At 50.2% G+C, this 121,896-nt stretch overlaps 3 protein-coding genes across 9 annotated transcripts; 2 read left to right on the forward strand and 1 right to left on the reverse strand.

The window, feature by feature from the left end:
- Positions 1 to 5,925: 5,925 nt before the first annotated feature.
- Positions 5,926 to 7,118, reverse strand: LOC138803591 (neuropeptide Y receptor type 6-like). Its single transcript, XM_069987647.1, has one exon. It carries the CDS (start codon positions 7,096 to 7,098, stop codon positions 5,926 to 5,928), a length of 1,173 nt encoding a protein of 390 aa, XP_069843748.1. The 5' UTR covers positions 7,099 to 7,118.
- A 19,542-nt stretch (positions 7,119 to 26,660) lies between these two features.
- LOC138803598 (kelch-like protein 3) lies at positions 26,661 to 121,677 on the forward strand. 7 transcript variants are annotated; one of them, XM_069987661.1, is made up of 21 exons: positions 26,661 to 26,788; positions 30,554 to 30,636; positions 32,365 to 32,495; positions 34,376 to 34,445; positions 34,526 to 34,736; positions 51,524 to 51,676; positions 56,387 to 56,450; positions 61,381 to 61,500; positions 67,418 to 67,524; positions 71,585 to 71,706; positions 77,081 to 77,243; positions 80,677 to 80,786; positions 91,207 to 91,323; positions 94,914 to 95,063; positions 107,613 to 107,730; positions 108,015 to 108,212; positions 110,410 to 110,511; positions 111,232 to 111,360; positions 113,805 to 113,945; positions 115,423 to 115,566; positions 117,702 to 121,677. In XM_069987661.1, exons 5-21 carry the CDS (start codon positions 34,709 to 34,711, stop codon positions 117,728 to 117,730), a joined length of 1,995 nt encoding a protein of 664 aa, XP_069843762.1. In that variant the 5' UTR covers positions 26,661 to 26,788; positions 30,554 to 30,636; positions 32,365 to 32,495; positions 34,376 to 34,445; positions 34,526 to 34,708; the 3' UTR covers positions 117,731 to 121,677. The 7 variants fall into 7 exon arrangements, with proteins under 7 accessions (XP_069843762.1, XP_069843760.1, XP_069843761.1 ...); XM_069987659.1 differs by having other exon boundaries at positions 34,542 to 34,736; XM_069987660.1 differs by having other exon boundaries at positions 32,400 to 32,495; positions 34,542 to 34,736.
- On the forward strand, positions 26,961 to 29,969 carry LOC138803597 (heterogeneous nuclear ribonucleoprotein A0). Its single transcript, XM_069987658.1, has one exon. It carries the CDS (start codon positions 27,419 to 27,421, stop codon positions 28,334 to 28,336), a length of 918 nt encoding a protein of 305 aa, XP_069843759.1. The 5' UTR covers positions 26,961 to 27,418; the 3' UTR covers positions 28,337 to 29,969.
- Positions 121,678 to 121,896: the final 219 nt, after the last annotated feature.

A 121,896-nucleotide genomic window follows, 5' to 3' on the forward strand; every position in this document is an offset into this window, starting at 1 on the left:
CAGCCCGGACAGGGAAGTCCATGAGGCTGTCATCTCCAATGAACCACTGAAAAGCTGGAAGTAGAGATGTGGCTCAAGTGGTAGAGCACCAGCCTTGAGTAATAAGCTAAGGGACAGTGCCCAGACCCTGAGTTCAAGCCCCAGTACTGGTAGAAAGGAAAAGAGGAAGGGAAGGAGGGAATGAAGGAAGGGAGGGATGGAGGGAGGGAGGAAAAGAAAAAGACTGAGCTCTGTGAGGTCCCACTCAAAGGACAGTTTGGCAGTAAGGGTGGTGGAGGAATCATTGGTTTATATATTTTATTAGTTTATTATTATTATTATTATTATTATTATTATTATTATTATTATTATTATTATTATTATTTTGGACAGAAGTTCTTGCTCTGTAGCTCCGGCTGGCCTGAAATATAGCCCAAACCAATCTCTAACTCGTGATTTTCATGTCTCAGTGGATTGAAGTGTATTTATGTATTTTAATCTTTAGAGGGACTAAAACAAGTTAAAAAGGCAACAAGCGGAGAACGTATGATGTTGGGGGAAGGCCACATCATCTAGAACAAAGACGATTGCGGTTCTCTAAGTTACAAACAAAACTCGGCTCATGCCCAGCTTTAGGTCCCGAGTTCTCCTTCCCTCCCAATCTTCTTTCTAAGACACGTGATGCCTGGAGTGACTTCACGCTTGCTTTGTACATTCTCACCAGTACTCACCACAACTCAGTTGGGAAGGCATTTGGCCCAGGGAGGTGCTGGTAGCTCATGCCTGTAATCCCAGCTACTTGGGAGGCTGAGGCTGGAGGCTCCCTGGAGCCCAGGAGTTTGAGGCCAGCTTGGGCACAACAAGGGGAATGCCCCCCCCTCCACCCCCTCCTCCCCGTTTTCCTTTTCCAGTGTAAAAACAAAATTAAAACACCAAAACTCTTACTGAGCAGCCCGGTGCTTTGCTAGGAGCAGTCCAGATACATGAAACTTCGTCCCGGAGAAAACGTTCTTGGTCAGAACAGGCTGTGTTGGGGGTGGCCTCTATCAAAATAGCCCCCCCCCAAAAAAAAGGAGGCCCGAGATCTGTCTTCAGCCCTTGGGGGCCGCCTCGGGCTGTGTCAGATTCTAGGACGACAGCTGGGGCCTAAATCCTGAAAGTGATCCAGGCACCTCTGCTCTTCCAGACGGGCACAGGACAGCCTGGTCTGGGGGGAGGGAGGTGGGGAGGGAGAGCAAGAAGATCTTGGCCTCCTATCACCAGCATCATCATCACCACCACCACCACCACCACCGCATCATCATCATGGGAGATGGTATCTGTCGCTCCCTTATTTAGTACTGGGCATTGTGAGGAGAACTTGAACACACAACATCCAATGGAACTCACATGACAATCTTGGTGTGCACACGTGCCAGAACTAGAGCTTGAACTCAGGGCCTTGTGCTCTCTCCCTTGGCTTTTTCTTTTTCTTTTCTTTTTTTTTTTTTTTTTAATCAAGGATGATGCTCTAGCACTTGAAGCAGATCTCCACTTCTAGTCTTTTCCTCGTTGATTGGAGATTAGAATGTTTAGGATGGGCAGGGCAGGTGGCTTAGTGGTAGAGTGCTTGCCTAGCAGGCATGAAGCCATGGGTTCGATTCCTCAGTACCAGAGACACAGAAAAAGCCAGAAGTGGCTCAAGTGGTAAGAGTGCTAACCTTGATTTAAAAAGAAGAGGAAGAGGAAGAAGAATGCTCAGGGACAGCGCCCAGGCCCTGAGTTCAAGACTCAGGACTGGCAAAGAAAAACAAAAAGTCTCTAGGATTTCTCTGCCAAGGCTGGCTTTGAACCTTGATCCTCAGATATCAACCTCCCGAGTAGCTAAGAACATGGGCTTGAGCCACCAGCCTCTGGCGATCACACAATAGTCTTTAACATTAAGTACTATTTTCCCTATCTTTTTAAAGAGACTGAATCATCTTTTTAAGAAAATGAGGTGTTAGAAGGTGGAGGAACTTTTGTATGACATACTTCCCCAGGTTTGGATGAATTGTAACGGGAAAGGTAGTGGAATTATTTCGACTATTCATATTTCATAGAAAAAGCTGAGGCTGCCGGGTGCCGGTGGCTCATGCCTGTCATCCCAGCTACTCAGGAGACTGAGATCTGAGGATCACAGTTCAAAGCCAGCCTGGGCAGGAAAGTCTGTGAGACTCTGATCTCCAGTGAACCACTTGGAGATCCAGGCTTACTTGGAATCCTTTTTTGTTGTGTTTTGTTTTGGAACCTGGTCAACTGTTGTATCTGCAGAATAAATTGAATATTTCTCCACCTGTGTCCTGTTCCCTCAAATTCCTCTGGGCACCCTGTCCCCTTCCTGACACAGAAGGGAACGAATCAAGTGATTCAGAGTCCGTGGAGTCAGGGAGGTTGTGAGTTCAAGTCCCGACTGCTGGGTACTAATGTAGGCCTCCATTCCTCCCGCTGCCAAGAGCAGTTCTACCTCTTGTCCTGCCGCCAGCGCACACCTAAATGCTGCAGGGATGGAGGGAGACCCAGTGTGGGAAAGCCTTGGTTTGTGTGTGCATCCCTGTCTGCCACAAGAGGGCAGTAGCACCCCGACTTCTTGGCTCCCATTGTCCTGGAGGAGAGAGAGTCGGGATTGAATAGCCAAGAGTAGCGGGGTTCAGATTCCACCCCACTGTCCACTGGGGATTGCTCCCAGGACTCCCCCCAAAATACAAAGATACAAGGTGGGAGGGCACTCAAGACCTTTCCAGAGGTATATCTACTGTGTGTTTATGGCACAATGTGCATCCTGCTGTCTACCGTAAATCATCTGTGGGCGAATGCTAAGGACACAGGCACACCACGTAGTTGGAGAATAATCATGAGACGGAGACCTGTAATGCTCTGTGCTCTACGTAGATTTCTTTGTTGTTGCTGTGGTTGGTCGAGGGGTTTGACCTCAGGGCCTGGGCGCTGTCCCTGAGCTTTTTCCGCTCAAGGCCAGAGCTCTGCCACTTTGAGCCAAAGATCCACTTCTGGTTTTCTGGGGGTTCATTGGAGATAAGAGTCTCACCAAGCCGGGCGCTGGTGGCTCACGCCTATAATCCTAGTTACTCAGGAGGCTGAGATCTGAGGATCACAGTTCAAAGCCAGCCCAGGCAGGAAAAACCTTGAGACTCCTATCTCCAATAAACCACCAGAAAACCAGAAGGGGCACTGTAGCTCAAGTGGTAGAGCGCTCGCCTTGAGCTGAAGAGCTGAGGGACAACGTCCAGGCCCAGAGTTCAAGCCCCACAACCTATTAAAAAAAAAAGAGTCTCACCAACTTTCCTGCCCAGGCTGGCCTAGAATCGAGATCCTCAAATCTCAGCCTCCTAAGTAGCTAGGATGATAGTCGTGAGCCACTAACACCCAGCTTCTATGAATATTTCTATATAGATAAATATATAACTCAATACATATATGTACACACATCTACATATTTACTATGGTAAATATATATTAAATGTAAATATTTACTAGAGTAAAAGTATAGGTGTATAAATATATTTGACTATAGTACATAGGCATGGGTGTATATCTCAAATATATCTATATCCATATATAGATAGGTAATACATTACTAGTATATGTTTAATATATATTATGTACTATTCACTATACATTATATAATATGTAGTATATGCTACACAGTATATATATATATATATATAATCTAACTCTATATATCTGTATAGAGAATATCTGTCTATAGTCTATCTTTGTGTATCTATGTATATTTTTTGTGGTAATGGGATTTTGATCTCATGGCCTCATGCTTATTCTGGTAGTACATTATCACTTGAGCCACACTTCAGCCCTTTTTGCTGACCCATAGAGAGACAGCCGTATGGTGTCCTTAGGTCTTTAGACTTCCAAGTTGTCCCTCTTTGAACTTGGGTTTTAGGTAATCGTGTCTGCAGCTGGCACTGTAAAACTGTTATTTTTTTCTTGTTGCTTCCCCAACTAACAGCAAATAGAAATCTTGAGGAGGCGGGAGGAACAGGAAAGGGAGAGGAATTTTTTTCAAGACAGGAAAAAAATTACTGGTATCTAGAAAATATTTACTCAAAAGAAAACACCTTTTCATGATACAAGTCACCTGCAGTTCGTCTTTGACAGGTTTATCCACAGTCATAAAGCCAGTTTGCTTTTAGTCAAGTCTCTGAACGAATGGTTATTTGAATAATAATGTTGCAAGCTTTTTGAGAACAATCTAGAAAATTGTTGACGCTGAAAGGTGAGAAATCTTTTAAAATATTTATATCATAGCTGGGCGCCGGTGGCTCACGCCTGTCATCTTAGCTACTCAGGAGGCTGAGATCTGAGGATCGCAGTTCAAAGCCAGCCTGGGCAGAAAAGACTGTGAGACTCCTATCTCCACTAAACCACTAGAAAATCGGAAGTGGTGCTATGGCTCAAGTGGTAGAGCGCTCGCCTTGAGCTGAAGAGCTGAGGGACAGCGCCCAGGCCCAGAGTTCAAGCCCCACGACTGACCCCCCCCCCAAAAAATATATATATATATATTTACATCATTGTGTGATTTCAAATCTGGAGCTAGTTATAAAGCTGCTCCTAAGAACATCATGGAGACCCAATAATAGAGTCATAACAACCCCAATTTGATACAATGAAGACTTCAGGGTAAAAAGCCATTTTGTAGTGAAACCTCTACTCGTTAATTCAAGTGACTTCTAGCATAACTGGAATTCTGAAGAATTTGTGGACCATTCCTGCAACTTTAAAGGAGATGTACTGTTTTAAACGAAAGATCTGATTTGACTGTGGGGAGTAGTGTAATTTTTGTCGTCGTTGTTGTTGTTTTAGTGCAGATCCTGGGCTTGAACTCAGGGCCTGGGCGCTGTTCCTGAGTTGTTTTTTACTTTTTGCTCAAGGCCAGCACTCTACCACTTGAGCCACATCTCCACTTCTGGCTTTTTGGTAGTTACGTAGAGATGATAGTCTCATGGACTTTCCTGCCCAGACTGAATTCGAGCTGAGATCCTCAGATCTCAGTCTCCGAAGTAGCTAGGATGACAGGTGTGAGCCACCATGGCCAGCTATTGTGTGTAATTATACTGCTTAGTCTAAATGTGGAGTTAAAACCATCCCTTCAGCCTGAACCCAGACTTAAGTAGCTAGCTAATGAAATGGTGAGTTGGTTAATTAACATACCGAATGGAAGTAGAATCCTTCAGTGCTGAGGAATGTAGCCTTGTTTTTATGCTGGTTTTTGACAAGTAACACTGTTTGGGGAAATTCTGTTGAATAGCAGGATGTGGGAACTTCCAGCCAGCTCTGCTCTGTCCCTGTCTCTGTCTCCCCCCACCCCTCTCTCTCCCTTTTTGTCAGTCGTGGGCTTGAACTCTGGGCCTGGACGCTGTCCTTCAGCTCTTCAGCTCAAGGCAAGCGCTCTACCACTTGAGCCACAGCACCACTTCCAGTTTTCTGCTGGTTCATGGGAGAGAAGAGTCTCACAGACTTTCCTGCCCGGGCTGGCTTTGAACAATGATCCTCAGATCTCAGCCTCCTGAGTAGTTAAGATGACAGGCGTGAGCCACTGGTGCCTGGCTCTATCCATCTCATATCAGTACTGTCTTCCAAGAGGGAGGCAGGTAGGGTGCTTGGGTTATTATCTGAGAGAGAGGGAGAGAGACAGAGAGAGAGAGACAGAGAGAGAGAGCACAAAATCATAGCCAGCAACCAGTAGTTCTTGCCTGTAATCCTAGCAACTCAGGATCTGAGAATCCCAGTTCCAAGCCAGCCTAGGCAGCAAAAATCTGTGAGACTCCTATCTCCAATTAGCCAGCAGCGAGCCGGAAGTGGAGGTGTGGCTCAAGTGGCAGAGCACCAGCCTCGAGCAACAAAGTAAAGGGACAGCGCACATAACATAAAAAGGGCGGTGGGCCATGGCGGCTACGACACGCCCGTCGGCAGGTGAGCCAGCCTCAGGGAACCCCTGGACTCCTCTGTGTGCAGGCTGCAGGCGACCATGTTCTCGTATCTCTCCCGAGATGCCCAGCACCAGCAGTGGTGGAGAAGCACCATGAGGTCCTTCTGGAGGTTCCTGTTGAGGAAGCCGTAGAAGAGCGGGTTTATGCACGTGGAGACCATGGCGAGGAGGTGGCAGGTGATGAACACCGGGTCGTGGTGGCAGCCCAGCAGCGCCTCGTGGTGCCAGTCGAAGATGACGTTGAACACGTTCAAGGGCAGCCAGCAGGCCCCGAAGGTGCCCACGATGGCCAGCAGGGTGGCGTGGACCCTCCTGCTCTCGCCGAACCGGCTCTGCTTCTCCCTCCTCCTGCCCGCCCGCCTCTTCCTCCTGCGCAGACACAGGATGATCTTCAGGTAGCAGACCACGATGAAGCCCAGGGGGACCAAGTACTGGAGCAGAAACAAGGAGGTGGAAAAGAGGAGCTGGTTGGTCCTGGAAGGCCAGCTCTCCACACAGGCCACCAGGTCGGCGGGGAGAGAGAGGTTGGCAAAGGGCTCATCGGTGAGGTGGTAGGCCAGGAAGAGAGGCACAGACAGCAGGAAGGAAAAGAACCAAACCAATGCCACACCCCAGTAGGCATGAAGCACCCCCGGCTTCCAGCCCCGGGGGTGGACGATCAGCTGATACCTCTCGACGGCAATTAAGACCAGGGAGAAGATGGAGACAGAGACGGAGACGCTTTGCATGTACGAGGTGAGTTTACACATGAGAGCCCCAAACACCCAGTGGTCCATCAGCGTGTAGGTGACGGTGAGAGGGACGCACACCACGCAGACCACGACATCAGAGAGGGACAGATTGGCGATCAGAACGTTGGTGACACTCTGGGCTTCCCTCTGCTTCTTTGCGATGATGGTGATGAGGGAGAGGTTCCCCAGAAGGCCCAGGATCAAGACCGCCGCGTAGGCCACAAGGAATAAGAGCAGCAAGGCCGACGAGGGCTGGCAGAACTCAAAGTGGGAGAAGACAGAGCTGTGGTTGCCCTCTTCCCCGGTTCTATTAGATGCAGGCTGGTTTCCAGAAACTTCCATGGTGTCAAAAGGACGACTAGAGATTTTTTTTTCTTCTTCTTCTTCTAAGCTTGCTTGTACCATGGACGGGTGGATAGTTTGAGATTTTGGTCATTTGGGGAGCATCTCGCTCTGAAGTTTCTTGTGAGTGGTTGGGAGGTTTAATCTTCCCTGAGGAGAGGCTGGATTTGTGGGGAAGCCATGGATGTCTTCAGTGTTATCCTGAGACCCTCATAAAATTAACCAGAAAAAAGAAAAATCACGACCCAATAAATCCATTGGCACAATCCAAAAAAAAAAAAAAGGAAAATTAAACAGAGCCCAGAACAAGTTATCAACCACAGGGGCAAGCCCCCAAGGTGGGCCAACAGCCCTGTGAGGAGATAAAATTCTGTGAGATTCTTATCTCCAATTCACCAGCAAAAAATAAAAAGCCAGAAATTGGCGCTGTGGCTCAAGCGGTAGAGCACTTGCCTTGAGCTGAAGAGCTGAGGGACAGCGCCCAGGCCCAGAGTTCAAGCCCCACGACCGACAAAAATAAATGAATAAAGAAAGAAAGAAAGAAAGAAAAAGCCAGAAGTGGAAGTGTGTGACACAAGCGGTAGAGCAGAAGCCTTGGAGTGAAAAAGTTAAGCCAAGAGTGTGAGACCCACGGGGCTGAGAAAGTGGCTCAGTGGTAGAGCGCTTGCCTTGCATGCATGAGGCCCTGGGTTCTAGTCCTCAGCACCACATAAGCAAAAAGAAAAAGCCGGAAGTGGCCCTGTGGCTCAAGTGGTAGAGTGCTAGCCTTAAGCTGAAGAGCTGAGGGACAGCGCCCAGGCCCAGAGTTCGGGCCCCACGACCAGAACCCCCACCCAAAAAAAAGAGTGTGAGACCCTGGTATGATTTTTTTTTTTTTTAGAAATTAGAAGAGGGGCTGGGAATGTGGCTCAGTGGTAGAGCGCTTGCCTTGCATGCATGAAGCCCTGGGTTCAATTCCTCAGCACCACATAAGCAGAAAAAGCCAGAAGTGGTGCTGTGGCTCAAGTGGTAGAGCGCTAGCCTTGAGCTGAAGAGCTGAGGGACAGCGCCCAGGCCGAGTTCAGGCCCCAGGACTGACAATAAATAAATAAATTAGAAGAATAACGTGCCCTTCTTCTCTTTTTCACTCCTTCAGGTCTCTGAGATGAAAACTTGCTTCCACCAAGCAAATGGGGTGGGAGGGGGGGTGGTAATTCTGTCAGATTATAGAAACCAAATCAAGAAGCTGATTTGCTAGAGTTAAAAGTTTTGTTTTGTTTTTGTTGGTCCTGGGAGCTGAACTCGGCCTGGGCACTGTCCCTCAGCTCTTCAACTCAAGACTAGCGCCCTACCACTTGAGCCACAGTGCCACTTCTGGCTTTTTTCTGCTTATGTGGTGCTGAGGAATCGAACCCAGGGCCTCATGCATGCAAGGCAAGCACTCTACCACTGAGCTAACTTCCCAGGCCTGAGTTAAAAGTTTCTTTAGAAACCATTTCTCTTGAGCTGGGCATGTGGCTCAGTGTTCAAGTGCTCGCCTAGCATGCATGAAGCCCTGGGTTCAATTCCTCAGTACCACATACACAGAGAAAGCTCGAAGTAGTGCTGTGGCTCAAGTGGTAGCCTTTATTTGTTAGGAACCTGAAGAAAACAACCTATACACATGGATAAAAGGAAACGGAGCAAGAGGTATGAAACAAAAGGTACTTTCACTGGCTGTGTTTTGAAAGGCCCTTGGCTGCTCTCACATTCTCCTGGACTTCAAAACCCCAGCAGATTGTTAACTTGGAAAGAAATTACCCAAAGAATACTTGCTTGGTCCGCAATGCTGCCACCAACACACGACACAATTAACTGCCCTAAGGATGTCACCTCTGAATAGAAACGGTTGATACATACAGGATAGTTTATAAAGAAAAACTTCAGGGACTTATCTGTGACTCAGAGAAAGAATAACACATGTAAACAAACAGTGGCATTTGACATAAAGGTTTAGGCCCCCCTTCCCCCCCCCCCCCCCCGTTAATAAACCTAGAGTTTAATAGACCTAGAGTTCACAGACAGAGGCTGAAAGGACATTTCCAGATAGATTTAAGTTCTTTGTGTCTGTGGATAGACTAGCAGGCAATCAGTGAGAGAGAGAGAAAGCTTTGATTGCTAATTAAAGGCCTCCTACCCAGATAAACTTCTTTTGGGGGCAGGAAAAGAAAGGGAAGAACCATCGTTGAATAGGCTTTGGAATGCTAGTGGAGGCTCTCAGAGATGCCCTGTTTTGTTGCTAAGCAGCTGATTGGTTGGTGTGAGCAAGCCACTTCCTTCTCTGAGCTTCAGTTTCTCCATCTGTCAGGTAATTGTGTGTGGGTGCGCGTGCGCGCACACACTGGTACTGGGTCTTGAACTCAAGACCCAAACAGTGCCCTTTAGCTTTTTCTCTCAAGGCTAACAGTCCACCAACTTGAGCCCCATCCTCACTTCCAACTTTTGGGGGTGGGCAATTGGAGATAAGAGTCTCTTGGATTTGTCTGTCCAGGCTGGCTTGCAGACCCTCAGATCTCACCCTCCTGCTCAGCTAGGATTGCAGGCGTGAGCCCTGGGCGCCGGCTTGGAAATGATTCAGATAGTTTTGCCAAGCCCACCCTTTCTTGCTGATCTGGGCTGTGTTCATAGTGGGTGGGGTTTACCCTGCAGCCTCGGGTCTGGACCCGGTGGAGACCCCCGACTTAGTATCTTAAGTTCCTCCAGGAACTTAAAGCTTGGAAAAGCCAGAAGTAGGCTGAGTGGATTTCGTATCAGAGAAGAATGGGGGGGGGGGGACAATGGTTCCTCTACCCAGCGCCCTCAGTGCCATTCCAGAAAGTTCCATGGGAAGACTCCCAAAGAGGGATTTGAGATGGCAACGTGGGATTTGCGCTTCCCATACTTGGTAACTATTAAGTGGAAATGTTTACATCCTGCCCATCTTGAAGCAAAATAATACCAAGCTCCGATTCATAAAGACATTCTTGGGATACATTGCTGTTTTAGGAAAGCTCATCTCTAGTTTGCGTTGCTAGAAATGACCTAGGGATGTGCTATCTCATTTAACAAGCAATGTTTTGCTCAAAAGAACACGAGTAGTGTATGGCAGAGATAGGCAGGCGGGCTTCTAGCAGCATTATATCTAGCTTATGAAGGGACTGGCTTAAACCGGATCCATTTAAGCCAATTACATTTTTTTTGGGGGGGGAAGGTTTGTGTGCCAGTCCTGGGGCTTGAACTCAGGCCTGGGTGCTGTCCCTGGGTTTTTTGTTTCAAGACTATCCCTCAGCCTTTTTCTTTCTTAATGTTTAATTTTCTGGTGTTTCATTGGAGAGAACAATCTCACAGACTTTCCTGCCCGGCTGGCTTTAAACTACGATCCTCAGATCTCAGCCTCCTAAGTAGCAAGGATTTACAGGTGTGAACTACTGGCACCTGGCTATTATGTTTTTAAAATATAATTCTAAAGATGAGCAAAATAAGAACCTTACCCTACTAAACTCTGTGTGCATATTTATTTCTCTCTCTGAATAGCTCTGTGTTACTATGTGTCTCCTTTTTTATTCCTAAAAATCCTAGCTTGGGGTGTGGTGGAGGAGGCAGTATTTAGGTATGCCACCAGTTCTTTTGGGACAGGCCACCTCTTCCTGTGCTCTCTCTCCCAGTTTTTCCCGCCCATCCTCACCCACAAGTTGTATAGTTCATTATCAACAGTGAGCACCACCGCTGCATTTGTTCACCCTTTGTCCCTCCATTTCTATGCCTCCCCTTCCCCTCCCAAAGACAGGTAGACAAAGAGAACAAAAAGAAAAGAAAGCAAAAAATAGCAGAAAGAAAAAACTCCTCTTTTTATTTTCCTGGCGTTCATTTCGATAAATTTTATATTGTATGATCAGATGCACAGCTTCCTGTTTCTTGTGCATTAAAAAATTCCAGGCCAGGAACTGGTGGCTCACACCTGTCATCCTAGCTCCTCAGGAGGCTGAGATCTGAGGATCACGGTTTGAAGCCAGCCCAGGCAGGAAAAGTCCGTGAGACTCTTATCTCCAATTGCTCGACAAAAAAAGCCAGAAGTGGATCTGTGACTCAACTCACAGAGCAGCAGATTTGAGTGAAGAAAACTAAGGGACAACATCCAGGCCCTGAACACACACACACACACACACACACACACACACACACACACACACACACACACACAACCTTGAGCTCCTGTCATAATCCTCAAATATCAAGCAATGAAGATTCTTTGGTTTGCTGATGCCCTACCATCTCCTGCTTGCTTAGAGCATCATGATTTTTAGAGTACAGCCCTATTCATTAGTAAAGTCTGCTGACAGATGACTGGCTTACTCGATCTGGACATCCATTCTGAACTCTAAATAGAAAAGAGTCTTTAATTCTGGTTTTTAAAACATAGAATCTAAGCCAGGATAATCCTTAGCTACTGGGGAGACTGAGATCTGAGGATGGTGGTTTGAAGTCGGACTGGGCAGCAAAATCCAAGACACTTATTTCCAATGAATCACCAGAAAACTGTAAGTGGTGCTGTGGTTCAAGTGGTAGAGTGCTAGCCCTGAGCTGAAGAGTTGAGGGACAGGCCCAGGACCAGAGTTCAGGCCCTGCAACCAACCAAAAAAAAATTAATTAATTAATACACACACACACACACACACACACACACAAACACACACAGGCAAAACAATGTTTTCTTGTATATTCAGTCATTTGGTTGTTTTTTTAAATAGTCAAAACTTCTCATTTCTGTTGCATGAAAATAAATCAAACTTATATCTCTATAAAGACATATTGAAAACTTACCGTAAGAAAAGTTGATTATTCACTGGCCCACAACGAAACAAAGAAATACTGTCTGATTTCCCTCTCAGCCTTATTAAAAGTCTAATTGGCCTGGCTACTCAACATCGTAAAAAAATTCATTATCACCATTCCACATACACACACCATCAAATTTCCTATCTGTCGGCAACATGCGTACTTCTTAAAATCTAAGGATTGCATTTGACCTCTGATTCCTTCTTTTGTGCCATGCACTTCCATTTTCTCTGCTGCCAGCGGAGTTTAGATGTTTTCCCTTGAATTTGTCAACCGTTGAGCCTGCGTAAAACGTCCATTGAAAATATTCACTTTTTTTTTTTTCTTTCCAGAGCTAATCTTAAGATGGGAGCCATCCTAGATTGTCTGACTTGGCTTGAGTTTTCTTTGGCAGTTCATGACCGAGTTTTCCATGGTAAGGCTATTTGAAGTTTGGAGGTTGTTTTCAATTCTTAAAATCACGTCACAGCAAGCACAACAATAAAGAAGCGCTTGCCTCTGACAATAAAGATAAATCTATGAGGCTTTTAAAGTTTATGTGCTAACAGATAAGCAAATGTTAAGTATTTGCTCATCGTGTCAGTACTAATTTGAGGGAATTTCTTTGGATCATTTCTGATCACGCAATTCAAGGTTTGAATTTCCATTTTTTAATCCTCTTCCCATATTTTAAGACTAGAAAATGTTAACACAGAAACAAAAAACACATTTGACTGAATTCCTTCCTTCCTTCCTCCCTCCCTTCCTTCCTTCCTTCCTTCCTTCCTTCCTTCCTTCCTTCCTTCCTTCCTTCCTTCCTTCCTCCCTTCCTTCCTTTTTTCCTTCCTTCCTCTCTCTCTTGCTCCATTTGAGAAGTTGGTTTCCCACTCTCTTTGCCTGTTGTAAATCTCCAGCTCTATTCCTGTTCTTTTCCTCTTCTACCTGTTTTCTTTCTCCATTTCCACAATTATTTTCAAAAGCTTACCTATCTCTCTCCTCCTCCCCTTCCCTCCCTCCCTCCCTCCTTCCCTCCCTCCCTATCTATCTATCTATCTATCTATCTATCTATCTATCTATCTATCTATCTGTCTGTCTGTCTGTCTGTCTGTCTGTCTGTCTGTCTGTCTGTCTGTCTGTCTGTCTAAGGGTGACATAGGCGTTATCTCCCCTATCCCAGCCCTCTCCTCTCCCTTAGCTTACCTGTACCCTGAATGATCTATGTTATCCATCGCATTCCTTCCACAGCTGTCCCCGGAGTGAGGCTCCTCGCCTGTATCAGGTCTGGAGCTCTGGGATCTAGGAGAGGAGTTAGGAGGAGGAGTCAGGAATCTTGGCTATTAACAGGAACTGAAGCTGTTTAAGAGATGTCTTTAAAACGTCGCTTCCCATCACCTTACTGGTAGACACACATTCTGAAACTCTCTCTCTCTCTCTCTCTCTCTCTCTCTCGTATGTGTATGTAGTATTTATACTTCCCTTTGAAGTATTAAGTTTTGTCAATATTAGACATTTGATTTACATATTCCTAGAAAATTAAAATTAGTACCCTATTAACAGTCTTAAAGAAGTTGCTAGAAAAGGATTAAAGGTGGGTTTTATTCCAGAGTTTGTGATAAGTTGTGTGTGTGTGTGTGTGTGTGTGTGTGTGTGTGTGTGTACTGGGGCTTGGACTCAGCGCCTGGGCACTGGACCTTAACTTTTTCACTCAAGGCTGGTGCTCCACCCCTTGAGCCACAGCTCCGCTCTGACTTTCTGCTGGTTAACTGGAGCTAGGAGTCTTGCACAGTTTTCTTCCCAGGTTGGCTCTGAAGCAGGATCCTCAGATCTCAGCTTCCTGAGCAGTGAGGATTACAAGCCCGAGCCTCTGGCACCTCGCTAAAGCTCCTTCTAAATGGAAACCAGGCCTAATGTTTCCCAGGAATGTTCTGTACGATAAATACAAGAGGGCTGTCCACTACTTTGAAGCCCACTGCCAAGCAGCTTTGGGGCTACAAAGGAGGCTTGTTTTCCTATATTTGTAAAATTATTAGAAGAAAGATATTTTTCATTCAACAGATGGAAAAAGTAACATGTAGACTCATTTTCCCCCTCCTATTTACACTTCTCTCTGCAGTGAAGGTAACAGGTGTTTGCCACCTTTTTCTGGTGATATGGGGGAGGGGAATGGTTCCCAACTCCTTTCTTCCCTGGGCTTGATGGGACCCACAGTCTTCCTGAGCTCTGTGTCCAGTGTAGGTGGGATAAACGGTGTGTGGCACTGCTCTTGGCTAATGGTTGACAAGGGGTCTCATAGGCATTTTGCCTGGGCTGGCCTCGAATCATGATCCTCCCAACCTCTGCCTCATGAGTAGCTTGAGCTACTAGTGCTTGATGAAGAGAGAAGTTTTTTGTTGTTGGTGGTGGTGGTTGTGGGGCTTGAACTCTGGGCCTGGGCGCTGTCCCTCAGCTCTTCAGCTCAAGGCGAGCACTCTATGACTTGAGCCATAGCACCACTTCCAGTTTCCTAGTGGTCCATTGGAGATAAGAGTCTTGTGGCCTTTCCTGCCCTGGGCTGGCTTTGAACAGCGATCCTCAGATCTCAGCCTCCTGAGTAGCTAGGATGACAGGCGTGAGCCACTGAGGCCTGGCTCAGCCTCATTGTTTACAAGCTGGGGGTCATGGAAGCAGTGAAGATGGCAAGGTCCGCCCTGGGAAGGTGGAGCAGACTCCACCCTCCTCTTGGTTAAGTCTCCACCCAGTACCTGTGTCACCTAGGTAACTGCCATACTTTCTCCCACCCCTGGTCTTGGTAAGTTGTGGCTGCGGGTTTTTGTCCCTGCTGTGCGGGCTTCCAACTTGATTAGAGGCGGCCTGCAGCTCGAAAATAAACCTTTCCCTTGCCTGAATACCGGGTGCTGCTCTTTCCTCAGCTGTGGATTTAATTTACCTAACAAAGATGACTCTAGGGGTTTGGGCTGGGAAAGCGGGTGTTCTTTACTGAAGTAGAAGATGGCAAGCTCACTTTGGACAAATGGAGTTGAAAGTGTGGGGGGAGTCAGCCAACAGAGTTGCTCAGGAAGCAGCTATTACGTTTCCTCGGGAGCCAAGGTGGCAGGGCTTCTTAAAAAAAAAAAGAAAGAAAGAAAGAAAAAAGCTGGGTGCCTGTGGTTTATGCCCCCCTGATCCTAGCTACCCAGGAGGCTAGGATCTGAGGATCGCAGTTCAAAGCCAGCCCAGGCAGGAAAGTCTGTGAGACTCTGATCTCCAGTGAGCCACCAAAAAGCCGGAAGTGGAGCGGTGGGCTCAAGCGGTAGAGCGCTAGTGTTGAGTGAGAAAGCTCAGGGACAGCGCCCAGACCCAGAGTTCAAGCCCCAAGACTGGCACACGCGCCCCCCCCCCCAAAAAAAGGGTTAATTTTCTATTTCCTTTTTCTAATTCAGACAGGTTTTGGTTTGAGCAACCCTGAGGTTGCTCAAAAATGTCATTTCTCAAAAATGGAAGGAAAGGATTTTCTCTAAAGATATTTAGGAATTTATTCTCTGGCTCTTTCCTGCCATCTGGTGGTATGTCAGTTGAACACTACATTTGGAAGAAATGAAATCCAGCTTTAAAAAAACAAAAAAACAAAAAACTTGCTATTTGGGTGACATATGGTGGCGTGCCTTTGTGATTCCAAACATCACAACTCCCAAAGCACAAGAATAGGATTTTTGTCTGTTACTTTCTGAGCTCTTTTCTGTCCACTTCTACGCTCTGCTTTTAACATCTGGCACATTTTCATCCCCTTCTCTCCTGCTAAGTACTCTGAGTAATCAAAGTTAGAGACTTTCTTTCAGCATATTTCTTAATTAAATCAATGTTTACTCTACAACCCATATACAAATATGTGCTCTCCTTCTGTTCCCATCTGGGCAGTGTCTCCTCTTTTATCTCCGTAAGCCTTGTGGTAGGCAGACTAATGACGTTGCTTCTCAGAGATACTCATGTCACCACCGCCAGCCTCTAAAAATACGCTACCTCATGCTGCAAGAAGTACTTCGTACTTTATACACGTGATTAAAACTAGGACATATGGGGCTGGGAAGGTGGCTCAGTGGTAGAGTGCTTGCCTTGCATGCCTGAGGCCCTGGGTTCGATTCCTCAGCACCACATAAGCAAAAAGAAAAAAGCCAGAAGTGGTGCTGTGGTTCAAGTGGTAGAGCGCTAGCCTTGAGCTGAAGAGCTGAGGGACAGCGCCCAGGCCCAGAGTTCAGGCCCCACGACTGGACCCAAAAAAATAAATAAAATAAAACTAGGACATAAACCAGGTGCTGGTGGCTTACACCTTTTATCTTAGCTACTCAAGAGGCTGAGATCTGAGGATCGCCATTCAAAACCAGCCCAGGCAGGTAAAATTGTGAAACTCTTATCTCCAATGAACCACCAGAAAACTGGAAGTGGCACTGTGGCCCAAGTGGTAGAGCGCTCGCCTTGAGCTGAAGAGCTGAGGGACAGCGCCCAGGCCCACAACTAGAAAAGGCAAAAACCAAAACCAAAATGCTAGGACATAGAGATGGGAGATTATTCTGAATTAGTTTGAGTTTAGAGGCCTTTGCTTGATTGGATGAGTGGATCAGAGGAGATAGAGAACTTTGACTAAGAGGGTAAAAGGTGGGGAAGGAGAAGTCAGGCGAGAAAGGAACTAAACTCTTTATTGCCGGCTTTGAAGATGGAAGAGGCCATGAGCCAAGGAATGCGGGAAGCTGGAATTCCATCCTACAGCCCTGCAGATGTGCACTGTTGTTAAGCCACCAGCAGTGTCATCAGTTTTATTTATTTATTTTTGTTGGTCGTGGGGCCTGAACTCTGGGCCTGGGCGCTGTCCCTCAGCTCTTCAGCTCAAGGCTAGCGCTCTACCACTTGAGCCACAGCGCCACTTCCAGCTTTTTTCTTTTTTGCTTATGTGGTGCTGAGGAATCGAACCCAGGGCCTCAGGCATGCAAGGCAAGCGCTCTACCACTGAGCCACCTTCCCAGCCCCCATAATTTTTTTTTAATGGTGGTAAAGGAAAACTTACACAAGACTTTACCCCATCTTTGTCGAGAATTAAACCTACAAGCTTGGATTGGGAAGCTTGGATTTGGTCATTGGTAAACTTTTTTTTTTTTGTCCGCGGTGGGGCTTGAACTCTGGACTTGGGTGCTGTCGTTGGGCTCTTCAGCTCAAGGTGAGTGCTCTACTGCTTGAGCCAGAGTACCACCTCTGGTTTTCTGGTGGTTTATTGGAGATAAGAGTCCCACGAACTTTCCTGCCCGGGCTGGCTTTGAACCGTGATCCTCAGATCTTAGCCTCCTGAGTAGCTAGGATGACAGGTGTGAGCCACTGGCCCCAGCTGAAACTTGAAGAACTTAAGGGAGGTGATAATCTAATTTCTTTCGCCAATTTATTGTCAGTCTTCTCTTCTTACATCCTTCAGATGTCCACATACCTTCTCTATTTTTTCTTTCTCTTCCCTCCCTCCTTCCTTCCTTCCTTCCTTAAGTGTAGGAATTTGAAACAGATTATGTATTTATTCATGTAAGACTGGGGTTTAAACTCAGGGTCTTACATTTTCTTTCTTTGTTTTTTTTTTTTTTTTTTTTTTTTTGCCAGTCCTGGGGTTTGAACTCAGGGCCTGGGCACTGTCCCTGAGCTGCTTTTGCTCAAGGCTAGCACTCTACCACCTAAGCCACAGCACCACTTTTGGCTTTTTCTGTGTATGTGATACTGAGGAATTGAGCCCCGGAGGTTTATGCATGCTGGGTAAGCACTCTACCACTGAGCCACCTTCCCAGCCATGGGTCTTACATTTTCTAGGCAGATGCTCTACCACTTGAGCTGTATCTCCAATCCATTTTGCTTTGGTTATATTTCTTTGTGAATAGGATCTCACATTTTGCCCAGGCTGGCTTACACCATGATCCCCCATGTGGATTTCAGCTTTCTCTGTAGCTGGGATAGCAAGCCAGCACCACTGGCCACAGTGTCAAGCTATTACCTGTTGAGATGAGATCTTGAACCCGTTTTGCCAGGCTGGCCTCAGAGTATGATACTCCTAATTTCAGCTTCCTGAGTAGCTAGGATCACAGGCAGGTACCACAAAAGCCTGGCTCAGAGCTTTAAGTAGTTTTAAAAATATGAATTAAATGCCCATTTTGGGAGGAGAACTTCATGGCCCCTGCTGCGCAAAGATTATTAAATCTGCCCAAGAAGCAGTAAAGGCATAGGCAGAGAATGCTGTAAGAGCATGAGGTTGACAGCAGTCAATGAGCTCAGGGGACTGACTGACATGGAAATTCCATGTCCTGGAAATTCTACCAAGTATTTCCTGGAAATCTCACGTCTAGTCTCCTCTTTGAAGCAATTCTCTCTCAGCATATCTCTCAACCTTCTCCATTCCTCCCTGGGTCTCAGGGTCTTTCTTCTTTCTTTGTAGAGTTGGAGCTAATTCTCTTGCTTGGGATTATGGGCTCTGTGTGGGGTGGCTTTCTAACAAAGTGATGGAATGCCAGAGACAATCTGCTTAAAAGGAGGAAAGGCTCATTGTTGCTGTGATTTCTGAGGTTTCAGTCCATGATTGATTGGCTCCGCTCTCTTCTGGCCTGTGGTGAGATCTGTAGAATCATTGTAGGAAGTTTATGATGGCGCAAGGATACTTCCCACATAGTGGCACAGAAAACAGAGAAAGAAGAAAGAAAGGTCCAGAGTCCTAATATCCTCTTTGTATGTGTGTTGATCCAGGGTCTGGTTCAAGGCTAGTACTCTACCACTTGAGCCACAGCTATGACTTGTTTTCAGGGTTGGGGAAGGTGGGGAGATAAGAGTCTCTCAGACTTTCCTGCCTAGGCTGGTTTAAAACTATGATTCTTGGATCTCAGCCTCCTGAGTAGCTAGGATGACAGGCATGAGCCACTGGCTCCAGTAATCTAATTTCTTCCAGCAGACACCCCCTTAAAAGGTCCCACTGCCTTTCAACCGTGACATCATCATGGGGCCCCGACAGTGGCCTGTGGGAGACATTTAAGATCCAACCCATAGCCCCCTGGACTTCGTGTGCGATGGTCAGGCACTGGCAGCTCATGCCTGTAATCCCAGCCGCTCTAGTGGTGAGATCAGGGGCTTGAAGTTCAGAGGCAGTCCGGCCCCTCCCCCCCAAATAAAATCAGTGTGCACAAGACCTTGAATTCAAGGTACCCCCCCCTTCACCACCTCCCACATACACTCCCCTCTCACCCCCCCCCCCCCACAGACCATGGCTTCCAAGACCAGGTTATAAAAAGCACTGAGGTTTCCATTGCTCTCATCACTTCAGTTGCCCTTGGGGGAGCCAAGTGTCACTCCCGTGTTCCTGTGGAGAGGGCCACATGGCAAGAAGCTGATGCCAACTGCCCAAAGCCACATGAGTGAGTTGTCCCAGAAGCAGATTTTCCAGACAGCTGACATCCCAATGATGAGTTCTACAGAGACAGAAGCAAAATCAGTGAAAACATTCCTAGATTCCTGATGCAGAAACTAGGAGATAATCAGCATTTGTTGTGTTAAACTGCTAAGATGAGGGTAGTGTGTCATAGGTAACTAGTCCACATTTTTTTTTTAGAAATGGTATTCCTTTGTAATAAATACTCAGAAACATACGAGTTGGCCGGGCACTGGTAGTTCACCCTTGTCATCTTAGCTACTCAGAAGGCTGAGATCTGAGGATTACGGTTTGAATCCAACCCCGGGCAGGAAAGTCTGTGAGACTCTTGGCTCCACTTACCCACCAAAAAGGAAGATGAGGAGCTATGACTCAAGTGGTAAAACAGTAACCTTGAGAGGGGGGGAAAAAAAGGAGCCAGGTGCTGGTAGTTCACGGCTGTAATCCTAGCTACTATGGAGGCTGAGATCTGAGGATTGTGGTTCAAAGCCAGCCTGAGCAGTAAAGTCCTTCTGAGACTCTTACCTTCAGTTAACCATTCAAAAACCGGAAATGGCACTGTGGCTCAAAGTGGTAAAGCGCTAGGTAGCCTTGAGCAGAAAAAGCTCAGGGACAGCCCAGGCCCTGAGTTCAAGTGTCAGGATGAATGAATGCACACACACACACACACACACACTGCAGAAGCTGGAAGGACATAGAGGAAAATGGTAGGAAAAAAAAGAGTCTTGAAGAGTCTTCTAGAAAAAAAATATTCTGGCCTTTCAGGAAGCAGTGGATAGAACCACAAATGGAAGAAAAGTGCAGATGGAGACTTCAGGAAGGAAGGAGACCCTTTGTATGGGGGAGCAGGAAGTTCAACATAGCTGCCACTTGCTTTCATGTGGTAGGTAGGAAAACTTCAGAAAGAAGTGGGTTATTTGGCTCTGGAAATTTCCAGAAAGGATGTTAAAGATATTGTCTCTTTCATCTTGTTGCTAATAGTCAACTATGAAAGAAGAAAGGAAGTTAGTCTAACAATGCATGCTTGCACACCAAAGACTGCACTGGTCTTGACATTTTTCAGCCTTCTCTACAAAGCAAGGAATGTGAAAATTAAACAAAAAAAAATAGGTTTTGTTGGATGCTGATGGCTCACATCTACAATGCTAACTACTCAGGAGGCTGAGATCTGAGGATTAGGGGTTTGAAGCTATCCTAGGGAGGAAAATCCATGAGACTCATCTCCAGTTAACCACGAAAGAGCCAGAAGTAGGGCTATGGCTCAAGTACCAGCCTTGAGCAAAAAAAAAAAAAAAAAAAGCTAATGAACAGTACCTAGGCACCCCCCCCCCCATTGTGCACACACACATAAAACAACACAAAACTCTTAGATAACTACGGATGGCATATTTCATTCATTTAACTCATGCAATTCAGTGTTTTTTTTGTTTAGTCATTCATAGAGTTGTGCAGCTCAACCTAATTTCAGAACACGTTGTCTTCTAACCAAAATTCTGCACTTATTACCAATTACTCTTGCCTTCTTCCAACCCTATACAAACATCAGTCTACCTCCTTTGTCTTTCGATTTGCCAGTTCTGAACATTTCATGAAATGTATGATCATTCCTAACTGACTTCATCATAGCATTTTCAGGGCCATTTATGTTAAGCCATGCATCAGGACTTCATTCCATGTATGTATGCATGTATGTATATATATATGTATGATATAGTCATTCAGAGGATCAAACTCAAGGCCTCATGCTTGTTAGGCCAAAATCTCTATTAACTGCCAGATAACAATCCATATGTATTCGTCAGTTCACAGATAATTGGACTATTTTTACTTCTTTAGCTGTTAAGAATAGTACTTTACACATTTGTGTATATTTTGTATGAATTTATGTTTTTTTCATATATGCCTACTGGTAGGATATCTGGCTCATAGAGTAGCTCTAGGAAACTCTCAAAGTTATTTTTCTTTTCTTTTCTTTTTTTTTGTCTGGTCATGGGGCCTGAACTCTGGGCCTGGGCGCTGTCCCTCAGCTCTTCAGCTCAAGGCTAGCGCTCTACCACTTGAGCCACAGTGCCACTTCTGGATTTTTTCTTTTTGCTTATGTGATACTGAGGAATCGAACCCAGGGCCTCAGGCATGCAAGCCAAGAGCTCTACCACTGAGCTACCTTCCCAGCCCCCTCAAAGTTATTTTTCCAAAGTGGTGGTACCATTTTACCTCCTCACCAAGAAATTCATGGAGGGTCCAATTTTATCCCTAACACTCATTCTGTCCTTCATAACTGAGATACTTTCTTGCCTTGGCTTCTGGTTTTTTCTTTTTAAATTCCAAGTTAGGGATTATAGGCGTGTGCCACCACACCCAGCCCTTGTTCCTCTTTTCCCTTTATATGGGTGCCTCCTCCTCCTCCTCCTATCCTCCTTATTTTCCTTCTCTTCCAATGTAGTTTTAAATGTTGAAGTGTCCCAGGGCTATGTCTTGAGACATCTCTAGCTACATAATCTCACATCTTTAAATATTACAAGTGGGCTGGGAAGGTGGCTCAGTGGTAGAGCGCTTGCCTTGCATGCCTGAGGCCCTGGGTTCGATTCCTCAGCACCACATAAGCAGAAAAAGCCGGAAGTGGCGCTGTGGCTCAAGTGGTAGAGGGCTAACCTTGAGCTGAAGAGCTGAGGGACAGGGCCCAGGCCCAGAGTTCAGGCCCCACAACCGACCAAAAAAAAAAAGAGTAAATATAAGTAAGGCAGATATTGATGGTGTACTTACAGCCACCAATCCCAGCTACTCAGGAGGCTTGAGATCTGAGGATTGCAGTTCTAAGTCAGCCCAGGCAGGAAAATCCCTGAGACTCTTATCTCCAATAAACCACCAGAAACCGGGAAGTGGCATTGTGGCTAAAGCGGTAGAGTGCTCACCTTGAGCTGGAAAGCTGAGGACAACACCCAGGCCTAGAGTTCAAGCCCCACGACCGACCCCTCCACCCCCAAAATTAAGACATGGCCGGGCGCTGGTGGCTCACGCCTGTAATCCTAGCTACTCAGGAGGCTGAGATCTGAGGATCGCGGTTCAAAGCCAGCCATGGCAGGAGAGACCGTGAGACTCCTATCTCTAACAAACCACCAGAAAACCGGAAGTGGCGCTGTAGCTCAAGTGGTAGAGCGCTCGCCTTGAGCTGAAGAGCTGAGGGACAGCGCCCAGGACAAGCCCCACGACCGACAAAAAAAAAAAAAAACCAAAATTAAGACATGGTATATGTTACCTTCTTGTTTACAGTTGTCATGCAATTTCTAGGCACTTAAAATCTTGATTTGTTTAGGCCCCTCCTAGTATAGGAGAGGTTCTGGGTTCAACCCTCAATAACGCACACACATACACACACTGGAACACACACTGAAGTCTGGATTTGTATGTCTGATGGAGAAGGTCCTGCCTATCTGTCCTTTCCTTTACTCCCCCGCCACCCCCCCCCCTTCCTCCTCTGTAGGGAATCCTAAGTCTAGCTTTGAACTTCCTTGGTCCCTCTTCCTGTGAAGGTCCCCTCTGCCCTGAATGCTTTCATTTGCCAGCACAAGAGGAGGAGACATTCAGTTCTTTAAATACAATTTCAATTGTGGCTCATTTTAGAAGTTGTAGGAACTCTTTTCAATTTTCATCCACCTCCTCCCATGAATAAATTTTCTTGTGGGTGGCAAATATTAAAAAAAAATGTATCATTAAGAAGTCTTGATGAGGAATTGCCTATAGCCATTTCAAATATAAAACCTCAAAAAATTTTTTTTCCATCTCCTCTTTCCTCTTCTGCTCTCTTCCCTCCTTTTCAAATAATCCCCAAACTCTTAGGATCTGAGCAAAGTACACATCTGCAGAGGAGTATGGGGATGGTGGTGGCAGCCCGGCAGGTGGGTGGCAAGGTGCTGGGAGGGGGAGGGGCAGGCTGTGCTGGGTGGAGCCTCAGGGTGCAGAAGAGGTTTTCTGCAGTGGCCTGATGACAGTGGCATCTTGGCACACGGTGTGGATCTTGAGGGAAGGAAGGTGCCTGGGTTTGAGGATGAAGCAGTTTGCTAGCCTGGCGTCGGCTCCTGACTGCCAGTGAGCTGAGCCCTAAATACCTGGGGGTATTTAGAACCCAGGAGGAGCCATGTTCTTCACAACGCAAAGTGGATGTGCTGAAAGTGGGAGCTGGTGGCTCTTGCCTGTAATTCTAGCTATTTGGGAGGTTGAAATCTAAGGGTCCTGGTTCCAAGCCAGCCTGGGCAGCAAAATCTATGAGCCACCAGAAAACCGGAAGTAGAGCTGTTGGTCAAAGTGGTAAAGCACTAGCCTTGAGCAAAAGAGCTCAGGGACTGCACCCCAGGCCCCGAATTCAAGCCCTAGGAGCATCCCTCCCCCGCAAAAAAAAAAAAATCAGTGAGAGAAATGTTCAAAGTTTTTCAAACTTCTTGTTGAACAGTGCACCAAAAACCTAAGCTTTGAGGATATTTATATAACAATAATTAAACTGTGATAAGAATTTAAGCCAAAAGCTAAGTAATGTATGTCTGAGTTACCTCAGGAGACAGGTCTTGGGGAAATCCAGGCAAGATCATGGCATAAGTGCCATCTGAGGTGCCTGGACAGGAAGACCCGGGCACCTCCTCACGTGGACGGAGTAACACACCCGTGGTGCTGTAACAAGGCAACCACAACACCACTTTGTATTCTCACCTTTCTGAAGAGCAGACACCAGTGTGTCAGTAGGGCTGATTTTTTTTTTTTTTTTTCCCTCCAGGAATCTCTCCTAAGCCTGCAAATGGCCATGTTCTCCCGGTACCTGCACAGGGTCCTGTGGGCGGTAGTCTCCTTTGCCACACCAGCCATACTGGATTAGGGCCTTCGTAACGACTTCATTGTACTTCTGCAGAGACCATACCATACTAGGGCTCTAAAAATCCACTCGCAAATTTGAATGGGTGTGTGAGAAAGAGAAAGCTCTCAACTGAGCTTGTTAAGAGTGGATTCACATATTTTATAATAAATGTAATACTGTGAGTCACAACTTCTAAAAGTGTTAAGAATCTGATGGAGGCTCCTTGATTTTAAAAAAGAGGCAAAATGCAATCCCAATTCTTAGCCTACTTCAATCCATTTCAGGAAACTATATGCCCTTTTTTGGGGGGGGTGCCAGTCCTGGGGCTTGAACTCAGGCTCTGGGCTTTGTCCAAACTTTTGCTCAAGGTTAGCCCTACCACTTGAAGCACAGCCCCATTTCCTGCCCTTTTTGGGGGGTAGTTTATTGGAGTCTTTTAAGTCTCATTGACTTTCCTGGGCGGGCTATCAGTGAATTATGATCCTCAGATCTCAACCTCCTGAGTAGCCAGGATTAACCTGTAAGCCACTAGTGTCCTGCTTGTATACTATTTCTTCGCATGGTCCCTGGCCTCTTCTTTGATACTGATTGGCTTAAGGCAAGGATCCTTTTTCTTTCTGGAATTTGAACTCAGGTCCTCACACTTGCTAGGCAAGTGCTCTGTCACTTGAACCATTCCTTGAGCCCCTTCTGCTCTGGTCATTTTTGACATGTCTCTTTTGCCTAGGTTATTCTAGACTGCAATCCTATTTATAATTCCCCCAGTAACTGGGATGAGCAGTGCAATCTTAACATATGCACTTTTTTTTTTTTTGCTGGTGAGACAGAGTCTTCTTACAAGCTTTTTGCCTGGTCAGGACCTGAGCCATGACTTTTGTTTTCTAGTGCTGGTACTGGGGTTTGAACGCAGGACCTTGTGTTCTTGTTTGGCTTTTTAGCTTAAGGCTGGTACTATACCACTCCTGCCACACCTCCACTCTGAAACATTTGTTAGTCTAGTCTCTCATCTGATCCATGGTTGTCTGTTGCAGAAAAATGCTCTACATCAATACCACGATCATCTCAGCCCCTGTAACTTGTTCACCTGCTCTGCCGCCCTCCAAACCAGTTCCTTTTCTTGGATTTTCTAGTTTTATTTTGTGAACATTTGAAGCTTCTACGTTTCAAACATGGAATGCTTCTTTTTCCCCTTTTATCATCACTTCTCAATCTGTTTTTGTAATCATGTCATTGTCCCTTTTTTCCCTCAGTGGCACTTTCCACTATCCAATGTGCCATACACTGGTGTATTTGGTGGTGCTGGGGGATTGAACCCAGGGCCTGAGCAGGTGTTCTACCACTGAACTTTTTTTTTTTTTTTTTTCTTTTTCGTAAGATTTTACTATGCTGCCTAAACTGGCTTCAAATTCCAAGACGTGAGGGATCCTCCTGGCGCAGGGACACATTCCCATTCTCGTTCCTTCTCTGCCTCTCCCTAAAACACCATCAGGACAGATTTCCATCCGTCCCTTATTAAATTAATTAACCTGGCGTGGTATCCGTGCTGCTGGACAGACTGCTGTGCGCCCCACCGCAGGCATGCTCGCAATTTGACCCTTTTTCTTAAAAGAAAAGCACGCACAGGGGGACGTGTTTCAGCGCAATAAAGCTTTCTTTTTCGGGGTGTCCCCGGGCCGTCTGGACAGCCGGGACTACAGGTCGGCCCGCAGCGCCTCGGGGGTTAAAGCCATTTCAGGGCCCATCTCCCCGGAGATCGAGGGGCGGCGGGGCGGGACTGGTTGGTCCTCCAACCTCCCTCCCGAGCGGTGCGGTCCCCGCGACCCCTGACCCTCACCTCCCGTTTCCTATCCCCCACCCCCCCACCAAAAAAATCGCCGTCCCCTGAGGCCTGTGTTGGCTGCGAGTCCCTCCGGAGAACCTTCTGGAGCGCGCGCCTGCGAGTCCCGCGGCGGCGGGGGGGGGGGGGGGGACGTCGGCCACGGGCCCGTCCCCCGGTGACCCCGCGCCTCGCCCCCCCCCCACCGGGCCCGGCGTCCTCCCGCCCCCCACCCCGGACACGTGACCCCCGCGGCGTCCACCTCAGCGGCGGGCCCGGGCCGACGGTTAATAACCGCCTTCCGGGCCTAGGCCGCGGCCTGGGCCTCGGGCCTCCGCCTTCGGGCGCCCGAGCCGCGGCGGGTAGAACCGGGTCTTCCTACCCCCGCCCCCCCCCCCCAGCCCCAACAGTCGAGTTTTCAAAAAGCCCGCGCGGGGCGCCCCCCGGGGGGCCGCATCCGTTGGGAACGGCCCCCGGCGCGGCCCTCGCCCGCCCAGGCCCCGCGGGAGGGAGGGAGGACGACGCGCGGGGGCGGCCCGCGGGCTCCGCACGCCCGGCGAGCGCACGCGCACGCGCACGCTCACGCGCGCGCGCGCCGGGGAGCGCGCCCGTCCGGAAGCGGAAGCGAGCGCGGGAGGCTGGCGCTGATTGGCTGAGCCCACACGTCTCTCACGGGGGTGGCGCGAACGCCGCGGCGGCGTGTGGCGAGGGAGGGGGGAGGGGGGGGAAGAAGTCAGGAGAGGGGAGGGGGGGAGAACCGCCGGGAACAGCCGCGGGGCGGGAAGGGAGTTTCGGCGGCGCTCAGAGAGCCGAGAAGACCGCTAGTCGCCACCACCCCCGCGGACCTGCCGAGAGCGAAAACGGAGCGGTAGGTGCGGGCGCGGGTGTGGGGGGGGGGCGGCGCCGAGGAAGCGGCGGGTGGGGGGGCGGGGGAGGCGAGGGGGCGGGGGGAAGCGAGCGGCTCGCGGAGGGCGGGGAGTCCGGGAGCCGGAGCGGCGCTCGCGGCGCGCGGGGGCGGAGGAACTGAGGGGGCGGGACTAACGCGGAGCGCGGCCGGGGATTGGCTGGCAGCGCCCGGGCCGCCGTGCGTCGCTGGTGACGCACGCCTCGGGGAGGGTGCGCGCGCGTTCAGCGGCCTCTTTGTGTGGTGCCCAGATAGGGGAGCGGAGGTGGCGGCCGCGGCGGCCTCGGTTGTCTCCCGGTGTCCCGGGCTCGCCCTCTAGCCGGCGCCTCTTCCCCCTATCCCTCCCCCTCGGTCCTTCCTTCCCTCCCCTTTCCCTTCCTTCCTCCCTCCCCCGGCGGCGGCGGCGGCCTCTCTCTCTCTCTCTCTCGCCCCCCCTCCTCTCGCCCTCCCCACCACCACCTCCTCCCCCCCCCTCCTTCCCGGCAACGGCCGGGCCGCGGGCGGCGACGAGGCCCTGAGCCCGCCATCACGGCGGCGGCGGCGGCGGCCAAGGCGCGGGGCGCGCAGGGCGGGGGCAAGGCCCGGGCGGTGGAGATGGAGAACTCGCAGCTGTGCAAGCTGTTCATCGGCGGCCTGAACGTGCAGACGAGCGAGTCGGGGCTGCGCGGCCACTTCGAGGCGTTCGGCACGCTGACGGACTGCGTGGTGGTGGTGAACCCGCAGACGAAGCGCTCGCGCTGCTTCGGCTTCGTCACCTACTCCAACGTGGAGGAGGCGGACGCCGCCATGGCCGCGTCGCCGCACGCCGTGGACGGCAACACGGTGGAGCTGAAGCGCGCCGTGTCGCGCGAGGATTCGGCGCGGCCCGGCGCGCACGCCAAGGTGAAGAAGCTGTTCGTCGGCGGGCTCAAGGGCGACGTGGCGGAGGGCGACCTGGTGGAGCACTTCTCGCAGTTCGGCGCGGTGGAGAAGGCGGAGATCATCGCCGACAAGCAGTCGGGCAAGAAGCGCGGCTTCGGCTTCGTCTACTTCCAGAGCCACGACGCGGCCGACAAGGCGGCGGTGGTCAAGTTCCACCCGATCCAGGGCCACCGCGTGGAGGTGAAGAAGGCCGTGCCCAAGGAGGACATCCACGCGGGCGGCGGCGGCGGCGGCGGCGGCGGGGCGCGGGCGGCGCGGGGCGGCCGGGGCCGCGGCCGCGGCGGGGGGCGCGACCAGAACGGGCTGGCCAAGGGCGGCGGCGGCGGCGGCGGCGGCTACAACAGCTACGGCGGCTACGGCGGCGGCGGCTACGGCGCCTACGGCGGCGGCGGCGGCTCGGCCTACGGCGGCAGCGACTACGGCAACGGCTTCGGCGGCTTCGGCTCGTACAGCCAGCACCAGTCGTCGTACGGGCCCATGAAGAGCGGCGGCGGCGGCGGCGGCGGCAGCTGGGGCGGCCGCAGCAACAGCGGACCTTACCGGGGCGGCTACGGCGGCGGCGGCGGCGGCTACGGGGGCGGCTCGTTCTAGAGGGCGGGGCGAGCCGGCCCGAGCGAGCGAGCGAGCGCCCGGAGCGGGGCCCCTTCCCGACCGGCCCTCCCCACCGCCCCCCGCCACCCCCCGCCCGGCGCGTCCCCGAAGACGGCCTCGCCCGCCCCCCCCGCCCGGCCCCCCCGGCCCGGCCGCCTGCCTGCCGCCCCCCCCCCCCCCCCCCGGCCCCGCAGACGGACTCGGCCCCGCGCGCGCACACTTTTGTGTTACAGTCATTGATGGACTCTATTTTTTTATTATTACTTGGACCTTGGTCGTTTTTATACTAGCAAAAAAAAAAATGTCTTCGTTTTCATTGGTGTTTTTTTTCGGGGTGCGGGGGGGAGGGCGTGAACTTGCTGATTCTGTAGCAAAACCGGGGCGGGGGTGGGGCGGGGTAGTTTACTTTGTCGTAAGGACTTGATACCTGGCTACAGCGTTTTCTATGAAACCTACTCGGAATCCATGCCTGGAAATTTGGAAAGCATATGTACAAAAATCATTTTTACGTTTTATTTTTAATAAATCATTGTGTTTGACCGCACATGTCTAACATTTTTTTCTAGGGTCCATTCCATACTGTTTGAAGGGATATTAGCTTAAGAAAAAAGATGGGTGTTTTTTTTTTTTTCCCCTCACGTGTTCATTCTCGATGTGTGCTTTGAGAAACTTGAGAGAAAGAAATTTTATTTTCCCTGTTATCCTGCTAGTGACATGTTGGCTTTTTTTTTTTTTTTTAATTCCCTTACAGGCAAAACTTTTGAAATGGTGGCTGTGGCTCTTTTACACTTTTTGTTAAAGTTTCTGTACATCCATCTCGTACTGAGCGATTTGTTTATAGTCATGACATGGTTGGTCCCTTCTTTCTAGGAGAATTCAAAGTATGTACTGTAGTTTTAAAAGAAATCGTTTGTGTTAAGCATGTGTTTTCATTCATATAAACTGTTAAAAGTTTTCAGATGGCCTCGTTTCATCCCTCCTACCGTTTTGTCTGTAATGAGTGGTTAAAAAAGGGTTATATTTTTACCCTTGCTAAATGCATTTTTGTATTTTCAGAGCAAGTAAGTTTAAAGTGTTGGGTTTTTTTTTTTTCCTCCTACATCTGAACTGTTGTCATTATGAAAATCCTCCCTACCTTTGTAGCACCATCTACTGGCAGAATGGCAGGATAGCTGCAGGAAGATTCAAGACACTTGTGTGGGACAATTGCATCAGATTTAGAAGTTTTGCCATCCAAAGTCTGTGCAAACTTGGAGGTTACACGTTTCCTTGTAACCGAGAATGGTCTTCACAGGAATGTAGTTTGGTGACCAGTCCCTGTCACAGTCTCCCCCCCTTCTCTCCGTGAGATCTGAAAATGTAAACTGGTCTGCATAGCTTGGGCAGTTGCCCCAGATAGCTATGACAGCTAATGAACCAGCTATGTGTACTGGTATTTTGGGTGCAAGTTGTAAAGCAAACTATCTGTGTATTCTGCTTGGTTAACATGTATATTTGTAGCCCTTTCCTGCTATAGAATTCAAGTTGTTTATATAAAAAAAAGAAACATAATAGGAGAAAATTGCCTTCCTGGATAGAAATATAGAATAGCAGCGTTTATGGATATCACAAATAAAGAATTCAATTCTTTACATGATTGAGTCAGAGTATGTATGACCTGGTTTTTGGGGGGGTCCGGGAGGGGGGTCAGTACACCTGTCAATCCCAGTATATTTTGATTTAATTCAGTTTCATGGTTGAAAAGCCTGATCTATAAGAAGGTATCTGAAATGGACATGAAGTGGATTTTTAAAGTAAAATATTTTAATGTGGATTTCCCAGTGCTTCCCGCCCCACCCTTTACTGTGTAATCTCCATGAGATCTAATTATTGACAGTCTTTTTCTGAACTGCCAAGGCCTTACTTTTGTATGGATAAAGGCCATGGATGCCAAGGGAAGGTAATGGCTGCTCTTTTTTGACAAAGGATAGCCCATAAAAGCAGATGGGACAGATTCTTCACGTTGTGTGACTTAGTTGTTCAGCTTCCCAAATTGCTGCTTTGTAAACTCTGATACACAAGCTGCATATGGGATACTTCATGATTTGATTCAATCTTTGGGAGGTGGAGGTGGTGTGGGAAGTTTCTCTAGGATAGAAAGATTAAGTTTTACACTGTTAGTTTTGGTGGGAAGTTTTTTGTAATCATTTCAGTCTAAAGCTGTTATTTATTTTTAAGTTCAGTGTAGTGACAACATGGTGCTCAGTGAATGATGTAGAAGAGTGCAATTAGAAAAGCAGCCTACGGTTGAGGTGATGATGGTATGTATATTAATTCTTGTCTCCCCTTTGGTACTTAGGGAAAATGCATGCTGGTGGTGTCTTCCTTCCTGCCTCTTTCCTGGTGCGCCCCAGAGTTGGGAGGTGGCATCATTTTTCTATGTAGCACTTGGCACGGTGTTTTAAGTGGTTGGAGAAGGCTACTGGTTTTGATTCACCCATAGGAATCTGACCATTGTTCAGATTTAACAAGAACTTGGAGTAGTCCCTGTAGTGTTTACAAGTTTTTTGTTCCGTGCTTAATCTCATTTGGAAGATGAGCAAAGTGAAAGTGAACCTCTTATTTGCCTCCCCAATGTGAAGAGCTCTTGCATTTATGTTACTTGCATTAGTATAAAATCTGAAGTAAGGACTAGTTTGAAAAAGGCCTTTTAAACTGGTAATAATTTCAAATGTCTTTCAAAGCCTGCAGTTGATTAAAGTTGAAAGTGCAAACTACCACGTCTGAATGGATATTCTGATAATTCATTTCTTTGTGTTTGGGATGTATGTTTCATCCTTACATGTAAGTTAGATTTCTTTTTTTCAAGCAAGGGAAAGGACAGGGTACTGAAGAATTTGATTCTTATGGTCCCTCAAGACCAGAATTGGCAGTGTCATTTGTAGGCTTGCTTATTTACCTTTTAAGTAGATTTATCTTTCTCAAATTAGAGAATCTTTATTTTAGGTTAGATATTCTATGTGTCTTTGCTAGTTGAAAGTGGGCATTTGGGTACTTGGCTTTCACGTAACTAATCCATGTATGGATTTTACTCAAAAGAGGTGAATTTGTACCCAGAGGGTAAGTTTCTTCTGGTTTAGTCAAGTTATCAGTGTAGCAATGTGATCATTGGGGGGAAAAATGTCTTCACCCTTATTTTTGGTTTTTGAAACAGGCAAAGACTACTTCAAAGCCAAGGTGGGACCTTGCTTTTTGCTTAGTGTCTCATTTCAGATTACTTTTATGAGCCCTTGTTTCAAGTTAGGAAAAAGGGAAAACTTAAAAAAATTTCTTTTCCATTGACAGATTTTTTTTTTAAGCCTATGAAATTTAGTAATTTCTACTATGTGTTACTTAAGAAAAATGTTACATAATATTTGAATGACATTTAAAGTCACAATATATTGATAATTACTAGGAAGTATAAAATACAGAAACTTTATAGGCTCTTGAGACTGATTCAGTTGATTATTCTAAGCCAGAATAAAGAAAAAGCAAATAACCCTACTAAAATGAGCAAACTTATGGACTATAACTATTTATAAGTGCATAGCCAACTATTTTGTGTGAGTCAGTATTCGTTTAAAAATACATTCTTAACAACATGAAATCTAACACTCTTAAAATCAAGTAAATCGAACTCATTCTTGTTAACCTGTATAGTTTTCATCATATAACTGTATCATAACTCAAAATACCCCTCTGTTGATGGATTTGAGGTTTCTTTCATTTCTTGCTCTCAAGTGATGATCGGTCCTGCATTTGGAGAGATGGCTGCTCAGGAATTAAGGTGTACTAAGTATGAGAATGTAGCAATTTGGTGGTATCATTAAATATGTTTTCAGTCTTAATGCAACCACAGAGAAATGGATATATTTACTTGTGGCCTTTTCACTGCCTTAGATAGATTCAACATACTGAAAAAAATTTTTTTTAAAGATTATATTCCTAATGCAGTATTAATGACACATAACAACAGTTGTACTACTATCTGTATTTTCTTTCCCCAGTAGTTTTACTGTGGGGATATTTGCTTGGCTTTCAGTATGGTGGCCATGTTCATCACTGAAGCTTTCCCTGCAGTCTGAGGAAGTAATAAGGCTGCCATTTCTTGAGTGTCTGCTGTGTGTCCTGCGTTGGAGTAAGTACTTTATGTCCATATTATTTAGTTGTCACTGCTTCTGTGAAGAGTTTTTTTCCCCCTCCCCTACCTAAAGACTTGCTAGCTTAAAACTGCCTACAGTCACATGGATGATGAGAACAAGAGGCCTTTTAAATTAATTAATGTATGTATGTATGTATGTATGTATGTATGTCAGTCGTGGGGCTTGAACTCTGGCCCTGGGCTCTGTCCCTCAGCTCTTCAGCTCAAGGCAAGCGCTCCACCACTTGAGCCATAGCACCACTTCCGGTTTTCTGGTGGTTCATTTGAGATAAGAGTCTCATGGACTTTCCTGCCTGGGCTGGCTTTGAACTGTGATCCTCAGATCTCAGCCTCCTGAGTGGCTAGGATGACAGGCGTGAGGCACCGACGCCTGGCTCTTTTAGTTTATTTTCAAAGGTCATTTAAAAAGTCGAGCTGTGAAGGTGACTCAGTGGTAGAGTGCTTGCCTTGCATAAGGCCCTAGGTTTGATTCTTGAGCACCACATAAGCAGAAAAAGCTGGAAGTGACGTTGTGGCTCAAGTGGTAGAGCACAGCCTTGAGCTGAAGAGCTGAGGGACAGCACCCAGGCCCAGAGTTGCGACAAAAAAAAAGTCTTGTAAAAATTCCCATGCCAGCTGGGCGCCAGTGGCTCACGCCTGTAAGCCTAGCTACTGAGGAGGCTGAGATCTTGAGGATCACGGTTCAGAGCCAGCTTGGGCAGAAAAGTCCGTGAGACTCTTATTTCCAATAAACCACCAGAAAACCGGAAGTGATGCTGTGGCTCAAGCAGTAGAGCGCTTGCCTTGAGCTGAAGAGCGCAGGGACAGCACCCAAGCCCAGAGTTCAAGCCACATGACCGACCAAAAAAAAAAAAAAAAAATTCCCATGCCAGATAGTCTGTATTTGTAATTTGTCCTTTTCTAGATCTTACGTAGATAAACATACATAAAACATTGTTTTTGTGTATATGCTTCTATGTATGTATATCTTCATCTCTAAGCAGTAGTATGTAAGTGTATATACATATATATTGCATGTATAGGTATACACCTGATATATAGAGTATATATATCTATGTATAGTATAGTTTTACATCAAAGACATCTTTCATATGACCATATGGTCTTGTCTAATCTCTAGATGCACCACAATTTATTGATTAGCACATATTCAGTTTCTCTTCTGATTATAATTTAAAACTCTTTGAAAGCTGGGTGCTGGTGGCTCATGCCTGTAATCCTAGCTATTCAGGAGGCTGAGATCTGAGGACTGTGGTTCAAAACCAGCTGGGGCAGAAAAGTCCATGAGACTGATCTCCAGTTAATCACAGAAAAAGTTGGAAGTGGTGCTATGGCTCAAGTGGTAGAGTGCTAGCCTTGAGCAAAAGGAGGCCGGGGACAGTGCCCAGGTCCAGAGTTCAAACCCTAGGCCTGGCAAGACCAACACAAAACAAAAACCTCTTTGAAAGCCAAATGTGCTTTTAATACATGTCTGTAAATCCCAGCACGTAGGAAGCTGAGACAGGAGAATTGCAAGTTTGAGGCCAGCTTTTAAGGCAAGTTTTGAGGCCATTGTTACATAGTGAGACTGTTTTAAAAAAAAAATAACAGCAGAAAAAAATCACCCAAACCTAACAACTCCTTTGGTAGGATTTTCCATGCCCTTGAGAACACACATGGAACTGATAAGTGCCTGGTTGAAGCCGTTCTTCATGCTGGTGTTCGGGGGATTGATGAGAACGCCTCAGGAATTGGTGGATCATCTGTAGTTGTAATATTTCAGGGTTGCTTTCTTCCTCCCACACACTTTGCCTTTATTTATTTATTTTTAAATGAGACTTGACTAAAAGATACCTAACTTCTTGTGTCCATTGTAGACAAGCCTTAATGGGAACTCTTATGCTCTGAAGGGACTATACATGGAGGTCTGGGATTACTTTATCTCAGGTAAACCATACATTGCTCGTTTCTGGTTTCTTCCACCTAAAACTTGTGATGGGGTATTTGAGTTACTGTGTGTTTAATAGCAGTTTTTCTTTGCAGGACTTGCCTTTCATTGACTATTTTAAATGTTTACCAAACACTTTACCAAGAAGCTCTAAAGAACTTGGAGAAAATAGCAGACTGGCAAGGGTACACTGGCAAAGCCTTGCTCTCAGAGCAATGCCAACGTTGGTGGGCAACGCCAAGCATTTGCGTTCCCAAATGAAATGAGTTCAGTTTTGCTACTTCATTTTGGTAAGTCAACTTACTTCCTACACTTCTTAATTGCTTGGGTCCTTTTGAATTGGGTCATGATGTGCTTTGCTCACACTTGGTAATGGCTCACTTGGTAACAGCCTTCATAAGGAACCCTTAGATTCGTTCTTAAAATGCACACATGTTAGCTGGGCGCCTGTCATCCTAGCTATTCAGGAGACTCTGAGGATCATGGTTCAAAGCCAGCCTGGACAGGAACATCTGTGAGACTCTTACCTCCAATAAACCACCAGAAAATGGGAAGAGATGCTGTGGTTCAAGTGGTAGAGTGCTGGCCTTGACCTGAAGAGTTGAGGGGCAGCGCCCAGGCCCAAAGTTCAAGCCCCAGGACCACCACCACCACCAACAAAATTACTGTCATCCAACTGAATGGGGATCAGTGATGGTGGTCTGCCTTTTAGATCTCCACAGTTTAGTTACTAGAAGCGAGTATAGGCATCTTAGTCAGATATAGCTGAGTAGCAGTGACTTTGTGGGTCAAGATAAAGATTCTGGAAGAAAAATCTAGGCGAGCTTGGACATTGGCTTTGGGGTTGAAGCAGCAGCTTATGCTGTTTCCCTTCAATGACCAGTCCACAGACCTTCCACAATGCTAGCCCTTTCCATTGTATTAGTTTGCTTTATGTTGTGATATGTCCTGTACAAACACTGGCCCTGGGAGGCAGCATTTGAAGTATTCAGTTGTAGAAAAAGAGAAGTCAGTTGAGATGTAAAGAGTCCCTTTTCATTAAGCTGCAGTTGGCAGTATGTACCTGATTCTTGGGTTTCCTTCCTATGTCCTCTCCCTCTGTTGATTTGGTAACTTTATAGAGAATAATTTTTTTTTAAATTTAATTTTATTTGAGAACATACTGTACAGAGGGGTTACAATTACATTGGCAGGATAATGCATACATTTCTTACCAAGCATTGCAGCCTCCTCCTTTGTTTACCCTTTACCTCCCTTCCCATCCTCCCCCCTCCCCCCACCCAATCATACCCCCCTCCCCCCCCACACCGACATTGTAAAGCTTGCTTTGACATGACATTTTGTAATTCTCCTTGTTGCAACTGGAAAAAATTATATTAAGTGAAGTAAGCCAGGCCCAAAGAAACATAGGTCCCATGGTTTCCCTTATTTGCAATATCTAGTATAGGTATGAGTCAAGCGGAAAAGGTCAGATAATGTGATGTTAGGAAAACGAACCCTTAAATATGTATTTTAATGTTTTCGTTTCTTTCATGCATGTGTTTCTAACGCATTTATAAGATTATTTCTTTGTTGCTTTGTATGTCCCTCCCCCACAGTGTAACCCCCGCTTTTACTTTATTTGATGTCAGTATAACATGTGGAGGAGATGGGGACAAACAAGTCGTTTAAGGATTCAGGTGGACCTGTTGCAACATAGAGAATAATTTTTGCAGCGATTAAATCAGGGTGTGATGAAAATGAAATTAAAGTGGCTGCAATCGAAAGGTTATTTATGCCCTCAACTTCATTTGTAAAATAAAGTTAACAATTGTAAGATTTTCTTTTGGGGGTGGGGAGTGAAGTAGTTGAAAAGTAATAAATGGGCATGAATTATTAGCCTCAAAATTGATTTGAATTTAGCACATTGTGGGTGTTTTTGATACAATGTGTGGAGCATTTTATGTTGGAACTTGAACTTGGAACTTGAGAGGCGCAGGTCTGGTTTGGATGTGACACTGCTACCATTTTTCAGCGAGTGTCGTATTTTCCCAGAATATGAATTTAAGTGCTACAAGATGAAACATTCATAATAGTCATGTTTTTAAAAAAACGTTTAAAAGGGAATTTTGAAGTAGGAAGGCTGGAGTTGGGCGGGGGGGGGGGGGCGTGGGGGATGGGGGGATAGGAGGCAGAGGAAGCCGGACTGCAGCCAGCTTTTCCAGCCATTTTTTTTTTAAATCTTCACTTGATTGTGGATGGTTTGAGTCTTCCGAGGGAAAGGACTCGGAGCCTTTGCCAGCATTGCTCTCTCAACTCTCCCCGAGCTCCCTTCTCTACTCAGGCTCCTTGGTTCTTACTACGCTGTAGAGTTTCCTAAAAGACAAAGCACTACCTGAAGTAGATTAGAGTCACTTCTTGCTGCAAAACTTGGTAATGCAAATTTAAAGCCAATGCCAGGAAAGCCTGGCATTGGCCGTCATTTTTATCAGGTGTTGTCTAAGTACCCTCTTTGTGCAAAACCACTTCCAGGGTTTGCAGATCCGTGTGACCTGCATGGCTACTGTCATCCAGTAGTTTGCGTTCTGGGCGGAATTGAGTTTCTTTGGAGATGATGCCCTCTTTCACCTCTTAGCCTGATGGTGGCACCTCAGATGGTGTACACCATCCAAACACATTGGACTTTGTCCTGCTGCTGTTTAGTATATAGACATTTCTTTGATTAAAATCAAGACTCTTAGCCAGGTGTGGTGGCACATGCCTGTAACCCAGCCCTTGGAAGGCTGAGGCGGGGGGGAATGTGGAGTTTGAGGCCGGTCTGGGATAATAGCCATAGAGAGACCCTGTCACCAAAAAAGAAAAAAAAAGGAAAAGGAAAAAAGAAATCAAGACTTTCCTCCGTGCCGCTGGTTACTTTTTAGTTTGATATAATACTATAGGTGTTTGCTTTTTATCTTTGATGTTTGTATTACAAATACACTTTGCCTCAGAGTAAGGCTTACAAGAGTGTGTGTAAATAGCTTAGTCTCTGGTAGACAGTTATGTTAATATTGCGACTGCTGATGGGTGTGGCTGACTAGGGAAAGGTATCATTTATTTCACTCCCACCCCAGCCACACAGTATTCACACAGCGAATGGGGTAACCACTACCTTGTGCCTTACCCACTCTTCTGTGTGTCCACACAGCGACTACTAGTAACCAAGACTTGGTCTCCCACTCAGGTTTTAACCCTTTACCTGCTGAGTCAGCGTAGATGCAGGGCCCTTACATCTCTGTTACTTAACTCTAGTGATGGTTCACTCTGGTACACGAACCATCAGTACAGCCTGAAGTCTTTGTTACCACCAGGAATGTGTGACTACAATAATATGAGTTTGGCAGAGAGGTGACTTCCAGGTAGAAAGAAGACTTAGGCAAAGAATTATAGAGCATAAACCATTTTGGCTTAGAAGATGGGTAGGTGGGGGCTGGGAAGGTGGCTCAGTGGTAGAGCGCTTGCCTTGCATGCCTGAGGCCCTGGGTTCGATTCCTCAGCACCACATAACCAAAAAGAAAAAAAGCTGGAAGTGGTGCTGTGGCTTAAGTGGTAGAGCGTTAGCCTTGAGCTGAAAAACTGAGGGACAGCGCCCAGGCCCAGAGTTCAGGCCCCATGAGTGGACCCCCCCAAAAATAAAAAAAAAAAAAAAGAAGATGGGTAGGTGGGAGAAGGGCCTTTCAGGGTGAGGGCAGGTGCAGAGGCGTGAGTCTAGCGTGGACCAGCACCACACACCAGGCCCATTTACAGAGGTTTTCACTGGGGAACAGGATGGACGCATGGGTAGGACACTTGCTGAGCATTGCATGAAACCCTGGCTGGATTCCCCACTGCCACAAAACCCAAACCCAAACCCAGATGTTCCCATTGGCTCTGCTCATTCACCCCTTCCGTGGAGAAGACAGCTGGGCCTCCTCTCAGAAAGGTTAAGCAATTTTCCCCAGGCCACCCAGATGGTGAAATGATAGAGCTGGGAGTGAAAAGCCAAGTCTGACTGCCTTTCCAGCAGGCTTGCTTTTCGCACGAAACACTGGCTTCCAAGAAACAGCAGCCCGAATTATATTAAGAGTATACTAAGGATAAAGGAGGGAGTTGGGAAAAACACACGGGGGACAGAGTACTGAGGTCTTTGAGCAGAACTCTGAGGAATGTGGGCAGTGGAAGTCACTAAGAGCTCTAGTTGTAGCGAATTCAGGAAGGTTTTTCTAGCAGTACTGAGTGAAATGGAGGTCAGCAGGCAGTTTCGGGGGGCAGAGTGACTGATGTTAACTGGGTAAGTGAGAGAATGGGAGCATAAACAGAGGTGGCTTGGGACACGGACCTAGGGAGTCCAGTATCGCTAGAGAGTGACTGAGGCGGGGCTAGTAGTCGAGACAGAATTACTGTGTGAGTTCAGAGGGTGGAGCAGCACACAGGGCTGAAGATGCCCGTCCACACGCCCAAGCGGGGGTCTCGCATTGTAAGACTGAGCTGGCCTTTTCAGAACTTCTGTTCCTTTGGGACAGCTGCTTTATGAGGAAAGTAATTAGAACTGTTTGGGTTGATGAAAACATAAAAGATCCCAAATCCTTTTAATTCTACCATTGTTATATACATAGTTAAATGTTTATTATTATTTGAGAAGGGACGATTTTTGGTCTGGACAAATATTATTATTATTGTTATTGTTATTATTATTATTATTTTGGTGCTGGTTCTAAGGCTTGAACTCAGAGCCTGGGCACTGTCCCTGAACTTCTTTTGCTCAAAGCTAGCACTCTACCACTTAGTACAGCGCCACTTCAGGCTTTTTGGTGCTTAATTGGAGATAAGAATCTCACGGACTTTGCTGCCTGGGCTGGCTTCAAACTGCGATCCTCAGATCTCAGCCTGCTGAGTAACTAGGATTATAGGCGTGAGCCCTGGGCACCCGGCTTCCAAATAAATCTTCAATTCATGGCATTATAATAATAAAAAAAGAATATATCTGGCCTGACACTGCTCTTTAGAGGGCTCTGCGTGCACGGCCGGCTTTTTATCTGGGCACTTGGATTGAGCTAGTGTTTGCACAGTTCTCTAATGGATGAGAGTAGTTCGCTGTGCTTATTAGATTGTGTAAGCAATATATTTTATGCTAAACTCTCACTTCTGGGAGTTACATGCCAGGCAGAGGTACCTAAACACTTGCGATTCTTTTGGATTGTTCGTATTATCATACATATGGGGGGGGCAGGTATAGTCCTTGTGATGTTTCCACACATGTATACACTGTGTTCCAATCAATCTCACTTTTCTCTGTCAACCCTCTCTTACCCTTCAAACTCAGGGTCTTGTTTTTTTTTTTTTTTTTTGTTCTTTCCAATTGTGGGTCTTGAATTCAAGGCCTGGACACTGTCCCTGAGCATTTCTGCTCAAGATTAGCAACCTACCACTTTGTGCCACACCTCCACTTCCAGTTTTCTGGTGGTTCATTGGTGATACCAGTCTCACAGACTTCCCTATATGGGCTGGCTCCAGACTGCAGTTCTCAGATCTCAGCCTCTTGAGTAGCTAGGATGACAGGCGTGAGGTAGCAGTGCCCAGACAGTGCTCTGGATTTTACTAGTGGTCTTAAAAATCAGCCCCCAGGTAGAAACATCACATGCCCAAGAGTGCGAGCCCCGGTGGGAGGGAGAGATTGTAAAGGGGTAAAGGAGGTCTCTGCCTGTATCTCTTGCATGGGAGCCCACTGTGCGTCACTCTGGATAGATGCAAATACCACACTTGACAGGTCTGAGTTCTGTGAGTCCTAGCAAACCTCTGAATTGGGGAGTTAGTTTGTGTAGTAGCCAAACATTTGGAAAACAGAAGGGCTTAGATAGAGTGGAACTTATCATCCAAGTCAGCCAGCTCCGTGTCTGGTGGCAAGCTCCACTGTGCTGTTTCTATTGTGTTAATTCCTTTCTCCAACTGGTGTTTTGTCCCACTTCTGTATTGTGTGACTAAAATGACTAGTTACAGCGGCTGTGTTGGGCTGCGAGAAGTGTTGAGTGAGGAGGGTAAAATAAAGTAGGCATTTATTTAGTAAGAACTGTTAACATATTCATACCAGGGCTGGGAAGGTGGCTCAGTGGTAGAGTGCTTGCCTTGCATGCATGAGGCCCTGGGTTCGAGTCCTCAGCACCACATAAGCAGAAAAAGCCAGAAGTGACGCTGTGGCTCAAGTGGTAGAGCACTCTCCGTGAGCTGAAGAGCTGAGGGACAGTGCCCAGGCTCAGAGTTCAGGCCCATCCCATAAGCTCTGGGATGCTTATTAGGAATTTAATCTAAGCAAACAATTCAGTGAAAGGAAAACAATCTGTGTATACAGACGAGCATAGTAACAGCAAAAGAACCGGAGCCCATCTAACTGTCTGGCAGTTAGTTAATTACCCAGCGTCCATCATCAGGAGAATGGACAAATTAAAAATGTGCTGTATATAGACATTATACACATCATGCATTAATAGCACAAATACCATAAATACATAGTGTTCTTTGAACATGTTAATCTCAAATCTTCCTCCTTCCTCTTTTCAGTGTTTGGTGGATTTTATTTATTTATTTATTTATTTATTTATTTTGGGTCCTGTCGTGGGGCCTGAACTCTGGACCTGGGCTCTGTCCCTCAGCTCTTCAGCTCAAGGCTAGCGCTCTACCGCTTGAGCCACAGCACCACTTCCGACTTTTTTCTTTTTGCTTATGTGGTGCTAAAGAATCGAACCCAGGGCTTCATGCATGCAAGGCAAGCGCTCTACCACTGAGCCACCTTCCCAGGCCTGGTGGATTTTATTATGCTGTCTTCATGTGTGTGTCTTCGTGTGTGTGTGTATATATGGATATTACATGGATATATATACACACAAATACACACATGTGTATGTATATATATATATATGTGCCTATGTGTATATATATCCATATATATGTGTGTATATATATCCATATATATGGATATATATGTGTGTATATATGGATATATATACACACATATATATGGATATATATACACATATATGGATATATACACACATAGGCACATATATACACATTTATATCATATACATATATATGTATGTACTTTTATACACATAAACATATACATATATGTATATATACCATACACAAAATATGATCCTTTTTACCCCCTAGTACCCATCCCTTTCCCCTCCTGCTCCTACTGATCAAATATTTGCTTGACAGTTGCACTTATATGAGGTACCTAGGATAGAAAGACTCATAGAAGTTACAAGTAAAACAGGCCTGGGATATAGCACAGTGGTAGAGCCCTTGTTTTGTGTGGTTAAACCCTTAGCTCTGCCGAAATAGTAAAAGTAAATGAATAATAAGTAGAGATTGGCAGGGGCTTGGGGTGGGGGAAGAGGTAATAGGAGAGGCTGACTAAGGGGTATGGACTTTCTTTGGGGATAACTTAAAAATCGTGGGAATGGGTAGTAGCAGCATACATACAGTGCCCAGTTTATAAGGTATTGTTAGTGTATTTAATGCCAATGAATTGAACATTTAAAAATGAATAACCGAAGATTTTATATTACATGTATTTCACTTAAACAAAAGTGATAACATATTATTTAGTGTAATACATAAGTATATCAAGATACAGGGATATAACAGTACACCTGAAAATAAAATTGTGGGAAATTGAGATTATGTTGCTGCAATTATAGCTACAATTATAAATATCCCTTTAAAGATGCCTGTCACAGGGTCAGCCCTCGGGACGGAAAGGCAAGAAGGCCATTGAGTTCAAGACCAGCCTGGGCTACACAGTTTGAAACATCTCGATAAAAGAAACCGTAACATGAAGTAAAAGTGCCACCGATTTACTTGTTAAGTGCCCAATTATATTTCTCTTCCTTGTGTCCCCTTTCTCCTTTCCTGTATCTGAAGTTGCTGTCTAGTGAGTTTGTGTCAAGCCCATCTCCTGCCCTTGTCCCATTGATACACGTGCCTTAAGTGTGATTTCCTCGGCCAGCATGCTGTTTATACAGGATTTATGTGGCAGCTCCCTGGGGAAGTCCATTACAGAGTTGTGAACTATAAACATGCTCTTTCTTGCATGTGGTTTTATGTTACTTCATGCACGGGCCGCTGGGCTCTCTGCCTGCTAGTTGTGTAGACTTAGCCACGCCCACAATACATGTTACCCACATACACATCACTGTATTCTTGGCTTTGGGGCTATACCACCAAAACACCATTTTCTTGGTACCAAGAAGAGAAAGGCCTGGAGAGGCATCGGGCAGTGGAGAGAGGGCAGATAGTTGAAAGCTGGAAAAATAAATGTTCACTCCTGAATATTTGTGTGGGAAGCAGATTGTTTTTTAATCTTTCTAATCACTGGTGCAAAATTACTTCACTTTTGTTGTGGAGAGATAACATGTTTGCCAGCAGAGGGCGCCAGTTGCAAGTTGCAGACTGGGGAGATGACTTCTGAGGGAGATCTTGAGACTTGCTGTGTTCTGGACCTTGTGGTTGAACCCCCTGTACTGGCTCAGGCTTTTCTTTGGCTCCCTTGAGGATCAGCGGTGCACCTCTAGTTTTCTTCAAGATCAGTCCTTGGTTTGACCTCGTTGCCCAGAAGATTTTATGCAGGAGGTGTTTGGAAGCATGGTGTGCTAGTTGGGTGTGGACTCTTTAGGGAAAAATGCAGTTCTCATCCAGGGGTGAGGAGGTTAGCGCATTAGGGCCTAAAAATCTTGTTGGACTTCTAACTGTCTTCTGTCTTGAACCAGTTACTTGCTTGCTTTTTTTTTTTTTTTTTTTTTGATTAGTCATGGGGCTTGAACTCGGGACCTGGGCACTGTCCCTGAGCTGTTTTGCTCAAGGCCAGTGTTCTACCACAGGGCCACTTCCGGTTTTCTGGTGGTTCATTGGAGATCAGAGTCTCACAGACTTTCCCTGCATGGGCTGGCTTCAAACTACCATCCTCAGATCTCAGCCTCCTGAGTAGCTAGGATTTACAGGTGTGAGCTACCGGCACCCAGCTGTCAGTTGCTATCTGTGTCTGCCTTAGTTGCCTCTTCTAAAAGAGGTTAAGGGTAGTACTTGCGCTGTATGATAGTTAACAGTGGGCAGGCCTGGATTCTAACCCCAGCTTTGCTGTTCACTACCTGTGGAGCCACAGAGCTCAGTCCTCTTACATTCACTAACCTCACTGGGTTGTAAGGATGGAAGGAGAGCTGTGCGTGTGCCCGGTGGAGGTCCGAGCCTGGCTCAGAGTGAATGTTCCCAGAACGGGCCAGTGTTGCTGTTCAGAGGATGTTCTCTCAAGTGGAGATGATGGACGGAATCTGTTTATGACACAGAATGTTCTATCCTCAGAGGGAGAGACCTAAGAGAAACCAGGAATCCCTGTGGGCCATGTGTCCTTCTATTACCCACTTGTAGAGCTGGAACTCAGAGCCTCGCCCTTGCATGGCTCGTGTGCTTGCTTGGCTGGTACTCTAACCACTGGAGTCACACTTCCAGCCCCAGCTTTTTTGCTGGTTATTTTGGTGATGGCTTTTCCACTTGTGCTAGTTAGGTTTGAACCACGATCCTGCAGATCTTAGCCTCCTGACTAGGTAGGAGTACAGGTGTGAGTCACGGGCACCTAGCTCTGCCTTTTGGCTTTTGTTGGGCCTCAGTTCCATTTCAGTTTCTGCCTGGCTTTCTGAAGGCACGCTAAGCAGTTTTTAAAGAGTCCACTCACTGAGTGTTCTAGACGCTGAGAGGAAGTTTTGGTGGTAAAGTGTGAGCGGGCTTTAATTTGGCTCAGGAGTAGCCTGACCTATGCCTAATAGAATCTCACTGGGAGGTAAATACGGCTGTAGGAAGGGCCCTACCCTGGCTCACTTCCTGATCTCCAGGCTTTCAGAAGTTGAGTGTGGTAGCATTGTCACAGACAATGAAAGTGGCCACTGGTGGTTACCCAGTGCTCAGTACAGGCCAGGCCCTCTGCTAAGTGCTGTTCATATTTTATATTCATGCTCACTGGCCCATGAAGTCTACTGTTCCCACCTTCTCCTCACAGGAGGGAAAATGGGGCTCACAAATGAACTCGCCTGGGGTCATGTTTCTGGTAAGTACACTTGAACTGAGCCCTGCATGGTGGTTAATAGCCCAGGCACATTTTATTGTTCTCAGTGGCTTTACATCTCGTATACATTCCAGCTACCTCTGAAGTTCACCCAAACTCTTGACCCAAAGGCTCTGAATCTATAGGTTAGAATGAGCAGGGGCTTGACTCTGTACTGTTTGTTAGATTTTCCAGAAATATCGTCCCATGCAATGTTTATCCGTTGTAGGCCTATAGTCTAAAGAAATATTAGTTGTACAGAGACTTGAAAGTACCAGCGTAGTCAAGATAGGAATCATTTCCCTAACTCTAAAAGGTCCCTTGTGCCTTTTGATTCCTTGATAACCTACGCAAACCAGCTGGGAAGCTGGTTCGGGTGCTGGGCAGATGTGGAACCCCTGAACCGCGTTACGGTGACCACACACATGAAGAATGAAGTCCCAGGAAAGAAGGGAAATTGGCCTCTCTGTCTCCAAATAGGCTGTGCTCCGGCTCTGTGGGGGTACAGAGTATGGGAAGTTAAGACAGTACTATGGGCAGTCCAAAGATGGACATTTTCCTATAGGCAAATACCACCTTTGTTTCTTTGACACTCTCTCTTTCTCTCTCTCTCTTTCTCTCCCTTTGATTGCAGGAATCCAATAGCAGTGCTCCTTAATGTGAAGTCCAGTCACAGAAAGATGAGCCAGGAGTAACGTTCTTGTTGTGGTGCAAAGAACATTTGTATAATAAGTAGAACACGTAAAATAGTGTCTCACAGCAAGAGGAAGTTTTGATGAGCATGTCAGAGAGTAGGGTTGTAGAAGAAATTCTGAAGTTGTGTTTCCTAAGTTGAATCTGCGCAAGCCTTAAGCATTTCCTTTGTGAACATTTCTCCTGTCAGGTTGTGACGTGTGGCATCCCCCCCCCCCCCATCCCACGTGAGAGGGTCTGCACAAAAGACTCGCCATCTCATTCCCAAGCCCCTCGGTGAGTCACCGGCTGCCTTCCCGGTGGATGTCTGCACTCTGGCACGGATTCTGCGACTTGAGTTTCCTCATGTGTGATTGACCTCCAAAGGAAGCATCTGTTGCAGTCCCAGGGCTGATTAGAGGAGGATGGGGAGGAAGGAAAGGGAGAAAGGAAGATAGGAGGGGGACTGGGGAAGGGTAGAGTGGAGATAACAGGGATGAAGGGTGTAAACAAAATCACCCAGGCCTCCTCTTCTTGAGGAAGAGTGAGCTGGGTAAAGCCCCATCGGAGATAACACTGAAGTGTGTGATGTAAACTTGGAGAATTACATCCTAGCCAGTTTGAGTGCAGCTGACTATATATGGTTTAAGTTACTTTACATTTCTTTCTTTTCTTTATTTAGCCAGTCTTGGGGCTTGAACTCAAGGCCTGGGCACTGTCCCTGAGCTTCTTTTGCTCAAGGCTAGTGCTTTACCACTTGAGCTACGGTGTCACTTCTGGCCTTTGCTGCCTAGGTGGTACTGAGGAATTGAACCCAGGGCCTCATGCATGCTAGGCAAGCGCTCTACCACTAAGCCACCTTCCCAGCCCTCAATTCTTTTTTAAAAAAACCAAACATTCAACAATGTACAGAGGGGTTATAGTCACTTAAGTTAGGTAACAAGTATATTTCTTTTTGGACAATGTCACCCCTCCCTTTGCCCTCTTTCCCAGTTTTTCCCTCCTGTCCCCACCCACAATTTGTAAAGTTCTTTTTCTACATAGTGTCCCGTGAGTACCTCTGCAGCATTTCTTCATCCTTTGTCCTCCATATCTGTGTATTTTACATTTCTAGTACTTTGGCATTGCTGCCTTCACAGCTGGTTTCAGAGCTTCATAACGCTGAAGCAATTTAACAGGTCAACATTATAGCATGAAGGTGAGAAGTAAAATGGAACATTTGAGACCTTCTTAGACTCATGTGACTTAAAGATCTGGTCTGAGCTGGTCCTGTGGAGTGGCTGCACACGGAGTCTAGCTACGCAAGGATGGGTCTCGCACAGCCAGGCTAGCCCTGAGAAGTCCTGGACTAGTCATTCATGTCTGACTTCTCTGAAGCTTTTTTTCTTTTCTTTTCTTTTCTTTTCTTTTTTTTTTTTTTGGTCAGTTGTGGGGCTTGAACTCTGGGCCTGGGTGCTGCCCCTGAGCTCTTCAGTGCAAGGCGAGTGCTCTACCGCTTGAGCCACAGCGCCACTTCTGATCTTCTGGTTTAATTGGAGATAAGAGCCTCATGGATTTTTCTGCCCGGGCTGGCTTTGAACCTCCGCCCTCAGACCTCTGCCTCCTGAGTAGCTAGGAGGATAGGCGTGAGCCACCGGTGCCTGTCCTCTGAAGCTTTTGAGGTCAGCTTTTTGTTATTGCCATCTACCTCCAAGCCTCTTGGCTATGGCTAGAAGGTACAAACCAGCTCCCTGCTTTCTGCAAGATTGCGTTTTAGTTTTGGAGACACGGTGTATAAATAATTAATTGTTCCAGACAGTGTATCAGGTGTGAGATTAGCAGGAAGGGCCGTGTGCTCTGCAGGTAGCTGTTATAGATGAGACTGGTTGTGATGGTTGTGGTTGTCGTGATTAGGGAAGATGTTATGAGAACCTGGGATTTCGCCATGACTCAGGGATGGAGTTGGTCTACACATTTTGAGTCACAGCACGCTATCAGTACTACTCGGGTGCCTAGGTGCTGTTCCGGAGCTTTCTTTTTTCTTTCTTTTTGGCTCAAAGCTAGCATTCTACCCCTTTGAGCCCCAGCTCCACTTTCCAGTTTTTAGGTGGTTCATTGGAAATAAGAGTCCTGCAGATTTTCCTGCCCGGGCTGGCTTTGAACCTGGATCCTCAGGTCCCAGCCTCCCGGAGGAGCTGGGATGACAGGCGTGAGCCACTGTGCCCAGGCAGGCCATACACACTGCAGCCTTTAGAAGACATTTAAGGCTGGGAAGGTGGCTCAGTGGTAGAGCACTTGCCTTGCATGCTTGAGGCCCTGGGTTCGATTCCTCAGCACCCCATAAGCAGAAAAGGCTGGAAGCGGCGCATACAAAGACACGCGTGAGTGTGTGTGTGAGTGTGTGTATGTGTGTGTCAGTGTGTGTGTGTGTGTCTGCAGAGCTGGGGGGAGGGGTGGCTTTGGTCTCTGTAGTACACAGGGGTTTGCTTCCCTGTCTCTGCCCCCCCTTTCCCTCCCCCAGCCTCCCCCAGGACTCCTTCCCCTCTCTGGGGGGGATGAGGAACCCGAGCCAGGGGCTGTGATGACCCCGCAGGTGGATGGTCTCCCCCATCCCTGCCCGGCCTGTGGGGAGGAGGGGGAGGGAGGACGGGGGGGGGAGAGAAGATGGGGGGAGGAGGGAGGAGGGGGGGGAGAGAAGATGGGGGGGAGCGGGGGGAGGAGGGAGGACAGGGGCCGGGATTTCTCTGCTGTGGAGCAACCACCTGATCCGGGCCGCGGGCGGGCGGGCGCCCCCAGCTCGGGCCGGCCGGGGAGGGCGGGGAGGGCGGGCGCCCCCAGCTCGGGCCGGCCGGGGAGGGCGGGCGCCCCCAGCTCGGGCCGGCCGGGGAGGGCGGGGAGGGCGGGGCGGGGAGGGCGGGCGGGCGCCCCCAGCTCGGGCCGGCCGGGGAGGGCGGGGAGGGCGGGGCGGGGAGGGCGGGCGGGCGCCCCCAGCTCGGGCCGGCCGGGGAGGGCGGGCGCCCCCAGCTCGGGCCGGCCGGGGAGGGCGGGCGGGCGGGCGGGGAGGGCGGGCGCCCCCAGCTCGGGCCGGCCGGGGAGGGCGGGCGGGTGGGCGCCCCCAGCTCGGGCCGGCCGGGGAGGGCGGGGCGGGGAGGTCGGGCGGGCGGGCGCCCCCAGCTCGGGCCGGCCGGGGCGGGCGGGGAGGGCGGGCGCCCCCAGCTCGGGCCGGCGGGGAGGGCGGGGCGGGGAGGGCGGGCGCCCCCAGCTCGGGCCGGCGGGGAGGGCGGGGCGGGGAGGGCGGGCGGGTGGGCGCCCCCAGCTCGGGCCGGCGGGGAGGCCGGGGATGCCCGGGCGGCGCGGGGGCGGCGGCGCGGCGCGGGGCGGGAGCAGCCCGGGCTCCTAGGCAACCACGCGGGGCCGCCCCGCCCCGCCCCGCCAGCCCCGCCAGCCCGGGAGCCAGCGAGCGAGCGAGCGAGTCCGCGGGAGGAGGCCGAGCCCGCCGCCGCCGCGGCCATGCTGAATCACCGCGGCTGAGCCGCCGTCCCCGGCCCGGCCCGCCCGGAGCCCCGGCGCCCGCCCGCCCGCCGCCATGGACGGCCAGAGGTATGTGAGTGTGCGTGCGTGTGTGCGCGCGTGTGTGCTAACGCGTGCGTGCCTCCGCGTCCGCGTGCGCCCGCCTCCGCGCCTCCCCGGGCCCGGGGCGCCCCGGCCCGGCGGGCCACGAGGGGCCGGCCCCAGCTCCCGGCCCTGCCCGGCCCGCCCTGCCCTGCCCACCCTGCCCTGCCCGGCCAAAGCAGGGCCCGGCCGACCGTGCAGTTGGCGTTTGCATCTTGGTGGCGCTCTTCCAGTGTGTGCGTGTGCGCGCGTGTGCAGCCACCGCCACCCCACCCGCAGGCACGGTCAGGGATGCAGGAATCAAGCCCAGTCAGATGGCACCTGTCCCCCAGTTGCAAAGTGCCTGAGCTATCCCGCTTTCGGGGAACCCTGGCCTCCTCCCCCTGGGCGTCTTCCCACCAGAAGGGGTGTCAGGGGCTCGCCCCGAGCCAGGAGTTAGCTCTTCCCTCCAACAGGCTCACGCGCCCCCCACTCCACACTCACCCGCGGACCCCCACCCTCCCCCTGTGAAGGCGGCAGAGTCCTGGCTCCCTGGTTAAGAGGGAAGGGGAGCGGGCTCAACGCAGCCAGCATCACCTGCAGAGCGAGGTGGACGGGGAGGGCTGGCCTTGGCTTCCCGGGTTCACCTGAGCCTGGCATGGGGGGTGAGGGGGGCAGAGAGATGTTTAGCACCTGTTAGAAGGGGGCTCGTCCCATCCCCTGCTCTGAAGGGGCTTCCGGGTGTCCGTCCCGGGAAGCGCTTGGGACTTTTCAGACCCAGGGCCCCTCTCCATGGATGCCCTTTGAGACAGTCCCCCCCCCCATGACTTTCTGGTGGCAGGACATCTGAAAATCGCCTTGGGTAAAGGGGACAGTGTCCTTGGCTAGCCAAGGATGTGGGTGACGGGACGGAAGTGTAGAGATTCTGGACCACACCGGGCCTAATAAGACTGAAAGGTCAGTGTGAGGCTACCAGCCACGAATGGAGCAATTTTGGGGCACTGACTGTCCCCCAAGTTCTGTGTTCAGAAATATATAAATCCCTTCCTCCTGGGGGGGGGTGGGCATTGTGGTCGGTCTGCGGGGAGAGCTGAGGTCCACGGCTTTTGAACACCTGGTCGCACATGTTCTGCTTTTCTTCTACTAGAAGCAGAGTAAACAGCTAGCCAAGCTGAGCATTTCCAAGCCAGCTTTTGTTCCCCCTGCAGGTCTGCCTAGCTTATGTGCCAAGTGTTCCAGTCTTCCAAGACTGTTCCCACTGCAGGCCCACAGGGCCCCCCCCCCCCAAGAGCCCTACTGGCCTCTCTTTGTGGTGACCCGTTCTGTCCACAACTAGAGTGACCTCCCGTCTCTCGTTCCCAGCATCCCTTCTGCTGGCTACATTCCTCTTCCTCTTGGTAGAAGTTACTGGCAAGAGTGTTTCAAAACTCCACTTTATCTTGGGCATCTTAACCTTTCTAGTCTCGGCTGATATTCTTGGTGCCTTTCGTCTGTGTGTCAGAGCTGGGTACTGAGTACTAGGTCCTGGCTCACTGATAACCTTTGTGAGAAACTCAGATCACCGACAAGAAAACTGGCAGAGACGAGGTTGAAATCTTTCCCCAGTACATTCGTCTTTGAGTATCAGTCTTATTATCCCAGTACAGGTAACTGACCTCACGAGATGCTTTGGTGGTAGAGGGGAATCAGAGGGAAGAAATAGCCTTGTTTTTATTAAGTTCCTGGAAACTGAGTGGCCACCAGGGCCAAGTGACTGGCGCAGGATTACGTGTCCAGCCCCCCAGAGATCAGAGAGCCAGGATCTGTTCCACATCTAACGTGCCAAAGCTTAATATAGGTGAGTTTTTTTGGTGTCAGTTCTTGGGCTTGAACTTGGAGTCCTTGAGGTTTTTTTGCTCAAGGCTGGTGCGCTGCTACTTGAGCCACTTCTGGCTTTTTTGCTGGGGAGGGAGAGAGAGAGAGGCAGTGGCAGGGTGCTTAATCGGAGATAAGAGTCTCACGGACTTTCCTGCTGGGCTGGCATCGAACTGAGATTCCCCAGATCTCAGTCTCCTGAGTAGCTAGGGTTACAGGCGTGAGCCCCTGGTGCCTGGCAGTAGAGGTCTGTCTGTTAAGCTTGAAAGGCTTTCAATCAAGAGATTCCTGGTGAATAACTTTCCTATAAGGACATGAGTCTGCCTTCTAACTAACTTGCAAGGCTACTCATTAGAACATAGACTGTGGAGCTGCACAGACTCACTCAGTGTCATGTGTACACACACTGGGTGACCTTGAGTGTGCCCCATTTTTTTTTTAAACAGAATGAATTTGTTTTTCTGTCTAAAAGGAGTAATGACCCCACTGTAGTTCTTGGCATCACTGCCGGAGTGAGACGCGCTGTGTAAGTAGCTGGTGCTTTCTCCGATGGTAGTCTCTGTCATGGCTGGCAACTCTTCTCCTGCCAAGTTGTGATTATGTGAGGTCATCCCCATGAGAAAACGAGGGTGAACTTTGGCACACCCTCGTCCTGAAAACCATCCTTACCGTAGGAAGTCATATAAGACTTTTATTTGCCTCTCTTTGATGCTTCACTGAGATTCACTTTCCACATGCCCTGTGGCATTTAGAAGCCTTTGTGGTTTGGAGCCCTGAGCTGGAGACTCCTTTGTTCAGGCCAAGGCCAGAAGAACCTGTGAGTTTGTGTTTTTTTTTTTTTTCTCTGCTGCCTTGTCTGGCTCTCTAGCTTTCTGCTGATTCTTTCAGTGCTCCGTCTGCCCCACCTCTCCGCACTGGACAATCTGCTGTGGCTCCATCCATCACAGGAAGGTGACTTTGCCTTCTGTTCCACAAAGGAGAGAGATCCCTGGTTCGCCGCGGCTGCTGTGATAAGTGGGCATCTCCGCGTGCCTAGAGCAGGTAGAAGACATGGGAATGGCCGTGACCCTGGCTGCTGGGAATGTTTGTTTCCGTTTGAGAATCAGCCTTGTGGGTGGATTAAACTCAGGTTTCCACTTGCTGGTGTGTCAGGTCCATCAAGACGGTGAAACGGTTGGCAGATAGCAGAGGAAGGGGAGAGTGGGTATGGAGTCTCAGCGTGGGGAAACCGCACGGCTCTGGGGATGGCTAGCTAGCAGTTGTCGAACAAGATGAACTAAAGATGATGGGACTGTAGATTTCACATCTCATATACTTCACTCACAGACACTGTTCTCCATCCACGCTTTGGCTGCTCTGTAAGAGTGGCAGAGAACTACAAGGTTTAGAAAGCAGCATTGTGAAAAGAGGAAGGTGGTGATCCCGTTCTCCTGCAGTGGTGTTATAGTCTCCGTTAGAAGCATTCAAGATACCCTAACAGGGGAGAGGCACAGGTACACAGGTACTCTGGGCCATGACTTGATGATTTCTTCCAGGGAGAAACTACCCCTGTCCTCCAGGGAGCTTCCGAGATGAAGGTGCTTGTCTGTTTACCTTCGATCCACGGATAGCACATGGATTCTCAGAGACATGTCTTAGAAAGCCAGTGCTCCTTACATGCTGAGCTCTGCAGGTGAGGTGTTGGCAGGACCCAGGGAGGAAAGAGAGTGAACAACCCTATATCTCCCCCCCCCCCACGTTGTCTCTACTAACCACTCACTGAATACTCCCTTCTAACCCTAGAAGTCACCAGTAGAAAGTTAGGTAGGAATTTTTGGGTGTTACTACTTGGAGAGCCGACGTGCCTGTGTTCCCCAAATCGTGCTAACTGAAACCAAATTTTCCATTTGGGTAACAGCTTTTTTTTTGTTTTTAATGAAATAAGATTTTTTTGTTTTTGTTTTTGTTTTTTGTTTTTGGGTCCGGTCCTGGGGCCTGAACTCTGGGCCTGGGCGCTGTCCCTCAGCTCTTCAGCTCAAGGCTAGCACTCTACCACTTGAGCCACAGCGCCACTTCCGGCTTTTTTCTTTTTGCTTATGTGGTGCTGAGGAATTGAACCCAGGGCCTCATGCATGCAAGGCAAGCGCTCTACCACTGAGCCACCTTCCCAGCCCTGAAATAAGATTTTTGAACTTCAAAAACAAAATGAAATCTCTGCACCTAGACATTGTTTTGGGGTGTGTGTGTGTTTCCTTGCTAAGTTTTAGAGTGTTAAGCAGATCTACACAGGAACACATTTTCTGTCTGTTTTCTGTAGCAAAGCCCTTTGATCTGATGAAACTTGCCATTGTAAAACTGACCTATTTTTTTTTTCTTTTCAATTTCTGGCTGAACCCTGAAACTAGGTTAAACTGAATAGACCATTAATAAACCATGTTAAAAAAAAATAGCTTGAACAGGCTTTGTTCTAAGATTCACCCCCCCCACCCCCATCTGCCCCCCCTCCCCTCTGTTCAACAAGTTCAATGGCTCTTAGGTTAGAGACCTGTGGCCCAGTGTTCCTGGAGTTAGTTGTCTTTCTAACCCATGACAGCCTGTGCTGGCCCCTGTGAAAGCTGCCCAGAAGGGAACGCTCCAGCCCTGCTGTTCCAACTCCACACAAGCCTGGCTTTCTGAACGCCGCACACAGAAGGGGGGCGTTTTCTTTCAGCTCTTCTCTCTCGTCTACTTCTGTCTGAACTTGAGTGTTTCTCCTGACATTTGGCACTTTGGGAAAGCAGTGGTGCACTGGGCTTTTAGGAAAGTGATTAGGCACATTTCTGCTCTCCAGCTTGTTTACGAGGGGGAGTGTGGGATGTAAACGGGGCTAGTGGCTGGCAGCCAACCTGGTTAATCAGGAAGGCCTGAGCATGAAGTGTCCCCAGTTCAGAACATTTAATAGCATCGATTGACTCCAGTCTACCCTGTGACTTCCTACCATGAGTTGGGGGGAGGTTCTCGAAGATTTTGTTTTTGTTTTCATGAGATCTGCTTTGACTACATGGAGAAGGGTCCCGGGGGTTGCTTCCTCCTTGGCCTGACTCGGTGGACTTGGTTACGGACATGAAAGCAGGCCTCAGCGTCAGATAGATGGGTTTGACCATCAGCTCCCCATTTTCGGCTTAGGCGGGGTCTTGGAGCGAATTTGATGTCCGTGTCTCAGAACAGAGCTGTTCTGAAGAGGAGAGAACAGAGCTGGAGGTGTGCTTACCCTTGTCATCGGCTTCCTGTGACTGTGGCTTTCTGGATTCTACCTTCTGAGTCCACCTGGACTGTTTTGTAGCGCCAGCTTAAAATAACCAACAACGGTGGCCCTGCAGAGAGGGTGTGAAGGGCAGAGCGCTATGTGGTAGTCTCTGTCCAAATGGTGTATTTTGGTGTCAGAATTTGCCTGGATCCTGCTGGCTGGACGTCTTCCAGTGACAGATCATCATTTCCAATTTAGAAATTAAATTTAGGTCATTTTGGTGTTTTGGATTGGGGGAACCACGGGGAGGCCGAATGGATCAAAAGTCTGCCTGGTGAATTAGGGCCCAAGTCACAGCACTCCGGTGTTCCCAGGCCTCACACTCAAAATGGGTCAGACCTGAGGCTGAGCAAAGAACATCATCTGATGGTTAAATAACCTTCTTTTCTAGCTAGCATGGGATGAACTAACTCCAGGGTTTTCACCATCTGTCCCTTAAGATTTTTTTTTTTTGCCAGTCCTGGGGCTTGAACTCAGGGCCTGGGCACTGTTCCTGAGCTGCTTTTGCTCAAGGCTAGCGCTCTACCACTTGAGCCACAGCGCCACTTCCGGCTTTTGCTCTTTATGTGATGCTGAGGAATTGAACCCACAGCTTCATGCATGCTAGGCAAGCACTCTACCAATAAACCATCTTTCCAGCCCCCCCCCCCCTCACTTAAGGTTTTTGTCTTTCTTTTCCAAAGGTACTTGAATGCAGTCAGCATAGTCTCATTGAAGCTCCAAATCACCTCGCTTCTCTGTACTTGGTTTCATCTCTAGACGAACAATGATCTTGGGCCCATGTCTGTAGCACACAGTATTAGTCCCGCGTGTCTGAACTTCATTTGTGGCCTTGGCCACAGTGCTGTTTGTTCATGGAGGGTGGCTGTAATAACTCAGGCAGAGATCGTGTTCACCTAGAATAAGATGGATCTAGTCCTGTCTGCGTGAGGGAGTGAGTTGCAGTTGTGGAAACACTTCAGTAGGGCTTATGGCTGGATGTGGGGGTATGCTCATGAGAAGGAAGCTCTCCAGGGTACCAGCTCAGGTCTCTGGCTTGGACAGGTGGGTGGGCAGTTGGTGCTACCTCTAAGGGAGGGGAATACAGAAAGAACTGGCGTAAGGGGCAGTGGGAGGACATATTTTGCTTACATATGTGTAAAACCTAAGTAGTAGTCAGGTAGCACATTGGATGCGCAGACTTGGAATTTAAGAGGCATTTAGAAAATGTGTATATATATATATTTATATATATATATATATATATATATATTTATTTATTTATTTTTGGTCAGTCATAAGCTTGGACTGAGGGCCTGGGCGCTGTCCCCGAGCTCTTTTTGCTCAAGGCTGGCACTCTACTATTTTGAGCCACAGCGCCACTTCTGGTTTTCTGGTAGTTCATGGGAGATAAGAGTCTCACGGACTTTTCTGCCTGGGGTTGGCTTCGAACTACAGTCTCAGATCTCAGCCTCCTGAGTATCTTGAATTACAGGTGTGAGCCACCGCTAGCACCTGGTTGTGTATAACTTTTTTTTTTTTTTTTTTTTGTCATTTGTGGGGGCCGAACCCTGAGCCTGGGCCCTGTCCCTCAGCTCTTCAGCTCAAGGCTAGCACTCTACCACTTGAGCCACAGCACCACTTGCAGCTTTTTTCTGCTTATGTGGTGCTGAGGAATCGAACCCAGGGCCTCATGCATGCGGGGCAAGTATTCTACCACTGAGCTACCTTCCCAGCCCGCCCCTATAACTTTTTATTTATAGCTTTTATATTGAATATTGGTGGACGTTCATTTAGCGGCAAACTTTGAAGACCGGCTCATCTGATTTGTATATAACAAGCAAATCTTTGAGTAAGTGCTGTTAAGCTGGGACTCAGGTTCAGGCCAGGCCAAGGGATGGCTTAAATAGTAGATAGGTGAAGCCGGGCACCGGTGGCTCACACTTGTCATCCTAGCTCCTTATGAGGCTGAGATCTGAGGATCGTGGTTCAAAGTCAGCCTTGGCAGGAAAGTCCAGGAGACTGTTATCTCCACTGAACCACCAGAAAACCGTGGCTCAAGTGGTAGAGCACTGGCCTTGAGCTGAAGAGCTCAGGACCAGTGCCCAGGCCCAGAGTTCAAGCCCCACAACCAAAAAAAAAAAAAAAAAAAAAATAGGTGGGCAAGAACCATGACTTTATTCTACAGACTGATAATTTCTGAGCCCTATAATCTATAGAGCCCTTTAAAAGAAGACCTTACAAGGGCAGACAGTGTACGGAACACATGGAAACCGAGGGCTCTGACTGAACCTTCAGCCTATAACCCTCACAGTGACGCTCTGAAGGACACGGTCTCGGTGATCTTTCTGGCCAGCTTGGTGATGGTGCACAGAAAGCACTTGGAGGTGCGGCATCCGGAAGGCCAGATGGGAGGCTGGAGGCCCTTGCAGTGATCTAAATAGGGAAAAAGAAAAGTCAAAAGACCGAGGAGGAGGGGCGAGGCTGTGTCTCCCCTTGTTTCCTAGGAATCTTGACCATCCCATACACATGGCCTGCGTGGGATCCAGTGGGCAGCTGGGAGAACACGAGGTATGTCTGAGCCAACTTCCAACATTCTGTCTGTGGGCTGTTGGTGGCTTGTTGGTGTCATTCGCTTCTGTGGACTCACCACGCTGCAGTGTGTGTTACACAACTGTACTGACGAGCAGCCAGACTGTGTGAGAACTTAAGAGTGTTCACACCACCTTTCACCAAGTGGACTAGTTTAGTAGGTAGTGTGAGTCTTATTCATAGCTGCAGGTTCCTATAGGAAAGAAGGAGAGTTTTTCCTGACTTGTACTTCCTCAGCACCCTAGTCTTTGTGGCCCCCTTGGAGTTTTCCCATGGCTCAACTTGAATGTTTTTGAGCTCTGGATGCTGGAGTGCACGTGAAGGCTTCTTTGTCCAGAAGATAGACTCTAGCATGGGCTAGGCAGGTTCGTTAAAAGGCTGTGTCCCCTCTTGCCAGATCGTGAAACCTTGAAGACTGAGTCATCTCAGTTTGGTTGGATGGAGATTCCTGAAGTCTGGGGTGTGTCCTGAAGCGCGCGCGCGTGCGTGCGTGCGTGCGTGCGTGCGTGCGTGTGTGTGTGTGTGTGTGTGTGTGTGTGTGTGTGTGTATAACAAGTAGAGGGAGGAGATCCCCCAGACTTACTTGGGATCAAGAACTGAGACTGAGCACTTGGTCGTTGGGAACTAAGTAGTTAAGGACTGCTGAATGGGGGGGAGGAAACGAGGGAATTTGGCAGCTCCCCCCCCCCCCCCCCGGGGGCACTTGACCCTTGACTGAGGAATGTGTGTGTAGAGCGAGTATCACCTGCATGCATGCGAGGGTGGACTGGCGGGAAGAGCCGGAGGACATTGGAGCTCAGGTCCCGTCTTTCTCCTCATTACTTGTGGGCTCTTGCCTGAGAGTCTGACTGTCCTGAGCCCAACGCTCTGTTTAATGTCTTGTTCTCTGCAAGTTTAGTGAACTGTCAAATGTGAGGCCGTCAGAAACCAGAGGCCAAGTACTGAGTTGCAGAGCAGGGGTTTCTCCTAAGGCACCATGACTTGTCTCCACATAAAGGACGGGAAGAACTCTGGGAGACCTATGTCCTTCTCCAAGCTGGTCTGTGCTCACTATCACTGCTTCAGGGAAGCTCTAGTGTGACTTTAACCCTCCAATGATAGGCAGTCCATGCCTGAGACCTTGTAGTAAACAGGGCATAGTATTCACAGGGATATGTATTATCGTCAGACTTGCTGGAAAGTGCAAAGAGCAACACAACAGGAAGAGTGAGATTTCCTGCCCATTAGGCATACTAGAGATCCTTGTCAGCACTTCCCAAACGGTCCGGGTCCTTATCGGTGAAGCCGAGCTAATAATACCTGTCCTCCAGGATTTTCTGAATTCTAATCTTATCGGTTCCCCCACCCCAAACCTCCAGTGGCTCTTTGATTCATTGCCAGTTATATCTCCTTTTGGTTTCTAAGTATTTCCATGGTCTGAAGGCAGTATTTATAATGACTATTTGTGCAGCATTTTATAGTTTCTAGGTTTATCCCAGTAGCTCAAGTATGTTTGCATTATTATATTATTATATAACATGTATATTACATATTGTATGTTATATATAACAAAATATAAATATATAATACACTAATTTATTGTAATATTTATTGTTTATATTATGCATTACATTATTTATATTTTAGATATCATTTATTATACTTATTATTCCTATGTAATTTATCACACTATAGATTAAAGGAAAAGAACCCTAATCATTAGGCATACAAATCTATTTGATAAAGTCCAGTATATGTTTATGATAAAAAGACTCAATAAAAACAGAAGGGAATTTCCTTAGCTTGGTAAACAGCATCTGTAAAAACCCTGTAACAATTATACAAGGGGCAGTGTTAGAACTATCTTTAATATCAAAGCTATGTCCAGAGAACAAGGGCTATTTCAAGCAAAAAAAAAATCAATGTCAAAAATAAGGGCTCAAATATAAAAAAATGAAACTATTGAACTGTTATTAGAGAGTAGAAATTAATATCTTATTGACTATGGAGTAAGGAAAGGGAATACCAAGAAATTATTGTACTTGTGGATTTCTTTTTTTGTGTTTTTCTTTTTTGTTTTTTGTTTTTTTTTTGGCTGGTTCTAAGGCTTGAACTCAGAGCCTGGCCACTGTCCCAGAGCCTTTCTGTGCTCAAGGCTAGCGCTCTACCACTTGAGCCACAGCACCACCTCTGGCTTTTTTTTCTGTATATGTGGTACTAAGGAATCGAACCTAGGGCTTCATGCATGCTAGGTGAGCACTCTACTACTGAGCCATATTCCTAGCCCTGTGGATTTTTTTTTTTTTTTGTTGGTCTTGGTGCTTGAACTCTGGGCCTGGGCGCTGTCCCTCAGCTTTTCAGCTCAAGGCAAGCTCTCTACCACTTGAGGCACAGCGCCACTTCTGGTTTTCTTGGTGGTTCACTGGAGATAAGAGTCTCATGGACTTTCCTGCCCAGGCTGCCTTTGAACCATGATCCTCAGATCTCAGCCTCCTGAGTATCTAGGATGACTGGTGCCCGGCTGCCTGTATATTTCTTATATGAAATGTTTCATTGTGACTGAGTGCTTTCTCTGGTCACATTTTCTGCCTTGAGATTTTTTTTTTTGCCTTTTTTAACACATAACTCTAAATGGTCTTCCATTGTGTGTTCCTTGATATTGATTGTCCTTTACTTAACTGACTTTCCTGTTCCTAGACCTTAGTCTCAGATGCCCGTGGCTTTACATTGATCTGCTAGGCTGAAGGCAGGAAGGAGTCTGTTACGCTCAGACAAACTGTGGGTCTGACATGAACTTCATATTGCGTATTCCACTAGTGATGGATCTCAGGGTGAGATCGATGGAGCGTCTCAGGCCATATCTTAACTGTATCAGCCTGCGCCAGTTGGCAAGGCTAGCCAGAAGCATGGACCATGCCTGGTAGAGAAAGTCAAAGGAGACTACTTTCCATGTCCTAGAGTTGGACTAGATTGTGAGTCCCCAAATCTACATCAGGGGAGAGGGTTCCATTTTCCAACTAGCAAAAGAAAGCTGAGCCTCATCCAAGCAGAGGTTTTTCCAAGGTCTCAGACTTGACCTTGGAGCTGGATGACCTTTTTTTTTTTTTCTTTTTCCCCCTAACCAATTTGGGGAATCGTCCTTCCTAACCCCCTCTGCCTTGCGGCACGTTCAGGAGTGGTTGGGAGCTGTGTGGCTCAGATCTCCATGGGGATTTGGCATTGCTTTGCGTCTGGGTTTTAGGGTGGAGAGCTAAGATTGCACGTGACCTCTGTCGGTCATCACCTAGCCCGCTCCGCCAGCCTCTTCTAATGACTGCCATCTGGCCTTTCCGTGGAATCATGGCTTCCTAGCGGCCTTCCCTCAGCCTCACTGTTCTCCGTGAGGCACAGAGTGTCTACCTGCCTCCTGGCCCAGTGCTCAGCGTAAAGCCAACTTTGATGGCTTGCCTGGCTTTCAGGGAGACACCCAAACTCCGCGGTCTTCCTTCTGAGACTCCCCTCTTGCGTTCTCCTTGAGTTGTGCTCAACGGCTGGGCATTGAGCACACTGCTCCTTTTCTCTCCAGTTCTCTGTGCATTTCCCCTGCCTGGAGTGCTCCCCAGTTGCCTTTTTTACCTGGCTTTCCCTTCGGATTTCTGCTTCGGGCAAGTTTCACCTGACCCTGGCTGGCATCACTGGGATAGTTTCCCATCACCCAGAACTCCAGCTTCTATTGCAATCACAGCGCTTGCCATGATCAAAGCTAAGTGGCTCACCCCTGTAAAAATTCTAGCTATTCAGGAGGGTGAGATCTGAGGATCATGGTTCAAATCTAGCTCAGGGAGGAAAGTCCATGAAACTTTTATCTCCAACTAACCGCCTTTACAAAGCCAGAAATGGAGCTGTGACTCAAATGGTAGCACATTAGCCTTGAGCAAACAAGCTCGGGACAGTGCCCAGTGCCCTGCATTCAAGCCTCAACACTGGCACGTGCACGCACATGGGCACACACACAAACAGCACTGATGGGCTGGACAAGGGGGTTTCATTTTGACCTTGTTGGGTCACAATAATTAAGATGTGATGTTTGAAAGTTTACTTGACCTCTCATCCAGTGAGTTCTAAGCTTTTCATTTTTTATGTTTTGCCGGTTGTGGGGCTTGAACTCTGGGCCTAGGCGCTGTTCCTGAGCTCTTCAGCTCAAGGCGAGCACTCTCTTGAGGCACAGCACCACTTCTAGTTTTCTGGTGGCTAATTGGAGATAAGAGACTTATGGACTTTCCTACCCAGTCTGGCTCTGAACCATGATTGTCAGATCTCAACCTCTTGAGCAGCTAGGATGTCAGGCGTGAGCCATCAGTGCCAGGTGAGCTGTTTTTGGTTTTGTTTTTGGTTCCGGTTGTGGGGCCTGAACTCTGGGCCTGGGCGCTGTCCCTCAGCTCTTCAGCTCAAGGCTAGCGCTCTACCACTTGAACCACATTGCCACTTCCGGCTTTTTTCCTTTTTGCTTATGTGGTGCTGAGGAATTGAACCCAGGGCCTCATGCATGCAAGGCAAGCGCTCTACCACTGAGCCACCTTCCCAGCCCCTGTGAGCTGTAAGCTTTATGTTTCTCATGTTTCTCTTGTATTTACATACAGTATCTGGCCCCATCAGAGCCCATTAACCGTGTAGTGATGAGGTGATAGAGCACTCCGTCCCCCTTCCTTTTGAGGATAAGGCCCCCACAAAGTCACACGGCCCTTGATGGAACAAGTTCCACTTACAGAATGAAGTGCACGTGCCATCAGAAGGTCCGCAGGTCCGCTGTGCCAGCCAGTGCGTCTCCTTCCCTGCCAGTTTGTGGCGAGGGGGCCGACCTCCCAGATGCCTCCCGTGGGTGGGTAGAAGTATGGACGGCTGACTTTACCCATGTGTGATCTCTCTCCCTGCTCTTCCTTCCTTCCTGCAGCATCAAGCCAAGCTCCCAGCCACCAGCGCAGGCCCAGGACGACGAGAAGAACCAGAGAACCGTCACTGTCAACCCTGCCCACATGGGGAAGGCCTTCAAGGCTATGAACGAACTGCGGAGGTACTCTTCCTGTCTTTGCCTGCGCGCTTTCCCCCAGGAAACTTGGCAGGGTTGAGTTTCCTCAGGGAGTGGGAGCAGATCAGAACGCCACCACCGATGAATCCTGGCTCTCCCCGCCCACTCTTGGGCTTCCGCTTTCACATCCTGAGACAGGGTGGCTTTGCCAGCCAGCGCGCTCTCCCCTGGGTGCTGGGTGTTTATTTCACACCTAGCATTTCAGTGATTAATCACAGAGGAAAATTCCTTTGTGGTTAGAGCAGGTCTGTTCATAAGCTTGATTTCTAACCAAAGCAGTGGCTTGGAAACTGAGAATGGAATGATTGCAACACCTATGCGCGTGGGCACACACACATACACACACGCACACACACGCACGCAGATGAACAATTGAACATGCTAGTTTTGTTTGGCCTGGCTCTCTTATTCCTTGGGTTGAGCCTGCTGTGGCAGTACGTCCACTCAAATGGAAGAGTTTCTCACCCTTGAAATGAAGTTCCATTTCTTTTTTTTTTGTTGTTGTTGGTCATGGGGCTTGAACTCTAGGCCTGGGTGCTGTCCCTCAATTCTTCAGCTCAAGATGAGTGTTCTGCCACTTGAGCCACAGAACCACTTCTGGTTTTCTGGTGGTTCATTGGAGATAAGAGTCTCGCGGACTTTCCTGCCCGGGCTGCCTCTGAACTGTGATCCTCACATCTCAGCCTCCTGAGTAGCTAGGATGACAGATGTGAGCCACCAGGGTCCAGCTATGCACTTCCATTTCTTTCTCTGTTGAAGAAATGAAACGCAAACGTGCTCTCATGTTTCCTGAACCCGGTGGTGAGAGTCCGCAGACTCTTTGCGAGCCAGTGTGCATGTGTGACAAACTTGTTGAAGATGTGTTTAGGCACCCATGCTTTCTGTTTGTGTACAAACCCTTGTGGACACCGCCTCACCAGAAGGCAGAAGCTTCCTTTGCCTGTGCTGTGGGCTTATGGCATTCTTGGCTCTGGACCTGTTTACTCACTCACTCTCTCCCCCCCCCCCCCCCCCCCTTCTAAGCTCCCTAAGGGTACCGTGCACCTGACAGTGTGTTTCCTAAAGGTCACTGCCTGAAGCAAGTATGTCCCCTGAACTTTGGAGAATCCTTCCTTCCTAAGAACTAACTCATGAGGGGCCGTGATGAAATAAGTGTTTGTTGAGGGAGAAAGTAAACTCTTTACAAATGAAAGTGTGTGTGTGTGCTCACGCATGCGTGTGTGCACTTTGGTATTAGGGCTTGAACTCAGGTTCTCATGCTCTCCCTTAACTTTTTATGTCAAGGCTATGCTCTACCACTTGGACCACAGCTCCACTTCCAAGCTTTTTGCTGGTTAATTGGCGATAAGAATCTCACAGACCTTTCTACCTGGGTTGGGTTGGTTTAGATGTGGGATCCTCAGATCTCAGTCTGCTGAGCAGCTAGGATTACAGGTGTGAGCCCATGGCAGCCAGCTGGCCAATTTCTGGAAACAGAAGAAGCACAATAGGTCAGGCAGAGAGAAAGGGCCTGGATTGACAGGCTTCTTGATCTGGGAGACTTTCAGGGCGAGACAGGCATAATCGGTTTTTGATGAAGGGACGGTCTAAAAGCCTTTTGCTGTCAGGATTACGCCACTGAAATGCCACACGATATTCCGGGGACCCAGGGCTTTCTCCTGTATTGTCTTCGCCTTCCCCTCTCTCAATTTTTAAGCTATTTTAGTTTAAGCACACATGTTCTTTGTAATTTATGAATCACACAATCCCCGACTTTCCTATTCTTCCAGGGTAGGGAATGGGCCGTTGGCATGGTAACCGCCCAGCCTTCCCGTTCCTTTTGTACTTCCCTGCCCCGCTCTCTGGCCAGACCATGGAGCTTCTGGGTAGAAGAATCCCTACCGTGTCATTGGCTCCTGACATAGCATCTAGTGGGCAGTGGGGGTGTGGTCCTTCCTGGGCTAGTACCCCTGGCCCAGGCCTGAGATGAAGCAAGCAGGGGAACAGAGCAGCTATTATCCAATGAGTATTTGGAGCCCATAGTCTGTCCCACCCCATCTTGACAGTCAAACCCAGGACCTAGTACATGCTAGCTCTCTATTATGACCTCATGACCTCTCTAGTCCCGTCTGGCCTGTAGCACTGATGAACAATGCTCTAGACACATCTACGTGCAGATTTCTGTGTGAAGGCTTGTTTTTCTTTCTCTTGGATTGCTGGATTGTATGACGACTCCATGACGAACCTCTGGAGGAACAGCCCACCAGACTCTTCCCTGGAGCAGTGGATGGCGATTCCGTGCTCTCGAGTTCTCCCCTAACAACTTGCCACCCCTGTGTTTGATCGCAGCTGTCCCGACTGGGAGGAGATACATTATAGTGGCTTTGATGTGCATTTCCCTAGAGACGAACGGTGCTTAATGTCATTTCCTCTGATCATTGGTTGCAGTTTCCATATCTTATTTAGAGAAATGTCTGTTCAGATCCCTGGCCTACTTTTTTTTTTTTTTTTTTAAAAAGTGGAGTCCTCTCTCTTTATCTGATTTGGGCAGTCCTGGGGTTTAAACTCAGGACCTTGTGCTTGCCAGACAGGCATTCTATTACTTGAGCCTTGCCTCTGTCCTTTTCTGCTTTAATTATTTTTCTAATAGAGTCCAACATCTGAGCAGGCTGGTCTGGACCATCTTTCCTCTGCAGGTGGGATGACAGATGGACTCTAGTATGCCCAGCTTCTTTGTTATTATTATTATTATTATTTGTGCCCTCTTTGCTTTCAAAACCATAATTCTCCTGATTTCCACCTTCTAGGATTACAGATATGAGCTGCCTTAGTTTTCTCCTTATTATTGAACTTGTAAGCAATTGAGTTCACCTTATATTCTAGGTATAAGCCCATTTTAATATAGATGATTTACAATTCTTTTTTTTTGCCATTCTACAGATTGGCTTCTCACTTTCCTGAGATTGTCCCTTGAAGTGCAAATGTTTTCAATTTGTCTCATTTATCATGTTTTCTTTTGTTGTTTGTGCTTTTAGCATCATAGCTAAGAAACTGCTGCTTTGTCTGAAGTCATGAGCATTTCATGTTTCCCCTAGGTCTTTGATTCCTGTGGAGTGAATTTTTATGTATGGTAAGAGGCAGAGGTGCAACTCAGTTCATTTGCATCCTGTATCCAGCTGTCCCAGTACCATTTCTTGAAAAGACTTGCCTTTTGTAGTTGAATGATCTTGACACACTTATGAAAAACCAATTGCCCATGTGAGGGCTTACTTGTGGGTTCCCAGTTCTATTTTTTTGCTGTCTCTGTGTTCTGTGCTTTTTTTTGGGTCCGGTTGTGGGGCCTGGACTCTGGGCCTGGGCGCTGTCCCTCAGCTCTTTGGCTCAAGGCTAGTGCTTTACCACTTGAGCCACAGTGCCACTTCCGGCTTTTTTCTTTTTGCTTATGTGGTGCTGAGGAATCGAACCCAGGGCCTCAGGCATGCAAGGCAAGCGCTCTACCACTGAGCCACCTTCCCAGCCCCTGTTCTGTGCTTTTTTTTTTATGGTTCTTACCCTTCCTCTTTTCCTTCCTTGTATTCTTCCTCTCACTTTTCTTTTCCTTCCATCTCCTTCCCTCCTTCTTTTCTAGTTATGTATAGGGAATAGATTTTTTCTTCCTCTAGTAAATTCTGACCACATTGAGGAACCTCCCTGGGTTCTGTGACCACACCCCCACACTTGGTCCCTGTGATGTGTACGCTCGGTGACCACACTGTCTTATTTGTCCTGTAGTTTAGTGCAGTCGTGTGAGCATGTGAGGTCAACTTTGCCTGCTGGGGGTGAGGTCTCAGCCTTCCAACGCTAGGTTTTTCTTCTTGGTGTCCCGTGGTCTTACCCTTCCCAGCATCCTCTTCACCGGGACTGTGTTCTGCGTGAGCCACTCTCCTTGATGGAGCTGCCCGCTCTGCACATCAGCCAGCAGGAGGTGTGCTGGGAGAAGCACCGTGTCTAGAGCTGAGAGCCCTGGGTTCAAGGTCTAGGCCTCTGTGGCCCCAGGCATCCTTTTCTTCCTCCGGCCTTTATGGCCAGAGAATCTCCAAGGGCATCTGCAGCTCAGGCAGAGGCAGCTTTTATGACCCTGTCTCTAAGGGAAGCTGGGAGTTGACAGTGGCTTGAGTTGAGCCTCAGTTGGCCAGTGTGGCTTCTCTTCCATCTGTCCCAGACATGACCTCAGATGTCCCTGAACCACAGTCCGTGAGTCACCAATGAGATGTGTTTGCCTTCCCTGCTTTTGCCTTCTGCCCTTGGTGCTTCAGTCTAGAGGAGAGGCTGTAGACCGGGCTCTGGGGCTAAGCCACGTTCCTGTCTCTACTTTCACGTGTCGCCCCTTTCTGTGTGAACTTGGGGTAACTTCCTTAACTTCTGCGAGCCTCGACTCCCTCATTTGTAACACAGGGCCTAGCCACGAGGTGTAACTCCATTGGGTATAATAGCACGGAATGAAATCATATGTACAGACAAGTGCTTAGAACAGCGCCCAACACTTGTAACTCAGGAAATGCTGTCGGTTACATTCATAATAGACTTTAAGAAGAACTTGGAAGAAGTCCTTGCGGACCCACAGGATCTTGTGGTACCCCACCAGGCTGTACGCTTGCTGGTCACATTTTCCTTCCCTCCCAGGGATGTGACTTGATCCCTTCCATTCATTCATTCATTCATTCAGCAAAGTGTAGGGCCTACTGTGTGCTGGTTATGTAGTCAGGCACCTAGGATTACAGTGTGAAAGAGACAAGGCCCTTCCCAAGTTGAGCATAGCAGAGACAGATGGTCGTGGCCTCCTTACCGATGGTGGCAGGGCCTCTGGGAGTCCCGTGCGTTCAGGTGTAGCGGCCCTGGCCTCCCCTCCCACGCTGGCCTCCGTGGTGGAGCCCTTGCAGAGCTGCCACTTCCTCATCTGGCTGCTGGCACTGTGAAAACCTGAGGGGCAGGAAGTCCCGCCTCCATGCTGTCGTCACCACGGGCCACGCCCACCAGGCTGCTGGGGGTGGGGCAGGCCATCAAAGGGTGGCTGGGGGGTAGGGCTTCCGGGGAGGAGTTGGAGAAGGGGAGATGAGACACGTGGGAAGAGGTGCACTGAGTAGAGGGGAGGCCCCGGGCCGGCAGAGAGGCCTGAGGAGACCCGGGCCAGAAAAGAGACCCAGGTGGAGAGGCCTGCGCAGGGCTGAGAGGCCTATGGAAAGGCCTCTGAAGAGTGGAGAGGCCTGTGAAGGAGTCAACAGGCCTACAGAGCTCGGAGAGGTGGAGAGGCTTGCAGAGATCAGAGAGTCCCTCAGAGAGGTGCAGAGGCCTGCAGAGATCGGAGAGGCCTGTGGAGAGTAGGCAGGTGAGGTTTGTAGGAAGGAGGAAAAAGGAAAAAAATAAAAACCCTGCCTCCTTGGAGGTTGGAGTTGCTTGTAGTTCTGAGGTAACATAGGATGGGGCTGCAGACCAACTAATAAAACTCCTTTGTCACCTTTAACAGTGTCTCTGTGGATTGTCTCGCTTTCGGGTTATTACGGCACACCTTCAGGGCTCGAACCTGCTCCTGGACACTCAGCACTCTGGCAGTTGCTTGATTGACAGCCCCAGGCCCTGCCTCTGCTCCCTGGTTCTCAGCGCTAGCGGGACTGGGGAGCAGAGAGATGAAGGCAAAGGAGGCTGCTTCATGGTTGCAGTAGCTCGGCTTTTTTCTTTGTGCCTCAGGAAAGCACGAACGGGAGGTTATCCGGGACTGAGGGGAAAAAAGAATCCCTGAGTCTCTCCCCTGACAGACAGGGTTGGAGCAAGCCTCTGCAACCACTCTGAGAATTGGGTGGGAGGAAAAATGACTCCCATGTCTGACAGGAGACAGGTGTGCGTGCTGTGCGTGACCCACCCCCGTCCCCTGCCTGGTATCTTACAGCAAGCAGCTGTTGTGTGACGTGATGATCGTGGCAGAAGACGTGGAGATCGAAGCTCACCGGGTGGTCCTGGCGGCCTGCAGCCCCTACTTCTGTGCCATGTTCACAGGTATGCTGGGGTGGGGGTGGGGGAGCGGTGGCAGGCATGGAAACTATAGAACCAGAGGAGACATTGAGGGTGTGTGTGTGGGGATCTCGGGAGGGAAGACTGAGGCTCTGGAACCCACCAGGAGGAGCCTCTCTGTTCTCAACTTTGCATGGGGAACTCGCTAGAACCAGACCCCCAGCCAGGTCAGCTGGACCCGTCGTCTCTTGTTCAACTACGGGGAACAGGGAGGTAGAGTGAATGTCCAGCGTGCACCACAGTCTTTAAGGGCAGCTTGCTGGTCGTGAAAGTTACTGGGCTCACAGGCAAGCCTGCTGGGATCTCACTTTGCAGTTGGGGAAACTGAGGCCGAGAGAGGGAAATGGATTTGCCCACACACCTTGGCCTGGTGCTGGACCATCAAGCTCATGCCTTGGCCCCTCTGGGTGAAGGGCAGGGCCTTCTCTTGGCCTTTCTGGAGGAGGAGGTTCAGAGCTGTGATGATGGAAGGTTTGGGGGAAGGATGAGGAGAGGATGAATATTCAGGATCTGCTGCAGTCGAGCCCCTTTGCCAAGTCTCCAGGAAAGACGGTGTCTCACTCGCTCACATATGCCGGGTCTGGCCGGATTCCAGGAAGCCCACGGCCGGCCTTCCTGTCTGTGGCACCTCCCCTGCACCAGGTACACTGCTGACGGAGGCCATCTGAGCTATACGCCCCCAGCCTGGTCAGGTGCTCCTCCCTCCGCATGCTGCCCCGGGGCCCTGTGCTGGCCCCGAGGATACTGACCATCCAGCCTGGTGCCCAGGTGTCCTGGCCCTCCTCCCACTGGCTGCTTCTCACCCTGTGAGTTATCTCCCTCTCAGAGAGGCCTCGGCTAGCCACAGCTCCACACCAAGCCTCTATTTATTTCTCTTGCTGTGCTTTTTTGCTAGTTAGCTGGATGTAAGCGTCTCGTGAGCTTTTCTGCCCACACTGGCTTTGTGTTGTGATCCTCAGATCTCAGCGCCCCCCCGAGTAGCTAGGATTACGAGGTGTAGGACTCTAGTGCCCGGCTCTTGAAATGCCAGTTCTTATCTGAGGAGTTATCACACGGATTAAATGAAATAATGAGTAGAAATCCTTAGCAGTGAGCCCGGTACATGGAGGCGACTGTCACCTAAGCCAACGTCATTGTTTGGTGGAGTAGTCATTTCCACTGGTCTCAGACACCTACCCAGGCCTCTCATTTACTACAAGAAGATTTTTCTTAGGAAATAACTATTGTGGGGTGGGTGTCGTGGCTCACACCTGTCATCTTTGTTACTGGAGGGGATGAGATCTGAGGATCATGGTTCAAAGCTAGCCTGGGCAGGAAAGTCTGTGAGATACTCTTATTTCCAGTTAACCAGAAAACTAGAAGTGGAGCTGTGGCTCAAAGTGGTAGAGTGCTTGAGCAGAAGAGCTCAGGGACAGCACCTAGGCCAGGAGTTCAAGTCCCTCAAACCCTACAACTGAAAACAAACCTAAACAAACAATTGTTCTTGAGCCCTTGGTTTTTCTTTTTCTTTTCCTTCTTTTGTTTTCCTATCATGGGACTTGAACTCTGGGCCTGGACTTCTTTTGCTCAAGGTTAGCACTCTCACTTGAACCACAGTGTCATTTTCCTTTTTCTATTTATGTGGTACGGAAGAATTGAACCCTGGGCTTCATGCGTGCTAGGCAAGCACTCTGCCATTGAGCCACATTCCCAGCCCAGAGCACCTCCCCCCCCCCCCCCCCCCCCCCCCCCGGTTCAACTCTAGGCCTGGGCATGGTCCCTGAGCTTCTTTGTGATCAAGGCTAGAGTTTCCCACGTGAGTCACAGTGCCACTTCTGGCTTTTTCTGTGTATGCGGTACTGAGGAATCGAACCCAGGGCTTCATGCATGCAAGGCAAGCACTCTACCTCTGAGCCACCTTCCCAGAGTACCTTTTTTTTTTTGGTCGGTCCTGGGGCTTGAACTCTGGGCCTGGGCGCTGTCTCTGAGCCTCTTTGTGATCAAGGTTAGCACTCTACCACTTAAGCAACAGTGCCACTTGGTTTTTCTTTCACAGTGTGTTTTTCCTTACTGAAGTTCCTTAGGAACTTAATGCAGAAGATGAGAGATTTTGGAGTTATCCAGAGAAGCAAGAAAAAAGCCTCTGGAAGTTTCTCTGTCTAGAAAGCGGTATTAATAATCTCCGAGGATTACAGAAACTGATAAGAAACTGGTAACAGAATCTGGCATCTTCCCAGAAAAGCCAGACTTTTATGTGTAGAAATATTATGGGTACAAATATTTTCCTACAATGTGAGGAGTTTGCGTTTGTTTACCCCCAAATTACAAGATCACAACCAGACCCCCAGGCATGAGTCCCACATCGCCAGCCAGTTGCAGTGTCGCTCTTGCCCGGGGAATCGCAGCCTTATAGACAGTCTGGTTGCTCTTTCTCTGGTCTGATTTTCTAAGGCCCAAGACCTGAAGTGAAGAACTAGCCACCTTTGATTACCTTTTGCAATATGTTTTCAGTTGGCCCTTCCCTAATGAACTTTTTTTTTTTTTTTTTTGGTTGGTCTGGGCCTGGGCGCTGTCCCTCAGCTCTTCAGCTCAAGGCGAGCACTCTACCACTTGAGCCACAGCGCCACTTCCTGTTTTCTGGTGGTTTATTGGAGATCAGAGTCTCATGGACTTTCCTGCCCCGGCTGGCTTTGAACCACAACCCTCAGATCTCAGCCTCCTGAGTGGCTAGGATGACAGGCATGAGCCACCGGTGCCACTTGGAGAACGTTTTAATAGCCACTTGGAGAAGCAGCGTTTACCGTGTGATTTCCGTGTGTCAGTGTCTGCAAGAGGAGATTGCAGGAGGAGAACCCCATCTCTCCTCCATTTCTTCCTCCTACCCCACTGTCCACAGCTGTCAGAGGAGAGAGGGGAGAGGCCAGAGTCCCTGATCCACCTGACCCCCGGCAGCGAAGACAGCAACCCCTCTTTCCTCTGTGTCTCAGATTCCTTTCAGATGGAGAACAGTGTCAGGGTGGATGGGTGAGGAACTTGGTGCCATCCACGCAGCGTGGAGGTGGGCACCTTGTAAGCCCACAGGCTGTACTGTACCGCATTCCCTTGGCTCTGCCCTGGGTACCACACTTGTCACAATCAGGTTGTGCTCTGTTTCACCCCTTTGCAGACAGGTGTGGGCATCTTGTCTTTCCGGAAAGCTGCGGCTGTGTGGGTCAGCCAGGCGCTGTCTGTGGTCAGGGTTCCTGGCACCATGAGACTGTGGGGTGCTGTCACCCGCTGCCCTCCACCAGTGCTGCCTTGCTTCTCAGGGCTTCCCAACTGCTCTCTCCTCCCAGCCCGTCTCCCCTCTGCACCCCAAGTTTCCTTCAGAAATGCCCATCTGTGGAGAGCCTCTCCATGCGCTGGCGTCCCAAGTTCAGGTTGCATCCATTGTAGTTCTGTGCGTCCTGGCCGACCCTGCCTGTCCTCCTCTGGGCAGTCCCTTTCTCCCCACGGAGCCCACATCCAGCCTGCCCTTTTGTCACCGTTGGGGCCTGTGCACCTCTTCTTCCAGCTAGTCCAAACGAGCCTCCTCTGCGATACCTCGAAGCAATTTCCAGGCCAGGGTTGCCGCCCTGGCCTCTTCCTAGCTGAGACTGACCACGGTGGGACCGATGCCCTGTCCCCTCCGGGTAACGGGCATGGCATCCTTAAGTCTCACCAGTGTTGTGAGCCTCGGCTGTCCTTAGGGCCCTACACGTGTGGCAGCTTCGTGTCTGAGGCGCTCTGAGTACACCGTTGCTGAATTCTGATCACCTTTATAAATATTTTAGCCGCTCTTGTCTGGCTGGACCCGGGTGGGGGACAGCGCGTGTCTAACACTGGCTGTGCAGAGCTTGGTTACTGCTGGTCCCCTGTGTAAGATTGCTCGGTCCATGTGGCCCTGCCCCCGGGGTCAGCTGGTAGATCCCTGACCGTGGGTGACTCCCTTCCCCACTTCTCTGCAGCCAGGAGGCCACATAGAAGACGTGAGGTACACCCTAGGTGCCAAAACTCACGGCCTGGTTGTTTTCATGGTGACCTGCAGGCGACATGTCTGAGAGTAAAGCCAAGAAGATAGAAATCAAGGATGTGGACGGGCAGACGCTCAGCAAGCTGATCGACTACATCTACACCGCGGAGATCGAAGTGACGGAGGACAATGTGCAGGTAGGCCTCGGCGCACCCCCTACTCGGGGCCAGCCTCACCCAGCACGCTGGGGCTGGAGCCTAGCACTTGGTGGACACTGCGACCTAAAACACGCAGGCGGGGTTGCTGCCCCGTGCGCGTGGAAAGCCTTGCCGGCTCCCCCTGTGCCTGTGAGCCGATGGGGACTGAGAGTGAGGGGCCAGCCCGGCGTGGGGCGCCAAGGCAGCCCCCATCTGTGGGAGTGGCGCGAGTGTTCCCAGGAAGAGGGGCATTTGGGGATCTCTCCTCCTGGGTGTGCCCAGAACGCTTAAGCAAGGCCTAGGCTCAGGCCCTCCTCATTCTTGACTTGTGGTGAGGTCAGGGATGAGTGGAGTGGATTGGAAAGGTGGAAGAAAGCTGGTGCTAAAGCACTTGAGCCACAAGTAGAGTCTCAGGTTTTTCTGCTCCAGCTGGCTCTGAACCGTGGTCTCAGTCTCCTGGAGTAGCTGGGGTTATAGACATGAGCCGCGGGTGCCTGGCTGAGCCCATTTCTTGGCTAGAGCCCCAGCCTCAGCCCCTTACAGGTTCATTGTAATCGAAGCTGATGTACAGAGAGCGCTGTCTGTGTTCCAAGCCCTTGGTCCACCGCCTTGGTCTCTGACCTTGCTCCATCTTCCCAAGTGTCTACTGAGAAAGAGGCATAAGAGGGATGAGGTACGTCATCCTCAGTCCCACAGCCAGGGAGTGGACAGGAAGTGGGCAGGGAGTGGACAGGAAGTGGGCAGGGAGTGGACAGGAAGTGAGCAGGGAGGAGACAGGAAGTGGGCAGGGAGTGGGCAGGAAGTAAGCAGGGAATAGACAGGAAGTGGGCAGGGAGTGGACAGGAAGTAGAGAAGTCTAAAACTCAAACCTGGGTAGGGTGGCTCAAGCCTGTAATCCTAGCTACTTGGGAGACAAGAGATTCACGGGGAATGCAGTTGTAGGCCAGCCTGGGCATAAACGTTTGTGCGACTCCATCTCCATGAGTGTCTGGGCACAGTGATGCACACTTGACATCCCTAGAGACAGGACTGAAGCGTAAGTAGGAATTCCCCAGCCCGGGCCGAGGTCTGCACCTCAGAAACAACCACGCAGCCAAGCATGCGGTTCAAGTGATAAAGAGTACCTGCTGGGCTGGCATGCTGGCCTGAGCTCAATGCCCAGCACCACCAGAAAAGCAAACAACAAAACCCTAAAGCAGCACTCCTTGAGAGCACCATCCTGCCCCTTCTCTTCATCTCTCCACTTCTCTTTGTGGCTCTCTTCTCTCTGCAGGTTGTACTCGGGCACCATTGCTGGTCCCAGCAATGGGCAGAAGCCCTGGCCTGTCACCTGCTCCTCTGGGTGGCTCCCTGGGTGCCCGGGCCCGCCCCTGTCATTCAGCAGTAGGTGCTTTGGGAGGCAGAGCACTTCCTCTTGGTTTTGCTAAGGGAAGCAAGCTTGGACTTGGGATATCCTCTACTGCACGGTCATGTTATCCCTTAGCTCCGTCTCCTGGTCCTGCCTCTTGGGGGGTGGGGGGGGGGTTCCCGACAAGAGAAGAGGAAATCCTCTCAGAGCCCCACTGACATGGGCGGGGGAACCAGGGCAGCCCCTGGAGGAGACTTAGATCCAGAGGAGCTTCCTGGGCTTAGATCCAGGCCCGGAGCCCTTTAGGGCTGGGCAGCAGCGTTTGAGTCGGTGAGACCTCCCATCTTTACATCTTCCCCTCAAGCATCCCGGTGTCCTTTCCGCCTCATGCCTTCCCTTCCCTGGGAAGCAAGAAGAGGGGAGAGAAAGGGCCTTTGACCCACCGTTCAGGGCAATGTGAGATCAAAGGCAGGCGGCGAGCAATTACACAAAGCACAAGGCCCTCCCTCTCCCCTATGGATGGTTTCAGGAAGCTAGCTCAGGAGTGAGTCCCACACGGAGAGGTGGGGAGCGTTGGGAGATGTGGGCCTACCCCGTCCAGTGGGTTTGGTGGAAGCCAGGGGCTGTGTGGGCAGAGGTGTCCTGGGGGGAGGGGAGGACGGAGAGCGTAACTGGAGGAGCGTGTCCCGGAAGTGCAGGTGTTCAGCACCCACGGGCGGCCAGTCACGGGGGCGATTAAGGGCCCAAGCTGTGCTGCTGTTCTCCCCACTGAGGACCTGGGGAAGCAGAAGGCACCTGAGCCGCACCCCGGCTGGGGCTTGGTGGGGGATACAGTCTTACGGGGGTGCTGGACCCTCAGAAATCCATCCTGGGGTGAATTCAGTACGACCCTAGGGTGCCCAGAACAGAGTGTTAAAGCTGGCGATGCTCCGACGATTGGTCCACCTGTGGCCCGGCTCCAGGCTCTGTGGCTGGGGCCGGCAGGGTGCGGGAAGGATGGGGAGGCGCTGTACTTGAAGGAGGTCATCCAGGGACTCGGAGCCACCGGGGACCTGCTCTGTACTCCCAGTGTGTGTTCCAGAGGAGAATGGTTAATGGCTCTCCACTTAACTACCTGCAGAGACTAATCTGTGCATGGAATCTTCTGGGCCAGGCCGAGCGAAGCGTCCAGGTTAATTGAGTTCCCTGGTTTATGGCCGCCTGGTGGGGACGGAGCTTGGAGAGGGGCGCGCGCGCGTGTGTGTGTGTGTGTGTGTGTGTGTGTGTGTGTGTGTGTGTGTGTGTGTGTGTGTGTGTGTGTGTGTGTGTGTGTGTGTGTGTGTGTGTGTTGAGTGAGATCTGGACTAGTTGTGTTCACCATGGTCAAAAAAAATAAAAAAAAGCCCCCAAAACCAAGCACCTCCCAGGGAAGGGTGATGGTTGTCATTTTCTCCCTCGGGAATGAATCAGTGGGCAGCAAACTGCAAGGACATAGTGCTGCTGTAGGGAGGAGGCTGTGCGATGAGCAGAGCCTCAGAGCATGAGCACTGATGGTGGGAGTCGGGGGGCGGGTACTGTCTGTGGGCAGGGTAATAAGTGGCCATCAGCCATTCTGGCTACCCACGGAAAGTCCCGGGGACTCCCCAGGACTGCCCAGGGCTGTGTCCTCCTGGGCCTAGCCTGTCCAGGCCGGCTCAGCCGCTCTCCCCAGGCGGAGATCAGAGGCCTGGCCAGGGGATTGTTCAGGGCAAAGAGATGTGGGGTGTACCCACGTGAAGCATCTAAGTCACACAGTTCTACTCTGGGAGTTTTTGGGGGAGGGGGGAGTCTTCCTGAATTTCCCTTTGGAGACTCATTGGGCCTGCGCGTTAGCCGGGGTGAGCGTGAAGGGCGGGGCAGAGCCAGCATGGAGGACGGCAGCCTTCCCCACATTTGATCAGCAGGGCTAGCTTCTGCCACCCTGGAAAGGTCCTGGGAAACCTGACAGGGTCTTGGCACAGGGCTTGGCCGTCTGAGCGAGTGCCCTGCTGGCCTGCTCAGGCCAGTCTCTCCTGGCTCTTAGGAAAAACACCTGAGCAAGAACGACTTCTGTCTCTCAGGATACGGGCAAACTGCTCGTGCCCCCTGTGAGCTTTAAAAAGAAACTCAGCGCTGGGCACTGGTGGCCCACGCCTGTCATCCTTGCTACTCAGGAGGCTGAGATCTGAGGCTGGCAGTTGGACTCCAGCCTGGGCAGGAAATGTCCGTAAGACTCTTATCTCCTGTTAGACACCAGAGGGTCAGTAGAGGAAGGGTAGCACAGTTGTAGAGTGTCAGCCTTAAGGGGGAAAAAAAAAACAAACAACTAAAGTACAGTGCTTGGGCTCTGAGTTCAAGTCCCAGGACTGGCAGAATAAAATAAAGTCAGATGTCCTTTTTCTACCACTGGATCCATGACTCCAACCCCCAGGTTTTCTCTCTCTGTGAGTATACCCAAAGACGTCCTTTTCTTTTTAATTGGTTGGATGGGAGACTAGAATATGATTACCCGATCTATGTCCTGTGGATGAGTCTCTTAAGCAGGCAGGTGGTAAGCTATGTAAGAAAAGAGTCGGGTTTATTTTGCTCCTGTGGAATCTTTTTAATTTTCCAGTCCTGGGGCTTGAACTCTGGGCCTGGGTGCTGTCCCTCAGCTTTTCTGCTCAAGGCTAGTGTTCTATCACTTGAGCCACAGCACCACTTCTGGCCTTTTTCTGCTTATGTGGTACTGAGGAATCGAACCCAGGGCTTCGTGCATGCTAGGTGAGCACTCTACCACTGAGCCACCTTTCCAGCCCCTTCTGTGGAATCTTAAGAGCCCCCAGCCCAGTGGCTACCACAAACAGGGACATGACACTCAAGCAGTTGAATGGACCAGTGCCTTCCTGAGACGGGGGAGTATGCCAAAGGCCTTAAGATTGTGGTTCCCACACCTGGCTGACCGTTAGCAGCTCCTGGGGAGACCAAGAAACATCTTGGAGCTCAGGGTCACCTTCCGTGTGTAGGCTAGGCTGTGGAGGTGAGACCTTCTTTAGAGCACTGGGTGACTCCGGGGCACAGCCAGTAGGAGCCCCAGGGCTGCAGGGTCTTCGTGTGCATGCACCTGCCCAGGGTTCTTAAATCGCAGTGCAGTTCTTGGACCAGAGGCGGCCTGGGTTCTCTGGGGCCCAGTGTAGAGCTCCTGGATCAGTACTGAGGTTTGAACTCATGCCACCTGGGCAGGTGCTCTGCTACTCAGCTAGTCCTGTTTTTTTTTTTCCTTTTTTCTTTTTTCCTTTCTTTCTGGTATTTGGGTCAATACTGGGGTTTGAACTCAGGGCCTTAACTCAAGGCCTTAACTGGAGCTTGAACTCAGAGCTCTTCCTTCCTTCCTTCCTTCCTTCCTTCCTTCCTTCCTTCCTTCCTTCCTTCCTTCCTTCCTTCCTTCCTTCCTTCCTTTTGGTTGGTCGTGGGGCTTGAACTCTGGGCCTGGGCGCTATCCCTCAGCTCTTCAGCTCAAGGCTAGCGCTCTACCACTTGAACCAGAGTGCCACTTCCAGTTTCTGGTGGTTTATTGGAGATAAGAGTCTCATGGACTTTACTGCCCAGGCTGGCTTTGAACCGTGATCCTCAGATCTCAGCCTCCTGAGTAGTCAGGATTACAGGTGTGAGCCACTGGCGCCCAGCAGAGCTTTTTCTTATTTACTCAAAGCTGGCACACTACCACTTGAGCCAGACCTCCGCTTCTGGTATTTTGCTGGTGTCGGATTGGAGGTGAGAGTCTTGGGTTTGTCTGTCTGGGCTGACTTTGACTCATGCTGCTGCTCAGATCTCAGATCTCAGATCTGACTAGCCCTCATGTGCAGCGGATCGCCGGGTTCAGCTCAGGTACAGGACAGGAGTGGGCAAGAAGGCCGGAAGGCCGACTGGGCCACGTGGACATCCTGCCGGCCAGGAGTGGAGAGCCACGAGCCTGGGGGGCGAGGCAGCATGCACACAGCCTAGCTCTTAGGGGGACCTGGAGTCTCAGGGTGTCACCTTCTCCCGCAGGTGCTGCTCCCGGCGGCCAGCCTGCTGCAGCTCATGGACGTGCGGCAGAACTGCTGCGACTTCCTGCAGTCTCAGCTGCATCCCACCAACTGCCTGGGCATCCGCGCCTTTGCCGACGTGCACACCTGCACCGACCTTCTGCAGCAGGCAAACGCCTATGCAGGTAATGGGAGCCGGGACCCGCACCCCCCTGGGCTTGCGGGATTCGGTCAGCCGGCCTCCTGCGGTCACCTCAGAGGTTCTGAGAGGCGCCCTCTGCTGGGGAGCAGCTGTAAGGTAGTTAATTAGGTCCCATGGAGCTGCAACTCACCACACGAAGATGGCTTTAGTTCACTGCCATGCGCAGTGAACAGTTGGGCCAGGAAAGGATAGAGAGCTAAGCAGTCTTGGGGAAGTGAGTAAGCCGAGCCAGGAGCTGGAATCCATCTTTGTATCGGTCAAGACAGTTGTTATGGCTGGGAAGGTGGCTCAGTGGTAGAGCGCTTGTCTTGCATGCATGAGGCCCTGGGTTCGATTCCTCAGCACCGCATACGCAGAAAAAACATTGGAAGTGGCGCTGTGGCTCAAGTGGTAGAGCGCTCGCCTTGAGCTGAAGAGCTCAGGGACAGCGCCCAGGCCCAGAGTTCAGGCCCCACGACCGACAAAAAAATAAAAATAAAAACTAAATAAAAAGACAGTTATTTTGGTCATGCCGTTCTATGAATACAAGACGGGTCCTGTGGTCATCAGGCTTCCGTGATAAGGAAGTGCCTGCTCTTCTCCTCACACGAAGCCTTGCTTTCCACACTCTCAGTCCTAAAAGAGTAGAAATGAAGGCTCTGGGTCAGCCAAAAGCCTCGTCACCTGTGATTTCCTTCCTTCCTTCCTTCCTTCCTTCCTTCCTTCCTTCCTTCCTTCCTTCCTTCCTCCCGCCCCCCTCCCCCTTTCCCCCCCTCCCCCTTCCCCCCTCCCCCCCTTCCCTTTACCTCCCTTCCTTCCCTTCTCCCCCTCCCTCTCGGTGCTGCTCTGGCCTTGTACATGCTATGTATGTGCTCTACCGCAGAGCTACACCCCCAGCCCTCTACCTCTACCTATGTAGGCAATTCATATATACTGTCAATTTCTGATGCTTTTAGTTTTGGTGGTGTGAGTTGACTTCTGTGTAAGACTGAGTCTTGGCCTCCCTCAGACTTCTCATGTGTGTACTCTAAATTGCTTTATCACCCTGGGTCACTGTCACAGCCGAGCCAAGTCACATATTATGATTAGTTGCTTTGACTGGAATAAAAAAATTAAAGGCAGCTGATAAGTGCCTTTTACTTTTGGACAAGACCACTGAATTCTTGTCGGCAGATACAACCAAAGGACCCATCTCTGTCTGATGATGTTTTGACTCCATGTATTTTCCGGGAGACACGCTCCCTGCTAGAGCTTGTCATGCTGTTATTTTAAGGGGATCTTTGGAAGAAAGACAAGATGGGCTTAAACCTTCAGCCCACCATGATTAGCAGAACAGAGTTTTTGTTACTATTTATTTAACTGGTTAATTAGCGAGAGATTCGTGGTGGACATTTCTGCCTAGGCTGGCTTCGAACCACTGCCCTGAGCTCTCAGCTCCTGAGTGACTAGGATTATAGGCTTGAGGCGCTGGTGATTGGCCTGAATGGTGGAGTACTCACCAACATACACACAGCTCTGAGTTTGGTCGCCAGCACTGGGGGGGGAGGGGGAAAGAGTACTGCCAAATTTCTCTGTCTACAAAATAAAGCGACTTTGTTTTAAAGGCCCGTCGGCTGAGAGCAGACCTTGTGTATGCTAGAGCGTCAGCTCTATCCATTGTTTTTGGAATGCCCATCTCCCTGGCTGTGACAGCCCCTCTGCGTCCTCCGGCTCCACTTGTCAAGCCCCAGACTTCTCCTGATGGAGGAAGAGGAAGGTCCCGGTCAGCCCCTTGCATCCAAGCGGACTCTAGCCCAGTCCTCTCGGCTCTCCAGAAGCAGGGAAAGGGACCCTCACCTTCTCCATAGCCTGCGCCTTATTATTATCCCCTCATTATCATTCTTTCCGAGGACTACTTAATCTTTAACCTCAGACGCCAGGGCCAAGTTTATGGGAACCTGGTTTTTTTTATTGTAATTGGGCAGGCATGCACCCGGCCATCAGCAGAGCGGGTTGGGAGGGGTGGTAATGGGACCTCATTAATGAAATGGCAATTAAAATTCTTTGGACATGTTGTTTACATTGGCCTGCCAGTGCTGAGCCGAAACCTCACAGCCGCGGGATGGAAAAGCCATCGCTTTCATGTGCTCGGGGAGCCGAAGCGGCCCGTTCTGTTTTTTTTCTTTCTACTGATTGTCAGCCGAGATCACGAAATGAAGTAATTAAGGGCAGCAGGCAAGTTCAAGAAAATATTCTAGAAACACGATCCTCTGACTCAGGGTGAATTGCCTCATAAAATGGCTGTCCCAGCTTGGCATCTAGGAACAGCATGGTGTTGATGGTGATGGTGATGGTGATGATGGTGGTGGTGGTAGTAGAGGTGATGATGATGGCGGTGGTAGTGGTGGTCACGGTCATGTTGGTGATTGTGATGATAGAGGTGCTGATAATGGTGATGCTAGTGGTGGTAGTAGTGATTGTGGTGTTGGTGGTGTGGTAGTGATGGTGGTGGTGGTGATGTTCATGTAGAGGTGGTAGTTGTGATGGTGGTGTTGGTGATCACGGTAGAGATGGTGTTGGTGCTGATGGCGGTGGTGACAGCGATATAGTGGTGGCAGTGTTGGTAGAGATGGTGGTGGTGATGTTCATGTAGAGGTGGTAGTGGTGGTGATGGTGTTGGTGATGGTGGTGATGATCACAGTAGAGGGGGTGTTGGTGGTGATGGTGATGGTGTTGGTGATGGTGGTGATGATCACAGTAGAGGGGGTGTTGGTGGTGATGGTGATGGTGTTGGTGATGGTGGTGACGATCACGGTAGAGGGGGTGTTGGTGATGATGATGATGATGGTAGTGGTGGCAGTACTGATGGTGATGTTGAAGGTGATGGTGGAGGAGGTGGTGATGGTGGTGGTGGTCCTGGTGGTGGTAGTAGTTGAGCGCTCAGGGACTCACTGCCATGGACTCCACGTTGGGCAAGAAGGGATGGTCCATCTTCTGACAGTGTTGACGTCCTACGAGAACCCCAGAGACAGTTCCTTCCCTCCACCTGCTCTGACTCCCTTGTTCGGCCAGGCAGTAGGGGGCACTGTGCTCGGGTTCGGTTGTGTAGGTGGATTCCTTGCAGGCCTTTCTCCCTTGGCAGTATTAATCTCAAGGAGCGTGGAAAAAAACACAAACTTGGATCTCGATGTCATCGTTCAGGTCAGAGGACCACGCGGGGCAGTAGGCATCTGCCTTGTAGAATTAAAAGGCCAGCTTTCCCTCCAGCTAGAATGCCTCTGTCCCTCTCATCTCTCAGTGGTCCTCCACTCCCCCCCCCTTCCCCATCCCCTCCAGGCCTCCACACTGAGCCCTGTAGCTCATCGTGGCATTGGCTTGTGGGAGAGCCAAGGTATGCTATAACTTTGTTTTCTTAATTTCTTCTTCTTCTTTCTTCTCTCTTTTTCTTTTTGGAACAGAGCAGCACTTCCCAGAGGTGATGCTGGGGGAAGAGTTTCTTAGCCTAACTCTGGACCAGGTGTGCAGCTTGATCTCCAGCGACAAGCTGACTGTCTCCTCAGAAGAGAAGGTATGGCCTGGCCCTTGTTGAACAAGAGAGCCTCGTTTACTTTTTCTTGGTTGGTCATGGGACTTGAACTCCAGGACTGGGTGCTGTCCCTGAGCTCTTCAGCTCAAGGCAAGAGCTCTACCACTTGAGACACAGCACCATTTCCGGTTTTTGAGTAGTTCATTGGCAGTAAGAGTCTCACAGAGTTTCCTGCCCCGGCTGGATTTGAACCGCTATCCTCAGATCTCAGCCTCCTGAGTAGCTAGGATGACAGGCGTGAGCCACCAGCACCCGGCTTCCTTTACTTTTTAATCCTTAAAGACTTTAAGGGCCAATGACCCTGTAAGAAGTGGCAGTGGTGACAGTTGTGATGGCAGGTCTGCCAGACATGGGGCCAGCTCTTCATACTCTTCCATTCATCCAGCCTTCCCCCTAACTCTGGGACAGCAGTGTGTCCTTGGTCCCCATGTTACAGAAAGAGGAGACCAGGTCTGATCGCTCCTCTACTAGAAAGACTTTTTTTTTTTTTTTTTCTCTAGGAGATTGAGTAATGTCTTCCAGACACCTGGGCCTTAGTTGGGCTTGCAGGTTCCATGTGTAGCTTGGGGGATGGGCCTGGCCTCTCTTTCCTATGTTATCAAGTCAGAATGATTGTGGTAGGACTGCACAGGACCCTTGTGTGTGGGGGGGTCATATGGGATCATGTGCTATGTACATGCCTGCTAGAGTACCTAGTCTGTCTTAACTTACTGGTTGGTTTGTGTGTGTGCGTGGGCATGTGTGTGTTGGTCTTGGGGATTGAACTCAGGGCCTAGGTTCTGTCCCTGAGCTTTTATGCTTAACTTACTGGTTGGTTTGTGTGTGTGCGTGCACCCATGTGTGCGTGTGCATGTGTGTGTTGGTCTTGGGAATTGAATCAGGGCCTAGGTTCTGTCCCTGAGCTTTTATGCTCGAGGCTAATGCTCTCCTACTTCTCCACTTCCCGGAGAAGTGGTTCGTTGGAGATAAGAGTCTCCTGGACTTTTCCTGACCAGGCTAGCTTTGAACCACGATCCTCAGGTCTCAGACTCTCTGGTAGCTAGGATGACAGATGTGAGCCACCCCTCCCTCTCCCCACCTCTCTCCTCCCCCCCACCTGCTGGCCCCCGTTTATTCTTGACCCTGCATCTGGAATTAAGCTCTCTTTTGGGTTCTGCGGTGGCATTCCTCGTTTTCCTGATGGTTGTTGTTAGTTCTGGGCTGGGCGGGGATTCACACACCGCTCTGAGACCCCGAGTGTGAGGAGAGCCCCTTCCTGCCTCAGCCTCAGAAAGTGAAAAGCAGGCCTTTTGCCTCTTGTGAAGGGCATTCACTGTTGTTTCTGGATTTTGACACCAAGCTGGCACAACCGGAAAAAGGAACCAGCCAGCTGACTGTCCGTGTGCATGCTGAGGTAGCTGGGAGCCTATTTGAGCCTATTCGGAAGGGCATGTTGAGAAGATTGACGAGTAATACAAATGGCAGGGTTTTGTAGCTGAGCATGGTGACGGACACCTGTAATCCCAGTACTCAAGGGAAGAAGGCGGGTGGGTGGTGAGTTCAAGACGATCTGAACTACACAATAGACTCCTACAAACAAAAATTGCCTTAACGAAGCAACAGCAGTAATTTAAAAAAAAAACACATACACACACGCAACTTTGCAGAAATGATTAAAATATTTTTAAAAAATGAGCAGGATTTGAATTTTTTTTTTTTTTGCCTGTGGGGCCTGAACTGTGGGCCTGGGCACTGTCCCTCAGCTCTTCAGCTCAGGACTAGCGCTTTACCACTTGAGCCACAGCGCCACTTCCGGTTTTCTGGTGGTTAATTGGAGATGAGTCTCACAGACTTTCTAGCCCCAGGCTGTTTTTGAACCATGATCCTCAGCTCTTAGCCTCCTAAGTAGCTATGATAACAGGTGTGAGCCACTGGTGCCCCGCTTTTTTTTGGGGGGGGGGTCCGGTCGTGGGGCCTGAACTCTGGGCCTGGGCGCTGTCCCTCAGCTCTTCAGCTCAAGGCTAGCGTTCTACCACTTGAGCTACAGCGCCACTTCCAGCTTTTTCTGCTTATGTGGTGCTGAGGAATCGAACCCAGGGCCTCATGCATGCAAGACAAGCGCTCTACCACTGAGCCACCTTCCCAGCCCCCGAGCAGGATTTGAATTGGAATGTTTGTGTCTTGGGTGATGCTACCTTGAACTCATACAGCCCACCCTGCTTGGAGAGCACAGTGCTTCCTTCCCGTGAGGGAGGGCTCATCAGGGCCCGCTGTGTCACGTGGGGCTGTGGATGCAATTGTCAGCAGGGACAGGCATCCTGGTGGCCTGGAAACCATGCTGGGGCTGTGGGTCCAGCCAGACCTGGTTCTGGCATCTGCTTATAGGCTGTCTGACCTGTCCGTCATAGCCTTAGTTTCCCCAAAGGTCAAAGGTGAGCTGGAGATTTCAGGTGGTGGGTGTCAGTACCAAGCCCCACCTTTGGCAGGTGCCCAAGAAGTAGTCCCAGGGGGAAAAAAACCCAAAACCTGACCCAAAACATGGCCTAGAGTGCCTCTCATGAATCCAATCTGAGTTGATCTGTCTTTGTATAAGCAAAATGGTTGGTTCCCCCCCCCATAATGAAGTTCTCATTTATAATTCATTCTTGGAAATGATGTGCACCTGCAGGATTCCATGCTGCTTTCCCTAACTTTTACTGCCTGCTTTGGTTTTTTTTTTTTTTTTTTTTTTGTAATATCGGCAGTGGAATTTTGGGGGCCTGGCTGTTTCTCAGTTGTCAGATTTGGTTTTTCTTTTTCGCTCTCGGAAGAACCATGTTTTGTTTTCCCCGAGAGGATCAAGTATTGCTGGAGGCTAAATAGATTGCAAACTAAGACTTCTGATCAGGTTTTTGTTATCTGCATGTGAGTCTTTTATGCTTTGCGAATTATGTGCCAAGTTTTATGCATGGTTTCACGATGTCCACTCCTGTTCTAATCACATGGCTCCGTGATAAGTAATCTCTCTCGTGCCCAATAGCTACCGTGGGCTACTGTTTTATAGTGGGATTTCTGGAACGTACTTGAAGTCATGTCAGGGATCTGAGGTTAGGATGCAACTTCATTTAATGTTAACCCTCACCCCGGGGTTCAGCGGAGTGCATCATCACTGTGTTTGGTTCAGTCCACATTATCAGCAGTGTGGTTGTCTTCTCCCTGCCTGTGGAACACAGGTTTTCTTTTCACGTGGATTATTCAGCTAGATGGCAGACATTCAGGAGGCAGGGCACTATGCATGCTTAGATGGAGGAGCTGTGGTGTGTCACAGTTGAGGATGAATGTCCCCAGAGCAGCGTGCGGACCAGGTAGCTGGCTTCTCTGGGAATGTTGATTTGGCTGAATCTGAATCCTATCTTCCTTCACCAACTCTCACTGAATAATAACTAGATATGTCTTGGCTCTACCTCGCTGCACGGTGCTAGGTCCGTGGTAGGCGCTGAAAAGAGAATCTGTCAAATACGTGAAGAAAGACCCTCTCTCAAGCTCCATGTTCTCATGGTGAGCAATAATGGTGGCGGGCTTTGACCTTGCAGTGTGAGGCTCAGAATATGAGCCTAGCGGGCAGGAAAGCGTTCACTGATGAATGATGCCGTTAGGTTCACGAGACCCCTGTTCGTGCCACTCCTTTTAGAAGGAAGGAATGCTCAGGCCCAGGGAGGTGACACCGTTCCTTAGCAACAGACGGTGCCAGGACTTGAAGCTGAGTGCGTGTCTGCCTCTCTCCGCTTGTCGTGGAGGAGGAGGGTGAGAAGGATGAGTCAGGCCGCTTCCAGAACTCAGGGGCTGGTGGGCAGACGGACCCGAACCCATGCATCCATACCAGATGGCGGAAAGATGTCGCTGCTGGGAGTGAAAGGCCGAGGAGAGGCGGCTGCTGTGCTTTACTCTGGGTGTTTGGGTGAGGAGGAAGATTTCTGAGCTGAAACCCGAGAGACAAGAAGAGGATGTGGGAAAGCCATTTTGCTTAGAAAAGTCGTCAGAACGGAGACACGGAAGTCGGGGAGAGCTTGTCTTTGAGGGCACAGTGACTGTGCGACATGAATAGACAATCCTTGGAGGTGGGTAGAGGGAGAGGCGGCTGGGAAGGGAGGAGGAATCTGTGAAGAGAGCTGAGGAGAGAGGCTCTGTGGTTTACAAGTCAGTGCTGGAGCGTCTGTCTCAGGAAACGCCCGATTCCCAGCATCAGATTCATTCAAGGGCCTGAGAATGCGGCTTAGTGGTCGAGTGCTTGCCTAGCAGGCGTAAAGCTCCTGGGTTCCATTCCTCAGCACCACATACACAGAAAAAGCCAGAAAGTGGCACTGTGGCTCAAGTGGTAGAACGCTAGTCTTGAGCACAGAGACGCTCAGGGACAGAGCCCAGGCCCTGAGTTCAGGCCCCAGGTCTGGCCAAAAATAAGATTCATTCAAACCCCTAGTTCATGGGATGGGCTTGAGGCTTAAATTTCTTCAGGGTCTTTTTTGTTTTTTGTTTTTGTCTTGTTTGTTTTTACTTCTCAAGAGTAAAGCAGATGGGCAGGGTGCCCCTACTCAAGTTCAATGGCTGTGCCACTGTGTCCCCATGGGAGCTGTGTGTAGATACCTCACCCACTTCTGAATCTCATGTTGGCTTCCCTTTTCCGCCCAACACCTTGACCTGCATTTCTTCCTGGTGGAAGAACTTGGTTGCGTATTCCCTTCCTGCTTGTGAGTGTAGGTCAAGTCTACTTATTCATTATTCTTGTGACATGTATCATTTTTAATACATTGTATGGGAAGAGGTTTCCTCTAAGATCACTAAGCCTGCCATACAGACAGGTAGGATTTTCCAGGCCAGAGTTGGGTTGAAGCCCTGAAGAAGCAATTAAGCTTGGAGGCATTTCCACCATTCCTCCTTTTCTCTTCCTCTTCCTCCTCCTCCTCCTCCTCTTCCTTCTCCTCTTCCTCTTCCTCCTCCTTCTCCACTTGCTCTTTCTCTTCTTCCTCCTCCTCTTCCACATCTTCCATCTTCCTCCTTCTTTTCCTCGTCTTCTTCCTCTTCCTCTACTTCCTCCTCCCTCTCCTCTTCTTTTTCCTCCCCCTCTTCTCCCCCCCTCTCCTTCCTCCTAATACTGACCCATCCAGATAGGTTTTTGGGGTCTGGGCTCTTCAGACAGGGTATGTCCCGGCCAGTGGTTTAACCACCGGCTCCCTGCCCTTCCCCACTCTGCACAAAGCCCTTTTTTTTTGCCCGCGGATCCATTTGCAGACTTCCACACCCAGCGTGCTGTTGGCACACACATGGAGCGGGACGCACACAGAGTGAGCTCCAGCTCCGGGCACCACTGCGGCTGCTGCCCGCATAGTGAGGAGCAGCGGGGCCACCACACCGCTGGCCAGGCCTTTGTTCACGCCCCACGCCAGGAGTCCCGCAGGGCCCACGGCGAACTGGGAGGGCCGTCCTCCCGATGGCAGAGCACGGCGGCAGGCTTGGCGAGCGCGTCCGCTTCCATCTGTGGGAAGGAGACAGACTCGTAGGGTGACTGCGCTTCCCACCCCGCCTTTCAGAACGTGGCCTCCCAACCCAACAGTCTGCCCAAGGCATCCAGCCAGTGTGTGCACCATGGACAAGCCCTCTTGTCTGGCCGACCAGCTTGGGGCTGCAGGGTTAGCGGGGAGTTCCCGTCCCCTGTCGGTGACCTCCTGGCTGTGTGAACTTGGGGCGCTGTTGCTCCTCTCAGGCTGTTTCCTCATTAAGTAAGTGTGTGCAGTGGTTCCTCCTCCACACAGGTTTGCTTTGTGGATTCAGTGAGATCACATGCGTCAAATGCTATCGATGAAGTTAGCACCCCTCCGCTCGCAGGGAACAAATAGTACCAGTGGGCGGGCGCTTGGTTCTCTCTAGATGCCCAGCCACACTAGCATCTCTGTGTATGAGAGTTGCCTTTTATCGAATCTCTCCTTTCGCCAAGTCAGCACCCTGCTTTGTAAACTTAAAAAATAAAAAGCCGGGTGCTAGAAGCTCACGCCTGTCATCCTAGCTACTCAGGAGGCTGAGATCTGAGGATCGCGGTTCAAAGCCAGCCTGGGCAAGAAAGTCCCTGAGACTCTTACCTCCAATGAACCACCAGAAAACTCGCAGTGGCACTGTGGCTTAAGTGGTATAGCACTTGCCTTGAGCTGAAGAACTCAGGGACAGTGCCCAGGCCCCACAACTAACACAAGCAAAACAAAAAACCCTCATTGTTTACTCTCTTTAACTTTTTGGTTTTTTTGGTTAGTGTGGGGCTTGAACTCTGGGCCTGGGCGCTGTCCCTCAGCTCTTCAGCTCAAGGTGAGCGCTTTACCACTCGGGCCACAGCGTCACTTCTGGTTTTCTGATAGTTAATAGAGATAAGAGTCTCATGGACTTTCCTGCCCAGGCTGGCTTTGAACTGTGATCCTCAGATCTCAGCCTCCTGAGTAGCTAGGATGACAGGCACAAGCCACTGGCACCCAGCTATTTTTTTAAAAAATGGAATTAAACTTTATTTTCTTTATTTTTTAAAAAAATTATCTTTAAGTGGTTGTACAAGGAAGTTCCCATTCTACAAAACAGTGTCTGATCATTGTCACCCATCGCTCCTAACCTACCCCTTCTCTCACTTTCTTTTCTTATTAGGTGATTACATAAATTCCACATATTTCACAGTATTGTGGAATAGTGATACCTAGTCTCTCTAATTTTTTTTTTTTTAAAGTAGTTGTACAAAGGATTTTCAACTCTGTGTCAGCTTTTGCATGCCAGGCATGGCGATCAGTGCTACCTTTCTGCCATCTCCTTCCCACCCCGCCTCTCCCAACTTCCACTTCAAACACACACTCACACTGTGACTGAACTTGCCCACCCTTCCGCTCTCCATCCAGTCACCCCTCCCCTTAAACTCCACCCTCCGCAGGGAACGCAGGTTTCATCTCCCTGGCAGTCATTGTGTTCAGCTGTTAAAAGTGTCCTGATTCTCAGAATGTGTTCTGGAAGCTGTGGTGAGTGCCCAGGGGAGCCCCCACGGCCCCCGCCCCGCCCCCACCTCCCCTAAGCAGGTGAGGACGGAGGAGGAGGACAGACACTGTCTGATGGTTTCGGGCCACGTCTTGTGCTTCTGTCTCAAGTGTGATGGGCCAGAAACCACAGAATCCTCCCTTCCAGCCTTCTGTGGCACCTGTGGATTGGTACAGCCCGGCCAACCTGTGAGGAAAGGGTGCTATCTCTTGAGAGCGCAGCCCCAAGTATGCCTTCTGGGCAGAAAATGATCCCTTCAAAATACTGTCACTGAGTAGACTAGACACCGCCCAGGCCTGTGATGGTTGAAGCCCCAGGGTCTCTTCTTAGGGTTTTTTTTTTTTTCGGTCAGTCGTGGGGCTTGGACTCTGGGCCTGGGTGCTGTCCCTGCACTCTTCAGCTCAAGGCAAGCGCTCTACTGCTTGAGCCACAGCACCACTTCCGGTTTTCTAGTGGTTCATTGGAGAGAAGAGTCTCACGGACTTTCCTGCCCGGGCTGGCTTTGAACCGCGATCCTCAGATCTCAGCCTCCTGAGTAGCTAGGATGACAGTTGTGAGCCACTGGCGCCCGGCTCTGCTTGGGTTTTTACAGAGCAGAAGTGGATAGACTTTTTCCTATCAAGGGCCAGAGAGTGAATCTTGTAGCCTTTTGGGGTGAGAGATCAACTCCCTGGTGACAGAGGCAAAGCAGCCCATGCATGGAGCTGCGATTCCAAATAAAATTGTATTTACCAAAAACAGGTGCAGGCTGGACTTGGCCTGTGGGCTGCCTGTCGCCGGCCCGGCCAGTAGACATTTGAGAGGCAGCTGTGCATACCCGGTGAGAGCAAGGGCGTTAGAACTCTTGTGTGCCTCTTCCTAGCCCAGAGACTTGGGGTGGTCACGAAATGAAGGCCCCCTGAGTATGTCCCGCAGGAATCTCGGGAGAATCCAGGTCCAGGAGCGGAGGGAGATCAGCCTGCTGGGAAGAGCTTTTGGGGAATGAGTGACTTCAGGTACCCTGAAGGCTATTTGGGAGTTTATTTGCTTCTTCCTCAAGCATGAAGTCTAAATGAGGGAAAAAGGAAAAAATAATAACCACGTGGCCTTTGCTAAGTGCTGAGAAGGTCACTGCGCTGAGCCAGCACCTGGCTCGCACGGCCGGCCAGCCAGGCAGGGAAGCGGAACCAGTCAGACGAGTCGAGCCAACAAGGAAAAATCAAAATGTCCACTCCAGTGATGTCTGGCTTTTGTAACGTGTGTACGATGGAACTGGTATCAGTGAAACATCTCCTCCCGCCTCCCCCTCCCCCGCTCAAGGCCTGGAAGTTCATCCTCCTGCAAAACTTTGCCAGCCATGGGATGGCTGCTGCTGCAGGCTGGGGAGGGGGGAGGGGAGAGTGTCTGCACATGCACTCATGGTCATGGGAACGGACCGGCAGGGATCCCGGCTCAACAGAACGGGTTTGTGGCTGCCTATCTCACCCACCTCTGGGAAACCATGAGTCTCTGACTGCCAGAGACTCCCTTCCCAGCTCCCTTCCCCAGTCTTGCTGTCTCTTCCAAGCTGGGCATCTCCTTTGTAGTTGATTTCCAAACCCACCTGTCCATTCACCCACTAAGAAGCATTTGATTGTGGATTATGTACCAGCCAATAATATTATAAGGAGAACAGAACAAAACTTTATTAGAATGGGTTTTTAATTTTAAAAGTGCACTAGCCGGGCGCCGGTGGCTCACGCCTGTCATCTTAGCCACTCAGGAGGCTGAGAGCTGAGGATCCTGGTTCAAAGCCAGCCTGGGGCAGGAAAGCCCCTGAGACCCTTCTCTCCAATAAACTTCAGAAAGAGCCAGAAGTAGAGCTGTAGCTCAAGTGGTAGAGAGTTAGCCCTGAGCAAAGAGAGGCCCAGGACAGGCAAACAAACAAACAAAACCACAAGACAAGATACCCCTAAGGTTTATGTGTGTATGTTGGGAAGATACCTTGTTTTGTTTTTAAGAGCTGTCACAATGTAGAGGGGTTGTTTTAATAGTAAGGTTGTTCCTTCCTTCTCCTCTTAACACAGTGCTGTTGGGAATATATACAACACTTGCACACTTGTGTCTGGACACACACTTGCACACTTGTCTGAGCATTTCCACAGCCTAGCACGCTAGCAGTACGCATGCATTCACTTTTTACTTTTTAGCAAAGTTTTGTTTTTAAGTAAGTTAGGATAAAGAAAGAAATGGGAAGAAGGGGGCAAACATTTCCTGTCCTCCCCTCCTCACAGGAAGCGGGAGTAAAGACTCTGAACCTTTCACTCTCGATTGATAGACCTTTACAGATCTTTCCCTCTCCTCTTCAGAAGCGGTGTTGACCAATGAACTCTCCACTCAAGTTGCTGCCCTCCCCACAGCCTCACCCTTGCTCACTTCCGTCTTTGTCTGTGCTGTGGGGGCAAAGTTTGAATGTGGACTAATCCTTGAGCAAAGCAAACATCCAAAGCCATGAATCCTCTTTTTGGATCCTAGCGCTCTGGTTTTTTGTTTGTTTGTTTTTATGTGCCTTGAACTCAGGGCCTGGGCGCTGTCTCTGAGTTTTTTTTTGTTTGTTTGTTTGTTTTTTTCAAAGCTAGCACTCTATCATTTGAGCTACATCTCCACTTGTGGCTTTTTGGTGGTTCATTGGAGATAGACTCTCACAGACTTCTGCCAGGTCTGGTTTCAGATCTCTGCTTCCTGAGTAGCCTGGATTACAGGTGTGAGCTACCAGTGCCGACTCCCAAGCCCTCTAGCTTAAATTTGTATAGAAATGAAATCTTTTAAGTCCACAGAGGAGTAGTTCTCCCTCCTCCCCCCCCCCCATTTGTCATTCAGTGTCACATTCCTCAGGATGTCAGCTGTAAGCAGGGAACTTGCTTCCTGCTTCCTTCCACAACAGCTGTTCACAGGATACAAATGAGGGGAAGATGACATGTCCTCAGGGTTTCCGGCCCCCTTGAGCACCCCCCTCCCCCCCTCCCCCGTACATGAGGGTCACTGTTACAGCTCTGCATCTCTACCCCTAAATACCCGTCACAACTGATTTTAAAAAAATATTAGACGTGATTCTACATTTGGGATGTATCAGGTGGGCCATTGTATTCGTGCACACGTATGCAATCTCTCCCGGGCCTGCCTTTCTGTTTCGGATTTATTTTTATTTTATTTTTGCCAGTCCTGGGGCTTGAACTCAGGGCCTGAGCAGTTGTCCCTGAGCTTCTTTTGCTCAAGGCCAGCGCTCTACCACTTGAGCCACAGTGCCACTTCCAGCTTTTTCTGTATACGTGGTACTGAGGAATCAGACCCAGGGCCTCAGGCACGCTAGGCGAGCGCTCCACCAGGGAGCCACCTTCCCAGCCCTTCCCTTGGTGTCTCTTCTCTACAGGTGTTCGAAGCCGTCATTTCTTGGATCAACTACGAGAAGGAGACCCGCCTGGAACACATGGCCAAGCTCATGGAACATGTCCGACTCCCCCTCTTACCTAGGGATTACCTCGTTCAGGTAAGCGCCGGCCCGTTTCCCTAGACCTCAAGGGATAGCGGGGCGGGCCTGGGGCCTGGGCCAGGGGTACGTTCACAGCACCGATCCCAGGGTGGACACCTCGGTCTCCAACTCTGCTCAGCTGCTCAGGGCTTTGAGTTATTCCACCTCCCCAAGCGTCATCTTCTACAGACAGCAGTTATGTAGGTCCCAGCAGGGACTAAGGGAAGTGTCCGTGTGCACAGCCAGGTGTTAGACAGGGAGCCCCGCAGAGCAAGTTTTCTCGTAGAGAAGCAAAGCACAAGGGGTCGTTTCTACTCGGGTGTTGGGGGCTCATGCTAGGATCCTAGCTACTCTGGAAGCTGAGGTTCGAGGACTGAGATTTGAAATCAGCCCAGAAAAGTCTGTGGAATCTTTATCCCTAATTAACCGTCCTCCCCATCCCCCCTAAAAAAGCCAGAAGCATGGTATGGCTCAAGTGGTAGAATGTCAGCTAAAAGACAGTGCCCAGGCCCTGTGCATAGATACACTCACAGACAGACATATATATATATATAAGCACTGTATATGTTACATAACATATATACACATACATGTAGGTGTATCTCTGTATAAATACACACACATGTGTGTTGCATGTATGCATGGTTTTACCTCTTCCAAGGTAGAAGGAGAACTGTGGGGCATGTCTTCTCGTGTGGTCCCCTGCGAGGGGACACTTGCTTCCCCTTTTTACAGCCTCAGGCCTCAGGCCGTGAAGCTGAGGGTTGATCTGGACTCCTTGGGCCACAGGCAGGAGGATCAGGGTTCAAATCCACAGCAGTCTGGCCCTGGAGCACACAGTTCTGTGAGCCACAACGGGGGCTGCTTTCTGTCCTGTTTGTCCATCACAGAACTGTCCCCCTGGGGTTCTGCGGGGAAGGGAGGGTACGACTTGGGGGCCAGCTCTGGCTCTTCCCTGCCGTGCCTACCCATTGAGGACCCCCCTTTTTCTCATTTGGCCACAGTACTTTCTACCCTGTAGAAACTACAGAAAGAGACAATCCACACAAAGTCTTACCAGTAGTGTTTTGTGACTTCTGGCGACACCGCGTACCTAAAGTGTTCTGCCTGACGCCATTGGCCACATGGACCCCAAGGGATCAGCAATGAGTTCTCCATCTCCTTTGCAAGTGCCCCTCCACCCCAGACTAGCCACGGGGGGCGCACTGCCACCACCTGGTGGCCACATAGCCTTTCAGGTGAGAGGTCCTTAAAAAGGAGGGACTGGGCCTGACCCCCAGGCCCCCAGGGTCACCCCTTAAACCTTCCCCTGCCCCGTGGGACGCTAAGGCGGCTGGGGGGTGGGGTGGGCCTCTGGCCTCCACCACCAGTTCACTGCCCACAGCGTCCATAGCCCAGACTCACCAAATTCATTAGGAAACCATGTGATGGGAAAAAAAAGGGGGTTGGATCTGACCGGGAAGGAAGTCGGGAAGTGAAGAACGATTGTGTCCCTCCCCCTCATTGAAAGTATTAACAAGAAAAGTCAGGCCTCACCTCCAGGAGAGGATGTTTTATTCCTACTCATGTGACCTTGAAACTCCAAGCGAGTCCAACTGGCTGATGGAGGAGCAGGGGTGAGGAGAGCTGGGGAAAGCCCAGCATGACACTGCCTGGCTTTATCTCCCATGTAACCCCCTCCCCTGCTTCCTCCTCTCCCCCCCCCCCCAACCTGGCTCTCAGTTGTTTTTTTTTTTTTTTTGTCAGTCGTGGGGCTTGAACTCTGGGCCTGGGCGCTGTCCCTCAGCTCTTCAGCTCAAGGAGAGCGCTCTACCACTTGAGCACAGCAGCACCACTTCCAGTTGTCTGAGTGGTACATTGGAGATAAGAGTCTCGTGGACTTTTCTGTGCAGCCTGGCTTTGAACTGTGATCCTCAGATCTCAGCCTCCTGAGTAACTAGGATTATCGGCGTGAGCCTGGCTGGTTTTTTTTTTTTTTTTTTAATAACCTTATATTAGTTACACAGGAGAAAGTTTCATCATTATGTCTCCATACATGTTAGAAGCAGCTCCCTAAGTGTTGCTCTTTCCTGGATAGAGCTTCTCACTCCCATTTTCTCTAACCCTAAACATTTATGATTTATTTCAATCTGGTTTCACTTCCTAGTGGAGAAAGTTTAAGAAAAAGACACACACATACACACATACCTTTTTACACACACACACGCACGCACGCACGCGCGCACACACACACACACACACACACACGCCCGTGCGCGCTCACACACACACACCTTTTTAGGAAACAGGCCAGCCCCAGCCTCTGGGGAAGGAAGTGCCCGGAGGTGACAGATATCTTGTCTTGCCTAACTCCAGTGCCTGGCCAGCAAGTGACGCCATGGCCACAGTGTCATTCCCCGTGACAGTTGAGGGCCCCAGGGGAGGCTTCCCCAGGGTCAGCGGGAGGGCCGGTGTCATTGAGATGGAGGCCTTCCCGCTCCGTGACTGCTCTGAGCTCCTCCGCTCAGGAACCTGGTCTTGCTCATCAGTTTCCTCCTGGGGCCCAGCTAAGAGGCAGTCCATCCCGGTCGCTGTCCCGTGGAACGAACCTTTCCCTACACCATGTAGCTTCCGAAGACCCGTCTCATGACCCTCTGGCCTGCACCGAAGAGGCAGGTTTGAGAATCAGAGCTTGAACGCCCTCCCCTTTAGCCTGGCTTGCAAGATACTTAGGCTGGCATCTGTTGAAGTCCTGCCCAAGTCCTGAGCCCTGGAGTATGAGGTGGAGAGCCCACGTCCTAGCTTAGATGAGGCCTAAGGTAGCACCAACAGGTGGGACTTGGCACAGGACATTCTTCTTGCATGGCAGCTTTTCTCTTTGAGACGTGGACTATAAGAAAACGGAAGCCAAGCTCCAGTGGCTCACGCCTGTCATCCTGGCTAGCTCAGGAGGCCGAGATCTGAGGATTGTGGTTCGAAGCCAGCCTGGGCAGGAAAGTCTGTGAGACTCTTATTAACCAGCAAAACACCAGAGGTAGAGCTGTGGCTCAGATGGTAGAGGGCCAGCCAGTGGAAAAAGCTAAGAGGTAGTACATACACACCCAGCTAGCTAGCTAGCTAGATATAAATCAATCCTCTTCTTAGCCCCTTATTTCACTCAAAGGCTGACCATTGTATGCCACCTTCTTCCTTCTCTCCCTCCCTTACCTCCGCACTGATCTCTGTCTGTCTGTCTGTCCTACACATTGTAACGCAGCCAGAGCAGAGGAAACATGGGAAGAGGCTTTTCAGGACAACTTGCCCAACTTTTGTTCTCCATGAACTCATTGAAGCCCCAGATACCAACACCGCCAAGTGAGGTGGTTACACGTCTCTGGCGTGCATGGTTTACAAATGGGGAAACTGAGGAACCCAGGCATTAAGTGGCAGAGCCAGTATTTGAGTGGGTCAGCACTCAATGCCTTCGCCCCCCTGGGCTGTGGAAATCCAGGGCTGACCGGGTCGTCCCTGGGCCGACCTGGCTCTCTGGGTCTGGGGTGAGGCCCTGTGGGGATGGATGACCGAACAGACAGTGCAGGCGTGGGAAAGGGGCCTAGCCCCGCTCCGTGGTCACCCGTGGCTGTCTGCAGACGGTGGAAGAAGAAGCATTGATAAAGAACAACAGCACCTGTAAGGACTTCCTCATCGAGGCCATGAAATACCACCTGCTCCCCCTGGACCAGAGGCTGCTGATTAAGAACCCCAGGACCAAGCCCCGGACTCCCGTCAGCCTGCCCAAGGTAAGTCCCAGCCCGCGCTCGCCAGGGGGCGGGGCTGCGTCCCGGCTCTTCCACTTCTACCGCCAAGTCTCTCCCCTGACCCTGCGCTCTGCGCTGCCCGGGCCCCCACGCCTTGTCGCATTTATGACTTAAGGGATGGGGTCCGCTCATCCGTCTCGAATCTGACCGTGTCCTCTCTCCGCTGGGCTTTTCTTGCCTAAGAGTTTCATCCAGAGCGACCTCCAGCAGGTTCGAGAATGGCCTGGAAGTCTTCCTCCTCACCCTCCTCTCTCTGCTCTCGGTTTCTGTTGGAAACAGAGACATGGCCTATGTCTGTCTTGACTGAGTGATGACCACCACAGCCCTGGTTCTAGGCTATTCTTTGAGGTGGAAAAGTCACAGACTGGGAGGGGAGGGCCCTGGGTGGGGGGAAGGGGGAAGCAGAGCAAGGGAGGGGGGAAGCAGCAGGGGAGGGAGTGGAGAGTCTCAGCCTGGTGCTCACTGCTTGGTATCCAGGAGGCCCCTCCCCTGCCTGGCCCTATCTGCAGAATGAGGGACGTGATTCTCCAGGGTCCTTAAAGCTCTTTGTCGCCTGGCATCGGGTCGTCTGTCTAGGAGTCTAACACACGGTGTCTGAGGAAAGGCAGGGGAAGGAGGAGCCAGCGTGCTCACCAACCACGCCGAAGGCAGCACTAGGACATTATTTAGACCCTTGCTGTGGTCTCCTCTTCCTCCTCCCTATCCTTCTCGCCCTCCTTCCCCCCTCCTCTCCCTCCCTAGCTGGCTTCCCTCCTTCTCCCTCCTTCTTTCAAGAAGGTGTCACAAGATATAGAGAAACACATAGTTGCCCAAGACCAGCAGTTCTCTGAACTTGGCTTTCTTTAACTCTACAAATAAGTGCTCATTGTATGTTATTAAGAAAGACATTGCAACTTAGAAATTAAAAACCACCTGAAATCTCTCTACCATAGCGACAGACTGTTTTGAGGCTATCGGGCTTTGAACTCAGGGCCTCATTCTTCCTCTAGGCAGGTACTCTGCCACTTGAAACATGCCTTCGGTCTATCACTGCTTTAATGTTCTTGATATGGGTGAGTTCAGGGCTACAGTTGTATTGGACACATGAAATTTTGACATATGTCTGCATTATGTCTTCTAGTAATAGGCCTTTGAGTCATTTCCATATTTTTGTAGCATCACATTTTTGTGTTAAATATTTTTCATACGATAACATCTTGTAGTTTGCATTTCCTGAACCTCGAATGAGAATAATCTTGGCTTTATGTGATTATTGGCATCGGTAGGGGGGTTCTCTGTGTTCTTTTCTCATTTTTCTGTTTAATTGTGTGTTTTATCTGTCACTGTAGATCTTCTCTATGTTAAAGAGATTAGGCCTCTATGTGTGTGTTTCAAGTATTTTATCTTAGTCTGTTGCTTAACTTGTATTTTGTCTCATCTGTGTTTTGTATTTTCATTTTCTCGGTGGTATCTTTGGAAGAGTAGAAGATTTTTCTGTGTTTTAAAGATTATTTTAATGAACAAGATTAACATTTTATGTATTTACCATGTGTGGTGTGATTGGAAACATGGACACACTGTGGAATGGTAGATTGAGCTGACTAACAGGTAGCGCATACTTGCTTGTGGTGAGAACATTTACAAATGTACTCTTTCAATGGCTTCCAACAATACGATACATGTTCTTACCTATGGTAGGCACCATGCGCGATGCAATGGAGCTGCTGACCTCTATTCCTTCTTTTTGTGTGTGTGTGTGTGTGTGTGGGTCCAGTAGTGGGGCCTGAACTCTGGGCCTGGGCGCTGTCCCTCAGCTCTTCAGCTGAAGGCGAGCGTTCTACCACTTGAGCCACAGCACCACTTCCGGCTTTTTTCTTTTTTGCTTATGTGGTGCTGAGGAATCGAACCCAGAACCTCATGCATGCAAGGCAAGCGCTCTACCACTGAGCCACCTTCCCAGCCCCTGTTCCTTCTTTCTCACTGAAATTGCACATGCTTGGGTCAACGTCTCCTGGCTCTCTTCCTTCCCTTTAGCCCCTGGCAACTGCAATTCTATTCTGCTTCTATGAGTTCAGTTGTTTCAGGCTCTGCTCATGTGTAAGATCATGCAGGCATTATCTTTTTCTTTTTCTTTTTCTTTTTTGTCAGTCATGGGTCTTGAACTCTGGGCCTGGGCGCTGTTCCTCAGCTCTTCAGCTCAAGGCGAGCGCTCTATCACTTGAGCCACAGCGCCACTTCCCATTTTCTGTTGGTTCATTGGAGATAAGTCTCGTGGCCTTTCCTGCCTGGGCTGGCTTTGAACTGCGATCCTCAGATCTCAGCCTCCTGAGTAGCTAGGATGACGGGTGTGAGACACTGGTGCCTGGCCTTGCAGGCATTATCTTTCTATCTGTGGCTTATTTCCCTTAGCCAAGTATTCCCTAAGATCCAATCCTGTGACAGATGACAAGATTTCCTATTTTTAGAGGCCTGAGTAATATTCTACTGTGTGTGCATACTTCATTGTCTTTCTCTCCCTCTTCGTTGCTGATAGACACATGGTTGCATATCTCAGCTCTTGGGGATTGTGACAGAGAATGTGGGTGAACAGGTGTCTCTCTGACATATGGATTTCCAGTTCTTTCTTTAGATGTCCACCCAGTCATGGGACTATTGGATGATAAGTTTTTTTTTTTTTTTAATTTTGCATATTTTTCTTAAAAGAAACTTAGAACAGAAGTTTAAAAATATTTCAGTTCTGTTATGGTTTAAGTTCTATCTAATAAAAATAAAAAATCAAAAATCTGTGGGGTTTCTGTAATCCTAGCTACTCAGGAGGCTGAGAGCCAAAGATCAAGATTTGAAGAGCCAGCCAGGGTAGGAACCTCCGTGAGACTCTTATTCCCAATTGACCACCAAAGAGCTAGAAATGGAGCTATGCCTTGAGTGGTTTAGTACCAGCCTTGAATGAAAAAGCTCAGGGACAGTGCCTAGACCCTGAGTTCAAGCCCCACTAGCACCCACATAAACTAAAATTCAAACAGTTTTTCCTCTACTTTTTTCTAGAAGTTTTAGGTTTTACACTTAGGACTACCAGTCCATTTTGTGAATTAAAAAAAAATGTTTTCTGAATTACTAGATTGCATTTATTTTGCATATGAGTGTGTAATTGCTACATATAATTTGCAAGATACTTTTTTCTCTAATTATCTTGTTAATCTAATTATCTAACCTAATTATCTAATCTAATTATCTTGTTACTTCTGTTGTCAACAGTTGGTTGCATGTTGGTCTATTTCTAGATTCTATCCCGGTCCATTTATCTGTGTGTCTGTCCTTACACCCACACCCCGTTGTGCTCAGTAACTTTATAGCAAGCCTAGAGGCAGTGTGAGTTCTCAGTTTTGTTCTTCAGAGTTTTGCTGTTCTGTAGTCTTTCGTTAGTCAGCTTGTTTATTTGTGCAAATAAGGGGTGGATGTTTTGATCGGGGTGTGTGTTTGATGGCTAGCTAGATTCATCAAGGAGGAATTGAGATCTGAATCTTCCCATCCACGGAGCCAGGATTTCCATTTGGTTCTGCCTTTAGTTTCAGTGATGTTTTACAGTTGCTCAGTATGGGTTTCGCTTGTCTGTGGTCATATTCTTTCCATAGTTTTTGATGCCGTTGGAACTGCCTTCTTTTTAAATACTAATCTTTAATAGTGTCTTGCCCATTGGCACACACGTGGTTGATGAGAAATGCTGATGGAGGAGAAGGGAAGGGGAGGCTGGCCGTGGCGTTGCGGACGGCTGAGCCGTAGGGGGCGTGGTTTCTGGAGCATGCTCAGGAGCCTCCGTGGAGACTTGGGGTGTTGTCTAGAGCTCTCGTCTGGGGAGCTGCAGCTTGCAGGACAGCAGGCATTCCTCACCCGTGTCTTTGCCACTCAGCTCAGGTGCTGGCCCCCGTTGGGCAATAGGAATGATTTCTCATGATACACATAGCTAGTACTGGGGCTTGAACGCAGGGACTTGTGCAGTCCTTTGACTTTTTCACTCAGAGCTGGTGTTCTACTATGTGAACCGCATCTCTCCCCCCCCCCCCTTTTTTTTGTTTTTGATGGTTCATTGGAGATAAGACTCTCACGGACTTTTCTGCCTGCTTAGTACCGGTTCAAGGCGTGAGTCACCAATACCTGACTGAGAGCTGTCTATTTCCAAAGAAGAAGTAACACGGTGGCATTTCAGTGCCGACCACCCAGCCCTTGCGCAGACACGTGTGCGCACTCTCATCTACACAGCGAGGACCGAGGTCCCCTTTGGGCCTCTGTAATGTAGGTTGGCCCTAGAACATTCCCTTCCATGCACACCACCCTTCAACCCTGAAGGAACCCAGCTGTTAGCCCTGTGGGATGTGAAGGACCCTAAGGCACTTAGGTCGCACAAACACACACCTCCCCAACCCAGTGACCAGCTGTGAACGGTCGCTTAGGCACGCACACAGGCGTGCATTCACTTATTCACTCCACCCAACCCTGCTTTGGTTGGGAAGTCAGCATGAAGACTGGCATGTGAACCCAGCCCTTATCAGGGGTCTCCCAGACTATGGGGAGGGGAGACAGACAGGAAAGGACACTTAGAACACAACCTGCAAGTCCGGTGTGCGTACAGCTGTGAACTTTAGGGGCACTTTAGGAGAAGGAAGGGTAGAGAGGACTTTCTGCAGGTCCCAAGGCCTGAGCTGTCTCTCGGGCAAACGTGAACATATGGTGACTGGTGGCCACCCCCTCATGGCCAGCCTGAGCACAGCATCCTTTGTATCTTATGGGTGGGAGGGGGAGGGAGGGTTAGGGTTATTGCCCTCTGTGCCCAAAGCATTCACCCCGTTACAGTGGTCTTGTTTAAATGCTAATTGGTGAGCAGCCTCTTTGTTTACCTCTTGCACTGAGCTCTAAATATACATTATCTTGTCTCCTTAATGAGTCTGGAGGAAGAGGAGACTGAGTGAGATACGTGGGCTTGCTTTGGTGTTTTATAGCTTCATGGGCAGTATAGCAACTTAAATCCCATTCTGTATTTCTGGAAGCCAGACTTTTTTTTTTTCTGTTTCTAAGATTTTATTTTATTTTATTTTTTGTCAATCATGGGGCTTGACCTCTGGGCCTGGGCGCTGTCCCTCAGCTCTTCAGCTCAAGGCTAGATAGAGCTCTACCACTTGAGCCACAGCACCAGTTCTGGATTTCTGAGTAGTTCATTGGAGAACAGAGTCTCATGGACTTTCCTGTCCGGGCTGGCTTTGAACTGTGACCCTCAGACCTCAGCCTCCTGAGTGGCTAGGATGACGGGCGTGAGCCATGGGCGCACTGCTATAAGCCATCTTGCCACCGCTTGTCACTGTGACGTTCTCCAATTACTGAGCACTTTCCCATGAGCTCGACGCTGGGATGAGTGGTTTACATTTACTCCCAGCAGGATGTTCTTAATTTTTAGTCATCCTCATCTCGCAGATAGGAAATTGGATCTTTGGTTGTGCCACCTACCCATGAGGGAGCTAGGTATCTATCTTGGCACTTCAGATTAGTCCGGCAAACCTTGACTGTGTCACATTTCCAGTGGGACAGGCCCCCCCAGCCAGAGCGGCCTCACTGGGCCATCCTGGCTCTGGGTCTGTCACAGTGAGCTGCTATTCACAGGTGCATCTGTCTAAGGCTGGGCCAGCATCTGAGTTCTCTCAGGTGATGGAGGACAGACCCCACTTTCTTCCTCATTGCTTGCTGGCTGCCCCCCACAGCAAGGGTTCTCCAGGGTCTGAAAATGAGCAGACATACCAAAGCCAGAAGCTTCTGCCATTTTTTTTTTTTTAATGTCCAATACTGGGGCTTGAACTCAGGGCTTGAGCCCTGACCATGAACTTTTTGCTCAAAGCTGGCACTCTACCACTCAGACCGCACCTCCGCTTTCAGCTTTTTTTGCTGGCTAATCAGAAATCAGAGTCTCATGGACCTTCCTGCCCAGGCTGGCTTCAAACTGTGATCCTGTCAGCTCAGCCTGCTAGCATGACAGGCGTGAGCCATTGGTGCCCGGCTTCCACTATTTTTTTTTTTTTTTTAATAACTTCTTGTCCTAAGGTCTTATCCCTTTTTTTTTTTGGCAAGACAGAAATCACCAAGGCCAAGCCACACTCCAGAGATGAGGAAGGAGGTTCTGTGTCTGAGCGTAGGAAGACTGAAGAACTTTGTGACCCAGCTTCAAGGCACAACTGGTAGATGGCAGAGCTCTGATTTAAGCTCAGAATGATTGGCACCAGGCCAGAGCTATGCCTCTTCACTGTATTGCTCTTCAGACTCCACAAAAAGCCTTTTAGGTGGTTGCTGGGTAGGTAGAGGACACAGGTCTCCTGCCCTCTGGAGATTTGTGAGACTCTGTTAGAAAGGGAAGATAGGGTGTGTCAACGAGCAGATCAGTGAAGGAAGAGGCCACGGTGGGGCTGGTTGAAGGAGGAGCCCGGGAGTTCCCGGGGAATGCCAGCCTGGGCTTTCATGAATTCAGTCCGGATTGGCTTCCGGACAGAACAGATGTGCAGGAACGAAGGGGCGGCGCAGAAACCCCCGCTCCTCTCCCAGTTCTCAAACAGAGAAGGTCCCACAGCCAGGTCCCTTCCCCAGAAGGAACGGGGTTCTGCCTTGAGTTCCCCCCCCCCCGCCCCCCAGCGGCAGACATGCGGATCACGGTGACACACCCCAGCCGGGACGGCTGATGCATCATCTTGGCCCCCACACCACGCACGCGTCTGCCACCCAGCGCTTTCCCGGAAGCTGGGTTGCCATGGGCAACCAGAGGCCGTCTCTCAGCCACCCCAGCCCTCCTACGTGGCCTTCTCCCATCCACACCCCCGGCAGGGCTGGAAGAGGGGGCAACTGGCTCCCTCCCAGCGTGCTCAGCTCCCTGGCAGACACCCTTGGGTGTCCATCCTCAGCCCTGGGATTAGCAGGTACCCGCTGGGTGGTCAGTCTCCTATCCGTGGCTTTGTACGGATGGATCCCTCTCGTATTGGTCTACAGTCTGCTGTATTGCAGGCAGTGGTGGCGACATTTTGGGTGTGACCCGTGGGTCGCACGGCTGACTTGAGTTGGGACCTGAGCCCACGAGTGTCTGACCTGAGCGCCCCCTCCCTCCTCCCCCTCCCCCCGCCCCCCACTTGTCCATTTTCTCCCCGAGCCGTCACTGCTCACACTCCGGCTCTCAGCCCCCTTCCCCACCTGCCGTGTCTGCGTCGCGCACGCGTCCACTACCTGTCAGGAACCTGCGTGGACGAGCCTCCCGTCTCCGCCTGGACGCCCTCCCGCCGACGAATTTTTGGTGTTAGCCCTACGGCCCCACGTACCAGGGTAAGAGAGACTCATTTCCTGCCCTGGCCCGAGGGACCGACTGGCTGGGCCTGCCTTCTGCCCAGCTCACCCAACTGGCGGTGGAAGAGCGAGTCTGGACACACTCTGAGTGGAGATCGCAGTGACTCCTATGGCCCGAGGTCAGGGTTAGAGTCTCCGCCCCCTGCACCGAGAGCTGGAGAGCTTGGCTCCACCCCCTCTGCCTGGTGAATTTGATCTCTGGGACCTGCTGATACAGCGTAGGTGTCATTTCAGGAAGGGCCAGCAAGAGGGACATGCGTTAAAAATGCATTTTAAAAACATGCTGTGCTGGACCTGTGTTTTCCAAAAACTCCCATAGTCTCTCCACGGTCTCACTAATGTCTCCAGAGTCAGCAGCCCGTTGGCCTTCCAGAGAGAAGTGTATTCCTTGGGTGATGTCTAACACCAATGCTGGGGCATGGAGTCCGGCCGGCTATGAGGATTGTAGCTGGTCCTGGGGTCAGAGCCGGACATGGCAAGCACGTCGCATGTGGTATCACGTCAGCCCTCAAATCATCAGTCTTTTATTTTGGGCGGCCGGTGTGGGGGCTTGAACTCTGGGCCTGGGTGCTGTCCCTGAGCCGCTCTTACTCAAGGCTAACATTCTATCCTTGGAGCCACAGCGCCACTTCCAGCTTTTTCTGTGATTCATTGGAGATCAGAGTCTCACGGACTTTACTACCCCTGCTGGCTTCTAACCACGATCCTCAGATCTCAGCCTCCTGAGTAGCGAGGATGAGAGGCGTGAGCCACTGGCGCTCAGCTTTGATCAGTCTATTGTGATTCCCGTATGACCAGTCTTTCTTGCCCATAATCCTTGACAGGTCAATTTTTAAAAAAATGATCATTCCTGGGAAGGTGGCCTGCATTACGGGGTGCCCCAGGATGAGACAGGAGGATGACTTGAACCCAGGAGGCTGGGTTGACATAGTGAGACCTGACCCCTTAAAAATGAAAAGACGGTAGCAGCCATTCAGTGAGCTGTTTTGATTCCATACTTTCCATTAAAGTCATCACAAATCGTTAGTAATTGGAAACTACCTGTGCGTGAGGGTTTCCAGAAACAAGACGGACAGGTGCAAGAGGAGAAGGCTTCAGATCTTTCCTTGCTCGAACGCCCTGCAGTCCCCAGCAGCTGAAGTTTGCACTTGCAGGAATGGAACAATACACGGGGAACTTGCCCATGCAGTAAGAGCTGGTAGCTATGGAAGCTACCCCTTTATAGTAGTGAAGATAACGGAATTGATCTCTCCCTCTTTCTTTCTTTCTTTCTTTTTTGCTTAAACTCTGCACAGCCACAGTGGATGCCCTGCCCTCCTCCCCCCACATGGCTGCTTGTCAGATTTTCCATAGAGAAGAATGGTACTTAGCCGGGCTCATAACCCTAGGCCATTCAGGAGGCTGAGATCTGAGGATCTTGGTTTAAATCTGGAATGAGCAAGTAAGTCCATGAGATACGGATCGCCATTTGACAGCCAAAAAGTCAGAAGTGGAGGTGTGGTTCAAGAGGTAGAGCACCAACCTGGAGTGAAAAAACTAAGGGTCAGCACTAAGACCCTAAGTTCAAGCCCTAGTACCAACACACACACACACAAATTTGTTTGGAAAACTTGTCCTGTATCGTGTTTGTCCAGATTGGTTCGGAAAACCTGTATTGTGTTTGTCCTTATACTCACTCTTTATTTGGATGTAAACACATGTCCATCTCTATAATACTGTTTCCATATGACTGTGATTCTCAGCGATCACTGTTGAGTTTTTCTCCAAGTGAACATATATGGAAAGAATTTCTAGAGGCTTTTACCCACCCCTGGCCTCCTTCCCTGTCTCCTTGATAGGAAGTGCCTTGTGACTGTGTAAGTCAGGAGCAAATCTTCCTTTCCCAGTGGTTGAGTCAGAAGATGGACAGAGAAGAATTCTTCTTTTCTCTTTCTACGTTATTTGGTCCTTCTCTTTTATGCTACATGTTTCCTCCAGTGTGCCCCACAATTGCAGTCTGGTGTTCCAGTATGACTTAAGCAAAGAAAGCTTTGCATCTTTTCTCCCCCACCACCCCCTACACCCCAACTTTTACCTCCTTGAATGTGCTGATCAGTTTTTATTTCACTTGAGCTTTGGGATCCTCTGTTTTTACTTGGTAACATCAAGGACCCTAGGGCTACTCCAGAGACTGGGGCGGATTCGCTTTCTACAAGGGGGCGGGCAGACAAGTCACCAATGTCACTTCACTGTGGGGAGTTCACAAGGGCAGATGGCCTCGCGGGGGAGGGAGGGAGGGACACACAACTCAGACGCAAAGTCAGAGGAGGTAGCTCAGAGGGGAAGACATGTAGACTGAGACCTGAAGTTATGTTCAAGGGAAGGGATCAGAAAGAGAGAGAGAGAGAGAGAGAGAGTGTGTGTGTGTGTGTGTGTGTGCACGCGCACGCGCGTGCTTGTAGGGGGCGGGGCGGGACAGGAAAGGAAATGGCACACACCAGGGTTCTGGTTGCTTGAAATCACCCTGCAAAGAAACCTCAAGTCTGGTTTGATTTCCTTCCCCGCTCTAGAAGTCCAATTTCAAAGAGAAACACTTGCAAAATCTCGCAGACTTTAAACGTTTCCAGCCCACAGCTAGGGGCAGTGCTGGTAGAGAGGACCGACGCGCAGGAATACGGGGTGAGCCCTTCCGCGGGGCCGGGCCCTTTGGGTTAGGCAGGGTTGGCCTACCCAAGCAAAGCATTCCTGCTGGGGAATAATCCAGAACCCTCCGGAAGGAGGCTGCGTTTGATGGGGCGCAGCGGGTGGTGTGAGCTGAGCCAGGCAGGACGTGTATTTGTGGCAGCAGCGTGGGCGTGGGGCCTGCCCTGGGCCTGATCATTCGGGAGCACGTGAGACGCCAGAGCCAGCTTCTGAGTTCTGAATTGCTTTGCGACCCACATTTGGCCGTGGACTCCGTGGGCTCACAGATGAGCCGTTCCCTGCCCTCCCCCCGCCCCCCTCCCGGCAGCGAGCAAGTAGGGAATCCGAGGACAGGCAGGCAGGGTAGGATTTTAAGCAGGGGTCGGGTAATGTCCGCTGAGGGTCTTGTTCTTGGGATTTGACACGCGTGCAGGTGGTCATTCCTGCATCCAACATGCATACTTCTCAGCGGCAAAAGTTACAAATGCCACGTCAGCAGGAAAGGCCATCAGGCCTGTCCTTCTAGCTACTCAGGAGGCTGAGATCTGAGGATCACGTCTTGAAGCCAGCCGGGCCAGGAAAGTCCTTGAGACTCTTATCTCCAGTGAACCACCAGAAAACCAGAAGTGGTGCTGTGGTTCAAAGTGGTAGAGCACCAGCCTTCAAGCCCTGAGTTCAAGCCCTACAGTGATCACAACCCCCCCCCCCCAAAACACAAAAACAATTAAAAGTGATTTTCCAAGTATAAATCCAGAACTTACTGGGGAATGTGTTAAAAATGCAAATCTGCAGCTCCCTCTCCACCAGCTGTATCAGGAACCAGGATGAGCCCAGCAGTCTGGTTTTACAGCCTGGGGGAGATTGACATGCACGCTGAGCCTCAGTTAGACAGACTACAGGTAACGGTCAGTCAGCCCTGGGCCAGTGTCAACCTCTTTTTTCTGTTTCTAACTGCCCCTGAGGGACGGTTCTGTGTCTGGGTGGACATGAGAACTTACACCCGTTTTGTTAAAATATCAACCCTGTAGTTAGCTTCGACCATTGTACATTTGTTAATAGCATATGACGAAGCCCACAATGACAGAGAACCACAGTTAAATTCTGTAGTTCCATTAATACCACCAGAGCAGTAGCTCCCTACTCCCCCCACTTTTTTTTTTTTGACAATTCCCTGCAGTAAGGAGATGTCACCCAAAACATACGTCCAAATGTGTATCACCAGCACGAACAGTTCACGAGATCACACCCCAACAACGCTCTTTTCCTGGGCCGTCCTACTGCAAGGGTCTCATTCATAACCCGTTAGGTTGTTTTTCCAAGACACTCGTGTAATGGGACCCGCGTTCTGACACGTATACACAGTGGGATAGTTTTGCATGGATCTTGGATGACCTGTCTCTGGGGGAGGTGGGCAGGGAAGCTGCTGTCCTCCATCATGAGGACTTGGCTGTCAGGGACTGCTCTGGTATCTATAGCTGGGTGACCCAGGATATCTCCATGTGTTCCCTGAGCTCCTGAGCCTTCATCCGCCCAAGCGGATACTTCTGTCTGCCTCCTAGTGGTGCCATTGCTGGTGCCGGGCAGTGGTAGCTGTCATCTGACTGGGGTGGAGGGGAGGGATGGTACTGTTACCCTATTTTGCAGAACACCATCTGTTTTTGGTTTTGTTTTTTGGGTCCGGTCATGGGGCTTGAACTCTGGGCCTGGGCGCTGTCCCTCAGCTCTTCAACTCAAGGCAAGAGCTCTACCACTTGAGCCACAGCGCCACTTCTGGTTTTCTGGTGGTTCATTAGAGATAAGAGTCTCACGAACTTTCCTGCCACCAGCTGAATTCCAACCTCAATCCTCAGATCTCAGCCTCTTGAGTTGCTAGGATAACAGGGCGTGAGCCACCAGTGCCAGCGAGGAATAGTTTTGAAAAATAAATTTCTCTTATAAATGCATCTAAATTCTGTATACTCTTTTCCAAAGTGTAAGTCCATTTGTTTGTTTTGGTGCCAGTCTGGGAGCTTGAACTCAGGGCCTGGTCGCTGTCTCTGAGCTTTTCTGCTCAAGATTAGTGCTTTACCACAGCGCCACTTTTGGCTTTGGTTGGTGACTAATTGGAGATAAGAATTTCACGGGCTTTTCTGCCTGGTTTGTTTTCAAACCTCGATCCTCAGATCTTAGCCTCCTGAGTAGATAGGATGACAGGTGAGAGCCACCAGTGCCTGGCTTTACGTTTACTTTGATACGAAACATAGCCCCCCAAATCCTCGTGGGCACTGAGACGATGATGCCGTAAGTGGCTTGGTGTCCCCCCACCATCACGCTGGGTGGGGCTTCCGGGAATGCCCGGGGAGACGCTGGCTTTTTCTGGAATATTCGTGCCTACTGGGGACTAGGGGTGACATCTCCATCTAGGGAGCTCTGCGAACTGGAAACTCAGAAACCCGAGGCAGTGAGCGCGTGGTCGAGCCAGGGCCGGCTCGCCCACGAACCCCAGAGCCGAGGAAATCCAGCTAAGATGCTCTCGTCTCCCTGGAGGTCATGATCGTGGTTGGCGGCCAGGCGCCCAAAGCGATCCGCAGCGTGGAGTGCTACGACTTCGAGGAGGACCGGTGGGATCAGATCGCCGAACTCCCATCCAGGAGATGCCGAGCAGGTAGGCCCCCTACCCCCATACCCCAGGCCCCACACCGGCTGGTCACTGCTGCCTGCCCCTGGCTGGTCCCCCCTCCATGCTGGGGGTCAGTCCCTGCTCCTTCTTACCTGAGAAGTTTCCACATTAGCAAACCCCCCCCCTTCCACTCACACACGTGGTTGGGAGTTCAAACCCATCCAGGTAAATAGCGTGCAGAGATCCATCATGACTTCCCGGTGTGTAAAGTTTCACACTGGCCCCTGTCACGTGTCTGTCGCTCACGTGCTTGGCTGGCTGCTCCCCAGGTGTGGTGTTCATGGCCGGCCACGTGTACGCCGTGGGGGGGTTCAATGGCTCGCTGAGGGTGCGGACGGTGGACGTGTACGATGGCGGGAAGGACCAGTGGACGTCCATCGCCAGCATGCAGGAGCGCCGCAGCACGCTGGGGGCCGCTGTGCTCAATGACCTGCTCTACGCCGTCGGGGGCTTCGACGGCAGCACGGGTAGGTCTGGGCCACGGCCGCCACATGGGGGGGGGTGGGCGCGGGTCACCGTCCACCCAGGAGCGGACCAGTCCATCCCCCTCACGGTGCGGGAGGTTCCAGTGGGCGACTGACTGACTTGCCCCGTTGCGTTGGGCATCATGGCGGGAGTGTGTGACAGAGCAAACACGGCTGGCCTCAGGGCTGGGAAGCCAATTATATATCACACGATGATCATTTGGGATCCTCTACCCCTTTCGGTGGCTCCTTCAGAGACTCGAGGCCCTTCCGCAGCTCTCCGTCCCCTAAAACTCCACCATTTTCCAGTTGCTCCTTCATGAGCCTATACCACAAACCTGGGCCTGTGCGGACAGCCGGGATCCAAACTCTACTGCCATCCTCCTTCTTAACCCAGCTTGTGGGGTTAGTTCGGGCCATCTTAGCAACAGAATAGCAACCAACGCATCTCCCCCCCACCCCCTCCCGTTTCCCATGTCCCCACTGTGTCTAGAAACCTGTTCCTTGGGAGATAAGACTTAGAACAAGAACTCCCTTGGCTGGAGGAAGCCTTGATCTCTGGTCCAAACCCCACTGCACAAAATGAGAAACTGAGGCTCAGCGGTTGAAGGAGGCCCAGATCAGACCCTACTGCTAGGGCTGGTCTCTCTCTGTTTCACTACATAGTTGTCTCTGAAGACAGAAACTCTACTACCCTAACGTCCTCGTCTTTGGCTTCAGGGGAGATGAAGAATCAGTGTTTATCACTCGTCTGGATTCCGTTTCTTTCTTCCCGGCCTTCTCTCACCCTCGCTCCTGAGGCTTAGGGTCTGTGGCTCCCCAGAGGCTGTGTGTGTCACACAGAACCTGGGGACGAGAGGGCAGAAGGGCGATAGTGTGTCGTGTAGCACCAGGAGAATCTCTGACTTAAGGGATGGCTTTGAACAGGAGGATATTGCTTTCTTTACCCGTGCAGTCGGGAAGTTGTTGGCTGCAACCAGAGCACCTCAGCCAGGGCATTTACAGTTCCCTAGGGCCCTCCCTCAGCGTCACAACAGAGCCACTGTAACTCCAGCCAACACATTTTTGCCCCAGGCAATACACAGCAGGAAGAGGTAATGCCGCAGGGCCGGTTCCAGAAACTGGCATTTCCACCCAGGTGTCCTTGGCTCAGGCTCCTCCCCCACCCCCTCGAGGGAGGGGCATCTTGGAAGGCCAGTGTTTGGCCTTGTGGCTTCTCAGCTAAGGGGAGAAAGGGGAAAGGGAAGTGGAAAAGGCGTTTACGTGGAATTGGGGTGTGTGTGTTTAGCTATTTGCATTTGCACCCTGCCCCCTCGAAGCTCACCTGTGCCAGTCACCCTGCCCTCTCGAAGCCCACCTGTGCCAGTCACTCTGCCCTCTCGAAGCTCACCTGTGCCAGTCACCCTGCCCTCTCGAAGCCCACCTGTGCCAGTCACTCTGCCCTCTCGAAGCCCACCTGTGCCAGTCACCCTGCCCTCTCGAAGCCCACCTGTGCCAGTCACTCTGCCCTCTCGAAGCTCACCTGTGCCAGTCACCCTGTCCCCTCAAAGCTCACCTGTGCCAGTCATCCTGCCCTCCCGAAGCTCACCTGTGCCAGTCACCCTGTCCCCTCGAAGCTCACCTGTGCCAGTTATCCTGCCCTCTCGAAGCTCACCTGTGCCAGTCATCCTGCCCTCTCGAAGCTCACCTGTGCCAGTCACTCTGCCCCCTCGAAGTTCACCTGTGCCAGTCACCCTGCCCTCTCGAAGCTCACCTGTGCCAGTCATCCTGCCCTCTCGAAGCTCACCTGTGCCAGTCACCCTGTCCCCTCGAAGCTTACCTGTGCCAGTCACCCTGTCCCCTCGAAGCTCACCTGTGCCAGTTATCCTGCCCTCTCGAAGCTCACCTGTGCCAGTCACCCTGCCCCCTCGAAGCTCACCTGTGCCAGTCACCCTGCCCTCTCGAAGCTCACCTGTGCCAGTCACCCTGCCCTCTCGAAGCTCACCTGTGCCAGTCACTCTGCCCTCTCGAAGCTCACCTGTGCCAGTCATGTCTTCAAGCCTTCTCCCCCCCCTCACTCCCCCAGTCCCCATAGATAGACAGAGCAGGTGTGTCGAGCCAGCGGTGCCCAGAGAACCGCCTCCTCCCTGTCTCCCCCCCCCCCCCCCCCGCAGCGGGGAGGCCCGCACCATGGGAATCTCACCGAGTTCTTGTCACCCAGGCCTGGCGTCCGTGGAAGCCTACAGCTACAAGACCAACGAGTGGTTCTTCGTGGCCCCGATGAACACGCGGCGGAGCAGCGTGGGCGTGGGCGTTGTGGAGGGTAAGGAGGTGGCCGGGGGTGGCGGCTGGTCCTGCCCCACGTCCTCTGCCTGCCCTGGCGCTGAGCCTTCAGCTACGTGGTCGAGTTCACTCGTGAGAAAGGCCACGTCTGCAGGGACGCGAGACTTGGGTCAGGAGACCGATTCCCAGAGGGGCTCATGGATGCGCCAGGGGAGGATGCTAGTACCCAGCTCAGGCCAGGCTTCAGCCCGGGTCTTCTGACTCCTCGTACAGTGCCCTTCTGTAGCTCCACTCCTCAGATCATTGGTGGTTCAGAGAGGTAGCATTGCACAGACGTGTGGAAGTTCAGTGGGATGTCCAGTGCTGACCCCTTGACCTTCCCCACTGCGGGGGGCATCCAGAATGTCCATTGCGTTAAAGTGTGTGCACAGCTGGGTACCAGTGGCTCACACCTGTCATCCCAGCTACTCAGGAGGCTGAGATCTGAAGATCACAGTTCAAAGCCAGTAAAAGCCTGTGAGACTCTTATCTCCAAGGAACCACCAGAAAACCAGAAGTGGCACTGTGGCTCAAGTGTTAGAGCGCTCGGCTTGAGCTGAAGAGCTGAGGGACAGCACCCAGGCCCAGAGTTCAAGCCCCATGACCAACAGAAAAAGGAAAAGAAAGGCTCAGGGTGGCTTCTGAAGAGCTCCTGGCCCCAGCTGAGGTCAGGTGCCCCAGTAGGTTGCAGACATGGCCTCAGCTGCTCACTGTGTTCCAGGGAAGCTGTACGCCGTCGGGGGTTACGACGGGGCCTCACGCCAGTGCCTCAGCACCGTGGAGCAGTACAACCCGGCCACCAACGAATGGACCTACGTGGCCGACATGAGCACCCGCCGCAGTGGGGCAGGTACGTGGGGCGCAGGTGGCAGCCACGCCGCCACTCAGACCCCTACCCCTCCTTTCCTGGGACTCTGCAAGATGCCATTAGTGTTTCTCACCCCTAGTGTTTCTGGGGACTACAGCGTGGTGTGTGTGTGTGTGTGTGTGTGTGTGTGTGTGTGTGTGTGTGTGTGTGTGTGTGTGTGTGTGTGTGTGTGTGTGTGTGTGTGTGTGTGTGTGTGTGTGTGTGTGTGTGTGTGTGTGTGTGTGTGTGTGTGTGTGTCTTGTGGGTGGGTGGTGTTCCACCACTTAAACCACAGTCCCACTACCAGCTTTTTGGTGGTTCATTGGAGATGAGAGTCTCACGGATTTTCCTTCCCCGGGCTGGCATCCCAGCCTCCAGATGAGCTGGGGGTTGAAGTCATGAGCCACGGGTACCCAGCAGGCCCATCTGTACCTCTTTGACAGTGAAGGATTGCCACACGGCCGGGTGGCAGACCATGTCCTGATGCACCCTCCCCACGTCTCGGTCTGGCTAGTTTTCCCGTAGCTCTAAAGGCTGAAATAGTCTTACCAGGGTCATGTTCCGGCTACAGATTTGGTCATGGTTACAGCGTGTGGTTCTAGGAATGGCTGCAGGTCATAGCGTTAGTAGCTGGAAGGGTTAGGGTTTTCTCTCTCGGATTGGTTCTTTGCACTCTATAAACGGTCTGAGTCCCATTCCCACAGACTGAGACTCCATCTCCATTCCCGCTCCCCCCCCCCCCCCCCCCGTCCCCTTCCCCTGCCCTGCCCAGGCTCAAGGCCTCTGCTTACTCAGACCCCTCCCATGGGCCTCTGAGATGAGGGGGAGACAAAGCAGGGGAGGAGGGGACCCTGACGGGGCTCCTGAACAATTCCAGCAGGATCGGGGCACCGCCGAGAGCCAGTTCGACCTGCCCACGCCACCGGCCACCGCTGCTTTGTCTCTGCTGGCCGCCGGGCATCCCCTTCTGACCTCTGGCCTGGGCTGGGTCCCCTGTCTGTGTCAGGGCTGCCAGGCTGGGTCCCCAGGAGAGGCAAAGTTCCTCCAGAGCCTGCTGATTTCTAGCCATTGTTGGTGTGACATCGCCATCTGCTGTTTCTTCAGGAGAACTGCAGCAGCCTCTGGTTTACAGGCCTCATGGCCAGGATGCAGCCTCTTCACTAAGGGCTGGTTGTCTAAGGGGCCTACCAGGCCATCCCACCTCCCTCCCCCTACAAGAGGGGAAACTGAGGCCCAGAGCGGGGAAGCAGAGCCGTCCTCCTTTGTGGGGGGCGGCCCTCGTCTCCTTGGCTTGCCCGGAAGGATCCGGGACTGGTCCGTGAGGCCACTCAGGCACCAGCTCAGGTGGACCCACCTGTGAGCCGTCCCCACCAAGGGAGAGAAGAGGAGAGGAAAAAAACATAGGCCCCTGGTGTGACACCGGGAAGGTCTCCGTGGTGGTGATCTTGGCTCCCTAGTCTCAACTTCTCATTCTTACTGGGTGAATAGAAGGCTGAGTAAATACAATGTTGTGGGGAAATGATGCACTATAAATAGTAGGCTCCCTCCCCCCAAAAAAAAGGGAAAACAAGGGTAATGTTGCCACGCAGAAATAACCACTGGTGCTTTATGTGTCATCCCTCTCCCAAATATGTGCGCGTACATGTTCTCTTTATTTATGTGGTGGTGCTGAGCTTAGGGTCTTATGTGTTTGCTAGGCACAGGCTCTACCACCCAGCCCTTCCATCCTTTCCTGTGCTGGTTATTATTATTATTTTTTTTTCCCCTGCCCTGGCATGTGCTTGGACTACCATCTTCCTCTTTTAAGCTGCCCTTCACCCCTGCATAGTTGGAGCTCCAGATGTATCCCACCACGCCCGACATCTTCGGTTGTGATTGAATCTGGCCGACTTTCCTGCCTGAGCTGACCTCGAACTTCGAGTCTCTCATTCTCAGCCTCCAAAGAGTGGCTAAGATTACAGCTGTGGAGGGCACTGGCGCCTGGCCTGTATGATAATTAATACAGGATACTACCAGAAATGAGATCGCATTTGCTTTGTGTTATGACATCTCCAGGCTGCCAGTCTTTTTTTTTTTGTCAGTCATGGGGCTTGAACTCTGGGCCTGGGCGCTGTCCCTCAGCTCTTCAGCTCAAGGCGAGCGCTTTACCACTTGAGCCACAGTGCCCCTTCCGGTTTTCTGCTGCTTTATTGGAGATAGGAGTCTCACGGTCTCTCCTGCCTGGGCTGGCTTTGAACCGCGATCCTCAGATCTCAGTCTCCTGAGTAGCTGGGATGCCAGGCGTGAGCCACCAGCACCTGGCAAGGCTGCCAGTCTTGACATGCAGGCAGCATGTCAGACATGAGCACTGACTCTTGGGTCACCTTGCGGGATGGGTGCCCACACCTCCTGGCTTCTGGCTCAGGTCACTGGACCTAGGCCGGGACCCTGTGCACTCTGCCTTGCAGGGGTTGGAGTGCTCAGCGGACAGCTGTATGCCACCGGCGGGCACGACGGGCCGTTGGTGAGGAAGAGCGTCGAGGTGTACGACCCGGGGACAAACACCTGGAAGCAGGTGGCTGACATGAACATGTGTCGACGTAATGCAGGTAACGCGATGCGTAATGCAGGTATTACCTGCAAGGGGGCGGGGGTGGCCTTCCTCCCTGCAGATGCTCACTCAAAATGACAAGGACAGGGCCTGGAACTGAGCGGAGTGGGCCTTGGGTTAGGGGAAGGGAGCACTGGGGATCTTTGGGATCTAAAAAGCTCATCACGGGGCCCGCCATTTAGCGCAGAAGGGTCCCTTCTCTCCAGGGAGGGAAGGCGACTGTCACGGTACCCAGATGGCTACAGACGAGAAGAGCCCTCTGTCTGGCCACCACCTGCCCCATGCCAAGTGGCTTTGCTGGTGGCTGAGCACAAGGCTCATGGACACAAGCTACACCATGCCACTTGGGTTTTCTTTGTTTCCTCTGGACTAGACAAACCCCTCTCACTCCCATGTGAGCCTCATTTCCTTCCTTGTAGGGAGAGCCAGAATCCCGATGGATTCTCTAGTAGATCTACTTCCTTTAACCCCTTCTGTGTACTTCCTGTCTCATGCGTGTCCTCCTCTCTGTACTTCCTGTCTCTGGTGAAACCACTTCCTTTATTCTCATGTACTTCCTGTTTCTAATAAAACCACTTCCTTTATTCTCTGTATTACCTCTGTCTGGTAGAACCCCTTTATCCTCTGCTTTGTACTTGCTATATTTCCTTCCCTTCTCCTTTTTTTTTTTCTGTTACTTCCCGTGGAATGATTTCCTGGAGTATTTAGGTTTATATTTCTCGGAGCTCAAGTATTTCAAACAATTTCCTTTTAGAACTTGGCCTTTTGGGTTGTGTCTTTTGTAATCGATCTTGCTCTGGAAGAAAGTTCGCTTGGCCCATCTTCCCAGCCTAGAAAGTCTCACAGACGACTTCCAGGCGGATTTATTTCCTTTATTCTCATGGTATGTGTTTGCCAAGCCCATTTGGAGCTGACTTGTGATAAACCTATGTTTATCACATGTGATAAACCTAAGCCACCTGAGCCCCAAAGCCAGCCACTCTATGTGAAGGAGTATGTTCTGACGTAAATGTGTGTATGTTCACATATAGATACTGTTTAACTCAATGACAAAAGTGAATCATTCTATTCTATTGCTTTATGAGGTGCTTAAGAAAAACTCATGTTACCACCAACATCTTCACGACAACACTAAATTTATTTACGGGATTTTATTGATTTCATTCAAGGTTGGCCCTCTACCACTTGAGCCATCTTCCACTTCTCAGAGTTTTTCTCTCAACACTGATCATAACCACTTTTGATCACCTCATCAGTCCCTTAACTTAAAAAAAAAAATGTACACAATTTGTTGGACTGTGGCCTTTGAAAGTCTTGATGAATGGTAATTACATTCCCACCAGCTCTGAGGTCAGGATGCAACAGATGACAATGCATCTTCTGGGGTCCCAGCTCCCCTGCCTCCCCGGGCCCCAGCCCCCCCGGGGTCCCCCCTGGGGCTTTCCACTGATACCCCTGGTGCTGCTGGCCCCCAGGGGTGTGCGCAGTGAACGGGCTCCTGTACGTGGTTGGAGGTGACGACGGCTCCTGCAACCTGGCCTCGGTGGAGTACTACAACCCGGTCACCGACAAGTGGACGCTGCTGCCCACCAATATGAGCACGGGGCGGAGCTACGCAGGTCAGTGCTTTGGGCACTGGGTGGAGCTATGCTGATCAGGGCTTGTTGCTCCTCCCACTCTGGGTGGGGCCATGAAGATCACCATTTCCCAGGTCCCTCCCACCCTGGGCGGAGCTACACCAGCAGGGTCCCGGACCCCACCCACCCCGTGCTCCTGCAGCCGAGTGTGGGGTTGTGAGCTTGCTGATTTGGGGTTAAACACACAGAAGTGTCACTTGGCTGTCATTCTTGTGCCATGGCAGGTGCTGCAGGAGCCTGAATGCAGCTGCCTCAGAACTTTTCTGTTCTGTCATTTTTGGTCCCGGTGATTGAACGCGGCCTCGGGCTTGCTAGGCAGGTGCTTTCCTGCTTTAGTGTGACCTATGAGCATCCCACACATGGCTTTTTCTTCATTATCGACTCTAGAGGTAGATCCGAAGGGGACAGACACACGTGCAGTTGTGTGTTCAAATCCACTGGCCAAGTGAGTCTAGCATCTGAAGACAGAGGAAACTTCTCGGAAACACAAAGATTCACGGCTGAAATTATTTAGTAGAGCATGACTTTAAACTATCCAACACGCTCCCTTCCCCTCCCCCCCACCTCACCCCCCCACACATACCAAACCCCAAGAATGACTTAATGTTTGGCAGTACAGAAATGGTGAATTCCCGGTTAAATGCTTACCTAGTGAAAAGCACAGGAGATACTGGAGATGGAGATGGAGAGGTCAGGGGAGTATGTAACAATGCATGTGCCGTGTGTGTGTGTGTGTGTGTGTGTGTGTGTGTGTGTGTGTGTGTGTGTGTGTGTGTGTGTGTGTGTGTGTGTGTGTGTGTGTGTGTGTGTGTGTGTGTGTGTGTGTGTGTGTGTGTGTGTGTGTGTGTGTGTGTGTGTGTACCGGACAGCCACTGCTTCTGGACATGGACTTTGCGGTCAGCTCTGCCACTAGCCCCGGGAGCTGAGCCAGGCATTCAACTCATGAAATCTTCAGTCGTCTCCCTTGTGAAGTGGGAATAAATTAGATGCAACCTCTGAGGGCCGAGTTAGAGAAAGAGAGAGAGAAACAGGACAGTAAGTGTACAGCGTTGCCCGCAAGGCCTGCCTGGCGCCGGACGCCACTTGGGAAATGATTGCCATTGTTCCCAGAAGCCAGGAAATATTCCAAAAAGATGATGGTGCTTCTATTCAAATGAAAGGATTAGAGATTTTTTTTCTTTGTGTTCTCCAGTTCCTCACTTTTTCATAATGAAGCATTCTTATTACTTTTTACAGTTAAATGGAAGTTCATGGGGAAAAAAAAACGATTTAGCATAATGGATAATGGCTCCACACCTGTAATCCTGGACGCTTAGGAGGCTGACGTTAGGAGGATTGTTGTTGGAGGGTGGCCTGGGTGAAAAGGTCACAACACTTCCGTCTTGGCCAGGAAGAAGCTGGGCATACGTTTGTCATCTCAGCTGTGTGGAAATCATAACGGGAGGGACCGAGGTGCAGGCAGACCTAGGCAAAAAGCAAAACTGCTATTTGAAAAATGATGAAAGCAAAAAAAGGGCTGGAGATGTGGCTCAAGCAGTAGAGTACCTGCCTAGCAAGTACGAGGCCCTGCATTCAAACCCTAGCAGTGCCAAACAAACGCACACCAGAAGTTCCACCCTTCGAAGGGCTCCTCAACTTGGTGATGTTAACTGGGGTGGGAACTCAGGAAAGTGGGTAGCAGCACTTAGACTGGGATCTAGAATTCGTGTTTCCGTGAAGTCAGTCTACTCTCCTTTCCAGTTCATTCCGCTGTCTTCTAAAAGGAGATGTGAGTCAACCATCCCTTCTCCTAAGTAATGCAGCTTTGGTGGTATCAGCATAGTTAAGCCTACCTGGAGGCCCGGGAATCTGAGTCATTATGATATGTGGGGTGCGACCATCTTCCTGGAGCGTTGGAGGGCCTTTGGATCCAGTTGATTTGCGTAGGGCCTGGCCTTGCCCAGCCCGGCAGGGCAGAAACACCTGGTAGTGTTGGCAGCCCCAGCCCAGAGGCCTTTTATTATTTGGTAAGACGGGTGCCCGTTCCCGTGGACTTTAACAGGATGTCTGATGTTTCACGAACTCAACAGGGACCCTTCGTTCCCATGGCGGAGTTAAGATAACTTTCTTTCCCTCAGGTGTCGCTGTAATTCACAAGTCCTTGTGACCCAAACTTCTACTGTCAGAGCTGGAGGAGAGAGAGAAAGAGAGACACTTGGAGCAGAGGACCAGAGCCGGAAGTGACTCACCGGGGTGCCAATGCGGTACCAGAGCACTGTCCTCCACAGCTCCTGCTCCAAACCAGGTGCTTCGGTCTCTGTCCTGAGCAGATTCCTACAGGTTATAGGATTCGTCTTTAATCTATAGGTTATAGATTCCTGAAAACCCCAGCAGCACCTTTTGGACTTTTTTTAATGGCATTTCTACAGGGGTGGGAGGGAAGAAGACCGTGTGTGTGTGTGTGTGTGTGTGTGTGTGTGTGTGTGTGTGTGTGTGTGTGTGTGTGTGTGTGTGTGTGTGTGTGTGTGTGTGTGTGTGTGTGTGTGTGTGTGTGTGTGTGTGTGTGTGTGTGTGTGTGTGTGAAACGTGTGCTAGTCCACTGGATTTCTTTACTACTGATGCTTTCGCCATGCTACAAATCAAATCTCAGTGACCTCACCTCAGGGCGGTCCCGTGGGACTGTAGACTACTGATGCTTTGTCTTCCGGAAGTCTGGTTGGCCAGGCCGGGGAATGTCCCAAAAAATACAACCGGCCAGGCAGGCAGCTGTGACCAGGCCTGACACGTGACTTGACCCCCCCCCCCGTGGCCCCGCACGAGAGCCGGAGCCCAGCACCCGCCACCTGCCAGCCCGTCGGCACTCTTCCCCCCAGGCTGTCCTCTAGGAAGGAGACATGGCCTCTCTCTCTCTCTGGTTGCCGATGTCATGGATTCTTCCATGTGAAGATCTTGTGTGTCTTCAGCAGGGAAAAGGAACCCTTCGGAGAAGCCCCAGGGCAACACACTGGAGGAAAAAAAAAAAAAAAACTATATAAGAAAAGGAGAAGAAATACAAGGAGTGGTGTGGTGAGGAGTCGGCCCTTACCCACAACGCGCTGGGTTTTCCCAGGCCGGGACAGCCAGGCGAGGCTCCTCAGGCCTGATGATTGGCCGTATGGAGATGAATAAGTGAAAGATGCTCTTGAGCTGTATGAGGCCACGTGCCGGCTGGGGATGGCCCCTGCCACTTTGGAACAATGCTCCAGTTCGTCTGCTCTTGTTGTCTTCCTTTTTATGTGATATCTTCCCATTTCAGGGTCTGTACCCCTCTCTCCAATTTCTAGAACAACCCACCATTCCCCCCTCTTTAACCCTCCCCCCCCCCCATGGCTTTCTCAGTCAGGGAGAAGATGGCAGTAGACCCTGGGTTTGAGATCTCCCTCCAGTGATCCTAGCATTTCAAGAGTTTGAGGAGAGCTTTGAACTCACAGGTGGTGGTTATTAATTAAGGCCAGGACTTCAACCATGTGGAGAGGGAACTTGGAGCATAAATGGTGTTGTTTGCATTAAAAAGAAAGAAAAAGAAGCCGGGCGCCAGTGGCTCACGCCTGTCACCCCAGCTACTCAGGAGGGTGAGATCTGAGGATCACGGTTCAAAGCCAGCCCGGGCAGGAAAGTCCGTGAGACTCTTATCTCCAATGAACCACCAGAAAACCGGAAGTTTGCACTATGGCTTGAGTGGTAGAGCGTTCACCTTGAGCCAAAGAGCCGAGGGACAGCGCCCAGACCCAGAATTCAAGCCCCACCACCCGCCAAAAAAAGGAACCTCGCTTTCCTAACCGAGCAGCTTGCTTGTGTTGGGGTTTCTAGCATGGGAGAGGATGCCTTGTGTCTGGAGAGCAGTCTCACTCCCACCGAGGGACTGGGGTTTAACCCAGGACACCCAGAGCGTGGTGAGCCCTGAGGTTGGGTTTGCCTTGCCAGCTGTCTCCTGAGCAGATGTTGGGGTGGTTGGCAGCCTTGGCGCTCCCTGGCCCTGCAGTTAGAAACCCGGGAATCCTCCCCAACTCGACTATAGGTTTATTGGGCACTGCCATGGGACTCTCTAGAAGATGACATCTCTCTCTTCCATATCAAGCGAGGGCTTAGCACCCTGGCACCCAGGTGGGGTCGGGCTGCGCATACCCAGCTGTGCGGAGTCTGGGCCACGTGCTAGCCAGGGGCTCCTCTCTGGGCAGTGGGGATCCTGGACTTCAGGGCTCAGCCTGGCTCCAAGTTAGAGACCGGTCGACTGGGCTTTTTGTTCTGGATGCATCTCTTCCGGCCCCAAGGAGATCTGGGAAATTTGGGGGGTGGGGCAGGGGTGATAAGGTGAGGTTGGATGTCTCATCCGCATCCGATGAAAGTGGGTGGGGAAGGCCTGTCTCTCTGTATCATCATCCTAGCCATGTTTTCTGATTTGGGGGTGTTGATTATTGTATTTCCCCTCCTAATCTGCCTGTCCCCCTGGGAACCACTGCCCCTCCCTCCCCCAGTCCGGTCCAATGTTCATCTCATCCAACCCGAACACCGGTACGACCTCATCAAAAACGCCAATCTACAACTAGCTGTCCACAGGTACCGTCCTCACCAGGTACGATTCTCAGGTCCATCAGATCCACTTTCAAGCCTGCTGGTCACGTGGCTGGCCGAGTCTCATTTCCTCCCCCGACTTGTGAACACAGAGAGTCTTGTCCATCGTCCTGTCCGGTCTGGTCTGGTTGCAAACAGCTTCAACACCACTGAGAGACCGATTTGGACCACACGTGAGAAAGAAAGCCCACCTCTGTCCCCAAGTTCTTTCTCACAAGTACCCAATAGCATCGCTCCGTCTGGAAAAAAAAATTGCAGTATCATGCAAATGAAGTGACCTCACGTTCTCCTATGCAATAAGAATCATTATCACGACAAGCCGCGGCACACGACCCCCTCTCGGGTCTGGAGCTGTCTTCCTTGGATAGCTTGTGTAATGTCTGTATATTTCTGAGCCAAATTTTTTCTTTTTCTTTCTCTCTCTTCTCCGGCTCTCTTTGTAAAGTTTAGCTCTCAGGCTAAAAGTTTAATGTAGACTTTTTTTCCCCATAAGATCCCTTTTGAAGATAGTTGAATCACTTTTTATTGTCCACGGTAACGGGACACGATGTTTGGTATATGTCATCCGTTCTGTCCACGCCTGTGGCCTCCTTTCATTAACTTCTCACCTTCCCGAGATGGATTTCTCAGTAGTTCCACATAGACAAGTCTCCTTTTGGGTTTTTTTCTCCTCCCTCCCATGCCCTATTTAAAGAAGACTGCTGAATTTAAAGACAGGTGCTGGTGTTTCTTGAATCGCTTGGGTGTAACGCTGAGCTGAACTTGACGCTCTACTGCATGTCTGGTCTCTGGAATCCTGCTTTCTTCCGGACCCGTCTTGTGGTGGCTTTCCCTGGCTGGCATTGCCCCTGGCACATGAGGGCTCCCTGCTCACCCCCTTAGGCTTCCCGGGTGCAGCAGGCTTATCCCTCACGGCCTTCTGCTCCCTCGTTCTGCGGGGGTAACCTGTGGGGAACATGTTAAGCACACGCGCTTCAGGGGTTCACACCAGGCTTAGGGGTGATGTATCTTTTCACTCCAAGCTAGCTTCTGTGTATTGATCTGCTGTTAGCCTTCCTGTTACAGTTTGTTGTTTCCTTTTTAAAAATATTTTTTATGAATGTTGGGGACAGATGTCATTAAAATGGCCTCCGTGTTTAACCTGGGAGCTGCATGGAGCCGGGGGCGGGGCGGGGCGGAGGGGCACAGACTCAGATGAGAGCGAGGAGGAGGCTGGAATGTATTTTGTGTTCGAGCATTTGCACTACTTAGAGTCCTGGCTGCTTCCCGTTCAGCTGTGTGCCAGCGGCATCCGGCGTCGGGGGACGGAAGAGCGTCCTCGGTGGCGGGCAGCCACCGGCGCCTGGTGCCACCTGCATCCAGGGACTCGTGGGTACAAGTATCGGCCACGGCGTTTGCCGGAAAGCAAATTGCCTTCGCGCTGCCTGCTTACCTTTGGCTCTGAAATTGTAAATTATCTCCCCCCCTTTTCAGTGGCAATAAAGAACCCCATTGGACTAAGAACCCCTTTGGGGCCCATGATAATTGGAATGCAGTGTGTAAAACACACTTTCCCGGAATGCATGTGTGTGGATGCTGGGTCCCCATCCATGCTGGGTGACGGGTCATCCCCGGATCTCTGGCGGGCCGCACGACGCAGTTCCCAGGTCAAGCCTTTGGTCCCGCGTCCTCTGCATGGATGCCGGGGACCAGGTTCTTCTGGAACGTGTGATCCCTCACAGC

Source organism: Dipodomys merriami, unplaced genomic scaffold, assembly GCF_024711535.1.
Source record: "Dipodomys merriami isolate MVZ:Mamm:240054 unplaced genomic scaffold, mDipMer1.0.p SCAF_342, whole genome shotgun sequence".
NCBI lineage: Eukaryota > Metazoa > Chordata > Mammalia > Rodentia > Heteromyidae > Dipodomys > Dipodomys merriami.

What these genes read in the sequence shown, in the direction of transcription:
- LOC138803591 (XM_069987647.1), bottom strand. Translation starts at nt 7,098, where the DNA reads ATGGTACAAGCAAGCTTAGAAGAAGAAGAAGAAAAAAAAATCTCTAGT.
- LOC138803597 (XM_069987658.1), top strand. Translation starts at nt 27,419, where the DNA reads ATGGAGAACTCGCAGCTGTGCAAGCTGTTCATCGGCGGCCTGAACGTG.
- LOC138803598 (XM_069987661.1), top strand. Translation starts at nt 34,709, where the DNA reads ATGAGTTCAGTTTTGCTACTTCATTTTG. An exon ending in CTTCTGTGCCATGTTCACAG is followed by an intron (nt 67,525 to 71,584) that starts GTATGCTGGGGT and finishes GGTGACCTGCAG; the next exon opens with GCGACATGTCTGAGAGTAAA. An exon ending in CTCCCGTCAGCCTGCCCAAG is followed by an intron (nt 95,064 to 107,612) that starts GTAAGTCCCAGC and finishes GTCTCCCTGGAG; the next exon opens with GTCATGATCGTGGTTGGCGG.